This window comes from Theobroma cacao, chromosome 1, assembly GCF_053813885.1.
Source record: "Theobroma cacao isolate CCN51 chromosome 1, ASM5381388v1, whole genome shotgun sequence".
Lineage (NCBI taxonomy): Eukaryota > Viridiplantae > Streptophyta > Magnoliopsida > Malvales > Malvaceae > Theobroma > Theobroma cacao.
Window position 1 is genome coordinate 36,432,140 of NC_142639.1, and position 138,738 is coordinate 36,570,877.

Below are 138,738 nucleotides of genomic sequence, written 5' to 3' on the forward strand. Positions count from 1 at the left end.
AATTTCTCCATAAAATCCTTGAAATTGATCCCAACAAAATCAAATCAAATCAAATCAAACTAATTTGAAGGGATTTGCAATTAAATGGAAAATTCTAAGAAAATGCCTATAAATATCCTAAAAAATGCAACAATAGAGGAGGTTTTTTTCTTGGCTATTGGAAAAAAAAAGAGAGAGAGAGAAAAGAGTGCTTTCTTGTTGTTGAGGAAAAAGAAAAAAAACCTAGGCTAAAAAAAACCCATTTTGATTTGATTGAACCTATTTTGAGGTAGGTCAAGTCTAGATTAAGTCTAAGAATTTTAATTTTTTAAGTTAAACCCATTTTGAGATATGTTGAGCTTATATTAAGTCTAAGAATTCTAATTTTTTTAATCAAACCTATTTTGAGATAGGTTAAGCTTAGGTTAAGTCTAAGAGTTTCAAGAATTTATAAATCAAACCTGTTTTAAGATAGGCCAAACCTAGATCAAGTTTAGAAACTTAAGAATCATAAATCAAACCTATTTTAAGATAGGTTGAGCCTAAATTAAATATAAGAATTATTAAAGTTGAATTTATTGTGAGATATGTCAAGCCTAGATTAAATTTAGGAGTTTCAAAAATTGTCAAATTAAACTTGTTTTGAGATAGGTTGGATTCGCATTAATCAAACCTATTATGAGATAAGTCAAATCTTGATTACATCAAAAAGTGTTAGAACAAACTCATTTTGAGATGAGTCTTGATCACAACAAGATTTTGATCGTCTATCCAAACAAAATCATTGTCTATGTGTTTGCATAATTCCTAATACTTAGAAAGCGCGCAAAGATGGGCAACTGTAAACACTTCATTTTGTCCGGGCTTGATTTCTTTTATTTTATCTTATTTTATTATTTTTATTCTTTTACTTTCATTTTATTTTTGTTTCTTTATGTATATGCTTATTCATTTTTAGTGGGGCTTCAAGATTTAATGGGTCTATGACTCAATTTATTAACTGGGCTACAAGCCTAATTTTCACAAAAAATATATAAAATAAATTAATTAATTAAAAAAAAAAGAAAAAGTTGGCTGTCATGGCAGTCAACCTTTCCTCATTGTACCAAATTTCTAAAATTTCTCCATAAAATCCTTGAAATTGATCCCAACAAAATCAAATCAAATCAAATCAAACTAATTTGAAGGGATTTGCAATTAAATGGAAAATTCTAAGAAAATGCCTATAAATACCCTAAAAAATGCAACAATAGAGGAGGTTTTTTTCTTGGCTATTGAAAAAAAAAAAGAAAGAGAGAGAAAAGAGTGCTTTCTTGTTGTTGAGGAAAAAGAAAAAAAACCTAGGCTAAAAAAAAGATAAGAGTGTCTCTGTTAGAAAAAAAAAGAGAAAAGAGGTTGTGTTTCAAGAAAAAGAAAGAAAAAGAAGAAGTAGGGAAAAAGTTGTTTGAAGCTGATGTTGATTACTATTGAGCACCAAATGGTGCATTCTAAACTATAAGAAAGGAGAAAAAAAGTGGCTTGAAGGAGTTTCAAATGGGCCCGCATATCATTATCCAACAATCTTGAGCTATTCTAACCCAAAGCCAGGTATGGACCTTGGACTTTGTAGTTTGGGCTATATTATGTTTTTGTGGTTTAGACTTTATTTGGGCTATGCTATTTACTCTATGCTGTTGGGCCATATACTTTATAGTTTAATTGATATTAAGTCTTCATATTCACAAAATATGCATTAGCCTTTTTAGTTTAATTGATTTTTAAAAAAAATATAATAAGTAGGAGGATGACAAATATATATGTATATGTATATGCATGACAAAAATAAAAAAATAAAATAGAATTCTAGTAGTTTAAAAGGTGAACATATAGAATGAATGATTAGGAAAATAAAATATAATATAAGATGGTTGCTTGGATTATGTCGATGTTATAATATGTACTCGAGATATGAGAAGTAGCACTCTTGAGTTAACTTTTTTAGGTGAGGGATTTGATTTAAACTCCTCTAGTATGATGGGAGAGTTTTAATGTTAAGTCCCAATATTCTAATCCAAATAAATATTTTTTTTAAAATATGATAAAAAAAAGGAACTTTAATAAAATAGAAAAAGCATAAAATAAAAATGAAATAAAAAGGGAAAATAATAATAAAGATGAACATAGGGTATGAATAACAATTAATATTGAAAATTATAGCATGCCACACACCATCATTGCATTATGTAAATGTCATAGCATCTTGGTATATTTTGTATACAAGTCAAGTCTCCAATAATGGGACTTTTTGAGAAAGCTTGCGAATGTGAGTTCACTTGTCAAATTTCCTAAATGAAATGATATCTTTGGGTCTTATCAGTATGATGGAAGGGCTAAAAAAATGTTCTTAATGAAAAACTTTTACTTATATTAAGGTTCAAATTACATGAAAATATTGTCTTTATTCACAAATGATTATTCCAATGATGGGATTTACTTGATAAGCTTGCAAAGGTAAATTTTCTTGAGTAATCTCCTAAGTGAGAGAGTATCCTTGAATCTCACTAATATGATAAGCGAATTCAAGAAATATTCTCAATAAAAGGTTTTCATTTGACATTTATCAAGATTTATGCCATACATTCCATAATTTGCATCATGTACACGGCACACCCGTAAAACCAAATAATAAACTTTAGGTCACAAATAAATAAAAAAATAGAATAATAAATTATAATTAAGGGAAATAGGATAAAAATCAAGAATTAAGGTTGAACAAGGATAACACATGATTAATCGGTATCGTTCTTTGAACGAATGTTGTGGAAATGCTAATACCTTCCTCGTACGTAATCGTGCTCCCAAACTTAACTCTAAAATTTGTAGATCAAGTTTTTGTTCTTTAAATAAACTTAAAATCAATTTAGGACCTCATCAAATAGAACGAATTTAATATGAGTCTAATCACATCTCATAAAAAATATTGATGGTGATTCCCAAAATTTCACATCAAGTGGTCGAGTTCCCTGACCCACACATTATGATACTGACTTTTATGAAATTGGGTAGGTTTGATGGTGGTAACTTTTTAAGATGACAGAAAAAGATGCATTTGCTATTGTCAACATTGAAGGTTGTCTATGTCTTGACTACACCTAGACTAAAAAGGGTGAAAATGAGTGTTGTTGCAACTAGAGAAAGGCAAAAATGGGACAATGTCAATTATCTGTGCAAGGGTCACATCTTGAATGGTCTGGCTAATGAATTATTTGACACATACTAGAATGAGGCTACTATAAAAGAATTGTGAGACAAACTGAAAGTTAAGTACATGACAGAAGATGCAATAAGTAAGAAATTTTTTGTCAGTCGCTTTATTAATTATCAAATGGCTAATGGACATTTTATTATAGAATAACTGCGAGAAATTGAAAGAATACTTAATCAATTTAAACTATATAACATGAACATGGATGAAACTATACTTGTATCCTTTATTATAGACAAACTTCCTCCATCATGGAAAGACTTTAAAAGAAATCTGAAACACAAGAAAGAAGAATAACTCTTGAGGCTTTGGTAAATCATCTTCAAATTGAAAAGGAATACAAGAAACAAGAACAAGTTGTTGTTTCTAGTGAAGCCAAAGTGCACATTGTGAAGGAAGGAGAGACCATTAAATCTATCAAAAAGAAGTTCAAACAAATTGCCAATGGCCTGATTTCTAAAGACAAAAAAAAAACGCATGCTTCTATTGTGAAAAATCAAGACATTTCGATAAAGAATGTCGATTATTGAAAAAGAAAAATGATTATTCAAGAAGAAATGCTTCTAAAAATTTTGTAGCCATGATTTTTGAAATCAATGTGCTTAAAGAAAATGATGTCTGATTCAGGAGTAGCAAAGCATGTATGCAATGACAAGAGCCTTTTCAAGAATTTCGCAACAAGTGAGTGTGAAAATTTCTTATACATGAAAAATTCTTCTACATCAGTAATTAAAGGCAAAATGACTATTGAATTTGAGTTCACTTTTGGAAAAACTTTAAATTTTGAAATATGTATACTATGTCCCAAAACTTAAGAAATATTTAATGTCTAGAAGTCTATTAAATAAGTTTGGTTTCAAGCTTGTACTTGAGGCATATAAATTCACTCTATCCAAAAGGGGAATGTTTGGTGAGAAAGGTTACATGTATAACGGAATGTTCAAATTAAATATTATTAATAATAATAGGAATAAAACAATTATTTTTGCTTATATGGTTGAATCTTTTTATTTATGGCATTATGGATTAAGACATTTAAATTATAAAAGATAAGATGCTATGTATAAAATGGACTTAATTCTAGAATTTAATCAAAATATTGATAAATGCAATACATGCATGCTAACAAAAATAACTAGAAGTCCTTTTTCCAAAAGTTAAAAGAAATACTAAATTACTTGAACTAATACATAGTAATGTGGGTGATATGCATAGTACACCTACATTAGTTGGAAAGAAATATTTTGTCAAATTCATTGATGATTTCTTTAGTTATTGTTACGTATATTTGTTGCGTTCTAAAGATGAAGTGCTTGATAAATTTAAGGTCATAAAACAAAAGTTGAATTACAATGTGAATCTTTCATCAAGAGTTTAAGATTAGATAGAGATGGAGAATATTATAGTCCAAGTTATTTTGCCTCTATTGGGATAATCCATCATATTTCAACACCTTACACATCACAACATAATGGTGTGGCAGAAAGGAAAAATAGTGTTTTGATTGAAATGGTAAATGTTATGTTATCATACGCAAGTCTTGGAAAAGGTTTTTAGGGAAAAGCTTTATTAACATCTTGTCACATATTAAATAAAGTTTCTAAAAAGGAAACTAAGATAACCCCATATGAGCAATGGAAGAAAAAGAGATTAAGCCTTAGTTATTTGAAGAAAAAGATACTGAAAGTGAATGGAACCATAGACAAGTATAAAGCAAGATTAGTAGCTAAAAGCTTTACGCAACAGTAAACGATTGACTACTTTGATACTTATGCTCTAATAGCAAGAATTGCTACAATTAGAATTCCAATCTCCCTTACATTAATTTATAAGTTGGTATTTCACTAAATGGATGTCAAAACAACAGTTTTAAATGGTGAATTAGAAAAAGAAGTCTAAATGGAATAACCAGAAAAGTTTGTTGTTTCAAGACAAGAGCATAGAGTTTATAAGCTTTTCAAATCGTTGTATAGACCTAAACAAGAACCAAAATAATAGCATCAAAAATTTGATGAAGTCATTTTAGCTAATGGCTACAACAGAAATGAATATGACAAGTGCATATATAGCAAATTTCAAAATGACAAAGGTGTTATAATTTGTTTATATGCAGATGATATACTTATTTTTTGTATGGATTTGGAACAAGTCAAAAAGACAAAGAAGTTTTTGTTAAATAACTTTGTAATGAAAAATATGGATGTAGCGAATGTCATATTAGGTATTAATATATTCTAAGATGAAAATAACATAATTTTATCACAATCGCACTACATTGAAATAGTGTTTAAAAAGTTTGATCTTAGTAATTGAATTTCAGCATCTATACTCATGGATCCTCAAATTAAATTATTACCTAATACTGGTAGGATTGCTAATCAATTACAATATACAAGAATGATTAGTTGCTTAATGTATGCAATGACATGTACACAAGTAATCCAAGTATTTCGCATTGACAAGCCATAAATAGAATACTAAGGTACATAAAGAAAAGAATCAATTATGGACTTTGCTATAATGAATATCCATCAGTACTAGAAGGGTATTCAGATGTTAGCTGGATTATAAGTTTAGAAGATCATGCTTCCACAAGCACATGGATCTTTATGCTTGGTAAGGGTGCTATTTCTTAGGGGTCCAAGAAACAAACATGTATAACAAATTCTACACAGCAGCCGAATTTATTACATTAGCCAAAGAAGTCAAATGGCTAAGAAATTTACTTTGTGGTGTGCCTTTATGGTCTAAACCAATTTCTCCAACTTTTGTCTATTGTGATAGTGAAGCAACTCTAACAAAAACAAATAATCAAGTGTATAATAAAGAGTCTAGACATATTGGATTAAGATATATCTATGTCCAACAATTAATTTTCAATGGAGTGATCACTATAACTTTTTTAAGATCTAGTGAAAACTTGACAGATCTTTTAATAAAAAGTATTGCTAAAGATAATGTAAATGAGACTTAAAAGGGGATAGGGCTCAAGTTCATAAATTGAAAGTCACCCATGGTGGAAACTCAACTCAACGCTTGGTTTAACGTCAAGTCTTGAGTTCAATGAAACAAAGTACATCATCTATATGTGGTTGCTAGCACTATAATATGATATATTATATTTCATCCCAAGTAAAGTACTAAGTACCCATAATGGTAAGGAAATGATAGGTTGTATACTCTTAATACACCATAACATAAATTTGTTAGAACGTTTTAATTACAGGGGCATTCTTGATGGAATCTACCTATGTGAGTATGAAATGTGGCTACTTCTAAGAGGTCAAGAGCTTGGCTCTAACGGCACTGACGAAAAGAAGATGCAGATAGATGGTTAAAAGCGTCATCGGATACTATGCAATCATTGGTATTGAAATCATCATGTGAGATGTGTTTGGCTAATCAAATGGAATATATGGTTCAAAGCATAGTCTACCATGTAATTTTGATTAACTTTAACATGTTTTTCACTAAATGAAGGTTAAATCAGAAGACACTTTCATTTATGCAATCGATTTCCAAGATTATAAAAAATGTGGATTAATTTGAAAATTGTGAAGGATTGCTGAACCTTTTTCAAATAAATATGGGACACAATCCCATGTTGCAATAAAAGAAAAAGTTATGTCTATTGAAAATTAAAAATAAAGAAAAAGTCATGTCTATTGAAAATAAAAAAATAAAAAAAATCACATATGTTGAAAAAGATCAATAGTTGTGACTGTTTGAAATAGACACAACTGTGTCTGTTTGAAACAGACACAACTGTGTCTGTTATGAATAAGCACTTACGCCTATAAAAAGGACCCTCCTTTAAATAACAGAACGTACAATAGAAAGCAATAACAACAACTCTCATTCCTTTCTCAACATTCTCCAAGTTTTCTTCTACATCATTTTTTTGCAGAAAAATCTTATAAAAGTTTGATAATATTGTCATACTCCGGTGAGTGCTCAATAGATTGATTTTGTCAGTGTAAAACATTTTCAATCACTGGGTTTTATTGTGTCTTTGAGGTGTATAGGCTGATAACTCTTTTGCACACTATAAATAAAGACGAATAAAACCTTAACTTAAGGACAATGATATTTATACATGCGTTGAAGCCTTTTTAGTATCTTCTAGTTCAATATTCTAACACAAACAAATTAGTCCCTTTCCTTAGACTAAAAGAAGATCAAAAAGGAATTTCTTGAAAACTCTTGAAGCCTAATATCAGCATTCTTCGAAATTTCTTCACTTCTTCAAAGGTTGAATGAAACACTTGGAGGAGCGAGGAACTGTGAGTCTTCGAAATCTTCATCTTCTTTTGAATTTGTGTTGTAGTTTGGAAGACTTAATTTGAACTTTTGGACTTGTAGGTTGGGAGAATTAATTTAAGAGATAAAAATAGTGAATTTTAATTAGTATAACTATACGTCTTTAAGATAATTAATAAATAAATAAATTATTTTATAATTAATATAATTAACTTGATGTGTTCAAGTTCCCACGTCAACATGATTAATCTTTAAGAAATTTCTTTAATTTACTAATTTCGGACAAAAAACTGCTTTACAGTCGCTTTTATCCATTGAGGGCTATTGTAAATTGTAACGAGTAACGACTCCCTCCCGAGTTGACTTGAACTACTTACTCCTATGATATAAGTGTGCGTAAAACGACAACGTCGCAAGCATAAGTCAGCAGCGCCAGCGACTACGTGTGGTACTTAATTTGCCACGAGAAAATTGAAACTTTAAAAAGAAATTCTACTAAAATCCAGTTAGATAAACTGTCTAGTTTGGTCCGAAGTCGGGACACGCTATATCTGAATGGCTGTGTCTGCTCTGGCACTGAACCAGCAACTCCTCTGCTTCTCAAATTCAAGGACAAGAGCAATATCAAGGCCATGGTTTCCCAAAAAAGAAACGCTTGTGAATTCTCACAAGGCTCATATCTTTATAGTTTCTTGCTCTTCCTCTTCGACTTCCCAGTCCCCAGAGGCCAACACTCAGTCTGCAGAGTCTTGTGTCAATCTGGGCCTCTCCCTCTTCTCCAAAGGACGCGTACGTATTATTCCTTTCATGCTTTAGTTTTGCAATGTGGGTGTCTTCAATTTGAGAGATTCTTTTGCAATTAGAGCCAAAGCTTTTAGTTCTTTTGTTTTTCTGTTCTTAATGATTGGATGCTACTTTAGATAGTATATACTCATTTAGTCAATGTCAGTATGAAATTGGCTACGCTATGATGCTAACTTGAAAGTATACTCTTTTTTTAAAATTTTTGCTTTTCTCTATGCTATTGATATATTGGACAGGTTTCCACATTGAACAAGTATTCTATAATATCCTGTTTAAGGTTGCAGCATATTGCTCTTGTGGTCCGGTATATTAAAGACCTTAACTTTACCGTATGTTAAATCGTAGAGTATCGTGCCATTCTAACATTATTTTGTAATCCAAGGAGCGAAATCGTGCTTGTTTTATTATTCTGATGCAAATCAACCCTTGCTCAGCAAAGAGCAAACTCCTATCTATGACAACTGAGACTGATTTCTGGATTAATGATTTCCATGATAATGCTGCTTCAAATTGCTCTTATGAAGTTATTGATCACATTTTTCAGAAGTAGATAGTCTCAGATAGCACATTGTTCTGCATCACTGGCAAAAACTACCTATGGAACCCATATTTTCTATTTGTAAATTCAAATCATATTTTTGTAAAACAGTGCCTTTAAGTTAAATGGATATTTCAGGTTAAAGATGCTTTAGTCCAGTTTGAAACAGCCCTTACTTTAGATCCAAACCCTGAGGAAGCTCAAGCTGCTCTCTATAACAAAGCATGCTGTCATGCCTACAGGTAAGGATTTCTAATGTTTTTTCCTTCTTTTGTTAATAGTTAGAACTTCAAATTATCATGAAGGATTCTAGAAATTGACATGTACTTTAGGAAAGAGGTAATTTGCCAAACATAATGCTACCATTATACTCTCCCAGCTGCACCTGGAAAGTAGCTTATCTATAGTATTCAAAAATACATACTCTTATTACATGAATGGATACTCTATCTGTCTGCCAACTTTGCTGGACTCTTCTTTTTTGAAATTCCCCCATACATGAGTATCCAATAGAAGGTTCTGGGAATCTGGTTTGAAGTAACATATTAGTTCGTGTTATGAAACTCCTGTGCATTAATCTCAACTAATAATTTATTACTAAAAAGGGCTGCACTAACTAACAATCTTTCATTTTTTTTTTTTGAGGAAGAGGGGAAGGAAAGAAAGCTGCTGATTGTCTGCGGACAGCTTTGAGAGACTACAACCTCAAATTTGGTACAATTTTAAATGATCCTGATTTGGCCTCCTTCAGAGCATCGCCTGAGTTCAAGGAATTGCAAGAAGAGGTTTGTTGCATAAGTTTTCTTCCTGCCACTCCCCTTTCCCAATACCCACCAAGTATCCTAAATGCAAAAGCGATGGAATCAAATGAAAGTAATTCATCCCCATGAGGATCAAATTACTGAAAGTTGGTTTTCTTCATAATTATTTGTTATCTTTCCAGGCCAGGCTGGGCGGAGAAGATATAGGCTACAGTTTTCGAAGAGATCTCAAACTTATCAGTGAAGTCCAGGCCCCATTTCGTGGGGTTAGGAGATTTTTTTATGTGGCATTCTCTGCAGCCGCTGGAATTTCACTGTTCTTCACTCTACCCAGGCTAGTTAGTGCTATTAAAGGTGATGATGGTGCTCCTGATCTATGGGAAACTGCAGGCAATGCTGCCGTAAATATTGGAGGTAAACAAGGAGATCAGTTATGCTAAGTGTGTGCACGTGTTATGTGTGTCAATTGATGAGTTAATCTCTGGTTTTTCGTTTGAATGTGTTGGCGTGACCCTCAAGCTAATAATTTGTAACTGGCTTTTGTAAAATGACTAAGTTTTTGAATCAGCTATCTGCAGGTATCATTGTTCTTGTGGCATTATTCTTCTGGGACAACAAGAAGGAGGAAGAGCAACTTGCACAAATATCCCGAGATGAAACTCTCTCTAGGTTGCCTTTGCTCCTTTCCACCAATCGGGTTGTTGAACTCATGCAGTTACGAGACACTGTTAGGCCAGTTAGTATTAAAATTTTCATTTTATTTATTGTTTGAATTTTGCTTGCAAGTTCTTGCTGCTTCATGACTGCAAACTTTAGATAGATCATTACAAATTTTATGCCTGCATGGTCACTGTAAAAGTATAGTCTTCAAAGATAATGTTGCCAACCATAAGCAATTAAGAACTGAAACCTTCATCTCATTTCATCACCGGATAATACATTTCTTGTACTGATTTTAGCAAATATACTTGACACATTTCCAAAGTAATCAAAGTATTAAAATTTAGGCTAATAATTAATAAATGAAGCAGGACAGCTACCTGTAATAGCTCTATGTGTTTCTTTAATTGTTGTTATATGCCTTGTGGACACCCCTGTGACGAGAGCAACCAGAATGCTGTGGCCATAAAAATTATCTGTTTTGTTTTCTGTTTCTACATTTTTTGTAGTGAATGCCACTGCTTGGAGTGGGGATGGAGACAAAAAAGGGAGGATATAAGGAAAAAAATGAGACTTACTATTAGATCAAAAGTCTTCTAGACTTACTATAGAAGATTACATTGATATCTACTACCCTCATTGAGTGTAGATGCATCTTAATGCACTGTCATTTCCTACTTGGTGATCTAAATATATGTCAAGTTTAACTTTAAGTTGTGTTTTTTTCTAACTTACATGCTGACGCATTTTATACGCTCGCCCTTTATCTATATGGTTTTTGTCATTACATTCTGATTGAAGGTTGGATTCAGGTTATTTTAGCGGGGAAAAAGGAAACAGTTTCGTTGGCCGTACAAAAGGCTGAGAGATTTCGAACTGAGCTCCTCAGGCGAGGTGTTCTTGTAGTTCCTGTCATTTGGGGTGAAGGTAGAACACCACAAGTGGAGAAGAAGGGTTTTGGGGCTTCTCCAAAGGCAGCAGTTGCTCTTCCTTCTATTGGGGTAAAATACAAGTTGCTAACCTATAGTAGATTAGTGGCCATACGAGGATATAGTTCTTCTTCACTTATTACTTTATCGTCATTTGTATAGTTACTAAGACTTCTTAGAAGTGTACTTTGTGCCGTACATGTGACTGCATCTTTATGCTTAGGTGTATTTGTGCTGGAATGTCATAGATGCATAGGCTTGCTGCTTATAGCAATCAATTTTACATGGACTTTTAAGTTGTGAAAAATTAAATGCATGCACCAAATATGGTTTTTGATTGAAACATTTGTTGCTTTCTTGACACTTTATGTCTTGGTGTCATGGCAGGAAGACTTTGAGAAACGAGCTCAATCTATAACTGCAAAATCAAAGTTGAAAGCTGAAATTCGATTTAGGGCGGAGGTTGTATCACCTGAAGAATGGGAAAGGCAACCTGCTACTCCATACTTTTACGTTATTGTTTTATCCCTGTTTTAGAAATTAGATAAAAAAAGTTGTGCTGTAAAGCATCTCTTGAGGTCAGAAAAGGACTGTGTCTTGACAAACTGTTTCAAACCATTGATTACTACTCAATTATCAGTGATAGGCTCAAATTGTGAATGGACATCTTTTCTTTGGTTAGCTTCTTTTTCCTCTTCTAATCTTTTAACTAAAGATTTTTACTCATTTCAGGTGGATCAGGGACCAACAAAAGTCTGAAGGAGTTACTCCTGGTGAGGATGTGTACATAATTTTGCGCCTAGATGGTCGAGTTCGAAGATCAGGAAAAGTAAGAACATTTATCGGAAAATTGTGCCAGTTCCTCTTCTTGGGCTGAGATAATAACATATACGTTGATTATCAGATTGTGTCATGGCGGTAACTTAGGAAGAGTTATAACTGATGGCTGATTTTAGTTGCTTAAAATTTTGAAATTTATGAACACACTCAAAGCATTGCTTGGTTTTATATCAGCTGCTGTTTTCATTTCCTGTAAGGCTATTAAATAAATCTTATAAACCTCCTTAGTTATCAGTTGTCACTGATTGGGATGACCTGAATTAATGACTATAGACCCCAAAGTAGTAAAAGTTCTGCACTTGAGGACATCTTAATATTTCCTTATACTTAACTACCATGTGGTGATGTGGGTCAGTTGCGCACTAAGCTCTATATTCTCCATCTTAGGTTTACAATAACCAATGACGAAAAATTGGAACTTTTCTCCTCTTTATCATGGTAAATTTTCATGTTCGCAGGGAATGCCTGATTGGCCACAAATAGTGCAGGAGCTACCACCAATGGAAGCATTGCTAAGCAAACTAGAAAGATAGGATCTCTGTCAGCAACTCTTACTTGAGTATGCTTTGAACGAAGACAGAACAGATTGTGTGGCTGATGGGGATCTTTCCTGTTGCTGATTAGTGATGCATTAGAAAAACATGTTTTTCTTCCATGGTCCTTTTACACAGCAGGAGATTCTACATCCATACTTTAAGCATTGTATTATTGCTTCGTAAAATTGAACATGCAAACTTTGGGACAAAATAAAGAAATTAATTCTGGTCATCTGTTATTTCACTATTTTTAAGTTTTAACAATGGTTGACCTGTATCCTTTTATCTCTCATTTCTTTTTCTTTCCTTTTCGGAGGGGGGAGGCAGCCTTTCTGGTGGACTTTATTGGCTTTGTTTTATTTTTTTTTTGTGTGTGCAATAATTGCACAAGCCAGCACGCTGCTTCTTTTTTCCACCCTTAATACTAGCGTTTTAATGGGGGATTATCAGTCTTATTGGGGTAAGCGAGCGCTCCCTTCACGTTATTGGATGAATGATCATATTATAGTTTTCAATTAATTAACTTCCATTTGTGTTAGACAGTTGAAACATTGAACCTATCCTTCATACCCCAATTCGCAGTCAAATGTTGTTCCAAGGTTTTCAGGGCGCCAGGAATACTTTCAACAGTTTCAGCATATGTTTTGTTTTCGACCTTTTTGAGCTCAAATTTATGGTAACATAAAATGTAGCAACTTCCCCTCGAGATTCATGGTTACCATCTTCTTGGCTTCGGATAGCCAAATGACTTATTGAGTGATTGTGGTATTTGCCTTGCTACTTAGTATTTACAGCAGAGAATCGATGGAGAATGCGCGGGAAGCAAAGATAGTTTAAAGATCGAAGAAGAAAGGAAGCTCAGTCACCTGAGTATTTAGGCTGCCGTTTAGTACTTTTCTTTACGTAGTTAGTTACGTTGTTGTTTACATTTAGATTGAGTTTGATATATTACTAAGAATATTACATTTAAAACATTTATATAAATTTATTATTTTAAATTTGTCTAAAGTTTTCTTTTTTTTATAAGCGTGACACCCAAACTCTTTTCTCTCTCAAATTTTCTGAATTTCTTAATAAATTTTTTATATTTTAAACCGTTTAAATGTTTTCTTTTTTCAATTTTTGTTACAAAAAATATATTTTTTGTAAAACACTTTTAAAATTTTTTAAAAATTTAAATTAAAATTTCATAAAATTCAAAATCTCAATCTCTTTAATTTTTGGACTTGATGATGAAACTTAACTCAAATGTGCTAATGACGTGCTACCTTTCCTGCGGACTATTAAAAAAAAAGAGAAGAGAGCAAAGTGAGAAAGAAGTCAAGAAAGATGAAGGAGAAGAAGCCATGGAAGAGAAAAAAAAGAATCCGAAAGTTAAGTTGGAGAATAAAAATTTGTTTACTTTTCATTTGCAGAGGAAAAATAACTTTCTCTCTCTCATTGCAATCACATTGTCATAAAATTACTTTTTCATCCCCAAAGCGTCAATCAAACACTGTCATATGCTTCTCCACAAGTTAATTACAAGAATGTCCTTCACTTACCGTCTACCAAACGTTACCTTCCGGTTTGACTTTACCGAGTTACTTTTTTCTCTCCTTTATACTACACCGTTTAGATTGTTGGGTGTATGAGCTGCAAATGGTTTGCCCAGATCCATGTGCTTTATTTCCTTGGTATTGGTAACGCCAGATGTTGGTGCTGGTTGTTTGTTTATTATTTCTGCCTTTTTTTCTCTCATCCAGCAGTGTATATATATCCGTTGGTTGATTAAATAAAACGTGTTGTCATCGTGGCGTGTTACCATTTTTCTTCTGTTTTTTCTCTCTTGGCTCTCGACTGTCCTTTCTTCCCTGTGCCACAGCTGGTTATTTTCCCAGAAAACCTCACCTTCTTCAACACACCTATTATAATCAAAGTTTAAATTTGAGTATGGCCAACTTTTAAACGTTAGTTAGACAAAATATAAAAGTATCGAATATGGTATGGAAGTTGCATCGACATAGAAAGGAGCGAGATATAGAGAATTGAAAGAGCCAAGGTCGGTCCATGGGGTGGGTAAGGTTGGGATCTTGAGCCACATGTGTTGTGCTTGCTTCTAAGAATCTGATAAGATTAAACTAATTATTTCAGATTTGCTTACGCCTTTAACCCGAGTCAATGTACCTTTTTATGCCTATCTTGATTATATGATCTTTCTTAATGTATTTTTCCTATGCAAGAGGAAGTATCCTCACCCAAACTTTGAACCCTGTTAGCCTCTGAAAACCTCAGACCAAACACCTGAATAAGCCACCTGTCAGCTCATTTGGAAAACAACACTTTGCAGAAGAAAATTTGTGGTTCCATAATGCGGTGCTCAAATTCTAGAATTTTACTTTGACAACCCATTGTTGCATATTTTTACAGGCCACTTGAGTGGCTCTGAACTATACATAAATCTCACCTACTATCTGGAATCCACAACTGAAATCGACAAAGAAAGGTTAGAATAACATAGAAAATCGATCTACCCCCATGAATAAAGGTCACACGCCAGCAATTTCAAGGGATTATCTATTGTTTTAAAACTCTGGTTTTGGGGTGTTCACATCGCCAGTTCTGTCATTTTCTTGTATTAGGTTTTGAACAAGTCATACATTTTCAAGGACTCCCCAAACTTTCTAAATAGCTATCCAGGCGTTGTTTGAACTTGTACAAGAGTCATTGAACTAATGAACTTTATCAAAGAATCAACCGAGTACCCCCATGTCACTAAAAACATTTCTTTTTTCTTCCATTGTCGGGTTAGGTTGTGCTTTTATTATTATTCTGATTATTCTTTGTCATTATTATTGTTAATAGTCATGGGATTAGGACAGGCAAACTATTGGAAGGTTGTTGGACGAACTAGGATTTAAACCAATCCTGTAATATATGCCTCCCCCATCAGTCAACCAATTGCCTTCTTGGTGTGCTTAGACGTTGAACCATCATTATCTCCATATTTACAAAACTACCAAGGATTCATGTACTTTGTCCAATGCTTTTATATTTATTTTTTATTAATATTCTATGAACGAAATGATATATTCATAATAGTGTGGGCCAATAACAAAAATATAATCCTCAATTTGAGCTTGTTCATTATCATCTTCAGAATTAGAAATTTACCAAGTTACAATATTTTGAAGAACAGGTTTACGTACCGTTGTCCTATGCAGAATTATTGCTGTGTCATTTAAATGTTGAATATGGTTTCATCATACACATTTGAGTTCCGCTTCTTCGAGAAAGAAAGGCAAGAACAATAAATTTTGGAACGAGAAATAGAAATTTGACAAGGGAAAAAAACCTAATGCTGGTGCCAAGTCAAGTGGCATTTTGGATAAATAAGGAGTTAGTCAATGTCATTCTTCCAACTCTTTTATTAGTAGCTTTAAAAACAAGTCGCCACACCCCTTCTCTTCTTGTCCCGACTTAAGCAACTGCAGCATAGAAAAATATACGACAGCCAAAACAAACAAACAGCATGTCTAATCCCTCTGGTTTTATCCTGGCCGTTTCCTTAGTCCTCACAACTCTGATCATCTCCTTGTCGACCGTCGAAGCAGGTGGTGACCACCACTTGATCAACTGGGTTCCGACCAAGGCTGGCTGCCAGGGCTCCATGGCTGAGTGCATAACTAACGATGAGTTTGATATGGACTCCGAGATAAACAGGCGCATATTGGCAACCACGCAGTACATAAGCTACGGAGCTCTGCAGAGGAACACCGTGCCATGCTCTCTCAGGGGTGCATCCTACTATAACTGTCAGCCAGGTGCACAAGCTAACCCCTACAGCCGAGGATGCAGTGCCATTACCCGTTGCCGTAGTTAAGGTTATTCCGCAACTCCCCCACCCCCGCTGTTTTTTTTCCTGTCTCATTTTGTTTGTCATTTGTAAGATAAAAATATACCAATAAAGTTGATTTAGTCAGAATATCAAGCTCCTCTCTGGTGAGATGGAGATTCTATGTTGTTGAAGAAATTCCCTGATATGTTATCATGTAATCTTGTGTGTCTCTTTGCCCTTTTAATTTGCTGCTTTCGAATCTTAATTACCTTCAAGTTTCAATCAGTTTCGCTTCATTTATACTAGGAGACAGATTGATCAGACGTTTTTGGTTTACCATCTGGGAGAAGATCCTGGTCAACCCTGTTTGTTAACTCCAACACGCAATGGCAAATTATGAACCAGGCATGAAAATACGTCAGCTAGAACTAAAATCCATAGCAAGTACTATGATGGTAGGCCAATCAGAATGATTATATACCAATTAATGGAAAGGGGAACATTAATTGAACTCGTACTCTTCTAACAAGTACAATCATAGCCATCTTTGATACCACTTGTTTTGAAATGTCATTCACTCTTCCAATAATTCAAAATAATTTGGAAGTACCATCTATTGCATTCAAAATGTATTCTGACAACATATTGTCAACTACTTCGCATACCTCAACTGAAGGTCATTAGAGATAAAATGTGAGCTAAGACAAATTATATTCAGAAGGACAACTTCAATTATCAGCTAAAGCTAAAGCACTTCCAAGCGCTAAAGCTGATACACTTGGGATTGCCTACAAAGATTAAGGATTAGCGTTAACAGCTGCTCATCCAGAAGGCTGGCCAATGAAGCAATGCTCAACATGACAAGTTTAATGACCAAACCTAAATAATTATGTATTTGCCATTGCACAGAGAAAGAGCACGAATGTTAACAACAAATCACCTCATATTCATTAACTCGCTCTATAATTTGCCAGACTGGCATTAAAAGCAGATAATTGTTACTCCCAGTTCACAGAAGATATAATGAGTACAATAAAAACAGAAAAAAGAAAAGGAAAAGGTGGACACTCAGTAATGTCTCTGATCTCTCGCCAATTATGTTTGCATATAAAATAAGATACCACCAAATTACAATCATCAACCACTGCTAAAAACGCTCTTTGGCTAATTTTCATGCTGAACCTTCCTCTTGCTTTGCTTCATCAGACTTCTGCTTTGATGGAGCTAAAGGAGATGGAGAGCCTTCCACTCCCATCTCTGCTTTTAGGTCATTGATGCTCTGCTCCAGCTCGTTTATACGGCTTCCCATTTCATCAAGTGCTTTGGAGTTAAGCAAACAGTAGAAGTCCCACACTTCATAATAATACTAAAGTAACTAACTAACTATTTCCATTTAAAGTAATGCTATGACACCGCAAAAACATAACAAAGTTTCAAACTTGTTCAAATCCGTCCAGCAAACAGTTATCAGATACTGGTCCAAAATCACTGTCCCACCAAGCTTCTTAGCCTTATTTCAAGAATACCTTATAAGTTGACAAAAGTAAAACTTAAGTATAGGTTACTCTAAAACATTCAACCTATTTATGTAACAATAAAATTAAAAAGCTCAACAAAGAAATATAGACAAACTTCTCTGCCAAACATATCGTTTAGGACAAGCCATTTACTTCACCAATGAAGCAACTCAGCCACATTCCATATCTTGTTCTTTTTGACAACATTGCTATCCTACGGAAAAACATGTTTCAGTAAAATTTAAGAACATATGAAAAGGATATTCTTTGTAATAATGGAATCAGACATTGTTTGAAACCTAGATTGCTGCAAACAAAATTGTTGTCAATAACAGAAACACATTATTCCAACAACAGAGGGTCTAATTATAACTCACCATTTGTTGAAGAAGATTTTGCACCTGTAAAAATCAATCAAAAAGATCATTACTAAGGACTTAGTAGAAAAGCACGTCAACAACCACAGCAAATAATTGCCGAAATATATCCATCAGAAACTATAGTCCTTGCACAACTTTGCAACCTCAGAGTTGAGACTAAATCAAAATTAGCAGTAGTTATGCCCTCGTGATAAATTAAAAGCAGTTATCATTCATGGTATGAAAAAGGGTGAAGAACTCACAAAAACAGTCATATCAGCAGTGCTTTGCTTTGAGTCTTCCGAATTATGTCCATCCTGCAAAAAATGTACATTAGTCAGCCCATACCACACAGCATTAGCAAATGAGTAATACACAATTAACCCCTACTTCAGATTGTTTAACACTAAGAATGCAATTGATCACATCCTCAAATACCTAGAAAACTATAATCCTCTAACCAAAACTTTTAACAAGAAAAAGAACTCAGAGCGGAAATTGCTTCTGACTTGCTAAAAATCTGAAGAAGACAAAGGAATTGTATGCCATTGACTAAAAGGTTTGGGTCTTAAGAGAAGTAAAACCCTAAATAACGTCATAAAACCTACACTAACATTCATAATAAAGCCTAGAAAGTAAAACTTTAATACCAGCATTGCAAGCACAACCAATTTTAATCCAAAAAATACTACTAAAATTTAAAAAATAATAAAAATCAAACGAGATATAAACCAGAAAAGCATAATTGTTAAAACCCACAAAGATTCAAGATTGTTTAGAGAATACAGATCTAAAACATGTCGAAAATGAAACTATTTAGATCAAGACCTTTAACATCCATGGTACGACTATAGATCGTACGTTTCTGGGCAATTAAAAGAAAAGGAGAAAATGATAGCGAGGAAGATTATCAGCTTTAAAATTTACAGAAAGAAGAAATGAAGTAAAGTATACCATTCTTTGGCAGTGGATCTCTGGTTGTTCGCGCTGCTCCTCACTCCTCACCTCAGTTGCCTAAAATTCGAAACTTGGAAGCTTGAGGGAAATCAGAAATGATCGCTACTTACTTTAAAGGCGTATAATCGCATTCCATTTTCATCCCGGCTTAAGCCTCTAATTTACCCATATGCCACTCGTCTTCAACATTTTTTAGCCTTTGTTTTCTTTTTCACACTTTATTATATATCTCCAGAAAATGAATTTAAAACGTAAATACTACTGTTTCGACGTTACGTTTCATCATGTCAAAAGAATATGGAAAAATCTAAAGTGACTATTTATTGAGAGTTACGGTGATGGCATTTTTGTCATTGAGCATTTATACCCAAGTTCCAAGCCCAATACGAATTGGGACAAGACGAAGAGGCAAGAGCGAGGGAGCGCCACCGCATTCAAAATTCAAATAGTTTGGGCCTCATTTTACAACTGTGGGTCTCTACGGCTTTACCAAGTAGTTCATGATCCGCGTAAATCTAATCTGCTTTTGTAATTCTGATCAAGGATTAACGGGGCGGATGCAAGACAAGTGTCGGGTTTTTGCATTGTGCATTCTGACTTGTCTCGTAACATAATCCTTTCATGAAATAACTTAAAATGAAAGGAAGATAACAAGAGAACCTCTCCTTCGATTTTAGGTGGAAAGGGATTGATATCCAATTCTTTGTATCCAAACATACACACACATACATAATAAAATCCTAAAGAATGTACATCAAATTATTGCATACATGATAAATTCCTTAATGTGTTGGAGGTTCTTTAATTCGGTGACCGCTCTTTTTGCAAGATAGGAAGCTTAGACCCTCTTCTTAAGGGGAAATCCCACTAATGTAGATTGCACAAAATTTATAATAACCTACCCATTTCTATCTTTTTGAAAAGGTTGTATATACGAGTACATGGACCAAGTTATTTCAGGGTTTTCTTAGATTGACAAGTAGGTTTTCAGAATTGCAGTCACAAACCAATTGGTAAAATCCAGAAATTAAGTTCATAGTTAGCATTGCAATGGGCTAATAGAATTGCCAAGATAAAAGAACAAGAATAATAGCAACATGCAACTAAGCTCATTGATCTATATCTCAAGAGCAAGTCAAAATAAACAATTATATATATATATATATATATATATATATATAAAAAAAAAAAGAGTTGGCGGGAGTCTCCCTGTGCGTAAATAACTACAGAACTTGATATGAGGTGTAATGGGTTTATATTTATAAGATGAGTACAAAAATTTCACCAGCCAAAGAAAATACTTGGCACTTCATTTGTCCTTTCTACTAAGCGATTTATCACTCACACAGGGATTTTCGGGTGAGGAAGACCATAAACCCCACAATATAACTAGGTGAAGACAAAGGAGTAGAACAGATGAACAAGAGTTTGATGGATACACATTCCAGCACAGCTCCACTCCTAGGAACAAAAAAACACTGTACAAAGAAAACAGAAGTGGAAATATCGTGAATATTTCAAGGAGGTGACTGCTCCAAGTTTATTCAAGAGCAGGAGTAAAGAAGTTACCGAAGCAATGTAGGGAAAGGTGTTCTCCACAACAGGTAAGGCAAGCTATAGAAATACCTGCACCCAGAGACGATAGTCAGGCTCAGATGAAACTCTTAACATTTTTCTCACTAAAGATAAATTATAAACAAGAGAGAGATCTGAAATGATCTGATTCCATCTAAAAGTTTTGTACAGCAGGAATAAGATATTCTCAAACCAGAAAAGCATCTAGATAATCCATAATTTATAGTATCATAGCAGGCATCATAGTCAAGATTTTTACATATACAATTTAGGAGGTTAGACAACCTAATATGAATAACAGGGCATTTGTAATAGCATGACACTCACCATGAATAGAATTGATAATGCAATGAGCGGGCACATACAATGCCAATGAAGTTTCCAACAAACATGGTTGTCGTGATATCTGAATTCATTTCCACTAAATTTAGTATTCCAATGAAAGAGGGAATAAGGGATTCTCTCATGAAATTCATGGAATGATCACAACTTACATTCTTTCTTGAGGGCTTTTGGCAATGAACTGCTAGATGTTGAGAAATAAGATCTAATCCTCGAACACAAAAAATTAAGAAGCCCACCTTCATGCCTGCAAAATAGCAGATAAATGTGCAATTAACATGATCATCATCAGTTACATGGCAAGAATATTGCCTAAAAGGCTAAAACTAGACATTTTTGCATAAGTAGCACAAACATCAAGAGCAACACAAACCATCCATCAATGAACATTCTCTAAATGGATTATGCATCGGGGTTTGTGTCATAATATCAGGTTTTATCTAACACAAGGCAGGCAACTATATCTGTCAAGGCTTATATTAGTGAGACAAATTATATTTTTCCCAAAAAAAAATTCCTGAGACTGCATGCTATTACTTAACACCAAGAGACACAAGCCATTTCACTTACTTGCACCATTTATAATGAGCAAAAAATGCGAGTAATACAAGGTGAGCAATCAGCAAAGAGACAGCAAATTCCTTTGATACAAAAATTGGTTCAGGAATGAACTTGAAGTTGACAGACCTGGCAAAAGAATAAAAATCAAAGTTACACCTCAACAAAACCCATTATCATGCAAGTAAATTACAGAAAATTATAGTCTGAAAAACAATGAAGTATAGCGCTATTCCCAAAAAACCACCCCAGCATACAAAATGATAAGCAAGCAAATGGGTACAACCTCTTAAAAAATATCAGTGTGGACCTTTATCCCTTCAAAAGAAGTTCAAAGAATTATTGAAGAATAGTTTCCAGTAACCCTAAAATCTACACTGATTTACCAAACAGAAACTCAATACGAGCTCAAGTATATCTTATGCCACGCAATATTTTTTAGAGACAAGTTTATGAACCATAAAAATTTTAAACTACTCAAAATAAATACTTAATACCCTCAAAGGCAGGTAACAACATGAATATTATAACATAAGAACTTTTACACGAGCGATCTTAAATTTAAGCTCATTGACTTAGCAGAAGGACACACAACTCCCCAAAGGAGATCAAAGAAATAATTTCATATCAAAAGGCTTTACAAAAGGCAAAAAAGAAACTTTTCTCAAATTGAGAATTCTTTCAAATCAGATTTTGATCAAGCAATCCAATCTGTAATCTAGTCGCTGCACCATACCAAGCTAATACTCCATGAAATATCAATAATCCAAGAAAAATTACCTAAACAATATTTTCATTTACCACCATCCAGTAAAGATGCTACTAATTAACCATGTCCATTTGTTACTAGCTGGCAACTAAGGGAAGGGAGAGCATTTTCAATACTATAGAATTACCAGAAGTGGATGAAGACACGTCCAAGATTAAAGGCTTGCGATATATATTCGATTGGATATGATACTAGAAAGGGCAGCCCCAGCACAATCTGCAGAACCATTTACAGAGTATGTAGAAATGAATTGACGTATTGGCAGAGAATGCCTCCTGCCACAACATTAAATGCAGTAGTCCAACTCACCTAACCACATTGAAAGTAAGTTAAGATGCATGGAGATTAATATTAACTTCCCATGTTAAGAAAGAAAAAGAATATAATCTGTAAAGCAAGGAAAAGAATTAGAAATAGATATCTCAATTATCAGGCAATTTTCAATGCTGATAATGAGTCCTCAAAGGCCAACAAGGAATAGCTCACACACCTGCACCAGCGCCGCACCAGCTAAAGCTGATATTATCCCACTGATATTCATAGCCTGTAGAAGCAGTGATTCCAAAAAAAGATGCAACTGTTTGAACATAATAACTGACCCAATTGCTATTTACTAGAAAAATATAATGCAGCAGAAGTTAACGCACCTGTAGCATGAGTATTAAAAGAGGTGGAGCATAAAGGAGGACATTCATCTTTATTGAAACTGCAGCACTACACATAGAAAGAGGGAAAGTTGAATCAACTTTTCTTTTCTTTTCTTTTTAAAAGAAAAAACAAAGTACTAATTAAGTGAGCAAGCTACCTAAATATAATCAATCCCAAATGCCACCGTTGGTAAAGAATGGATGCCATTGCAGCATGGAGAAGTGTCATTGCAAAACAGTCATTAAACAGACGAAGCACAAATATTGAGTGAACTCTCTTTGAAAGAGAAACCAAGCTCAGAGCCCACCATGGAAGCTGCAAGACATTATAGGAACAACAAATGCTAATATCAAAAGCCAAGACAAATAAACAAGCATTGTAACAGAGAGGTCAGAAACATTAACAGCGAAGAACAATTTTGTTTTCCACAGATTGGATGGCTTCTGCAGAATGAATATACAGATTTTACCAGTGCTTGAGGAATGGTGCAAGTGATAATTGAGACGCAGACATCTCAAATACACAAGTTTCCAGCATTTAAAGTAAAGACATGTATTTTAGAACTTTTAACAGTATTCTCTCCTTTATCCGCATGTAAAGTAGATTGTGAAAAACTCTACGTAATTTTACATAAAAAGACATCTAACTACACCAGAAACAAAAAATGATGGTGATATTATAAATTATAGGGTACATATTAGCGCCTGAACTAATAAAACACAAGTAAATTTCATACCACATCAGTCTTTACATAGATTAATAAGACGATTCCCAGGTTTATGATGTATAAAATCCCAAACAAAATCTGCAATCAACAAAACAAAAAAAAAAAAAAGCATAAGGTACTGTTTTACATAACCACAAATCAGAGACAAGAAAATTCAGCTTGCATAGTACTATGATCACCTGAGCTGGAAAAACCTGTCCTCCTGTAACATACTGAATAGCGGAATAAACATAAAGGAAGCCAGCTGGGTAGACAAGCGGCCCAGTGTCTCCTTTCAAGTTCTTGTAATCCCTTTCTCCTCCGAGAAACCCACTTACCTGTCATTAAACACTAATTCCACATTATCCCGTTATTAAAAAAAAAAAAACTGAACCAACCGAGAGAAAGGAATTTGCTTGATTAGTACAAAATTACCACACCTGAGACATGTAAGCGTCCCAATCTATCTTCGTATCTGAAAATTAAAAGTGTGAAAAGTCACCAAAGAGTTTCAGGTAAGAGAAAAGAGTGGAAGAGCGGGATTTTTGGGACCTTACAAGGGACGTAGGCGATGATGAAGGAGATGAGGAGGGCGTCAATGAAAAGCAAAGCCAAAGCCATTGCGGTTTTTGGGTTTTTGAGAAGTTTTGGGATCAAAGAAAAAGCACCAGCATCTTTTCTTCGAGAGCGTTTGGCATGAGCAGAAGCTGAGTTTTTCACTGCCATGGATTTTTTTTTCTTAATTTTGGGTTGAATTTGTGTTTGCCTTTTTTATTCTTCGTTGTTGATCGAGGAGAAAGATATTGGACTATTGGAGTTTCAGGAAACAAGCGCAGGAAATGAACGGTCAAGAAACTGTTTTCGAACAAAGTTGGTTTGATTGTGGCCGTTTGATTGGTGTGGATGTGGTGTGTAATGTGTAATGAGTTAGGAGTGGGCTACGGATTGGTCCCTTTTGATCGATCGAGGGGAAGCTTCCTTGTTTCATGGTCGGGTTGCCTAGGCTAAATAAAAAGACCCAAAGAACAGGCCCAAATCCTATCTGCTTCTTTCTTTTTTTCCTTTTTTCTTCGATTAACAAATGTTTTTAATTGGAAATATTCTATTTATACATAGATTAGTTCAAAAGCTAAATAACCAAATAAGCTCCTGAACTATATAAAAAATTTAATTAAGCTTTTTTTATTATATTTAAATAAGTTCTTAAATTTTTATTTTAAGTGAAATAAATTCTTGAACTATTAATTAACTTTGTTAGTCAACTGTATAATTGGAATATTTTCTACCACATAGCAGATGACGTGTATTAAAACTTATTGACTAGGAATTGGGTGTTCTCTTTTTACCCGTCCACATGTCCAAAAATAATTAGATTTAAGATTTGAAAAGAAATTTAAAACTAATTGCTTCAAACTAAATGCTAGTTATTATCGTTCTTAACATGGAATAGGTTTTGAAGATCTTTTGTTGTAAACCCTTTTTCATGATCATAACACATTCATGATGAATATCTGCTTTAGGCCTAGGAGACTCATTTTCAACTTGTATCTATTTCTCAACATAACGAGTTTCAAAAGGAAGGTTAAATTTTATCTTTATTGCCTTATGATGGGGATTACAAAGAGTGCTTCGTTCAAGATCGAGAGGTTCAACTTTGATTTTGGAAGAATATTTTTCTTCAATATATAGGATAAGCCGATCATCAATACCAGGCTTCGAATTCTTATTCTTACCATTACATGAACGAGTTTTCAATTGTTAAGCAATACTATGATCAACTATAAAAAGGGAAGGGAATGGATTGATCGGAAAGAGAAGGGCTTTCTTTAAGCGTTGATATTCTTGCTCTTAATCCCTGGCGATTATTTATTGAGGCAAGAGATAATGAAGAGTTTTAGAAGAAGAGTTTTGACAGATTAGCTACAGAAGATAATGAAAAGGGGTGTTGGGAATTTAAAAGGAATACAAGGAACAATTCAACTTTGAGAAGGATTATTGTTTCTCTTTAATATAGAAATTAATATAAATTTGCATAGATAAAATAAAATAACACATCAACATACTATGTGACAGATGATATGACATAAAATTACCAATTGTACCATTGATTAACAAAAGTTAATCAACAATTAGTAACAGAGGCTTATTTAGTTCAAAATAAAAGTTCAAGGATTTTTTTAAACGCAACAAAAAGATAAGAATTTAATTGATTTTTATGATAGAGTTCAGGGATTTATTTAGGTATTTAACCTAATTCAAATTTAAGCGCCCAAGTATTTGATGAAAGCATAGCTCTTAATTATTGTATTATAATTAACAAATTATAAGTATGGATTGTATAAAATTTATGAAAATATTATATGAAGCTCACATGTATAAGTGTAAATTTTTACATAATATTTTATTGTGATTAGGTACTTCCATATTTTGTTCAAGTGCATGCAATTCTCCTGCTTCAAATTTCTCCTTTCATAAATAAAAAAAAAAAACAATTTCATGATTTTTTATTTAGAAAAAAAATTCAAAATCAATTTTTTAAATACTATCCGCCCAAATCCTTGATGCACAATCTCAATCTTAATTTAGGTTGAAAGTCACAAATATTGTCACACGAAGAAAAGAAAGTCCATTTTTTTCCTAAGCAATAGCAAGCTGAAAACTGTGAATCTCTAATTCATTTATCACACTTTTAATTTTTAATTGATGATATTCAAAATGAAGGTCAATCTTTAAAAATATTTATGCTCGTTGAAATTGACCAAACAAATCATTAATTCTTATAAATGGATATTTGTTTTACATAATCACTTGATTTAGTTGTTTATAATCGATGCACAGTCTCATTTTTTTTTTTCACAAATAATATTGAATTACCTCATAAGGATACATTAGTTCGAATAAATCCTTTGTCTAATAAGTCTTGCAACTATTTTTAAGTTCTTCCAATTCATAAGATTCATACAGTAGAGAGGCTTAGAAATTGGTCTAGTTCTCAATATTAAGTCAATGGCAAACACATCCATAAATTTTCTAACAGTAAGAATATTATTCAAGCATGATTGTTCCTTCTCATTCTCGAGAACATAAGCAAGATAAACTTTGTGCTTTTTAGGAAAAAGCTCACTAGCATGAATAGCATATATTCATGTTGGAAAAGGAATTTTCTTGTCACCTTCAAAATAAAATACCAATTGATCTAGAATAGAGAAAGTAACAATTTTTCTAATAACAATCAACATTAGCATGATACATAGATAATCAATCCATACTCAGAATCACATCAAAATCAAAATGGAATCAAATTTGCCATCAATTCTCCTTCTCTAATTTTCATCAAACAAGACTTGTACACTACATCAGCAATTAAGAAACATTAAGCTATGCTCTATGTTCTGGATCCAAGCCTCTGAAGGCAATGAAGTGATTGATGACATAGGCTGGTTGCCAAAGCCGCGCAACTGTCTGATTAAATAAGCGCCTCTTCACCATCAGCTTAGTGTGTCATGGGTTCCTCCTTCTTTTGGTGAGTTTCAAATTTAACATTGATGGTTCAATCAAAGGAAATCAGGATCAACAAGATGCAGTGGTGTCTTACACAACTCGGATGGTTTTGATGTAGGCTTGTTTTTAATTCCACTTGGCATACGTGACTCCAACTACATAGAATTGATGGCCATTTTGCACACCTTGTGCCTCTTTTCTGCCTCCACTTATGTTTCATCCCCTTTGTCTATTGAATTTGATTCACAGATTACTCTCTTACGGATTAATTGTGTTGATCGAAGACCTTGAGATAAATGGCATATCTTTAACGAGATTGACTCACTGTTGTCATTGTTAAGCAATGTATCCCTCACTCACATATTTAGAGAAGCCAACTCATTTTCAAACTTCTTGACCAGGTATGGTGTTAAGGTAGCATCTCTTTTCTCGTGAAATCATGGTATGCTGAATGCTCCTTCTAATTTATGTATCTTTTTCCCTTAGTTGCTATTACGACTTTTGCTCCAATGCTACAGCTATTTTTTAAATGTTCTTTGTTTGTGTATTCTCCATGTTATCAAGTTACTGCTTTTGCTTTTTTCTCTCAAGTAGGCCTGTCCTTAGTTCATATTGTTTACGGCCATCCTTTATGTTTATATTTTGTGCAATAGGTTGTGGATAATTGTTGCTTGCAAATGCTTGTACTAGAAAGGTTTTAGGCCAACACACACTATAGTTTCAGTGTTTCTAATGAAATTTTATTTTGACTAAGCAAAAAATAAAAGAAAAGTAAACTTTCATAAGAGTACTCACAACAAAAAGATATCCAAGGGATTCATGCTCAATTTTCGAATGGTATGCAAAATGTACTAACACAAATGAATGACAGGAACCAGAATAAAAAAGAACTAAGGCATCATGGTTAGCAATGGAAAGTGTACCTTGATAATAGAACTGGAAACTAAGACATCTTCTTTATCTTAAGCAAATTCGCTCCCTTGTATCACTAGTTTTTTACCTTTATCTATAAACTTGTTAGCTTATTAGTCATTCAATTGAAAAGGTCACTTAGGAACTTGAAAGTGAAATGAGACATTTTTTTTATACTACAATGATCAAATTTGAAGAACCAAGTTTTCTGAAATGGAGAAGAGGTGATAACCTAAATTTTACACTAGACGTACATCTTATAAAAATTAAGCTGTTTGCATCTTATTGAAGTGAGTTCCTTATCTCTTAAAGAAATTGAGTTGCTTTCATCTTATAAAAATTGAGCTGCTTATCTTTTTTAGTTGTAGACACGTGTTTTTTTTAAAAAATAATAATAATAAAAATAATTAATTAAAAAAAACCAAAAAATAAAAAAATGAATGATGATGAATAGGAAGGGTCTGAGCATGTGCTCAGCCCTTTCTTCAGTCCATCATTACAGGGTATTAATGCCCTTGAAAGGTAACCGGATTTGGGGAGGATTGGTCACCTCCAACTACCAACCCTTCCTGTTTGCTAGAGACATGTGAAATCATGCTCATAAGAGCATGATTTCACTTCTAGATTGTCCAAATTTTTGGACAATCCAGTTCATAAAAAAGAGGAGGGGGAAAACAATTTGGGGGCAGGAACAAAAAAAACCAGATCAAAAAAAAGGACTGAACCTTTCAAAAAAACAAAAAAAGTCAAATCCAACAACAACAACAAAAAAATCTCATTTTTCTTCAAACAACCGAAACCTACGAATCAAAAATAAAAAAAAATTCTAAGTTTTCTAGCAGCCTGATCCACAAAACCACAACACAAAAAAAAAAAGAGCAAAAAAATAAAAATGGGAGATCCGCTAGGCCAGATCTGGTTGTGTGAGATCTAGTCGGCAATGAGAGGCCGACGAAGAGAGAAGGGCGAGAAGCCAAAAGGAAGAGAGCAAGAAGAAAAAAAAAACAAAAGAAAAGAGAGGGGAAGGAGAGTCGCTGGCGGCAGGAAGAGAAGGAGAAAAGCTTCTGTCGACCGCAAGAGAAAGAGAGAAAGAGAGAGGGAAAATTTTATAGAGAAGGCAGAAAGGGTTGCGGCTAGAGAGAGAAAAAGAGGGCAAAAAATGAGAAGAGAAGAAAAAAAGAAAGCTTAAATACTTAAGTTTAAGGTCTTCAAAACGACGCCATTTTGAAGAATTACAAGCTGCCAAACAAACACTCCAAACGGTGCGTTTTGGGCTCAGTTTAATGGACCTTGGAAGTCAGATCCAGTGCAGCAGACTTGGGCTTTTTGTGGGTCTCCGAATTGGGCCAATCTCAACCCAATAAGGTATAACTCTTCTCTTTTGCTTGGGTTTGTTTTAGTTGATATTGGGTCTAACCCATTTTACTTAATTAAAATGCATTTATTTTTTTAGGAAAGGAATATATATAAAATATGAATGTCTATTTTAGTGTTAAAAAAAATCAATCAAAAAGTAATTGTAATAATAAAAAATAGCAAAAATGCATAGTTATAAAGAACATAAATTTAGATAAATAAAAATAATAATAAAAAAATATTTTTTATATAGGAAAGATTAGTTAATTTTTTAAAAATATATATATAATAATAACATATGTAGGGGAATGACAAAAATAATAATAAAGTATATATTTTTTATCAATATTTATAGTTGGGAAAGATTCAAGGTTTGGTCTAAAAAAAATCAATAAATAAATAAAAATATAATATAATATAATATAATATAAAATAGAAAAAATAATAAGACTTAGTTTGAAATTATTAAGTAGGAAAATATAATGTTTGATTTGGAATCAATACTGATGATGGGATGTCCATTCGGAGCCCGAGAAGTCGTAATTCCGAGTAAACTTTCCTAGGTTAGGGTTTTTGATTAAGACTCCACCAGTACGATGGGAGGGTCTTAATTTAGAATTCCAATGTTCCTAATTTTAAATGAAATAAAAATTATATATTCAATCACCAATTAATCAAAATATACAAAACAAGATAAATAAGAAATTAATAATAACAATAAATTTGTTAATCACAATAATACAAAAGTAGAAAACACATATGCATAAAAAACAATAATTACGGATGATAAAAAAATACTTAGTCTAAAAATTTGATTTTGGAGTTTCATATAATAAATAAGTACTTACATAGTAAAATATATATCGACATAGAAATGGTTATACAAAACAATCAATAAATGAAAATTATTTGTTTATAATAAACACGCACACGAAGACCAGGGTTATCACCTCCGCATGGGCTAGTGAACACCCCCACTCAAATTGAACCTAGTCCGTTTGAAGCTTGTAATGAGTGAAGACCAGGGTGCCTTGCTAGTCTGAGTGGACGATAGTGAGGAACAATTTAGGAACCTTTAGCCGAATTCAAAACCAAACCCAGCATATAGAGTGCCGTAAGTACCCTTTCCCTAGCTAGAGCTTTACCCATGAGTTAAAGAGTATGACCTTGAATTAGGCACACATGAAGGAACTCCTCTTACATCCTTTGCTTTAAATTTCTCTTAAAAAATAATAAAAGTCGTGGAGTAGGCTACGTCCAACGTCGTGACAAATATCCACGACACTGGTTACTATTTCTTTATTTATTTACTTTTTATGCAAGTTAATGTAACCTACCGTACTAACTTGAGTATTCTTTCATTTGTCATGCATCCATCTGCATCATTGCATATAAGGAAATATTGGCTATACAACAACTGATTGACTGAAGGAATCTTGATTACGCTTATGGCATCGTCGTCAGCTAGCCCACTCAATAAATACAAGAATGACTATGAGATCAAACTACAAATGAGACAAGCTCAGCAAACCGAGGGGGATTGTTTGGCTAAAGGGCATATCCCGACTCTCCCCGAGAAAGTTCATCTTGATCTCAAACAGAACGACCTTTCAGAGATGACAGGTATTTGGGAGCAATGGAGGCGTAACAGTCGAGACAATTTCTGCACCAAATATGGGCACATCGCATGGCTCCTTTATGTGCATGTAGACGATCAACTACTTAGGGCAATCACTCAATTTTGGATCCTTTTTATAGGTGTTTCGTGATCAATAAGGTAGATATGACACCGAAAATAGAGGAATATTCATCATTGCTCCACATAGATTAAATACAACGCGACAAGGTGTATTGGAGAGCTCAAAAGACCGGGCATCGACGAAAACTAGCCAAAATGTTAAATATCACCACTGAAAAAGTCGATCAGAACTTGAAGAAAAAGGGAGACACTGAATGCCTATCATGGAGTTTCCTGAATAATTACATTAAGAAACACAAAGAATGTGAACATGGTCTTTTTGCCGTTGCCCTAGCAATATACGAGTTGGTAATTTTCCCAAAAATCCTAGGGCACATTGAAGTCTCAATCATCAATTTTTTCGACCAAGTAACAAGGGACATCAACCTAGCGCTAACCATCATAGCCGAGACGTTAAGATCACTAAATCATTGTCGTCGGAAGGGTGAAAAGCGTTTCATCGGATGTGCTCAACTTCTCACCATATCGATAAAGAGCCACTTTGAGTGCAAGTTTCATCGACCAAGTTGTCCCATTCGCGAATTTTGGGAAAGCGAATGGCCAATTTGCAAGAGAAAAGAAGAATGGATCGCCAGACTTCGGAGGCTTATAAGTGTGGAGGTGACTTGGAGGGCTCATTGGATGCCTAGGGTGTAAGTATTGTACAAATGTGGGGATGAACCGTGGGTGCCACTAATGGGACAGTGGGGAGCAATTAGTTATGCCCTGATAATGGTGCGGAGGCAATTCGGTCAGAACAGTTTGTACCAATGACACACAACTTAACTAACTAGAGTTCACATACAAAGAGCCAGGAACCCTTAAAAAAATCCAAGATATTGTTCAGGCATGGAAGAAAACAAGTTAGGTGGATCAAGGACGGTTCACTGATGAGGTCACCACTAGATACTCAGCTTGGCATGACCAGCGAATAAAATATGTTGTATGTCCTTCAAAAAGTGCATCCAAATTTCCTGTTGGTCCAGAACCTCAAGATATTCTCTTAGAGAATGAACTAGCTAGAAAGAAGCTGGAGACAGAAATGATGAATATGAAGCGTAGACATGAAGCAGGACTTGAAGAAGTAAAGAAAAACGCCTCGAGGAAAGTTCAAAAGGCTTTTGATGAACGAGACGAATGGAAAAACAAGTTCGAAAGTTTAAATGCAACATGTTCAGCTTTGGTCGCTAGAATTCAAGGAATGCAAAGCACTACTAATACTTTGCAAAACAAGATACAACTGCAAGAATGGGTCATACAAGAACTTAGGAGTGATTGCAATTTAATGGAAGTAGCCATGGAAGGCTATAGAGAGCAATATGAAGCCAGCAGGCAAGAATACTTCCAAATGCGAGAAGTGGGAAACTCGTACGAGCGAGACCTCCAAAGGAAACAGTTTGAGATGGAATGGATATTGATACAAATGAGGGGGTAGCCTACAAAGCAAAGGAGATGGAAAACAAGACCGAAGAACTCAGGAGAGAGATTCTCCTAAAATATGAGCTTAATGAGCGCCTCATAAGCCACCTCAAGCTAGTACAAGATCAGTATGATCGTGTTGGCCATTTATTTTGAAGCCAATGATGTAAATGATCTAAGCAATGATGTAATCGAATGCTTAACTTTTATAAATCAAGATTTTCCACGGTAATTATTGTTGGATGGCCAATATTTTTCTTTTGCATCACATATGCATGATTCATTCCATAAAGAGCACAACAACTTAACTCTTATCACAATCAATTCTTTCAAAAAAATTAAAAAAATAATAATAATAAATAAGTATTTTCTTCTCATCATCACATTCATAAAATAAAAACGCATCTAATTCATGTTTATGGTTTAAAAAAATAAAGGTTCCAAGATAGCTCAACAAACTAATATCGGTGATCAGCGTGTTTATAATACTCGTCAACGAGCAAGAATCATGGAAGAATAACAAAGGGAACGGATGGATAAAAAGGAAAAAATCCAAGAAGATATGAGAGAGCAGTTATCAAAGATGATGGAATTGATTATGAGTTTGAGTAAAGGAAAAAGAGTGGTCGAAGAGACAGCTCCATCAGAAAATCCATCAGCACAAGACACTGGAAACCCAAGGGATGATCCACCTTATCCCCTAGGGTTCACTCCACCCCATGCTCAAACTTTTCAAAGGGTCCATCCTCAAGTGATACCACCTGCTTATTACAATGTATCACCCCCAATAGGCCGTCAATCGACTCATGGACAATTTGGGTCAAATTCTGGAACAAATCCTGCTGAACCAATACACGTTTCGGATTTAGACAATCCAAAAAAGCAAGAAAAATTAAGAAAGAGCTCATCACAAACAGGAAAAAATGACAAAAACTAGAAAAAGTACGATATGTTGGAAGAGCGCCTTCGTGCTATCGAAGGAGTTGATAGGTTCGGTACCATGGACGCAGTCGAACTATGCTTAGTGTCGGATGTATTGATCTTTGCCAAGTTCAAGGTTTCGGAATTTAAAAAATATGACGGAACAAAGTGTCCCATGGCACATATTACCATGTATTGTCAGAAGATGGTTGCACAGTCTCATGATGACAAGATACTGATCCATTTTTTCCAAGACAGCTTGACTGGGTCAACTGCTCGTTGGTACGTACAGCTAGATCAAAATCTTACTAAGACTTGGAAAGACCTAGCAAGAGCCTTCATAGCTCAATACAAGCACGTGGCTGAATTAGCCCTTGATCGGTTGTCATTGCAGACTATAAAAAAGAAGCAAAGTGAGAGCTTCAAGGAATATGCCCAAAGGTGGAGGGATACAGCAACACAAGTTCAGCCACCTTTCACTGATAAGGAAATGACTATGTTGTTCATAAACACACTCCGAGCTCCATTCTATGAGAGCTTGATCGGCAATGTCACAAAAAACTTTACGGATTTGGTCTTATTTGGAGAAATAATAGAATGAGCTATCAAAAGTGAGAAAATTGAAGGGCAAGAAGTTACCAGCTCAAAGAAAGAGAGTACGCCCAAGAAAAAAAAAAGGGATGTGCAAGCAGTCGCTCACGATAGCCAACAAGCCCACAACTTTAACCCATATCACCTATACCCCCCATACCAACCCTTCTATCCGAACATAGGCAATATCGCACAAAACCCATATGTGTACCAACTTGCCCCACAACTAACGTTTCAAACTAATGTTCTCCCACAAGCTCCACCACCAAGATCGGTAACTTCAACCAATAATTCTGGTAATGGTCAAAGAGGACCTAAAACCACCCTAAAAAAACCCAAGTTTGACCCTATCCCGGTCCCTTACACTACATTGTTGCCACAACTCATAGAAAATCAACTCCTTGCTCGAACCCCTTTAAAACCACTCCGACCTCCTTTTTCAAAATGGTATGACCCGAATGCGCATTGTGATTACCATTTTGAAATTCAAGGACACTCCACGGAGAATTGTACTGCATTAAAACATAAGGTCCAAGCGCTCATTAAGGTAAAACTTTTAAATTTTGCTAAAAAGGACAATTCAAATGTTGATGGGAATCCCTTGCCTAACCATGGAGGTCCGACAGTGAATGCAATACCTGAAGAGATGATTCGAAGGGTGAAAAAGAATGTCGACGAGATTCAAACGCCAATGGATAGAGTATTTGAAGCGTTGTCTAAAATAAATGCCATCACTCCAGAACCCATAGACACAAAGGAATTGGGGCATGATCTCACTCATTCTTGCAAATTTCATATGGGGGCAATTGGGCATTCCATTAAAAACTGTGATAGTTTTCGTTGTAAGTTGCAAGAATTGATGGATTCATTGGTAATTGAATTTTATGAAGAAGGCGACGAGGATTTGGTTAGAACCATAAATGAAGATACCCTAACTAAAGTAGCATCAAGTTCATCTGGGATGAATAAACCTAAACCTCTCACCATTTTTTATGAAGAAAACAGAAGTCCAACGAATGATACATCCCCCTTACTGTTGTCGGAAGTGATATCACCATCGAAGTCTCCAGCCTGTTCCCTTACAAAAGTGATAAGGCTATCCCATGGAATTATGAATGTAATATTTTGGGCACAACTTCATCCGTCCCCCAAGCGTCTTTTGAAGATCTAACTGGTGTGGGGGGTATAACACGAAGTGGGCGATGTTATTCCCCTGAGATAGCAGAAAGAGTTGAAAAAGGGAAACCTGCACAAGGAGAGGTAGGCCTGAAGGAAGCAGATACCTTTTTCAAGGACCAAGTTGTTGAATCTGTAGTTGCTCCGAACAATGAGGACAAAAGACCTGTTACCGAGAAAGAAGTGGGTGAATTTCTCAAGTTTATCAAACACAGTGAGTATAGTGTGGTAGAACAATTAACCATAATGCCTGCTCGTATCTCACTATTGTCCTTGCTTTTGAATTTGGAAGCACACAGGAATGCGCTACTTAAAGTCTTGAATCAAGCTTATGTGGCACAAGATATATCAGTGGAAAAGTTAGACCATATCGTGGGGAACATTACAATGGAGAACTTTATTGCCTTTAACGATGAAGAAATTCCATCGGGTGGTCAGGGAAGTAATAAAGCTTTGCACATTACCATCAAATGCAAGGACCACACCGTACCTAGGGTCTTGGTAGACAATGGCTCAGCTTTAAATGTCATGCCTCGCTCTACCTTAACTAAGTTGCCAATAGATGTATCTTATATGAGAACCAGCCACATGGTTGTAAGGGCCTTCGACTGGACCACAAGGGAGGTGGTAGGGGACATTGAACTACCGATAAAAATTGGCCCTTGAATTTTTTAGATCCAATTTCAAGTCATGGACATTGCCTCATCTTATAATTGCTTATTAAGGCGTCCATGGATTCATATGGCGGGAGCTATACCATCTTTCCTTCATCAAAAAGTTAAATTCATAGCTGAGGGTCAACTGATAAGTGTATCTACAGAGGAAGACATACTGGCTATTCAACCATCATCTGCTCCCTATGTAGAGGCGGCAGAAGAAGTCCCAGAATATTTTTTCAGATCTTTTGAATTTGTTAATGCTACTTATGTGGGGGAAAAAAAAGTAATACCGACTCTCCGTTTGTCAGTAGCAACTAAAATGGGGGTTAAACAGACAGTGAGTAAAGGATGTCGTGCCGGTTTTGGGTTAGAAAAGAATTTACAAGGAATTAGTCATCCTTTGACTCCAATCAAGAATGAAGAAAGGTTTGGTTTGGGGTACAAACCTACCAAAAATGAGAGAAGGAAATTGGCAGCCCAAAAGAAGGTTAAGAGGATGGTTCAGCTTGAGGGGAAGGAGGAAAATTTGGGAAAAAGATAATTCCCTTCTTGTATGAAACCTTTTGAACCGCGAGGTGCATTCAACCAAGGTATCGGAGGAGGTCAATCAAGTTCTACGGATGTTTGGTGAGCTATCAATCCATATTATCAAAGATGAAGAACCTAACGAGAAGATCCTTGTGGTGTATCCAGTAATGCCAAGAGAGGAGCTAACCAATTGGAGAACTACAGAATTGCCCATCATCTTTAAGTCTTTGGAAATGTAATGAACAATTTTATCTAAATGCCTATGCCGAAGGGTGTTAAGAGTAATTTCTTGTTTAAGTAAGGCTTTCTGTTACCTTCATCATTTAAATAAATGACAATGCATAATGTGTTTCATAATTCATCAACCTTTTTGCATATTTCCTTTCATCTATTCTTTTAGCCAATAAATACTTGCCCATACACATGTTCAATTTTACCTATTTGTAGGTCTTTAAATAATGAACACGAAGACAATCTGGAGAACAATTTGAATTTCGATTTTGAGATAATTCTAAACATTGATGAATTGAAAAATGAAGAGGAGGTGGATGACTATGGCTTACCCCCTGATTTGTTGAGAATGTTGGAACAGAAGGAAAGGGAGATCTTACCTCATCAGGAACTCACAGAAATGATTAACCTTGGAAACGAGGAAGAAAAGAAAGAGGTTAAGAATGACACCTCGCTGTCATCTAATGAACGGCAGAAGCTAGAAAAACTACTCCATGAATATGTGGATGTGTTTGCTTGGTCATATCAAGACATGTCAGGTCTTAATACTAACATTGTTGTCCACAAGTTACCTTTAAGACCGGATTGCAGCCTATTAAACAGAAGTTGAGAATGATGAAGCCGGAAATGTTGCTGAAGATTAAAAAAGAAGTAAAGAAACAATTTGATGTTGGATTCTTAGAGGTGGCTAAGTATCCTGAATGGGTGGCTAATATAGTTTCAGTTTGTAAGAAGGATGGAAAAGTTCGAATGTGCGTCGATTACAGGGATTTAAACAGAGCGAGTCCCAAGGATAGCTTCTTTTTGCCACATATTGATACTTTTGTGGACAACACAGCAAAGCATGCTTTATTCTCATTTATGGATGGTTTTTCTGGTTCCAATTAGATTAAGATGGCACCCGAAGATATGGAAAAAATAACATTCGTAACCATGTGGGGAACTTTTTGTTACAAAGTAATGCCATTTGGATTGAAGAATGCAGGTTGCACCTACCAAAGGGCAATGGTAGCTTTGTTTCATGATATGATGCATAAAGAGATAGAGGTATATGTGGATGACATGATTGCAAAATATCATACAGAAAGGGGATCATACTGTCAATCTCAAGAAGCTGTTTAAGAGATTGCGAAAGTTTCAGCTCAAGTTGAATCCTGCAAAATGTACTTTTAGTGTAACTTCTGAGAAATTGTTGGGGTTCATAGCAAGTGAAAAGGGAATTAAAGTAGACCCAGTTAAGATACGAGCTATTCAAGAACTGCCACCTCCCAAAATGCAAAAATAGGTGAGAGGATTTTTAGGGAGGTTGAATTACGTTGCTCGATTTATATCCCAGCTCACCTGCAAATGTGATCCAATCTTCAAGCTGCTTCGAAAACAAGACCCAGGAGAGTGGAATGAAGAATGTCAAATAGTCTTTGATAAAATCAAAGAATATCTCACAAATCCACTGATGTTGGTGCCACCGACGGCTGAAAAACCTCTTATTTTGTATTTAACTGTGAACAAGAATTCTATGGGATGTGTACTTGGACAACATGATGAAATTGGGAAGAAAGAACAGGCTATATATTACTTGAGTAAGAAATTCATGGAGTATGAGTCCAAATACTCTACCTTCAAAAAGATGTGTTGTGCGCTAGCATGAACCTCTCAAAGGCTCCGACCATATATGTTGTATCATACAACATGGTTGATGGTGAAATTAGATCCCATCAAGTATATTTTTGAAAAACCCTTCTTGTCTGGGAGAATAGCTCGATGGCAAGTGCTATTGTCTGAGTATGATATTGTGTATGTGTCCGAAAAATCAATCAAAGGGAGCGCCATCGTTAATTTTCTCGCAGATCGAGCTAATGAGGATTATGAATCTGTAAGTTTCGATTTTTCAGATGAAGATTTGATGGCCATCTTGCATATAGAAAAGGACAATCTCAAATGAACTTAATCCATGGAAGATGTATTTTGATGGAGCATCCAATGCTTTGGGGCACGGAATTGAGGCAGTGTTGATTTCTCCAAATGAAAAGTACTATCCAGCCACTGCGAGATTGAATTTCAATTGTACTAATAACATAACAGAGTATGAGGCGTTGGTAATAGGATTACAAGCAGCAATTGAGATGAAGGTTAACGCGATAGAGGTTTAAGGAGATTCGACTTTGGTGATATGTCAAATAAGAGGTGAATGGAAAACTATAGATTCTAAACTAGTTCCATATAAAAAGCTGATTACAGAATTAAGCAAACAGTTCAAGGAAATCAGCTTCAACCATTTGCCTCGAGAAAAAAATCAGATTGCTGATGCTTTGGCCACTCTCGCAGCAATGTTCAAAATAAAAGAAGCAGCTGATGTACGCCCTTTTGATTTAAAAGTCCGTGAAGTCTCCGCACACTGCTTGAATGTAGAGGAAGAGGTTGATGGTAAGCCATGGTATCATGATATCATGCAATACATCAAGCACCAGGCATATCTTGAGAATGCCACGGACAATGACAAGCGAACTCTTAGAAGATTAGCAATGGGTTTCTTCCTTAGCGGAGAAGTGCTCTACAAAAGAAGTCGAGATCAAGTACTTTTGAGATGTGTGGATGTTACAGAAGCCAACAAAATAATGAAAGAAGCCCACGAAGGAACTTGTGAAGCTCATGCTAATGGACATATGTTGGCTAGACAAATTATGAGAGCTGGTTATTATTGGTTGACGTTGGAATCAGACTGCATAAACTTTGCTCGAAAATACCACAAGTGTTAAGTTTATATAGATAAAATCCATGCTCCACCAGTCCCATTGCACGTTTTCAAAGCACCTTGGCCATTTTCAATGTAGGGAATGGATGTGATTAGGCTTATTACGCCAAAAGCCTCTAATGGACATGGATTCATATTGGTGGCCATTGATTATTTCACAAAATGGGTAGAAGCAGTTTCTTATTTCAATGTGAGACAAAATGCGGTGTGCAGGTTCATCCAAAGGGAGATCATATGTCGGTATGGGCTGCCGAAAAGGATCATTACTAATAATGTAAGCAATTTGAATAGTGCGATGGTGAATGAGGTTTGCGTTAAATTCAAGATCAAGCATCATAATTCAACAACTTACCGTCTAAAGATGAACGGAGCGGTAGAGGCAGCCAACAAAAATATCAAAAAGATTGTCGAAAAGATGATTGAAGTTTATAAAGACTAGCATGAGAAACTTCCTTTTGCCTTGCATGCATATCGAACTTCTGTGCGTACCTCCACCAGGGTAACTCCGTACTCATTAGTATATGGTACAGAAGCAGTTCTACCTGTTGAAGTAGAAATCCCATCATTGAGGGTGTTAATGGAAACAGAATTAAAAGATGCTGAGTGGGTCTGCTCCCGCTACGAGCAATTGAATTTGATTGAAGAGAAAAGGCTCGAGGCTCTTTGTCACAGCCAGATGTACCAACGAAGAATGATGCAAGCATATGAGAAAAAAGTTTGTCCCAGACAGTTTCAAGAAGGAGAGTTGGTTCTCAAAAGAATACTCCCTAATCAGATCGATTTCTGGGGAAAGTGGATGCCAAATTGGAAAGGACCATATGTGGTAAAGAAGGCTTTTTGAGGAGGAGCTTTGATTTTGGCTGACATGGATTGGGAGGATTTGCCTAACCCGATAAACGCAGATGCGATGAAGAAATACTATACTTAAAAAAAAACGCAAAGGGGATTCATGGCTGAAAACCCGAAAAGGGCAGCTCGTACCTAAAGGATGAGGCTCATGCTGAAAACTCGAAAAGAGCGGCTTGAGGCCGAAAAGCAGGAAGTTAGAATGAAACTTAAAGATGTCAGCCCAAATGGAACACAAGATTGAGGTAGAAATACATTATGAATGAAGCTCCACAATTTCGCACAACATGGGAAGTTAGGGAGTCTACAACCTATAGATTTGCTCAAAGCATCAATCAAGGACAATTCTTGAAGTCGAATATCATATTATTTTCTCTGAATGGTCTGAGTGTCCGTTACTTAAAGATCTAATGTTTGCTCTGTAAATTCTCTTTGCCTTGAATTATTTGACTTCTCATATATGAAATTTTCCTTCGCCTTTTTATTTTAACCCTTTCGTTATTTACCATCCCATGATTCACATAATGATTGTCATAAAAATGAATGATGACTAATAAAAGAAATAAACTAATTAAGCAAGAAATTACACTCATTGTTCAGCAAAAGACTTAATGATAAGGAAAAAGAATGGCAGAGCCTTAAGCTTGGGGCAAAGTCAAATGTCAAAAGAGAAGGTGCTTAGGGAAAATCTGGAGTTACCTAAAAGTCTCTAGAAGGAAAGTAAACAAGCAAAGAAGATCAAAAGTTACAGTGAAAAATTAGATGAAGCAAGAGAAGGGTCTTGGAACCTTAATGAATCATAAACATGAAAGCATTATATCATGCATACATGCCAAGCCATACACATGATCATTTTCAAAACAAGAATCAAAATTAACTCATGTCCCAAACTTCGAAAGTAGGAATCCACCTGACCTAAAGTGGTAAGGTTGTAAAACTTTGATGGAAGGATTTGAGTCTCTCGTTGTGATGTTAATCCAATTAAGTTGGCATCGGTGAATTAAATTGAACCTGTTTTGAGATAGGTCGAGCCTAGATCAAGTTTAAGAACTTCAATTTTTCAAATCGAACCTATTTTAAGATAAGTCGAGCCTAGATCAAGTTGAGGAACTTCAATTTTTCAAATTAAACCTATTTTAATATAGGTCGAGCCTATATCAAGTTTAGGAAATTCAACCTTTAGAATCAAACTTGTTTTGGAGATAGGTCGAGCCTAAATCAAGTTTAGAAATTTCAATCAAATCAAACCTATTGTGAGATAGGTCGAGCCTAAATTAAATTTAAAAATTTTAATTTTTAAAATTGAACTTGTTGTGAGATAGGTCGGGCCTAGATTAAGTCTAGAAATTTCAATTTTTAAAATCAAACCTGTTTTAAGATAGGTCGAACCTAGATCAAGTCTAGGAATATTAATTTTCAAAATCGAACTTGTTCTAAGATAAGTCGAGCCTAGATCGAGTCTAAAAATTTTCGTTTTTAAAATGAACCTATTTTGAGATGGGTCGTGCTTGAATCAAACCTAAAAATTTCATTCTTTTACGAACCCAGGTCAAGCCTAGGAACATGTTTTTAATCAAACTTGTTTTGAGATAGGTCAAGCCTAAATCAAATTGCTAGAATCAAACTTGCCCAAGATGAATTGAATACGGTGTCTACGTCTTTGCACTTTTCTTGATTTTCAAGAATGTACAAAGAAGGGCAACTGTAGACAGTTGTTTTTTTAAAAAAATAATAATAATAAAAATAAATAATTAAAAAAACCAAAAAATAAAAAAAAAAATGAATGATGGTGAACAGGAAGGGACTGAGCGTGTGCTCAGCCCCTTCTTCAGTCCATCATTACAGGGTATTAATGCCCCTGAAAGGTAGCCGAATTTGAGGAAGATTGGTCACCTCCGACTACCAACCCTTCCTGGTTGCCAGAGACATGTGAAATCATGCTCATAAGAGCATGATTTCACTTCTGGATTATCCAAATTTTTGGACAATCCAGTTCTTAAAAAGAATGAGGGGGAAAACAATTTGGGGGTAGGAACAAAAAAAACCAGATAAAAAAAAAGGACTGAACCTTTCAAAAAAACAAAAAAAGTCAGATCCAACAACAACAAAAAAAAATCTCATTTTTCTTCAAACAACCAAAACCTACAAATCAAAAATAAAAAAAAATTCTAAGTTTTCTAGCAGCCTGATCCACAAAACCACAACACAAAAAAAAAAGAGCAAAAAAATAAAAAGGGGAGATCCGCTCGGCCAGATCTGGTCGGCGGTGAGAGGCCGACGAAGAGAGAAAGGGGAGAAGCCAAAAGGAAGAAAGCAAGAAGAAAAAAAAAAAGAAAAGAGAGGGGAAAGAGAGACGTCGGGCGACAGGAAGAGAAGGAGAAAAGCTTCTGTCGGTCATAAGAGAAAAAGAGAGAGAGGGAAAATTTTAGAGAGAAGGTATAGAGGGTTGCGACTAGAGAGAGAAAAGAGGGCAAAAAATGAGAAGAGAAGAAAAAAAGAAAGCTTAAATACTTAGGTTTAAGGTCTTCAACACGACGCCGTTTTGGAGGATTACAACCTGCCAAACAAACACTCCAAACGGTGCATTTTGGGCTCAGTTTAGTGGACCTTGGAAGTCAGATCCAGTGCAGCAGACTTGGGCTTTTTGTGGGTCTCCGAATTGGGCCAATCTCAACCCAATAAGGTATAACTCTTCTCTTTTGCTCGGGTTTGTTTTAGTTGATATTAGATCTAACCCATCTTACTTAATTAAAAAGCATTTATTTTTTTAGGAAAGGAATATATATAAAATATGAATGTCTATTTTAGTGTTAAAAAAAAATCAAAACAAACAAAAAAATCAATCAAAAAGTAATTATAATAATAAAAAATAGCAAAAATGCATAGTTATAAAGAACATAAATTTAGATAAATAAAAATAATAATAATAAAATATTTTTTATAAAGGAAAGTTTAGTTCATTTTTTAAAAATATATATATATAATAATAACATGCGTAGGGGAATGACAAAAATAATAATAAAGTATATATTTTGGATAAATATTTATAGTTGGGAAAGATTCGAGGTTTGGTCTAAAAAAATAATCAATAAATAAATAAAAATAAAATAAAATAGAAAATAGAAAAAATAATAAGACTTAGTTTGAAATTATTAAGTAAGAAAATATAATATTTGATTTGAAATCAATACTGATGATGGGATGTCCATTCAGAGTGCGAGAAGTCGTAATTTTGAGTAAACTTCCCTAGGTTAGGGTTTTTGATTAAGACTCTACCAGTACGATGGGAGGGTCTTAATTTGAAATTCCAATGTTCCTAATTTTAAATGAAATAAAAATTATATATTCAATCACCAATTAATCAAAATATACAAAACAAGATAAATAAGAAATTAATGATAACAATAAATTTGTTAATCACAATAATACAAAAGTAGAAAACACATATACATAAATAACAATAATTACGGATAATAAAAAAATACTTAGTCTAAAAATTTGATTTTGGAGTTTCGTAAAATAAATAAGTACTTACATAGTAAAATATATATCGACATAAAAGTGGTTATACAAAAACAATCAATAAATGAAAATTATTTGTTTATAATAAACACGCACACGAAGAAAAAGTAGTAAATTTCGTGAAAAATAAGAAACGAACATAGAACCTACGAGTGCATCACATATCATGGTCGTATTGTTAAATGTCATGGCATACAGATATATTCTGTATACGGGTCTAAACCCCGATGATGGGACTTTTCGAGAAAACTTGCGAAGGCAAGTTTCATCGGTAAACTCCCTAGGTGAAAAGATACCTCCGAACTCCACCAGTACGATGGGAGGGTCCGAAGAAATATCTTTAATAAAAGGCTTTTACCCGTATTAGGATTTGCATTCATGAAAGCATTGTTTTTTACTCACAAACGACTATCCTGATGATGGGATTTACCAAGTAAACTTACGAAGGTGAGTTGATAAGATATTTCCCTAGGTGAGAGAATACTTCCGGATCTCACCAGTACGATGGGCGGATTCGAAAAGTACACTCAATAAAGGATTTTCGTTTGGCATTATCCCGATTTTATGCCACGCATTTCATAATTGCATCATGTGCATGTTAAACCCGTAAAAAATGAAATAAAATATTCTAATAAAAGGTGAAACAAATAAATAACAATTAAGAAAACATAAGAATAAAACTAATAGGTTAGGATAATATATGATTAAATGGTACCGTTCGTGGAACAGGCGTCACGGGGGTGTTAATCCTTCCTCGTGCGTAACTGTACTCCCGAACCCAAATCTAAAAGATATGTAGACCAGTTTATCGTTCTTTCGACAGACCTAAAATTAATTTAGGATTTCGTTGAGTAGGACAAAATAGGGTGGCCAATCACACCTAGAAAAAAAAGATTGGTGGCGACTCCCAAAATATTTAATTTTTGCCCATGTCTAGCGGTCGGGTTCTCGAACCCGCAAGTCACGACAATAGTTTGAGTTACTTACATTTTATAAAAATTGATCCACATATATCTTATAAAATAGCTACCGATCGAACATTAAATTTGTCATTCCATCCTTAAATATTTGTCTTCAATTATACAAAACAGTATAGTACATCAATTTTATCATTTTAGCATGTTTTGATCATCTAATAATGAGAATTTGTTCTAATTTATGTTCACTATTTAAACTTGTCTACTTACATCATGTGAAGTTTCTATAGAGTAAATCATATGTTTAAGGTTTCTTACCATTGAATTTGACCAATGGGAGTTTGAAATGCTCGATTCATCAGCAGAAGGTTAGACCCATCCATTGCACAAGTGGAGAATATGTTATATAGACCTCTGGAAAGTTAAAAGTGTTTTATTATGGGAGATTGACCCATTTAAGTGCATCAACGAGAGTTTTAACTTCACTGAGTTGTTTTGAATAGAAATTGATGATGAATTTTTAATTTATTTGAATTACTAGCTCATCAAATGAAGTATTTGAATTATGAATTATATTTGAATAAGTTTTGAAAGTACTCATTTATGTTATATAAACATGAATGATATAAGTTTTGAATTTTGAATAAGCTTTTAAAGTGAATTTTAAAACCATCATTTGTTCAATGCATTATGAGTATCTGAACCATTATTTCGACATACATTCTGAAAATAATCTAATATGACTTGTTGAGAACCCTTTGAACATACAAGTACTAAGATGTCAAGAATACCCAAAATTTGATTTTCAATCCATTAATCCAAACTCATTTGGATGTTTTTTCCTTACATATGGTTAAATTACTTATCGAATTTTGTGACTTATTAAATTGTTCATTTTTTCCAAAAGTAAGACTCTAGAAATAAGGGTTCTCTGAGAAGATTTTGATGGAAATGTTTTTGTGTGGACACAGAACTCAATTTGGATTTATAATGCTGCTCTGAGATATAACTTCAACTGTAACAACTTGTTTTGTTGTAAATTAATAAAAATCTTATATAAAGTATGTATATATATATATATATATATATATATATATATGATCTAATTATATAGGCCATATAGTATGATAAGTGTTTGAGCTTGTTTAATTCCAGTTACAACTTTATTGTGTTGAGAACTCTTAAGTTTTATGTTTATATAGCCATGTTCAAACTCAGAACTTTAATAAATTCCTTAACTCTTTAAAGTTGTGATATGAGGCCTTCATGGTCAATTTAAATGTTTTGAATCTTGTCAATATTATGTCTTAATTAGATAATGATTAATGTTATATTTCATGCATTCGAGTATTTGGCCCATTAATTGATTAATTCATGATCTCTCTGCTTAAAGAATATGGGTTCAAATCCCTTTCTTAAAAAAATTATATTTCATGGTGTAACAATTTGCCCACAATTTGAGAATTGTGTAGTGTAAAGGGAGTTCTTGTAATAAGGAGGAAGTATTGCAAACAAGTAAAAGGATGCATTGGAGGCTACGGAGAGAAAGATCGTGGCAATTCCTAAAATACTGAATGTCATAACAAGTGAAAGAGAATAAGAAGACAATTAGGGAGTATAAGAGAATTAGAGATAGAAGCTTTAGAGGAAAATGTGTTAGCTCTAGGAGGGAGAGAAACCCCTCTAAACAAATTGTGAAACTCTATATATAGTCTCAAAAGTGGCAGTTACTCAAGAATAAGCTTTAATGCGCCTAATGAATGACATTATTATGAAAAACTTTAATGTGAGTAACCGTTATTGTGACACATTATGTGGATATTAAGGTGGTGATTTATGACATATAATGTGAGTGACCATTGAAGTAATTGGGTGTAATAAGCCTTATTCTTGAGTAAAAGGTAATAAAGAAAAAGTATACGTGAAAAGTTACAAGAAAAAAAACGATACATAAATAGGTACAAGAAAAGAAGTTGTACGTGAATAAGTATAAGAGAATAAAGTGTATGTAAATAGGTATACGAGAACAAGGCAAAAGGGTGAAACACTTGTACTTCAGGAAAAAGTTAGAAGGAAGACTTCTTGACTACCTACATATCTGAGCCACTAAACCAAACTCTCCAGAACATCCCAAGATTAAAGTAATCCGTGAATCCTGCCACTTATTCCAAGTTTCTTCTACTATTATCCATGTGAAGTAATGCTTCACTTGCTCTAGTTATTCTAAGTAAAATAGTGCTTCAATTTTTTTAGTTGTTTTGCGTGAAGTAGTACTTCACTTATTTTAGTTGTTCTACGTGCAATAGTGTTTCACTTATAATGGTTGTTCTCATTGTTCTTTGTATAATATTATGTGGTAAAATAATTATTTAGAGAATAGGTATTAACCAAAATCAAATATCTACATTTTGCCTCTTGTAGAAGAATTCTTACGTAAAAATAATTATTATGCATTAATTTAGAAAAAAAATTTATTTTGTACTATAACGTATTGTATTGTAACACCTCAGACAGTAACACCTCGGGTAGTACCACCTTAAATAGTAACATCTTAAGCAGTAATGCATTAGATAATAACATATTACTGTCTAGTATAATATTTGATTGATTATATAACAATATATTTTCATAAAATAAGATTTTCAATATACAAATTATAAAAGGAAAGCTAATCATTTTCATAAAAACGTCGATTCTATGTGGCCTATAACTATGAAGCTACTATGAATGATTTTCTTCATTCAGATTCAAAGTAAAGCAAAACAAATTACAAAGTAAGGTTGTATCTTTTGCGAACTTTTTTTTAAGCAAGTAAGTTCTACTTCTTCTTGTAATTTCTTGTTTTCTTTTCTTACTTTTAAAAAAATTGAATTTCTCTTACTTTTTGCCCCCTGCATGAAATATTTTTTTAAAAATTAAAATGTGAGAAAAGAAATTTTCCACGCATGAGATGAGGCTTTTTGATTGAAAGAGATTTTCAAACAAACAAATTGTTTGATTTTAGATATATAGTATGGCTTTAGATCAAGAATTTTGTATAAATCTTAATTGTGTTGCACTATTTAATTTTTTGTTTATATTTGTCTCAAGGATATTCTAAATCCAAAAAGTAGTATCTATCAAATAAAAGCTATTAAGAAAAGCATTTGTATGTATATCTTTTGGTGGGAGCCTTTTAATACGTAAGAGAAGAGAAAAATAAAGGAAACTTAGCATCTTTTGATGAGAGCCTTTTAATTCATCAGAGAAGAGAAACATACATTAAAGTTTCTCAACACTAGAGCTTTGATGATTTTTTTTTTAATTGATGCTTTTCCTAATATTGAAGCTTGTAGTATTCTGTAAGCTTTTTTATTTTGGGAGCTCACAGATTATTTAATTATAGCTCTCCAAAATGTAAACGAGATTCTTGTAATAAGGAGAAGAAGTGTTGTAAATAAGTTAAAGCGTGCATCAGAGGCAACGAAAAGAAAGATTAAAGCAATTCCTAATGTTGTCATCGATAATGTCGGAACAACTCCGAATATTGAGGTTGTTCATGATGTTGAAGTTGTTACTGATGATGCTAGAGTTACTCCGATTAATTCTCGTGCTTCTTCCTCCCTAATGCCAAAACACAAAGATGCCAATAGTGTTTTTAACACTCAAGTAGCATGTAATGAACAAAGTGGTAGGAAAGTCAACTTCCATATTTTTCAAATTTCATCAAAGTACATAGAATACTTAGAGCATATTTTCAATATAAAGAAAGAATTTTGGAGTACCACATTTTTTAAGAATGTAGATGTCATTTGTTTAATGATGGAGATGTTGGGTAAAGCTTTAATGATTTCCCATGCTCCATTAATGAAAACTTTAACAAAAACATTACAACTGATGTTACAGGATTTCAATGATACCTGTAACATTGGATTCAAACTTGAATGCCTCGGTGATTATAGATCTAAAGCCAAAGCGTTTCTCAACAAGTCTTCCTTGGAAAAAGAGTTAAAAGATATTGCAACAAAGATAGCTTCATTGAGAAAGAGTGAAGCTGAAGTGCAAGAACAATTAGATGTCATTGTCAATATTAAGAATAATAACTCTTCTCTATGGAGTATGTAGTTGGCTAGGCTTTTGCTTCTTCTTTACTTTTTTGAAAACTCGCTTAAGCAAGTACTTTGCTATTGATACATCGTATCTCTTTTTCTTTTGCAAGAATAATAATAATATCATACACGTATTGCATACTTATTCACATTTCACATTATTTTATGTGGCCAAAAAAGAACTCTCAACTTTACATCAAGGAGATTAACTCTAACCTGACATGAAGGAGATTAATTCAACCTTTAAAATAAGTAAGCATAAGAGCTGCGATTAATTTGGGAGTTATAGGCTATGGCCAAGAAATGAGCGATAAAGTTTGTGACCAATAACATTACATCATTATAGCTAAATTATAAGAGATAAAGCTAGCGGCTAAAATATGAATGATAAATTATGGTTAAAGAATGAACAATAAAGCTTGCGACCAATAGAAAATATCCTTACAACTAAAATATGAGCGGTAAAGCTTGCGGCTGAAGTAAGAGTGATGAACTATGGTCAAAGAATGGGCGATAAAGCTTGCAACCAATAGTATAATATAATTACAGTCAAAATATAAGCGATAAAGCTAGCTGCTGAATATAATTTTTTTTTTCAAATGTCAAATTCCAATTCATAAAACAATGTAGAGTCAAAGTCATGAAAATATCATACATGAGCAAGAAGTAGGTTGTTTTGAACAATAGTGTTCTTAATTAGTAATTCTCCTGCTTGTGTCTTCTTATGGAATATTCTACGTAAACCACTATATTCAAAAAGTGATAGTGGAATTGTCCATCTCTTCTGGTAAGACAAAGGTTTTTTTTCTTTCTAGTAAGCTTTTACCTACAATCACTCCTCTCTAGTGGAGTCATCAAAATGTAAAAGGTTTCTTGTGATAAGGAGAAGAAGTGTTGCAAACAAGTAAAAGGATATGTCGAAAGCGACAAAAAGGAAGATCAAAGCAATTCCTAAAGTACTGAGCGTCGTAGAAAGTGGAATAAAATAAGAAAAGAATTAAGGAGTAGAAGAGAATTAGAGAGAGAAGCTTTAGAAGTAAATGTGTTAGCTAAGAGGGAGAGAATCCCTTCTAAATAAATTGTGAGGCTTTGTATATAGTGTTAAAAGTAACGGTTACTTAAGAATAGGTTTTAATGCACTAAATGAATAAGATTATTATGAAGAGTTTTAATGTGAGTAACTATTACTATAACACATTATATGGATATTAAGGTGGTGATTTTATGACATAATGTGAGTGGCCATTGAAGTAATTGGGTGTAATAAAACTTGTCCTCGAGAATAAGGTAATAGAGAAGAGGTATACGTGAAAGATACAAGAGAAAAAGTTGCATGTGAATAGGTACAAGAGAAGAAGCAGTATGTGAATAGGTACAAGAAAAGAAGGGGTATGTGAACTGGTAGACAAGAACAAGGTAGAATGGTGAAACACTTATACTTCAAGAAAAAGTTAAAAGGAAGACCTCCTAACTATCTCCATACCTGAGCGACCAAACCAAACTCTCTAGAATATCCCAAGATGAAAGTAATCCGTGAATCCTACCACTTATTCCAGGTTGCTTCTACTACTATCCACGTGAAGTAGTACTTCACTTGCTCTAGTTCTAAGTGAAATAGTGCTTCACTTATTTAGTTATTTTATGTAAAGTAGTATTTCACTTGTTTTAGTTGTTTTACGTGCAATAGTGTTTCACTTGTAATTGTTGTTCTTATTATTCTTTGTACAATATTATGTTATAAAATAATTCTTTAAAGAATAAGTATTATCCAAAATCAAATATCTATATGTAGCAAACAAACAAAAATCAACAATAAGGTAACACATAACACTATCAAAATAAAATAACTTATACAGTTGAACTAGTGTTGCATAACACACGTAGGAGCTTTCCAGACCAAACCAAAGTCCAAAACTGCCGAAGTTAGTTATCCAGGTTTTTTAATACTTGCGTTAAAACAGATATTATCCAGTTACAAAATGTTAAATGATCAAATCTGGTCTCTCCTTGAAAGCACTAGAATGCGCAGATTGAGAACAAGGCCGCCTCAGAAAGCCACCTTTCACATCCACGTGTGACACTCCCTGTCCAATGTCCACACCTCGCCACTTCCTCCGTCCACCTGTCACGCCTTTTCCTACCTCCCAAATTTATTTAGCTCCGAAACACGCTCTCCTCTATATAAAGCCTCACCTGAAATTCCTCCGTTGTCGTAAATTAAGCTTTTTTTTTTTTAACTTACCTCTATCTCATGGAATCCCAAACCCTCAAACAACGTTTTAGAGATGATGATCCTCGCATTACCACCACCACCAATGACAAGGACAACAACAAAAACGAAAAAAATAGAACAAGCAGGCGAGAAAAGAGGATGGGTATGGCCAAACGCGGGCTAAGATCGCTAGCCGTAGCAGTTTCGCTCCCTCTGTCTCTCACCCTATTAAACATCTACTTGTTTGGTTCAGGTCATGGTTATGGCGCTCTGCCAAAACCGTTCTGGTTCCCCCCCTTGTGGCTTATACATATAACGTGCATGGCTTCGAGCTTCTTGATGGGTCTTTCGGCTTGGCTTGTTTGGGCTGAAGGTGGGTTCCACGCCAGACCAACGGCTTTGTCTCTTTTCATGGCTCAGCTAGGGTTGAGCTTGGCTTGGCTTCCGATTGTGTTTTGGGTGGGAGCTAGTTGGGTCGGTTTGGTTGTGCGGTTGGCGGTGTTTGGGGCTCTGGTTGGGTGTTCTCGGGACTTTAGAGAGGTGAATCCGATTGCTGGTGACTTGGTTAAGCCTTGTTTGGCATGGGCTGCGTTCTTGGCCATCGTAAATCTAAAGCTTGTTTTCCTTTGAAGCATAGCACCATTTTTGCTGTTGTCTAGTACTAGTGTTTTACACCCTGCGAAAATTAGGATTTTGGGGTTTTTTTATTTTATTATTATCAAGTTTGTCATTTGTTTTGTAGATTGGCCAAAATAATAAACATATCCAGATGATTGTTCTGTTACTCCTTCCAAGTTAATGCTTTTGATATATTTTGAGAATTTTACCAGGTCTCCAATGACATGCTTTGTAGTTGAACTTTTTGCTTTTTCATTGTTTCCAGCTCCTGTAGCTTTTTCTTCGTTCTAACTGTTTTCTTAAGTATCATCAATAACATTAATGCAACAAGGTTGGGCTTGTCATCCATGGAGACTGCCTACTATGTTTTAACATAATCTTCCCTGAGCAGGGAAATGTTCCCTGCCGCAATTTTCTCCATTATCAACCATGTCTTTGAAGGATGTTGCAACTACTAGGCTCGACCAATAAAAGGATTTCGCGACTATTTTTCTCTATCTCGTTGGTTCCACAAATCTGAAGAAAACTTGGACTGGAATTGAACTGTCTTGTCTGGCACCTTTTGGGTTTTGATTGAGTTCCAAATGCATGATATCTAGCAGAAAATTACTACAAAGCAAGCACATGACATGGTATATTAACTTTTGATTATAAAGGAGCTTGCTCAATATAAATGGATTGATGAATTGAATGAGAACAAGGGAGGCAGATAAAAACATTGCAAGGGACATGTCCAGAGGGGCTAGTGCTGTTATGATCATGTTAAGGTTAAGATCCTTAAGAAAGAGGACATGAGAACGAGGAACAAAAAAATGGTGATAGTCCATTGAGTAACAAGATGAGTACAGATGCTTACCGACTGCAGTTCCCCATCTTCTATCTTTTTAATTGTCAATACTTATGAACTACCCTCCTTTATATTCTTACTATAATTATGCAGTCCTTGAGTATCAGCGGTCAAAAAGATAAAAGTGGGGAATTGCAGTACCCCAGCAGCTCCCCTCAGCTTAATTCTTGCAGGACTCATCATCATCTTCCATCCTTTTTTCTTCTTCATTCTTAATCTCATTTTCCTCCACCGGGATCTAAGTAGTCCAAAACCGAGAAAGACTACAGAGAGAGAGAGAGAGAGAGAGAGAGAGAGACTAATGATATTGGTTACGATACATAATTCAGTGAATGTTTCTTTCTTAGGAACCAGGTAAACAGGCAATTAATCAGAAAAGTTTAAATTTAAACCAAACTATTCATCCAGCTGGTTCTAAAGAATATCAGGAGCCACCATTTTCCACTTAAATACCCTATCAATAAATAACTATTCCAGCTACTGACAACAATAAACATCACTGATCCATGATGCATCACTATTATAATAGTATTAGTATTTATCTAATTGATTGAATTACAATGCAGCAACTTTATGGCTGACAAATCAAGCGATAATGTATCACCAGGTTAAAATATTGACAGAACCGATTTGCTCATATACTACAAAACTGAATAGATGCAGACAAAATAATGGGCTCTGTTTTCCTTTGGAAAGCATTAAGAACATATAATTTAAACACATATAAGGAACAAAAGAATACTATTTCTCCAGACCTAAACCATAAAATTCCCACTGCATACACAACATTTGAACATTGTAACTTATCATTTAGCAGCATAAGATCTCATAGACAGCCTATATCATCAAGAAGAGGATACCTTAGCCGCTTTAAATGCTGGATGAAGCAGTCCAAGTTCATCTTTCACCTCAAGCGGATGACCAGTCTCGTTTCGAACTCTCTTAACCCTTCTACTAGCCAAAGACTTATGAGTAAACCCATAAATCTGAAGAATCTGATTATCCCCAAAATTGAATGCTCTATCCATCTGCTTCAAGCACCTCTCAACTGGGTAATCCCCGAACTTCCCACAAGGCTTACATCCCACAAAGTGAGTCACCAATGGCCAACGATGATCACCTAAACCTGGATGATAATTCTCAATCATTTCCTCATACCTATCAACCAAAATTCCCCAATAACCATGCAAATAATAAGCACTCTCTAAATAAACCTTATCACCCCACTTCTCCCTTTGAGTAGCCAACAAGTAAACCATAGCAGACTGATCATCCGCTTCGAAAACCGGCCGATCCTTAAGTTCCCGAGTCAAAACCTTCCCGGCTTCTTCCCTAATCTTCCCTTTAGGACCCATAGGAGCCCAAGCATCAAGAATATCAAGTGCCCATTGCCCATTCCTCAACAAAAAACTCCCAGTATTTAACCCAATCCAATTCTTTTGATCATAAACCATCTCATTCCAACCGTGCATAACCAAGTTCGAGTCTTTATACCTTTCCCAAGGAACCTCAAATGCCATATCGGTAAACATTGCGTCACTATCCATCCACCAAAGAAACTCCACCTCTGGATGCGAAAGCAAAAGCTTTCGAATCAACGGTAATTTGGCCCAAAACCCTGCCATTTCCGCATCTAAAAGCGCCATGTTATAAAATATCTCGATCCCGTGTAATCTACAGTAATCGATCTTGTTCTTGATCGATTTCAATAAGTAATGATCACCGACCGGGTTCTCACACGGTTTAGGAGATGAACCAGTGACTAAGAGAACCCTTGGTTTGTTTGGACCGATGAAATTAGGGTAATCAGGGTTTTCTTTCAGCCATTCAGATCGTTGTTTGTCCCAATCGGAGATTTTGGGACCCAGAGAATAGGGCCTGTTGCGGTCGAGTTTCGAGTCGTCGGATTCCTCGTCGACCAAGATCTTATTTATGTCGAATTCGTTGTAATTATTGGTGCCGGCGTCGGTGTCGGTGGCGGCGTGGTTATTCGAAGACGTCGTTTGGACTTCTTCAAGGACGCGATGCGGCTCGGCTCGTTTCCGTGAATAGAAGTGGTCGCGGATCTCGATGAAGTCTTGCTCTGGAGTTCCGAATTTACCAGCGCCGATAGTGCCACGTAGGACGACAAGAGTGAGGACGAGGCAGATGATGGTGACCTTGCAGTGACGGAGAGCTCTCTGGATCTTTCTAGATCTTTGAGCTCCCAAACACTTGTCTATCATTTTCCGGTTCTGAGCCCGATTCGCTCTCGGTTCAACCCAAAACAATGCCGAATCGGAGAATTGAGAACTCTGGGATTTGGATTTGGAAGGTTTTGAGAGGGGTTCAGAGGTTTTTTTCAAGGACGAAAAGCGCGTTTTTCTGTGATCCAAAGCATATTACAGAGCTTAAGTTTAAGCTAAGGGCGTGATTTGTTTTCCGACACGAAATTTGAAGACAGCTGTTGGAAGGAAGATGCCTGGACCCGCCGCGATGAATTGAAAAACTGTGGGATGAGACGTGTCGGGGAGGGTTCCTTGTCTTCTTATGTTTTTTTACAACCCCCGTGATTTTCAAAATGTAGTTTTCACATTTCCTAATCCAAAATGGTCGTCGCTAAAAGCATGTAATAAACGGTTACACATACTTATAATAAATAAACATTGTTTTATTTTTCAGAGGCAAAAAACCGAAAAAAAAGCAATATCTCATCCTTTCATTGTGAATAGCATATCGCTTACTTGCTTTTTTTTTTGGCCGAAAAAATAACCAGCTGAAATATGGTTTGTTTTACTTTTTTTTACGTTATTAACATTAATGTTTCGGTATTTAATAAAACTAAAATCTTTTCATGAACCTGAACAATTTCACCCATTCATCCTACCGAACTCCTCCTCTTGTGCAAAAGTGTAATATTGAAGACAAAATTAATCATTGGACCAAAACTTTAAACATTTTTTATTTAATTATGGGAGAATATACTAAATTAATAACTAATGATCTAACTTGAGCATAATGTGTGTTTTACACGTGAACCCCCCTTTGTTTGCACACTATAGAATTCATAATTAAAAAGATGCAAGCCATGATTGTACACCAATAATCAATCGTTAAAGTTTCTATTAATCAAATGCTAAAAATGATGCGTCTTAGATTGTTCACCCAATTAAAGAGTCCAATTTATTCGGTGCCGTTTCTTTCTGTCCGTCCAAAATTTGAGCCTCGGCCTAGAGACTTTCTATCTGAGCCCTTCTGTTCACCCAAAAAACACGCAAACATGACTGACTCAGTGGGTTATTCTCCAAGGTTGGGCTTATAGCCATCCAGGCAGCAGCCATTTGGAGCGTCGGGCTTGACAACCCATAATGTGGGAGACGGCTTTCGTTGCAACTCATGAGTCATAGAAACATGGCTGAGAGGTGATTCAGAGAGTATGACAACGGTCCTAGTAGAAACTTGGTTCTTCTTTCTTAATTTTACTTTGTAAGGCTCTTTTTTTCCCCTCCGGTGCACACCTGTATGTCCAGTATTGTTCGAATAAAATACTGGCACCCGGAGCCAGTACAGTCGCCAAAGTGCTTGGCAAGAGAAGTTTACCATAAGAAATTCCTTTCATACTGATCTGGAGAGCCTAAGGAGCAACTCTTCTAATGCTGTTCATTATTTACTCTTACCAAAGCAATTTACTGAGACACCTTGATAAATAATATTTCTTGCTTCCTCTCTTACCGACTGATTAAGTGCTTATCAACATCACCACTAGACAATAACAGAGACAGAGAGCCCCAGCTGACAACTAAAAGTTCCCATATTTGCTTAGCCCAAGCAGGCAATAACCCTGAGGGTGTCTATATCTAAAATAATTGCACGACATCTAAATAGAAAATTTAATGATAGGAGTCAAGCTCTTGAAACCCGGGTTACTAAGTGCAATTGCCACGAGGCGACAACATTTAATACTGTGCATATTACCTCCCATTGTCCCACATTCAAAGTTGGCAAATAGTGCAAAAAAAAAAATGAGAAACAAATGAATGCTACAGCCCCTAATGTATTGGCAAATTGGAAAAGCAAATTGACTATCCAAGAAAACATGTTACGGCAAGCTACTCCACCTGGCGCAGCTTTCTCAAGGTTATAGAGATTCTCTTCTCCTGAATTAATTCCTGCCCTCCCCACATCTGAAACCCTGGGTTGCGGTTTATCTCATGTTTCCAAAGGTAGCGAGCTTCTCCTGACATCAGAACTAGAGATCCTGGAGTCAAGTGAACAGGAATCTTTCCTACACGTAGATGCAATTCACCTTGCTCAACAATGTTTGAACCTGCTTCAACTCGGGTGAAATGCATGACACATGATGACTCCAAGGAGACAATGGCAATTCCATCTTCAAAACGCATGAGGTCAACATGTGCACAGATTCCCTACACATCAAACAGTCCAAAATCTCATGTAGATGATATTCCTTGATTCTGGAACAACATAAGCAACTCCAAAATGCGAAGTCGCACCTCACCTGGGTGGTATACATTTACAATTAGTTGATCAAATAGAGGTTCTCTCCACAATAAATTTAATGGTAATAGACAGTCTCCCGTGGCCCCATTAGAGGTAGCCAAGTCTGTAGATTTAGAGACATGATGACCAAGAAGCACTGCTTCACGTATAGAGTTAGAAAGTTCAGTCGCCCATGCTGGGAGATCTCCAAACCTCATGGCCTGAAGAAAACATAATTAAAACATAAATTCGGAAGGCAAAGGTAAAAGCACAATGTTTGAAGATTTAGCACGCCAGGCATTGGACTAAGATAAACCAGTCAAAATAGTTTAACACATTTGATACAAAGACAAATCTCCTAGTAAGAGAAATTTTTTCAAATTATCTATTTCAATACTGAATCAATGACCATCCTGGAATCCACCAAATTCTGCAGACTGATCATGTAATTACCGCCCCGAAAACCAAAAGTCATGAATTAGTTGAATATTCAACGGCGGTAACTTCAAATTCTAACGCCGAAAGGTGCTAAAAATTCAGACATTAGATTCCAAGAAAAAATACATGCTAGCTGCTGAATAAAAGGTTTTCTTTATATAGAAAACGACCAAGGACCTGATTGTGAGAATCTTCAGTGAACCATCCTTCTGCAACAAAACCCGTCATACATTTTCAATAAGTTTCTGTTTATTGGTCAAGAAATGTACAAAAAAAAAAAAACAGGGGGGAGGGAGAAAGAAACGCACCGTTTAACACAGCGGAGATCAGAGAAGATTGGTGTTGAGGAGAAAGGAAGTCTCTGCATAGCCATAATCCGTTAATTTCCTTGATCTGTTCCCATGAAGGAATTGGGTCTCCGATTTGCTTATGTTGTGGATCATCGTCTTCGCTGTCTGATGATTCACCGAATACTTCCCTCAAAAGTTCACAGTGATTCTCCATCTTCAACATCGTCGTCGACAACCGAGCTTCGTGGCCGTCCTTGATAGCTCTTATGGGCTTTATTTGCGTCCGCTACCCATATTGACGTTGGAAACATTAACATTGGGCCATAGCAAAAAAACGAAAACAGGCCCAGATTACAAGGAGAAGCCCTCACAAAGTCAAGAAGGCAAAAGTTTTCTATATTTGTATTGGAAAATGTTAATTAGTGTTAAAATTAACGTATTATTTCTTCTTAAAATGAGAAAAACTATATTAAATAAATTTTTAATTATAAATTTGACAAACCTTAATAAATATTGATAAGTGATCATTAACCTGACCCAATTATATAATCTTATAATTGGTAAATTTCCATGGACATAGAATTCCAATCCTTTGATCCTCTTTTTCTTGAGAATTAATTATCTTAGCATAACCATAATTTTATGATCTTAGCAATGTCATCTAAAAACCATGCCAGTATATCCCGGTTAAAAAATTTGGTGGCAATCCTCCCTCTATTATCTCTTATACCTTACAGAAGGTTTTATTTTAGGACATTAGACATACAAAGTAAAAATATAACTAAAACCCACTCATTTGGCAGTTCCCTTAAAGATACAACTCTATCTATTTATCAACAACAAACATGAAATTTCAATCATCAAAATGGGCAATAAGAACCAAGAAATCAATTTAGAACGTCGACTACAATGAATTGTTATCAACATTCATTTGGTCTTACATCGTGAAATAAAACAAAATGGGAGTGACAATGTTTCATAATAATAAAGATAATAACAAAATTTTGAGTAAACTATAATTGTAATTACTAAAATTTGGAATCAAATATAATTTGGTTTGTATAGTTTAAAAAGTTTTTTTTTTTAAATTTTAAGCTTCCAAGTTTGTATTGAAATAATCTTTCTATCAATATTTCAATAAATTTAATTTTAAGTGTTAATTGCAACATGTGTCAAACACGTGATAGATGTCATGGTCCCAAAAAAGAATTATATCGATTATGTAAGAGAGTGAGATTAAGTATTTACACTATTTTTAACTTATAAAGCACTTTTGTGGGACAAAATTAGCTCAATTGACCAACTTTACACGTTAGTATAGACCGTGATAGTTGGTATCATAAACTATAAAGTGCTAACAATGTATCACTTCAGATAATGGACCCTTGTTGAAATGAAGTAAAATATCATGCTCCCACTAGAGAGTCATGAAGTTTATGTTAGTTATGTAATAAAGTGATATTGGATATTTAAGATGACGTTTGGTAACTTAATTTGTTTTTTTTTTAAGTAAAAACATAAATATTGTTTTCATTTTTTTTCTTAAAAAACAAAAATAAAACAAGTTTAGTAATATTTCTGTTATAAGAAACTTTAAAAAATAAAAATATGAAATTATTTAAGAAATTTTCAGTTTCATCTTTGTCTTAAATGCTTAGACCTAACATGGAAACATTAATATAGCTATCATAACTCACAGAGAAAATAACATGAAAAAAAAAAAACATTATTTTATCTAGATGCTCAAAGTGTCCAGAAACAATAAATCAAAAAGAAAAAAGAGACAAAAAGAAAAGAAAAAAGACACTAGTATGAAGTGGATTAGATATGAAGAAACTTGGATGAAAAAGCAAATGAATTACACAGAAAAAAAAAGATTTAAGGTGTGGTAGTTGGAAAAGAGAGAGACACAAGGAAAAAAAATGAGAGAGAGGTGATTTGGTGTTGGTCTAATTGGGGATGAGATGGTTCAGCATGTTTTTTTTTTTTGTTTTGAAAACAAAAATAAAAAAAAAAAATTTTTTGTGTTTGTGTTTTTTCCATCAATTTCAAAACTGATTTCGAAAAAAAAAAAAACAAAAACAAGATTACCAAAACGTTTTTTATTAGTATTTTTGTAATTCTACAAACAAAAATTAAAAAAATAGTAAACATATACATTACCAAATAGGGCTCAAGTGTTTACATCATTTTCAACTTATGAGATCTTTTTTGTGAAGTAAAACATTGATGTCCATTGAGCCAAAATGATTCGAGGTCTTGTATGTGAAGCAAAACCATGAGATCCACTGAGTCAAAATGATGTATAAAATCATAAAACTCAATAAATTAGAATAGACAATACTTTACAATCAGAGTGATTTCAAATACTTTTTAGAAAATAAAATTGTGAGACCCAATCAACCAAAGTGCCAAAATGGATAATGTCTTGTAAGTTTGTGTGAAGAGTGACTATAGACATGTGTAAGCTTATATGTATATTGTATTACTGATATCTTTGAAATTGTCTTAGATTTGTAATTTTAAAAATAAAAAGTATTTATTATAAAGCAGAAAAATATAGATCTATTTATTGATATATTTAAAAAATAAAAAATGTCCATTTTTTTCTTTATAACTCTTTTTTTCATTTTTGTTCCCTTTCTTTTCCCTACATACTAGGGACCAGTCAAAGACGATAAAAAGCTAGATCTGACCGAACTGTTGCAGTGTCGACTGAGCCAAATTCGGCCCTCTCTTGCCTGTGGACCGACTCTTAGCAAACGGAAGAGAGAAAGGGAGATGAAATTAAAAAAAAAAACCTTAAATAGGGTTTTTTTTACACATAATTTACACGTATTTGTCATGTAAAACACGTATTACTAATTAAAACACTAAGCACAATATTAAAAAAAATCATTTCAAATTACAACATTGGAATTACATAGACTAACAAGTTAATTTTCCTACCATCTTCGTTGTTGCAAATGATCCCTTGTAATAAAGATGAAAAGGGTCAATACGTTGCATCTCCTTGATGTTTGTGCCAATCAAGAGCATAGCCATCGGTGCCCATGTGGAAAATGTTATCTTGACACGTAAGAATCCTATCCCATTAGGCCACAACACGCACGTCTCGAGTACAACGCCGCGGGTAAAAATTCTCAACCTTCTTAATGGGCCGTCAGGTGTATAATCCCCTTTGCCTTGCCCAGTTGAACTATATTATTGAAGTAAAATACAGCCTCCAAATTGTCAAGTCTTTTAGTTTTCTCCGATTTGACTAGAATGACCATTTTTATCACGCGCCACGTGGCAAAGTGATATATCAATGCCGTAGATTCGTTAGTGGGGATCAGCGGGTGAGGTAGGGGACTTGCTATAAAACGGGAGTTGTTGCAACGCTCTCTTTCGTCCCTTCCGTTATAGTCGAAGAAGCTCGTCTGCATTTATCTCGTCTCTCTTTCTAACTTTTTTCAAGCGGGAGTCTCAGAACGGTGAAATTAATGGCCGAATCTGATCCCAATCAGCCCATAGAGACAGTAAGCCGTTCATCTATGAGTTAGTACTATGCTAATTGTTATTTTATGATTCTTAATATTAGATCGAAGAGATTGATTTTCTTTTTTTTTTTTTGATGGATAACGAATTGATTCTACATTTCATTTGATTTTTTTTTTGACGAAGAATGAAGAAAATGAGAAGAAACTTAAGTATCTAGATTTTGTTCATGTGGCGGTGATCTATGCAGTTGTATGCTTATTAAGCATCTACGAGTATGCCAAGGAAAACTCCGGTCCACTTAAACCGGGGGTCCAAACGGTCGAAGGAACTGTAAAGACCGTTATTGGCCCCGTTTACGACAAGTTTCACGATGTTCTGTTCGAAATCCTAAAGTTTGTTGATCGCAAGGTCAGCACCCTAAAAAATTTTTAATTTTTCCCTCTCTTTTTTAACTTTATTGAACTTATTTAAAGATAAAAATCATCAGAATTGGACTTTTTTGGCCCTTTCTGTTAAGCAATCAAATTCTTTGATTTCTTAGGAGACATAGCAATTTGATGAGATTCTTGGTGTTCATGTTGTATGCAGGTGGACGAGTCCTTCAGTGAGTTGGACAGCCGCATGCCGTCTTTTGTAAAGCAGGCTTCAAGCCAGGCTCAAGCCATGGCTTCGGAGGTCCAACGAGCCGGCGTTGTAGACACGGCTAAGATCATCACCAGGACCGTTTACACCAAGTATGGACCGACAATTAAGGAGCTGTACTGCAAGTACGAGCCGGTAGTAGAACAGTATGCTGTTTCAGCTTGGCGGACGCTTAACTGCCTCCCGCTTTTCCCTCAAGTGGCTCATATCGTGGTCCCCGTGGCTGCTTACTGGTCGGGGAAGTACAATCAGGTGGTTTATTACTCTGGGGAGAAAGGGTATGCGATGGCGTCGTATCTGCCGTTGATTCCGATTGATAAAATCGCAAAGGTTTTCGAGGAGCGCGGAACACGGCTCGCCGCTTCGAATAATGGGGACTCAACTCCGACGCAGTGAAATTGGGGGTAGGGTTTTTGGGATTGATGATATTTTGTTGAAGTGGTTTCATTTCTTCCTTTTTGGATTTGCATTTTTGGGTTTAGTATATAAATGGTCACATGAGATGGAGATATGGACTCCGTTGTGGACACTTTAATTTTCCGTACCTTTTTTTAATAAAAAAATCGGTTAAATACAAAATAATCTCTTAAATTCTTTAATTTAAATATTTTTTTATTTTTATTATATATTTAAATAAGTTTCAATTTTATAATTTGTATCAAAATAAGTTTTTTTTTTTTACAAATATATATAATTTTTATCATGTAAATGTTAAAGTGATTTTTTTAATGAAAATTTTGTGTCCTAAGAAATAATCTTTTTAATTAGTCATTTTTATCACGTTAGAAAAATCATGCAGAATATATTGATAATTTTTATTTTACCAAATAACTTTGAATTTAACGATGATTGGGATACTAATGGTCAGATAACATATTTTCATCAACATATTGATTTATTCGAGTCAAAGCAAAAATTACATAATATGAGCTCCTTGGGGTACAATCAAAGGATATAATTTTATGAGAAATTTGAAATAATTTTATGAGAAATTTGAAATAATTTAAGAGTTTATTCAGTATTTTAAACTTTTTAAATGAGATATTTTTTAATTAAATTTAATTTAAAAACAGATAAATGAGTAATGCGATAACATGTAGGAGACTCATGGTTGAAAATCTGCCAAGAGAATAGTGCTTGCATGAAACTTCTTTAATGGAGCAATGAAGAAAATTTAAAGTTGAATGAACAAAGTGAGAAAAGATGTGAATTCAATTTTCTTCCAAGTTAATTCCCCGATAATTGCAACTTACATTGGGACCACAGCCCACAGCCCAAATCGTTGCTGGGATTCAATTTTGCTTAATCTCAAATGCAGGGTACACTTGATTTGCGGCTGTCTGTCTAAGTAAAGTCTAACCAATGCAAAGCTATCGATTTTTGAGCCTCACGTCCATATATTAAAAGTTGACAGATCAGTATTGTTTTATCCCCATCTGGCAAGTAGTAATCTTTCATCTCATCGACAGTTAACAAACCCAACTCCTGTCTGGAGCATTCAAACACTTGAACCATTTCTATTGTTTCAGTGCCATCCCATGGTTTAGAATCTGGGTAGCAAAAATATCTTTGCCTAAGTTTCAATTGAGCCCCTTTTAAATCTCCTTTTTAAAATAACCTTGAAATCATTTTGCCAGCACATGCTGACACGGAAAGCAAGTTAAGCCCAAGCATGGTTTTCAAATTCCATCTGTCATTTTTGCAGGGTTAAAACCCATCTGGTCAGAGATTTGACTTCTGTTTAATCAGTGTTAGTTTAATTTCTACTGAGTTTTGGTTTTTATTTCCTTTTTGCAGAATGTTAGATCCACGTAAACATGCCAATGATTAAACGCTAATCAATCCATGCATGATTAAGCCCGCGTGACTGATTCCTTCACTCCACTTTCCAGGGTCCATGTGATCACCCCCCTCCTTTTCACACTTAATAAACCCAGAATTATATAGAAAACTAAAAACAAAAACATAAGCTTAAATTATCCATTCCCTAATCCACGACGTTCCCGGCTGGTAGGCTACTACTGGACTCACATAATAAGCTAATGACAAATACTATATTATTAGTGTAGAGTTTTCACCACAGTCTAAAATAATACTCTGCTAGGAATAAGCTGATTTGGGTTAAATACCTTTGCGTTACTGCGAAGCATCTCCCAAATCAAAGCTGCCAAACGAGAATGTACACAACACCAACTCATTATGAGCTTCCCAGAACTTTCACAACTTGGGAGTTTCGACTTCCAAGTTGCTCCCTATATTTATTTTTTATTTGCAATAAATAAAACTAATATGTCTCTGTTTTCTATGGTCACAAACAAAAGTCCGACTTTTCCAGTCCAACCTTCTTTTTTTTGAACTACTGTTGCACTCTGCAACGCTTGGTTCAGAAGCAAACTCTCTCCTGCTTTCTTTCTTTCTTTCTTTTTATTCTTTTATTTTCTTGGCTGCAAACGTGCAACTTGCAAATGTACAGATATACGTCATAACACTTGGCACGATACTAATTTTGTGTTAAAAAATAATTTCGCTTCGAAATTTTTGAATCCTTGTTAACATTGCACTTTTCGTTTATATACTTTTTTATTACTTAATTTTTTTATACACTCTTAAATCTAAGATGATAAGTTGTTTATGTTTAACTTTATGAATAATTAATTTATATTAATCTAATATCTATCATAGAATAAATTTAGAGCACAAAAACTTGTCCAATTCTTTATACATAATTTGACTGCAGAAATAATATTGATTATAAACTAATAATTACTAGGATTGAGTGTAGTAAGATCTTTTTCCTCATGTTATAATAACCCTCTAATATATGAGATGTTGATATCTCGTATACACAAAAGAGAGACCTAACTGTATTTTTATATAATGAATTCCTAATTTCACTCATCATATGATTTAAGGTTTTATGCACAAACTTATAGTTTTAAGCCTACATTTAACATTGGAGTTTAAACTATTTTATTAAATCATATTATGAAGTATAATATGTATTGTATTTTTATTAAAATCAAATTAACTTAAACTGATTTTGATAAAATACAAAAATAAATAATATAAGTACACACTTTAAATTTATAAGAAAACTTAACAAAGTACTTTTCTGCCCATGAATTGAATGGTCGAAATCAGAACAAAAGCACATGTTGTATGGTTTTTTTAATGAAAACTTGGAAAATAAAATAAAATATAAAATAATGAGTGGTAGGTTGAGATGAATGTTGCACGGAAGTGAAAGTGATGATTCGATTGGGATAGCTACGTATGCTGGGTGAGAAGGGGCGAGGCCGTTGTTATCAATTGGCATGTTTATGCAATTGGTTAGGGAGAATTAATTGTTGGAAAGCTGTGGCAAACTGTGGAGGACTGCAGCTCGCAACTTGAATTTGACTTGTTTCTAGTTTGGGTCTTTAATTTCCAGTGACGGGCCACATTATTCGAAGCTCTGCTCCCCATCCTATCAGCCTAATTTCCACTTCGTATGAAACATAGCTGGATATTTCTGCACTCCCATGGTTGGCTGCCAAATAAATTACAAATCACTTAAATTAATTACATTGGTGGTTTCATTTGTCATGCATATGATAATAACTGTAAATCACCACGATTTTAGCATTATTAAATCAAATCAAACAACTCGTTTGTCTGTTTTCTTTTTTTCTTCTACTTTTGTTACCCTTTTTAAATGCTAATAATGCATTTTTAAATAATTAATCAATTTTCGAGTAAAAAAAATCCAGACAAGCTCAGTCCTCAAAATAATAATAATAAAATAAATCATATCACAAAAAGCTTAGTACTTGATTTTAACATTTAGGGAATACCGATACCTCACATTTTAAAATTTAAATTTTTATTTTTGAGGTTTTGGTGGAAACTTAAGATAGATTATAAGTGAAATTTATAAAATGAAGATAATCAACTCTTTATTGATAAAATCAAATGTCAAAATTGTCTCAAGAAAAATATTTAAAAAATCAAAAAAATTAAATTGGTATGTTTAGATCACATTTCATTTATTATCGTCAGTGTATTTCGTAGCCGTTATCATTTATAATGATGATTGTAATTTATTAATTCTATTATATGAGTATTCATTGAAAAAATGAAAAAATAAAAGAGCCGATAAGAGCCATACTTAAATACTTTAATAAAGGATTTAAAACAAAGATCATGTCAACTCGTATTTCATGTTTATAACAATAACCATTAACACTGCAATAATTAATTTATTTGATTGTTTGAAGTTTACTGTATTATTGAAGACGAAGGGAATTAAAAATAAAAGTGATTTATATTATTTAGATAGGTGTGAAATTATGACCATTTGATGAAATACAAAAGGAATGTAACTTTCACGACAACCCATTCAACATTTGGTTCATGTATATTGAATTGAAACAAAAGCATGAGAGACATAATCCTCTAAAAATTCCCTTTTCTTATCAAGCTGTGGTCAGCCAAAAGATTCAACAAATCTTTTTCTTATTTCGGCTAGAAATACTAAGTGGGTTGACAAAATCTGAGAAAACCTTGATTCATACTCATTTCCGGACAGTACAGTGAAGAAAACCCAACCAAAAGTCATAAACCAAAACCGCAATAAATGTCCAGTAATGAAACATCCTCCAAACAAATTAACCCATGTGCCTTTTTATTAACACTGCCAGAACACCCTGAAAACCAAACAACCCATTTCACCGCTTCCTAAGAATCATAACCTCCAAAACTTAAATCCAAATAAAACAAAATAAACCTACCATAATCGTACTAGTAAAATAAAATAAATAAACCCCCTATTTATTCCATATTTTTAATATTTTATATATTTTATAAATAATAGGCGCACAGGAACCTTGATAACTGATCTCCCCGCAATCATTCACCCCTTTTCTCTTTTCCTTTCCCCCTCCCCTGCTCTCTTTCTGATTCTCTCTTTCTCGTCTTTTTCTTCCCAAGACCCAAAGTTCGTTCTTTTTTCGGATCAGAGAAAACCCAGACCGAAACCTCTCCCCCTCCAAACCCTCCCTCTTCAACAAGAAGATGGTCGAAACGCGACGGAGCTCTTCCTCTTCCAAACGCTCCCTTTCCTCTCCAGTTACGTCCCCTCCTACTTCTAGTAAACGATCCAAGGTCTTGTCTTTACTCCATTTCTTTGCTTTTCATTCCAACAATCCAATCTTTTTTTTTCCCTTTAGGGTTTTTAATTTGCATGCGTGTCAAAATCTTTTCTATTTCTCCATTAGATTTGAATCTGAGACTGATATTTTTTTCTTTAGGCATCTGAGCCGGCGTCGTCTTCAACCAATGGAGCTGTGGTTTCTGGGCCGCTTAACGAAGCCCTAGGCCCGCCTAAAGAATCCGGGTCGGACTCACGGGTAACGGAGCTCCGTTCTTCTGATCTGCGCGTATCTGATTCGGCTAAGGCCGTTGATGCGTCTGTCACCGATAAGTCTGCTGATGCTGATGTGGAGAATGGTACTTTGGTGTCTCCGGGGTCCTTAGGTGCGATCCTCGATTGATTTGTCATTTGGGTTTGGGGTTCTAAATGTTGGTTTCTTTCTTTTAATGGGGTTGGTTTGGGTTTGTTTATGGGCTTTTGACTTGGGGGGTTTTTTTGGTTAAGTAGGTGAAGCTGCCATGGATGTGGAGAAAGCGAAGGCGGTTGGAGCAGGGTTTACCGGTCGGGTTAAGAAGAGACCAACGAAACCAGCGAAATCAGGTTCTAAAGTCCCGTGGGGAAAGCTTCTTTCCCAGCACTCCCAGGTATGTTTTCTGAAATTTCCTTCTTTTTTTAGTTTTGGGCTGGATTTTGGTTTCTGATCTCTAGGGTTAATTGGGTAAGTGTTAAAAATTTATATCGGAATTCTTGGTCTTTTAGCAAAATGGTGAAACGTGAAAAGAAGGTTTTTTTTTTTATCCTAAAACTGTTAATGGCGGACTTGTTTTGAAAATTTGTAGACTTTGAATTTTGGATGTCAATGAAATCTTACTACATAATTTGCGATTAGAGCAATGATATGCTTTAGTTCCAATCATTGACTGGAAACTTGGAATTCATAATCGTATATGTGAATTGGAAATCCTATTTTAAGTTAGGGACTTGAACTTGAATGCACTGGAAGTTTTCCATTAGAGAAATGATCTCGAATTATTTAGTGTGAATGGGGTTTATTAGTGCTCCCTTGTTGGTCTATTTGGCAAACGCCACTCTTGATGTTTAGAATTTGTAGATGTCAATTCTAGATATCTTAAAATGTTACAAAACAATCTGTCGTTTTGGCAATGATATGCTTGGGTCCTGAAGACAAACAGTTTAACCTCGCAGTTCGTTTCCTCTAGGTCTACTAATTCCATTGGAAATTCCATTAATTTAGTCTTACTGAATGCCACGGAAGTTTTCTTCAGAGAAAAGATTGGGAATTTGTAGAGTAGGTTTTTATTGTTAGGTTAGGAAACTTTATTATTTGTACCTGGTTGGAAGATATTACTTAAGCATGAGTTGTTGGCGGAATCCCTCTCTTTCATGACTAGAAAGACACATGTTAAAAATGCCATTTATGCACTTAGCAAATTCGCAGGAAAATTACTTGTAGGCTGTCTTGTTAAGTCAGTTTTGTTTTGTCTTAGTGAGGTTTAATCTCGTTGATTGGTCATTTCCTTCTCAACTATGGTGTGGATGAACTAGGTAGTTTTGTTTCCTCTCCTTTTTCTAGCCAAAAGACTTAAGGAAAATGTTTTTTTTTTTTTTTGTTTAGAATTTTTCTTCGCTTTTTGGTATCTTCCAAAGGTGAATCTTGTCAGCTTGCTATTACTATTATTTTAATCCATTGGCTGGCTTAGTTATAGGGAGGTAATCCTTTTTCATCTCTTTACTCATTTTGCTCCAATGCTTAGACGCCAACCCTCAACTCCAAACTTCCTTAATGAAGGATGTACCACCTAGTCACAAACTGATTGGCCTCTTTAGATGGATTTTGATGCTTTATGGTCGTTTTCATGCTAAACTACTGATTGTTTCTGATTCTTATTAATGTTCAATTCATCCCAGAATCCTCACTTGGTCATGTGTGGCACGCTATTCACTGTCGGCCAAAGCCGTCAGTGTAACCTATGCCTTAAAGATCCCAATGTTAGCACTGTTTTGTGCAAAGTGAAGCACATAGAGGTATTGATCTTTGCAGTACTTATTCGAAAAGCTTTTTCTTGTAATTTTTGTTTTTATTGTGTGTCTATGAAAGTGCTGATCTTTTTTTTTTTAAATGTAGAGTGATGGCACTTCTATTGCCTTACTAGAAATTTCAGGAGGAAAAGGCTCTGTCCAGGTTAATGGGAGGATTTATCGTAAAAGTAATAGTTTAATTCTAAATGCAGGCGATGAATTGATTTTCACTAGTACTGGAAACCATGCTTATGTATCCTTTTTATTTAATATGTCCTGTTCTTAAACAAATATTCATATTTCTGCCCCTCCCAAATAAAAATCTGTGTGGTATCGTCTGCCTGCATGCTTTGTTTTTCAACTTTGATGTTATTATGATATTTGTTGCATCTTATTACTGTTTTAATTCCTTAATGGAAACTTAGATTTTTCAGCAGCTCACAAATGATAACTTAGCTGCTCCAGGAATACCTTCTTCTGTAAGCATTTTAGAAGCCCAGGCCGCTCCTATAAAAGGTATTATTGAGGCACGATCAGGGGACCCGTCGGCTGTTGCTGGGGCAGCAACAATATTGGCGTCTTTGTCAACAAAAGAAAATTCGGATATGTCCACTCTACCTTCTGGTTGTGATGTGTCAGATGACCGTGTTCCAGAAGTGGATATGAAGGACAGTGCTAGTAATAATGATCCAGCAACTGTTTCTTCAAGGGAGAAAACTGTTGCTCCCCCGCCTGAAGCTGCCAATGAAAACCCGAATCTTGATAGACTTGGATTGGATGATACTATGGATGCTGACAATTCAAAGGTCCCAGGGGCAGGTTACCCTTTAAGGCCATTATTGCGTATACTTGCTGGTACATCTTCTACTGACTTTGATTTGAGTGGCAGCATTGCCAAAATTCTTGATGAGCAAAGAGAATTTAGAGAGATGCTCAAGGAATTTGACCCTCCTATGGTTTTGATATCAACTAAGCGGCAAGCATTTAAAGACAGTTTACAGGAAGGCATTCTCAATCCGGACAATATAGATGTCTCATTTGAAAATTTCCCATATTACTTGAGGTAAATTGTGTGCTTACTGCACTTGTTTGGGTCTTGCACTTCTGTATTATCGGGGAAACCAAATTTGGTCATGCTTTTACGTATTTTGCATATCCCCTTTTCTGCATATTTGCATGTCCGTACAGTATTTATGCGGTGGCTGCCAACCACCCAATATGGCATGTGATGGACAATAGAAATTCCTTTTGGTGTCTTTTGTTTTTGTTACTGTTTCTCAGATTTGGAGCATTGGGAAATTTGGGTTAATTTATGTGAAAATTTCCATTATGACAGTGATACGACAAAGAATGTATTGATAGCCTCAACCTATGTGCATTTGAAGTGTAATAAATTTGCGAAGTATGCCTCAGATCTTCCTACAATGAGTCCTCGTATATTATTATCTGGTCCTGCAGGTATGACTGATGTTTTCTGTTAATTTGCCATGTGAACTATGCTTATTTCTTTCTTTTTGCTCTTTTTGATGCCTGCTGAGAATTCTTAATTGTCTTTTGATTTGTATAGGTTCAGAAATATATCAGGAGACTTTAGCAAAGGCACTTGCGAAACATTTTGGTGCTAGATTGCTAATTGTTGACTCTCTTCTCTTGCCTGGAGTATGCTTCTTTCACTTCTCATTTTGTTTTGATTCTTTGCCAATTGCATTTTATGAAATCAAGATTGGGTTGAAATTGCAGTTTGTGTGCTTCCTCCTTCGTTTCTAGACGGTTATTGTTTGATCTTCTACAAGATCAGGGGAAATTTGTTGGTAGTCTGTGGTTATTGTTCTTGTTGTCGGTTATAATTCTGGCTTACCAAGCATGTAAATGACTAGAGTTCTTTTTAATTTGAAACAAAAATGTGTCTGAACTCTGGTTGGAAGTTCCCTATGAAAATTGTGTTTTAACTGTTTCGTAAGCTAGATGTTGTGGTTGCACAAAGTTCTGTATTGTTTGCCGTCTGTGTTTCTAATTGTCTGGATGTTTTGGTGGCATCTTATCTTCTATTTTTTCCTTTCAAATATGTTCAGGGATCAACATCAAAAGAAGCTGATGGTGTGAAAGAAACTTCAAGAGCTGAAAGGGCATCTATATATGCCAAAAGAGCTGCACAGGCTTCTGCTGCTGCTGCTTTGCAGCAGAAGAGACCAACTTCTAGTGTCGAAGCTGATATAACAGGTGGTTCTTCACTGAGCTCCCAAGCTTTGCCAAAGCAGGAAGTATCCACTGCAACATCTAAAAACTATACATTTAAGAAAGGTATATCAGTTCTTTGCAATAACATAAGAGAGTTGGCTTTGTTGTTTAGTAGTGCTGTGGCTTTCTAAACAGTTAACTTGTTGATGAACCATTATCAACTTCTACCTGAATTAAGTTATTTTAAAACTTTCAGGTGATAGGGTTAAGTTTGTAGGTGCCACAGCACCTTCTGGACTTTCCTCTCTACAACCTGCTTTAAGGTACTTTCTTGCATTATGTTTTATATTCTTGGATTAACCATTGGTCTGTTTTCTCTTTACTTCAAATTTTAATTTAGACGTTATCTTTTACTGGCGCTGTCCTTGCAAGCATGTGATGCTATGATTACATGCCATGGATTGTTGTCCTGATTTAACTGCAGTCCTTGATACCATACCCATTTGAGATGTTTGTATGTGTTTTTCTTTCAAAAGTTTGCTGCTAGTGTTGGCATGGTGGTTAGAATATGTAAATTTATTATGGGACAAATCTTATTACTGTGTTCATTATGTTTTGCAATAGGTCGACTAATTTTTGTGTTCTGCAGGGGGCCCACAATTGGTTTTCGGGGAAAAGTAGTCCTTGCTTTTGAAGAAAATGGTTCCTCAAAAATTGGGGTCAGGTTTGACAGATCTATCCCAGAGGGCAACGATCTTGGGGGGCTTTGTGAAGAAGATCATGGTTTTTTCTGTGCTGGTGAATTTTCATCCCATTTCTTGCATTGACTTATGTGTCTTTTATGATTTATTGTGGACTGTTATCCAATCTTACCCATTATGTTTTCATTCTATGTCTAGCTCACTTCACTTACAATTTCTATTTCACTCTACAGCAAGCTCACTTCGCTTGGATAGTTCTGGAGGTGATGATGTTGACAAGCTTGCTGTTAATGAACTTTTTGAGGTACATTGATTGATTAATACATTAGACGTATTGCTTTACCATGTTCTTGTTTTGAAGTATTTAGCTCTGAATTGTCTCACTTTTATAGGTTGCATTGAATGAAAGCAAAGGCAGTCCCTTGATATTGTTTGTGAAAGACATAGAGAAGTCTATGGCTGGAAATACAGATGTGTATAGTGCCTTGAAGTGTAAGGTTGAGAAGTTGCCAGCAAATGTTGTTGTAATTGGTTCTCATACCCAGATGGATAATCGCAAGGAGAAAGTAAGCAACTTACTTTTTTTTGGTTTATTTTTGTTTCTTTCTTTTATGCTGTATGATGTATGTTTAACTGTTTGGTGTTGGAAACTTTGCACTTCTGCAGTCTCATCCTGGTGGCCTTTTGTTCACAAAGTTTGGAGCCAACCAGACTGCTTTACTTGATCTCGCTTTTCCAGTATGTCAAGCATCGCCCTTTTTCTTTTACTTGAAATATTTTGGAGTAACTGCTCTCATATTTTTGTACGACCACTGTCTAAATTTATTTATATACTTGACCGTTTTAGTGCTTTCTAAGTCTACTTGTGTTGACCTTTTGAGGGAGCATGTGTGATTTTATGCTAATGTTTCAAGGTATATTGCTTGAAATGGAATGCTTTGATCTTTTCTGGAATTGAGACGTGATTACCATCTAAAAATGTTTAGATACGCCCCTCACCTGAATTTAACGTGTGGGATGCATTCTTAGCGGTTTTTTTGGGTAGCATTTCCAGTTGTATTACTTCTCTTAATTGACTATGTTCCTAGAGTGTCCTCGCATATGTTGCAATAACATCCTTATTGTATTAGCCTTTGAATGGTTGATTAGTAATCTATTATTCTCCTTTTTTTTCTCTCTTCCTCACTTTCTCATTTCGATAACACACCTGATGTGAGTATCATTCCTTGTGCAGGATAATTTTGGCAGACTTCATGACAGGAGCAAAGAAACACCTAAAACAATGAAACAAGTTACTAGGCTTTTCCCTAACAAAGTGACAATCCAGTTACCTCAGGTGTGTTTCAATTAGTTTCTGCATCAGTCCTGTTACAAATTACGAATACTGAAATATTTAAATTAATATTCCTGAATCATGGCAGGATGAAGCTTTACTTTTGGACTGGAAGCAGCAGTTGGAACGAGACATTGAAACACTTAAAGCACAGTCAAACATTGTTAGCATTCGATCAGTGAGTACAGCTATAATCTTGCTTTGTTGTCTTCCAGTTTTCTCTTTCTGCATGCCAGTAGGAGCTTCTGTCGATAAATACATTGCCTGAGAGTGGCCTCCTTCCTGTCCGTGGTAAAACCTCCTTTAAGTATAGGATAAACTAACCTAGTATGATGAGAAACTACAAGAAAGCTGAAGAAGGTTATGATAAACCTACACCTCTCCTCCTAACCTGTACTTCCTCTCTCAAGCTGACAGAAGTTGCCTTTTGTGTCCTTGTTATATTTAGAAATTAATCAATGGGCAATTTATTTGAAAATTTGAGATACAAGTTTGTTTTGGAGATTTGGCCTCCTTCCTGTCCGTGGTAAAACCTCCTTTAAGTATAGGATAAACTAACCTAGTATGATGAGAAACTACAAGAAAGCTGAAGAAGGTTATGATAAACCTACACCTCTCCTCCTAACCTGTACTTTCTCTCTCAAGCTGACAGAAGTTGCCTTTTGTGTCCTTGTTATATTTAGAAATTAATCAATGGGCAATTTATTTGAAAATTTGAGATACAAGTTTGTTTTGGAGATTTATAACAGTTTTATGCTCTCAGGTTCTCAATCGAAATGGCTTGGATTGCCCTGATCTGGAAACTCTTTGTATTAAAGATCAAACCCTTACAAATGAGAGTTAGTATTCTTGAGCTCCTTCGTATATACTCATTCCGTCCACGTGTATATTCCTATATTCCTTTTTCTTAATGTTTAACATTTTTACCATCTCATATATAAAAAGATTTTCTGGACTATTTTTTTTTTTGAAAATTTAATTGAATATTTATGTCAAAGGTTGTCAAATATGAAAAACTCTTCCCTCTAAAATTCAAAAGCAGAATTATATGCTTAAGATGGAGGTAGTAGTAAATATTATAGTATTTTTTACTTTAATATTACTAATTTTGTACCTTTTCTATTATTATAGGTGTGGAGAAAGTGGTAGGCTGGGCACTTAGTCACCACTTCATGCATTCTTCAGAAGCTTTGGTGAACGATGCTAAACTTGTAGTTTCAACTGAAAGGTTTTATATTCCCTTCACTTACTGTAAAATTTTAATCTACAACTCCGAAATGTTAAAGGGGAATGCAGTAACATATGAATGAAATGTTTCTCCATTTTACTCTTGTGGTAATTTTTCAGTGACTTTTCTGTTGCAGCATCAAATATGGGCTGAACATTTTGCAAGGCATTCAAAGTGAAAGCAAAAGCTTGAAGAAATCACTTAAGGTACAGTTGTCTTGTTTATTGGTTTTATGTCTAGGCATATCGCCTCTACAGTTGTCCATGATCTATCTACTTAGAAATTTTATTATGCTATTGAAATTACATGTAGTTTTACTTATTTTTAGGATGTGGTCACTGAGAATGAATTTGAGAAGAAACTTCTTGCGGATGTTATTCCACCAAGTGATATTGGGGTTAGTTTTGATGATATTGGAGCCCTTGAGAATGTCAAGGACACCTTGAAGGAATTGGTGATGCTTCCCCTTCAAAGGCCTGAATTGTTTTGCAAGGGACAGTTGACAAAGGTTGACTCAATTGTACATATTTCTCAAAATGTAGTTTTGCTCTATCATATTTTACTTGGAATGTTGAATTTTCAAAGTAAATCCTGTTGTTTTCTTCTTTTCTTTGTTATTGCTTTTGCAGCCCTGTAAAGGAATATTGCTGTTTGGGCCTCCTGGTACTGGAAAAACAATGCTTGCCAAGGCTGTTGCAACTGAAGCTGGTGCAAACTTTATTAACATATCAATGTCCAGCATTACTTCAAAGGTATTTTTTAAGTGCATGGAAACTGTGGCTATGTACCTTTTTTGTTAGATTTTCCTTTTGATATATGTATATGACATATTTGTATGGCTTGCAGTGGTTTGGTGAAGGAGAAAAGTATGTTAAAGCTGTTTTCTCTCTGGCCAGTAAAATTGCACCTAGTGTTGTTTTTGTTGATGAGGTTTGTTTAACTTATATGTAAATTTCTCCTTTTTTTTCAATTTTTTTTGTGTTTTTTCTGTTCTTGCTGAAGATGATTGCTGGTATTTCACAGTCTTTCCCTCATTGTATTCATGTTCTTCCTCCTGTTTCTTAAATAGGATATGTAGTTGTATTGACTTGACTTGTGTTGTTATTATAGGTTGATAGCATGTTAGGAAGACGGGAGAATCCAGGTGAACATGAGGCTATGCGTAAAATGAAGAATGAATTCATGGTAAATTGGGATGGTCTTCGTACGAAGGATAAAGAACGGGTGTTGGTTCTTGCTGCTACAAACCGGCCATTTGATCTTGATGAGGCAGTCATCCGGAGGCTCCCTCGAAGGTAACTTTCGTTTGTCATGTCTTTGAATTGCTGTAATCTGACCTATGATAAGCATATTGACTTTTCTGTTGAATGTTGTGCAGATTGATGGTTAATTTGCCAGATGCTCCAAATAGAGAAAAGATTCTAAGAGTTATATTAGCCAAAGAGGAATTGTCACCTGATGTTGATTTGGAAGCTATTGCAAATATGACTGATGGGTATTCTGGAAGTGACCTGAAGGTTGATTTTTCCACCTTTTTACTTGATTTAGTTGTCTTGTTTGAAAATGTGAAGGGGTGTTCGTGAACCAAAGATGATAGAAGTAGGTTAACTGCGAATCACATGCTAATACTAAATTGACTTGGTCATTTTCTGTTGTAGTCTAAATACTGATTCTTAACGATTTTTTATGTGTAGTTCTGTACAAGAGTGGCACTAATTTTTCCATAAACTAGTGAATTTTTTTTTTCTCTATAAAAAAGTTTTACTCATCAAAGTTTATTAGCAAGGCTTCTCTATTTTTTTTAACTGAGTTATCTTGTAAATTTTATTTAACGCTAAATTGAATCTTTTTAATGGGTTCCCTAATAAAGTTTATATGATTGCAGAACCTTTGTGTGAGTGCTGCACATTGTCCCATACGAGAAATTTTGGAGAAGGAAAAGAAGGTCAGTTAGATATTTTAAATTTAAATGTTCTATGACAAGTTAGCAGCATATAAACCATGTTGGTTTTGCAAATGTTGCTAAAAAATAGTGAATCCATCATGTAGATGCTTTTTTTTCTTTTAGAAAGTTCATGTAGATGCTCTATGAGCACAGTATTGATTGTGACTAGAGGTTACATATTTTGACCAGTCTTGTTCTATGCAATTGTGTGTAATGGGTGCTTGACTACCTTGTAACCAACTTTGTTGCTTAAGGGATGGTAAGGGAATGAAATGAACTCAGTTATATCATACAATATTGATACGAGAAATATTAAATGAGGAATCTTACCCCTATTTATATCCTCATGATTTGGAAGGATTTAAATAAATAAATCTTTGGTGGGTTTTGGATGGATAAATGTAGTACCCCTTCTATGATCTACTGCATGCTTTTCAACATGAAAGTTTACTATTTGTACGAGAGTACACACTGATATATCATGCAATTTCAGGAGAGAGCTGCAGCTGTGACCGAGAATAGACCGTTACCTTCCTTGTATAGCAGTGCAGACATTCGTTCTCTGAAGATGGATGATTTTAAATATGCACATGAGCAGGTACCACACTTGGTCCCAGTCATTGTATATTTAGAGCTTTTGATTTTTGATTATCCATTGATTTTTGATTTTTATTATATTTGGATGGTTGTAATGCAGGTTTGTGCAAGTGTGTCATCAGAGTCTACAAATATGAGCGAGCTTCATCAATGGAATGAGTTATATGGAGAAGGTGGATCAAGAAAGAAAAAACCTCTAAGCTACTTCATGTAGAGGAGGCATCTTTGTGTATAGCGTTCCTTTTTAATTTCATTCTTGGTTGTCACCATAAAAGGTGGCCAAGTTGAGAGACCTGTTTGTGGAATTCCATTACAGGTCCCGGCTTCCTTGTATTATAGTATATAGGTTTTCAAAATTTTCATAACCTCTGTTAGCAAAATTTTACAAATATTTATCAAGCAGGTTAACTTTATTAAAAGCATCTTCTTGCCCCCTCATTCCTTGCCTATTTCCTCTTTGCCTGTACATACATTGTAAATTTTCTTCACCATCATAAAATTTATTTTCCATTGGGGGATGGAATGGGATGGGGATAAGGAGGTTTGTAAGGAATGCTCGTTAACTGTTGTCATAGTAGCTTGCAAAATGAGACATCACATTATCCTCTTGTGTCGTGTATTATTCTTCCTCGCCTTTGATCCTTGAGATTGTCATCTTGACTATGCACGCGTGGATGCGTTGGGATTGAGAGGTGATTCTGTTGATAATTACAAGATAGATATATATATATATATATATATTTCTTTTTATTATTATCAATTTGCAATTAACTAATTACAACAACGAAGAAGGGTCCATTATTGACAAATAGAAGTAGTAGTATTTGTAAGGGAAAAAGGTAAAGGAATGCAGTATCATCATCATCATCTAATATTGGAATCAAATATCGATGGAGGTTGCGGATATGACTTTCCTAAGATTTGATGGCGCGAAGTTGGGGAATCCGTTGTGTGATTGGACAACTGGATGCAATTTGTGCGGACCATCACAGGCCACGTTTAAAATGTGCTTCGCTTTCATTTCCCATTTACTCTCTGTGTCTGTCTGTCTGTCTGTCTGTCTGTCAAGTGCATCAAAGGAGACAGACGTTGACTTTTGCACTTACGCCTTTTTTGATGGAAGAGTATGTTGCATGAGCCGGTAACCAACCATGAACTATTCATTCCCCTTCCCTTGTTAAATAAATATTTAAAATTTTATATTTATTTTTTAACCAATTTTATTATTTGACTCCTAAATATTAAATTTTTTATTTTTAACCTTTTAAGTTTAAAATTTTAATTTCACCACTGAGGTAGAGTATTTGATAATCTGAGCTCGGATATTTTATTATCAGGTTCGAATAGGTTTCAGGTTACACGGGGGAGTAGTTAGTATCTGAACCCACACACGATTCTTCGTTGACGCCAACAAATTCTGGGCCCTCCTTGAACGCTATGAACCGTTGTTACGCAGAATCCGGCATATATTTAATATTAAGTAGAAAGAATGAAAAAATAACATAAAGGGCGAAAAAAGTCAATTACTTGACGAGCGCTCTTTCTTCTTCAATCACCCATTTATTTAAGTCAGGCTTTCACTGATGAATGATGCTACCATCGCAAAGAAAAAGGAAAATTACGATCTCTTCTCTTTCCTTTCTCTTCGGCTTTAGTTTTTTCCGAGACGCCCGTTAGCGATGGACCTGATGCACCATTCTTCGACTTTTCTTCTGCCGACGATTCCCTCAGACCACCGCCCTTCTCTAACGTATGCTCTAGTCGTTCTTAACCAAAACCTCCCGAGATTTACTCCTCTGCTCTGGAAGCACGGTGTTTTTCCTGCATCCTCACTTATTTTATTGCTGACTATTTTTGTCTCTCTGAGGACTAATCGTTGCGTGTTTTTGTTTAGAGCAGCTCAGCTTCGCCTCTGTGCTGACGGTGGCGCCAACCGAGTGTACGATGAAATGCCTCGGTTGTTTCCCCAGGAAGATGCCTCCGATGTTCGACGCAGGTTTCTTCGCCTTTCCCCCCTCTTTTTCTTCCTCATGTGGTTTGAATTTTTATTAGTTAAAACTATACGAATTTGGTCAAAATCCGGTCCAAAAATTGTGGAATCGTTACAGAACATAGCTTCTCCGCCGCATCGTAGTTTTGAGAATCGTTTTGTTGATTTTTTTTTTAATTGATGTCGTTGTTCTAAGTGATGGGACGAAATGATTTGTTTGTTGTTCTTTTTAAGCTATGTCATAACATAGGGCGCTTTGATTCATAGCAGATACAAGCCGGATGTAATTAAAGGAGATATGGATTCAATACGAACAGAAGTGCTTGATTTTTATACGACCCTAGTAAGTTTGCGATTTTTTTTTTTTGGTTAGAACCATTTAACCGATAATATCAATGATTTTTATGCTTAAGGTTCTAAAGCGTGTTTCCCATCCATTCTTGTCTTGCCAATGTCGTGTCCTATGTTTGTGGCCTCTGCTGCTCTGTTTTTATGAGCATTAGTTTCTTCTTCCTTGTATTTGAGGTGTTACATCTCTCTGGTTCATATATTTTTATTGCTGAGTTGTTTTCACTTGCTTCTTTGTTGTAGGGAACAGAGATTATTGATAAATCTCATGATCAAGACACCACAGATTTACATAAATGTGTAACATACATTCGTGACTTTGCTCCAGATTTGGATAAGTCTAATGTAAGTTAAACTTAAATGTTGTTGTAATAGTTACACTTTGTGCAACTTTCATTTTTCTTTTATTTTATGTTGAATGGCATTAGTACTTGAATATTGGTTTGGAAGCAGGTATTACTTACAAGTTAGGGAGAAGAATCTGCACCAGATACTATAAATTTTACATGTAGTGTGTGCTTCGATTGGTATTTTATCATTTTTCTTTCCTGATTTAACGACAGCTTTGCATTCTTGTTGCTGGAGCACTCGGTGGGCGATTTGACCATGAGATGGGAAATTTAAATGTCTTATGTCGATTCTCATCCCTTCGAATAGTCCTTTTATCTGATGATAGTCTCATCCATCTTCTTCCAAGGACTCACCATCATGAGATACATATTCTATCTTCTATTGAGGGCCCGCACTGTGGACTCATACCCATTGGGATGCCATCAAGTAGTAGTACTACAACTGGGCTTCAGTGGGATCTGAGTAAGTATATGATTACATTTACATTGTTCTGGTGCTTGCTTTCAGTTCACTAGGCTACTGAACTCAATGGACATAATTTCATGATATCATGCCATCTGTTTATCATGCCTTGCTATGCTGCTTTGCTTTGCACTTCACTTGAAGATTACACTTGTTTAGATAGCAAACATTGTCAGGAGCCTGAAGGGTATATACAGAGTCAGAACTCCTGAAGAGTATATAAGATAAAAGTTCTTCTAGCATACTTTTTGTAGCTCTTGAGCAATCGAGGTATATGTAGAGAAAGGGAACTAATTGATTCTATATGATTTAACGAACTTGTCCTTTGCATGAAAAAGTAAAACATGGCTAAATCTTATTGTAGTGTAGAATCATCTTATCTTTTTTGTGTCATGTCAGTATGATCCAAACTGCTAAAGAGAAATTGATTGTCTTTTTTAAGGGAGAGGGATATTGAATTTTACTTAAAACAGCTTCACCTTTCCAGTTACTGTTTTTGTCTTTCTCATCTCTCCTATCTATCTATCTATCTATCTATCTATTCAGACACCTTTTGACAGCTAATATGAGCAGAACGCACACATGCATGTCCCCTATATTAATGAAAAGCCTGATAAGAACCCACATGAGGTAGAGAGAAAATCTTCAATTACTATTGCATTAGTGTCCTAACTCTGTGTCTACTTCACATTTCCTGTTGTCCGTGGATCTCCCCTATGCTCTTAGAGATGGCTGTGGCTTATTGTTATTATTTTTTTCTCATTCCAGATGAAACAGAAATGAGATTTGGTGGTTTAATAAGCACATCAAATATAGTTACAGGAGAGAAAGTGACGGTGCAATCTGATTCTGATCTCCTTTGGACCATTTCCATTAAGAAGTTGTAGCGGCTATTGCTATTGGGATGAGTTGCTCAAGTTGCAGATTTCACTTTCTCGAAACCAAGATCATTATGGTCCATTCTGATTTTTTTTTATCAATGTTTTTCCTTACCATTGTAAATTTACACGTCCAATTTTGAATTTCAAAATATGGTTGAAGATTTATATCCAGGGTCTGGCATATCATGCTGCACTTATTTGTAATGCTGCTACTACTAGTGTAATGGAAGAGGAAATTTACTGTTCCATTCCAAAATCCTTTTAAATTTTCAGCTCGGATAAGTTCAAATTGTAATGGGATGTATTTGGTATCTCATTCAGTTAGGTAATAAAGGGTTGTTAAACTGAGAAGTCGTTGATGGTGGTGGAGCGATCATGAATTGCTTGCTGCAATGGTTTTTTTCTTTTTTGCAAATGAAGCAAACAATTCTTTAAATCCATGAAACAAAACCAACTTAAAACCATGAAACAACTGAAACAGCTCCATTCACTTCAAAATTTAGGAACAAAATAATCAGAACAAAACAAAGCCTTCAGTAATACAACTTTCTACCTTCACCTTACCCGATTTGGGGCCCTTTGGAGCAGCAACCTTGCCCTGTGTCTTCTGTGTTCTGGCCATCAGTTCTGCTTTCTTTGCCTTCTTCTCATCCCTAGTTTTCTTGATCCTCTCCTTGATTTCACGGATCCTTAGTTTTTTTTTTTTTTTTTGTTTTGATCCAAATTACCCTTTTGTATGCCGACAGAAAATTGTTGTTTGAACATTTAGATTAGAAGAAGATTGTAACTTGAAAATGACATCAACTAGAAAAAGTAAAGAAGATTTGTTTTAAAACTTAAACCAAAAAACTCCTCTAATTAGGGAATCATGGACAAAAAACGTCCACTAAGTTTGACGTTGCAAACAAAAGCAAAAATGCGCATAGACAAGAAAGAAAAAAGCTGGTCCGTATGCCGAATTTTCTAAAAAAGATATATTTAACTCTAACCGGATATTCATTTTATTACAATTAAAGCATAAAATTTTTTATGTGGGAGATTTTGTTAATTTTTACCGGCGCCTAGTAACTAGCTCTTTGCATCCCTTCCGTTTTGGCGGCAAAATTTTAGCGAAAAAGGGTTTAGTCTTTCTCCTTCTCTCTCTGGGCGCTAAACCCTAAACCCTAACGTTCCCCTCGTATTACGTAATTAACCACTCCCGTCATTCCGTTTCCAGGGTTTTGTCGTTAGAGTTGCTCTTAGATGCTCGATTCATTGAATTATTAACTCTCCTTCCATGGAAGGACCGGCACCGTCTAATTCCCCTGTAATTAAGCCCATACACAAAGGCGTCGTCCACAGAATCTGCGCCGGTCAAGTCATCCTAGACCTCTCCTCCGCCGTCAAGGAACTCGTCGAGAACAGCCTCGACGCCGGTGCCACCGGCATCGAAGTCGCTCTCAAAGAGTACGGAGAAGAATCGTTTCAGGTCATCGATAATGGCTGCGGTATTTCACCCAATAATTTTAAGGTAAATAATATACGTTAGCAACACAAATTTGTCACCATTTCTTTGGCTTCATCTTGATAATTTTAAATTGTTTATTTATTGTATTTTTTAGGTCGTGGCGATTAAGCATCATACATCTAAGCTTGCAGATTTTTCAGATCTTCAGTCTTTGACTACGTTTGGATTTAGAGGGGAGGCGTTGAGTTCGCTTTGCGCATTGGGCAATCTGACTGTTGAAACGAGAACGGCAAACGAATCCGTTGCAACGCATTTGACTTTTGATCATTCAGGTTTGTTGATAGCTGAGAAGAAAACAGCTCGACAAATTGGTACTACTGTCACTGTGAAGAAGCTGTTCTCGAATCTACCAGTGCGAAGCAAGGAATTTCGTCGCAACATACGCAAGGAGTATGGCAAACTTATTTCCTTGATGAATGTGAGTGTATCCATGCATGTCAAAAGGTTTAAAAAATTTGTTTATTACTTGTTATCTAGGTTCATTTTTTATGCATGGACTAAACAACGTTGGATCATGCTCGCTTTGTTATGCCTATTGGAGATTGTGTATTTGGTTTTAAATAATGTGTTAATCTGAAATGCTATACCTGTGTTAAGACAAAGTCCGTTGAATTTGTGGATTTTATATGTTCATGTGCTTTGTCATTGATTTAAATGGACTGCTCATCTGTGAACCTGTTTATCTTAAGACTTGTAATTCAGTTTCATTCATTCTTGGCAAAGCGTTTAAAAAATAATGCTTATGATTGGAGACTTTGTATTGCTTATTGTTCAGATGTTGTTTGCATTCCTTGTAGTCTCTTGCACATGATTTATGGTGTCATCCTCACCGTACTTAGATGCGTAATGATGCTGTAGAATATTGAGTTATGAAGAGTGTAATGTCTTTAACTGTGGTGACTATTCATCTCCTGTCTTTATTAAGAGTTAGGAACCCCTTAAACATAGCTACTTTGTATGTCTTCACCAAGTTGCTTATCACTTATCTTTTCATTTCTTTTTAAATTTTGTGCATAAAAGGATATTATTCTCCTGTTGTGTATGTGCAGGCCTATGCACTTACAGCAAAAGGAGTTCGGTTAGTCTGCAGCAACACAACTGGAAAGAATGCAAAATCTCTGGTAATTAAAACACAAGGAAGTGGTTCCCTGAAAGATAACATCATACAAGTGTTTGGCACGAACATGTTTAGCTGCTTAGAGCCTGTGTCTATATGTATATCAGATGGCTGCAAAGTTGAAGGGTTTCTTTCCAAGTCTGGACAGGGTAGTGGCCGCAATCTGGGAGACAGACAGTACTTCTTTGTAAATGGTCGACCAGTAGATATGCCTAAAGTCAGCAAGCTTGTGAATGAGTTATATAAAGGCGCAAACTCTCGGCAGTATCCCATAGCCATAATGAATTTTACCGTACCAACTGGAGCATGTGATGTCAACGTGACTCCTGATAAAAGAAAAGTATTTTTTTCTGATGAAAGCTTGATTTTGCAATCTTTGAGAGAGGGTTTGCAGCAGGTATATTCCTCAAGCAATGCCAATTTCTTTGTTAATAAAGTTGAGGAGAGCTCTAAGGAAGCTCATTTCCCCGAGTCTATACTGGAAAAATCTAATATCCTTCCAGAACGGTTATCTCCAGTTGGAATCAATTCAAAAGTTTCCATGAGGGAGCATTCTGCAGAGGACAACACCTCTCTTAGAACAGTTAAAATAAGCACTCAGAGTTTGCCTTTATCGGAAGGATCAATTGCTAGTGATGAAGAGAACTCATTAAGGAAGGACTTCACTTTAAGAGTACAGGGAACAAAGAAGGTTGATGGTATTGTAGAGTTTAATGGTGGGCAATTGACAACTGATATGGATGGTGCAGCTAGCAAAGATTTATCAGGAGGAACAGTCCATAGCCATTGTGAGAATTCATTGAGGAAGGACTTCACTTTAAGGGTACATGGAACTAATAAGGTCGATGGTCTTACAGAGTCTAATGATGAAGGATTGACAACTCAAATGAAAAATATACCTGACAAGGATTCTTCATCCCCTTCAACTGCAATTGGGAAAGGAATTGCCGTAAGTAAATATTATAGTAGTTGTTCAGGCAGTGTTCAATCATCACTGAGCAAATTTGTAACTGTAAGTAAGAGGAAGCATGAAAGCATTAGTACTGTATTATCTGAAGTTCCTGTCTTAAGAAATCAAGTTCTTCATTGCCAATTAAAGAGCAGCCATTCGGAAATGCATGCTTCAGGCCCAAGAGATCAAGTTGATGATTCTTCAGAGGTGAATGAGAATGAGCCAGGCAAGTTTCTCAGAGCAGATAGCATCTTGGATGAAATTGAAAATCCTTGCTCTACTAGAGGCAACACTAATGATGGAAAACCTGGAAAGGTACATGGATCTATTATCTGTTCTTAACTTGGTCTGTCTGCTTCACCAGTCAAGAAACAAACAGAGAAAACGTAAAGCTCAATACATTAGTTACTGAGAATGAAAGTCAGTGCAACTAAATTTAGGAAAAATCTGTAAAACCATAGTAGAGAAGGTGGCTTTTTCCTTTCAAAACAAATTCTTTAATCTATGCTCTCTGACTCTTCTATTTTCCTATCATAACCATGTCAAACATATATCAGATGCCTCAAAAAAAGATGAGTATTTGATTATAACGATACAAAAAATCTGTATCAGACATAGGTATCTGCAACGCCTCTGCCTTTGTTCGAGCAACCTTGGTAGAAATCCTTGTTAGGGTGAAATCCTTCATAATCATGAAGATTGTCCCCAAAAGTCTAATTGTTGTCAATCTTTCTATCTTCTGATTTCGGCTAGTTCTTTTACAGGAATTAGAGGATCAAGAAAAAGCAGTGCCTTCTGCTGATATAGAATTAATTGATTCATTTCGCAAGGATCCTGAGGATATGCCTGAAAAAGCATCCATAGTTAAAACGTCAAAATCTTCATCTTCTGCTTTGGTTGTAGATGTTTCCATACCTTCATCTGGTCAAAAGATATGTTCCACCTTGCAGTTTAGTTTTCAAGACCTATTGACAAAAAGGCAGCAGAGGATGTCAAGACTGTACAGTGGTTCCAGATTTCAGAACATGAAGAAGAAAAGGTCTATGAAATAAAAGCTTCATATCCATGTTGCAAAAGTAGTTATCCAGATCTTTTTCAACCGATTTGATTTTTCATTATTGCCAATAGGTGTTATACTGCTGCGACACTTGAGCTCTCTCAGCCAGAGAACGAGGAGCTAAAGATACAAGCTTTAGCTGCAGCTACTAAAGAGTTGGAAAAACTTTTCAAGAAAGAAGACTTTGGCAGAATGAAGGTTTTTATGCTATAAAAACCTTTTCTTATCACACCATTTTTTTAATCAATTTTTTTCTTTTGTTCTGGTGGCTCTAGATTCTTGTGGAAAACACTCAGCTGCCTAGCTTATGCTTTTTGCAGGCATGCATGAATTTCTTGAAAGCTAAATTCATACAAGTTTGGTCCAGTTGATTGGATTGAATATATGGGAGTGTGCTTTACTTGATGCTACTGAGTTGGTTTTAGGCTGCAATTATGAAAAACATGAACTCAACTTAATGGCTCTTGTGAATTGTTAATAACATTGATTACTAGGCTGCTTTTTTTTTCTGACCTATCAGAAGCTGTGCAAATCTGAAACTGTGGACATGGTGGCTGAATTTCGGCATGCATGAGCTACTATCATATTAATTTGTAATGACTAATAGTTTCTTCTTCATAGGTGATTGGGCAATTTAATCTTGGATTCATTATTGGCAAGTTAGACCAAGATTTATTTATGGTGGATCAGGTAATATCTGAGCTGACTGTGTTTTCTCATGCTTGCCTGATTTCCACTTTCATATGGAAGTATTTCTTTCCTTTTCCTTTTTGTTAATAAGTAAATAGAAAAAAATTAAGATCTCTGTATTTTCAGCATGCTGCTGATGAGAAATACAATTTTGAGCGTCTGGCTCAATCGACCATCTTGAACCAGCAGCCTTTGCTTCGGTGAGGAATTAATAATCTTTATTTAATTACTTATTGAAATGATGGTTTTCTCAAATTTGAGATGCTTGGTATACTTTTGCTTAGTCGTGGAAAAGTGATGTCAAAGAAAAGAAAAGTGTACTATGCCCTTGTCATGAGCATCTCCTTCTACATCTTTAGCAAAACATCTGGCACATGGTATAATGGTGTTATTTTGGTGTTTATAGGTATAACAATTGTATAATAATACAATGATAATGTTCATCATCTGCTAGAAATTTGAATATTTTCAGCTTTCAAGTTTTTCATTAAGGGCTGGGAACTGGAATGACTATGATAATATTCTTTTTATTGCTCTGAAGCATCGTTTAGACTAGTAGATTTAAGTGATTAGGAAGTAACAGAATGCAAAAGTAGCAAGGTGTTCAACCATATAACATATGTTGTTTCGGATTGGTAGTCCAAGACTTGCAGCTTATCTGTTTCCATTTATTTTCCTGATGTTTTTCTGCTTATGAAGATCATTTTTATTTCCAATAGGAGTTGTATTCTGAACTTGACTTCCAATTGTATACAGGCCACTGAGATTGGAGCTATCTCCTGAAGAAGAAGTAGTTGCTTCAATGCATATGGACATAATCAGGTTCAATCTTCTATTGTTTGTGCTGTCTCTAGTCATTTATCATTTGTATGTTCTATTCTTTCTGAATCCTTTGGAACTTCAGTTTACAAATGACATCTCTGAAGTAAAGCAGCTTTGATGAAAATCTACTGATGGTGCTTTATTAATTTTTTATCTCATATTTTTAGGAAAAATGGGTTTCTTTTGGAAGAGGATCCGCATGCCTCACCAGGGCATCGTTTTAAGCTCAGAGCTGTTCCCTTCAGTAAAAACATTACTTTTGGAGTTGAAGGTAGTCCTTGTTTGCAGTGTTCTTATGTCTTTAAGTGATCAATGATCTTTATTCAAGCAAATTTACTACTTTACAGTATACAGTTTTAAGTACTTCATATATGAGATTAGAATTTATTATTCACAGTATTTGACTTGCCACTAATTTATTTGGAAACAGACATGATATAAGATGTAAATGTGAACTTGGCAAATTTAAGGAAAATGGATATCAAGATGGTCGGAAACAGAATAATAAACATATGACTAAGTATCGCAATTTTTGGAGCTCACCACACACAGACACATGAAAAAAACCTGTGCATCTGAAAAAGAAAGGCATGCAGTATAGGGGCACTAATTTTCTTGGATAAGTTCTGAAAAAAATTATTGTCCTTTTATAGACATGTTCCGAAATTTGACTTGTCATTAGCATATGCACCTGAATAATATTTGCTGACAGACTATTGTTGTTCCATGCAATGTAATGATGTATTTCTCAAAAGTAAAGGCATGTTGAAGTTTAGAGATTGTCTGCACAACATATTGATTATTTGATATCTATGTAAACAGATGTCAAGGATTTGATTTCTACTCTTGCTGATAGTCAAGGAGAATGCTCAATAATCAGTAGTTACAAAATGGACACATCTGATTCTGTTTGCCCAACTAGAGTTCGTGCAATGTTGGCATCTCGTGCTTGCAGATCGTCTGTTATGATTGGAGATCCACTTGGACGAAATGAAATGCAGAAGGTAATAACCATCTTAGCCTGCATTGACCTGGACTTTTCTCATGGTGAAGCATGGTATTTTATAAATGCATATATGCTGTTACCTAGCATATATAGGGTTTTAAATACACGTGTTGGGTGTGTTTGCACTCGGTGTTTTAGCCAATTTCTAGAACTAGGGATGGGCCTTGATTATTTGTCAGCAACTTCTCTATTGTTGAAGCCTATTACAAATATTCTGATGTCAAGGTTCTCAAATGATCTATGTTTGTTGAAAATTCCTTGGTTTAGTTACAAGGTTACAAGTTTTACGTGATTTCTTCAGATAATTGAGCGTTTGGCAGACCTGAAGTCTCCTTGGAATTGTCCGCATGGCCGGCCAACGATGCGACATTTGGTAGACCTGACAGCCTTAAGCAAAGGAGCAGATGTAAATGAGACAAGGTCTTGATTGACCTTCCATGTGGTTCTCCTGCATGGTTTTCTCTTAACTTATTCTGTATACAGTTTCAATTTATTCCTCTTCTTGGTTCTGGTATTTTGTGTCAACTTTAGATGTCCGCTAGTGAGTGGTGAGAAGCGCTGGAACGTACATACTGCATAGCAGGAATGGCGGTTTGTTGGGTTCCTTGTATATTTTGATTGTTTTCATTTTGTTAAAGTAATGTACATACTACGCAACACAGCCAGAGATGAACACAAGACTAAAGTCTGATCTTGAGGGTTGAAATTACTCAAAACTAGCGTCTAAGCATCAAGATGACAAAAATCGACGCGTGTTAACAAAAGATTTTCTTGACTTGCTGCCTACTGGGAAAGTACTCATCAACGAGGTGAGCTATTTTGCAATTGCAATGCAGATTTGCCTGCCTCTTAACGGACAACACTTCAGATCATATCTCACCCGGATTGGGAACATTGGATTCCAAATCTCTCTCTTATTGGCTTTTCTTCTGCTCTTTTCTTCAGTTTTATCTTGTCACATTAACCCTCAACAAAGGCGTAGTTATTTTGAGTAATCAAAAGAAAGACATTAACAAATATCCTTTATATATTATTTTGGGCCCAAAAAAAAGATATTTAAAATCTGGTACAACTATTAAACACTACCATTTTAATAAAATTTTTTTGCAAAAACCTTCGGAGCTAATACTCACATCACATTGGTTAAAAATAAAAAATGAAAGGCAATCAAACATACTATTCACATTATTTTATTAATCTTGTAAATATACATTTATTAATGGGCTAAATGGGCTTCAAAATTGGTCTCTAAAACAATTAGAAGCAAAAGCTAAGACACGGGCTATTTGAGGCAACCTACCTTTAATAGCCCTAAGCAACTGCTCCTTTTCTTCTTCTCTTTGAAATCCAGCCACCAACGGCGGCACAGGTCACCGTTCTTCCCTCCCTTTCTCTTCCCTTTTTTCCTGTGTGTAAACAAGGATGAGGCGGCTAAAGTTTCATGAGAAGAAGCTGTTGAAGAAAGTAAATTTTTTGGAATGGAAAAGAGAAGGTGGCCACCGAGAGAATCTCGTTATGCACCGTTATCATGTCACTGGTCGTGACGATTACAAGAAGTGAGTAATTTTTCAACTTCCTTCTCTTGATTCTTGAATCGGGGTTTGTTTTAGCTTTTGGGTATTATTTGGTTTTTCTTTTTTATTAATTATGGTGGGTTAAATTGAAAACAGATATTCGAGTTTGTGCCGGATGGTGCAGAAGTTGGTCAACATATTGAAGCAGATGGACCCCAGAGACCCTTTTCGTATCGAGATGACTGATTTGCTCTTAGAGAAGCTGTGAGTTTCTTCGCTGATGATGTTTGATTAAATCATAGTAGTTCAGGTTTAAGCTAGTAGTGGGTAGTTTTTGCTGTGTCGCTCGTGTTTTATTTTTCTTTCTTCAAATAATTTGTTTTAGGTAACAAAGGAAAGCTCCCCACTGCTATTGGAGAGGAATTTTAATCCCCTTTTTCCAATTATAAAAAAAAAAAAAGCATAACATCTATAGTGTTCTTAGTTTTGTTAGAAAGGGAACATTGCATCCTCACAGTTCTGGGAATGTCTCCCTTTTTCACGTAAGAAAGCATGGAGAGGGCAGGGTTTTTAACAAAATGGAAATCCCCAAAAGCAAGGATTTGCATTTGAAGACTGATCTTTCTCCTTACAAATCTGGACCATAAAACTCAAAAGTGAGTGATGTGGACCATTTTAGTCTCTATTTCTTTTTGAGGTCAGTGGTACGCTCCCCACAAAGCTTTCAATCCATATCTGGCTTGGGCAATGAGCGCCCCCCCCCCAACCCCCTCCAAAGCCACTTTGCTAGGTTTCTTTATCTCACTGTTTTCTGATACATATACAGTGTACTAGATGTTTGCTGCATTCTGTTCCTGTTAGTCCCACAATGAAATGCTTTTCCGAAGGATGAAATACAAGGAAATATGCATTGATTATTGAACATGAGATTAAGAAGATCATATATAAGTGGAATTAATTTAAAAATTGATGATGAAAGTGAAGTAAATTATAGCTTATTCTAACATACAAATCTTGGATTGTAATGATTGCAAGGGAGACAAGAATGAATGTAAATTATAGTCCATGGTGTTTGTTTACCTATGCAGATTAATTAAGTATTCGAAAAGGAATTATATTGTAGATGTTCTCAAAGATTATTTTATATTCTTACTAGAAATACATAAAAGAACATGCAGAATGGGCTCATTATAAGGTAGTGTTTGTCAATGTTTTTCATTTGCTGCATGCTTTTCTGATAGGGATACCTAAAGTTTGAGTTGTTGTAATCCTAGTTTTAATTAACAGGATTTTCTAGAATTAGTCCTCGACATATGAAAAAATCCTATTAATGTCCTAAATCTATGATGCCTCTTCTCTTCTTTGGTCAAAAAATAAAAAGAAAATCTTTATTATGGTCACAATTCAGATCTTTGGGCTATGTTGTCATTATTATCTGAAGACTGATACTATTCATTGATAGATATTACTACTTGAGTTTTATATTTCATGTTTGTCATGAAATCATTAGAGGGAAGAGATCAAGAAGTGGGATTTCAAAATATTTGACTTGAGATTTTCTTTAAATGCATGAGTTTGCTTATCTTAAACAAAAGACTAGAGTCATCTGTTGTTTCCTATCATTGGCAGATACAATATGGGCGTAATCCCAACCAGGAAAAGCTTGGCTCTGTGTGATCGGTTATCAGTATCGTCCTTTTGTAGGTAAGTGAATGCTTCAACCATTGAATAATTATTGATCTAGACTGGAATGTTGCTCATAATGAATGCACATAACAGTTGAGAAAAACCATGATGTTCAGTGGCTTTTGTTTGACCAGAAATTTCTTTTGCTGCAAGAATTGTAGTTGAGGTTCTTCTTCTTTCATCTAGTAACCCTTTGTGTTATTTTTTTGCTTACAGACGTAGGCTTTCAACTGTCTTGGTGCACCTAAAGTTTGCAGAGCACTTAAAAGAAGCAGTCACATATATTGAGCAGGGCCATATTCGAGTGGGTCCAGAGACCATGACGAACCCAGCATTCCTTGTAACAAGGAACATGGAAGACTTCATTACGTGGGTAGACACATCTAAGATACGGAGGAAGGTGCTGGAATATAATGAGAAGTTAGATGATTATGATGCAATGAACTGAAAAAATACACCTGAGTTTAACTTATATAACTTATTTCATTGGCATTCTTCGCAAAGATGTACACTGATAAAAGGTGTGAGTGATGGAATACTTGATGAAGTTGGATTCCATGGTGCCGTGAAGTGAGAGACTTTTGAGATCCTAATATGATATAGGTTTCTACTTTTCATTTTGTTTTCTATATTCTCAGTTGTGACTCAGAAGGTGATTGAGGGTTTTGTTGTGTTATATGTTGATTCTGTGGTTGGGGGAAGGAGTTCTTCAATGCATTTAAAAATTTTCTCGGAACTTCGGCTTTATTCATATAATATGATTATACTTGTTAAAATGGGCTTGGCCCATTGAGCTGATTTAATTTTTATTGAATATGAGGTGGATTGGATTTGAAAATTTAGATTCATATTAAAATCAAGTCTAGATGTGTCAACTCACCAAATTAATGGGCTGTGACGGGTCAGTTTTATAGGTTAAAAAAATTAATAATTTTAATTAATTTAATAATTTTATATAATTAATTATATAAAATTAATAATTTAGTTACTAATAATATTATTTACTTTATGTATTTTAATATGTTTAATCTGTACTTATCAAATTAATAATTTTAATGTATAAATTAAATCATAAAATAATTTTATTAATAAAAAATTTATTAAGTAAAATTATAATTTTTTTTTCTTGTAAAATAAAGAAATAGACTGATGGGTTGGATTAAGGTTTTAATAGCTCATATGAGAAATGAGTTGGTTTTGCTTAACTCATTTTTTTTAATCCACAAAAGCTATGATAGAAAGCAGTGTTTGTTGCATAAGGTGAGAGGGATTATTATTGTGCAACGTTTGAAATAGTTAGGGTTGGGAGAGGGCTTGTGGCAACAATAGGAAAGGGAATGGGAAAGGTGAGATGGTGCCAAGCCAGGTAAGAGTGCAAATCGATGGGTTTATGGGTTGGGGTTGGTATTGATCTTGCAAACTTTAAATGCACCAAGATAATTGAAAGCCTATGTCTGTAAACAAAAAAAAAACACAAAAGGTTACTAGATGAAAGAAAAAGAACCTCAACTACAATTCTTTCAATAGAAGAAATTTCTGGTCAAACAAAAGCCACTAAACATTATAGTTTTTCTCAGCTATTATGTGCATTCATTATGAGCAACATTTCAGTCTAAGTCAATAATTATTCAATGGTTGAAGCATTCATTTACCTACGAAAGGACGATACTGATAACCGATCACACAGAGCCAAGCTTTTCTTGGTTGGGATTACGCCTATATTGTATTTGCCAGTGATAGAGAAACAACAGATGACTCTAGTCTTTTGTTTAAGATAAGCAAACTTACGCATTTAAAGAAAATCTCAGGTCAAATATTTTGAAATCTCACTTCTTGATCTCTTCCCTCGAATGATTTCATTACAAACATGAATATAGAACTCAAGTAGTAATATCTATCAATAAATAGCATCAGTCTTCAGGTAATAATGATAACAAAGCCCAAAGATCTGAATTGTGACCATAGTAAAGATTTTATTTTTATTTTTTGGCCAAAGAAGAGAAGAGGCATCATAGATTTAGGGCATTAATAGGATTTTTTTCATATGTTGAAGACTAATTCTAGAAAATCTTGTTAATTAAAACTAGGATTACAACAACTCACACTTTAGGTATCCTTATCAGAAAAGCATGCAACAAATGAAAAACATTAACAAACACTACCATTTAATAAGCCCATTTCACATGTTCTTTTCTGTATTTCTAATTAAAACGTACAATAATCTTTGAGAACATCAATAATCTTTGAGAACATCTACAATATAATTCCTCTCCAATAGCAGTGGAGAGCTTTCTTTGTTACCTAAAACAAATTATTTGAAGAAAGAGCGACCCAACAAAAACTACCCATTACTAGCTTAAACCTGAATTACTATGATTTAATCATATATCATCAGCGAAGAAACTCACAACTTCTCTAAAAGCAAATCAGTCATCTTGATACGAAAAGGGTCTCTGGGGTCCATCTACTTCAATATGTTGACCAACTTCTGCACCATCGGTACAAACTCAAATATCTATTTTCAATTTAACCCACCATAATTAATAAAAAAGAAAAACCAAATAATACCCAAAAGCTAAAACAAACCTCGATTCAAGAATCAAGAGAAATAAGTTGAAAAATAACTCACTTCTTGTAATCGTCACGACCAGTTACATGATAACGGTGCATAACAAGATTCTCTCGGTGGCCACCTTCTTTTTTCCATTCCAAAAAAATTACTTTCTTCAACAGCTTCTTCTCATGAAACTTTAGTTGCCTCATCCTTATTTACACACAGGAAAAAAGGAAAGAGAAAGGGAGGGAAGAATGGTTACTTGTTTCGCCGTTGGTGGCTGGATTTCAAAGAGAACAAGAAAAGGAGCAGTTGCTTAGGGCTATTAAAGGTATGTTGCCTCAAATAGCCCATTTCTTAGCTTTTGCTTCTAATTGTTTTAGAGACCAATTTTGAAATTAAACCCCATTAATAAATATGCAAGTCACTCTAGAGGATTAATCAAGGTTAAGTTAGCTTGATTGGTTTTATAGGTTTTAATTCAAGATAGGAAAAGTTAGATTTGATTTTGGTTGATCTCGAAAAAAATTATTACTAAAGGTTGTGACTGAGTTAATGAAAAGTTATTGTAAAAGTTTGGTAGAAGTTTGAGAATTTTACTATTTATAGTGATTTGATTTGAAAATTTTTAATTAAAATATCAATTAATTTGATTTTATAACATTACCAGTTTAATAAAAATTAAAAAAAAAAAGAAAAAGAAGCTCTGGAGCTGGCTCACTCACATCACATAGGTTAAAAAAATAAAAAATGAAAGCAGTCAAATATACAAGAAAAAGCATTGGCCGAAGCCCGCCTGGACACTCGAAGCGTACTCTATATTAAAACAGTGAGATCGACATCGAATTAACCCAAAACCGAAAGAAAAAACAGTAAGATCGAATACAAGCCTAGTTGTGCATCTCTCTCCTCAGCCCTCTTCTTCTCTTGTGGTATTTTCGATTTCTTTTGCCCTTTTTTGTTAGGGTTGTAAGCCGATAACCTTTTTCCCTCTTTTTTTGTATTGTAGCAAAAGCTTTAAATACTTGTAATTCTGCATCTCCGATTTGTATATTTCAAATTAGCACAGGCTAGGGTTCTAGACTAAAGCGTAAAATTGTTCTCACGTAAATCCTTTGCTCTCTCTTACCCTTTTTAACATTGTTCTTGACTTTTTTTTATTTCCTTTTTCTTGCAGATTTCTTTTTCTTGATTCTCTAGGTTTCTACTTCATTCAGAAAACAGAAGATGGTATGTTACTCTCTTTTTAACTTACCTTATTTGTCTGTTTGGTTGCTTAGAAACCCCAGGAAAACTGGGAGAAATCGAAAAATTAAAAAAAGAACATCTTTTTAAATGCTGTCAAAGTGTTTTGGGGTTAATTTTGGTTTCCGTTTACGGTGTTTTTGACTATTATATCGTCTTTCGTTGGCTAACCCAATTTCTATATGTGAATCTTGGGCAGCTTCCTCTTTCTCTTCTAAAAACTGCACAGGGGCATCCTATGGTAAGCGCATTATTTTCCCTTGCATGCTCTTCCCAAATTACCGTGCAGAAAGTTTGCTCTAGTTATTAATTTTGAAACAACTTGTGTTTTTCCTATTCACTAACAGCTGGTAGAACTGAAAAATGGGGAGACCTATAATGGGCATTTGGTCAATTGCGATACTTGGATGAACATCCATCTTCGTGAAGTTATCTGTACTTCTAAGGTACAAATATGAATTCATTTAAATGTTTCTTATTTTATTTTTCTTTCTAGGAATAAAAGTAAAATGCTTAGCAAAATAAATAAATAAATAAAAGTAAGAATGCTGTCTTGTTTTCTTTTTTTTTTTTAAGATTATGTTTGGGGTTTAATTGAAAATATAATGTAGGATGGAGACCGGTTTTGGCGAATGCCTGAATGCTATATCCGTGGAAATACTATCAAGTATCTTCGAGTTCCTGATGAGGTACTCTTTACTCCTATATGCTATTGTGATGTTTCTTTACTTCGCAAATGTAGGAGTATTCATCAAATTTTTAACTTCATCCACCCTGTTGTATTTTATAAATGCTTCATGCTTAGTTGTCTTCAGCATGAAAGCATAGATTGGATTTTTAGCTTTCTTTGCCTTTTTGGTGTTAAAAGGAGTATCCTTTTATCTGGAGTTAACTGGGTTGGTTATTTATGAAAATATCTGTCATCTCTAAAGGACAAATTCTAGATCTTACTTAATCAGCTTTGGGTTCCACTTGCCGAAATTTTAGGTCTTAATGCACTTTCAAATATTGTTGCTTGGTTTTTATTATAGTTTTCATGTGCTGTGTTCTTACCATTTTTAGTGACTTTACCATTGAATGTCAGGTAATTGATAAAGTTCAGGAAGAAACAAAGAGTCGTGCAGGTATGATTCAATTCTCTTGCTAACTATTAATAGGGATGGATAATCATCGTAGTATTCAAATTAAATAGAAACATTTGGGTACAAATAGTATATTTCTCTGAAGAGTTGCATTGCAACAATATATACTACATGTTCTATAGTGTATGTTGCAGTTGAATTGTGTTTGGCAAATTGTATGCTGAAAGTAATGTAATTTCCTATATTCATAGTCCATTGTGTTTCCATATTTGTTGTTTTTGTCTGCTTCATAGAAATCTTCTTCCTGCTTTTTCCTTTGTCTTCTTTTATTTTGTGTATCCTGTACATCTAGAAAACTGCACTTAGAATTTGGTACCAACTGTGACTGTATGTGCAAATCAAAACTTTTCTCTTGAAGATGATAATGTTAATTACATTTGAGATTTATGCATTTGAAAACTGGAGCTCTAAACTGTTTGGTTTTGCTGACTTTGCAGATAGGAAGCCTCCTGGTGTAGGCCGTGGCAGAGGTAGAGGTAGAGAAGATGGTCCTGGTGGAAGGCAACCAAAGGGAGTTGGCCGTGGGCTAGATGACGGTGCTAAGGGTGCAGGTGGAGGCCGAGGCAGGGGTGGTGCAGGTGGAAAGACCAGTGGAAATAGAGGTAAAATGCTGAAAAAACAGCTGCACAAGTGTGTGTGTGTGTGTTTGTGCAAAATGGATTTGTAGCTCGGCATATTATTGAATTATCTGTCATATCTGGCATAATATTTGGCACATTCATACTAATAGACTGCCCTTTTCCTTCCGGCAACAGGTGGTGGCCGAGGTCGAGGTTGATGTGATGCTGCTTTGTTGTGGGGTGACTTTGCTATTTTTAGAAGCATGTTGCATCCAAATGACTCAAGTTTGGTTCTTCTGTTGGGTTGATTCTATCAGTGATTTGTCTTAAAAGTGCCAAATATAGGTAGCATTGCAGAATTCAGTTCAGGATCTTGTATTTTGGTTTATCATTTTATCTTATTGCCCTTTTCGTGTATTGAGGTTGTAGTTTGTAAGACAATTTCTCTGTTAAGTTCATGCGTTCAAGTTAAATGATTATCTCTCTGCCTTTTGTGTTGGGTACCTCCTTCAGACTTACCTACCTATTAGTGGAATGAAGTTATTTAATTGTCTTATAGTTAGTCAAGTTATTTATAGAGCTCCAAATCTGTGATAGCACACATGTTCCATGTTCCTCCTCACACGAGGGGAAGAGAGAGATGGGAATTGGGAAAAGAGTATGTCGCAAAGGGTGGTAAGTTCCCCGTCACAGAAGCTAATCTGCTCAAAAACGAATGTAACGATTTCCTTAAACAGTAGAAGCTTTTAATTTTCGAGTACTTTGTAATATAACAGTACCGATAACTGCAAACTTGTTGCTAACTGGGAAAATTTTGATGGAAAAGTTACGAGAAAGCTATCAGATGACAAAGCATGAGCTGAACAGTGGATATTTAGTAGGGATTATGCCTATTTTTTTCGCGATTTCGTGGTGACTTCATGACCAAACCACTCGAGATCCAGGATCGATTGATCTCTGAGGAATCATCAGCCATCCAACAACACAAGCGACCATCCTCACCACCAGTCCAACCAAAAATGCCTTGGCTTTGAGCAGGCCCACTCCTCATGCTTGACATAGGCAATATACTCCTAACAACACCCATATGGCCACCCCCAAGAACCGCTTCTGGGGGTCCTATCGCGGCCGCTCCTTTATAAATTACTGGGAAATAACCTAAAGAGCCAGCATTAGTGCCACCAATCACCCACAAATTTTCTCCTCCAAAGCAGTGACAATCAACAAAGTAATCAACCTGCAAAAACAGGAAAGGAAACTTTCCAATGGGACTTTTGGTACAAGATCTAGAACAGAACTTAATGCCTGTTTTATCCAATTTCCACAGTGGCTTTACTCTAGATCGGGGGGAAGCTTTTAGCTTTACTAACCTTTGGAAATGAGTTTCTTGGGGCTAAGAGCAAAAGCTCCAATTTGAACTTCTAAAATGTGTTGTAACAGAAGCTGGTAAAAGAATTCAATTATGTTTTGAACTTACATGATCCAATGTCCAACTGTCTGATGCTAGTGAACGAGCATCCTCAAAGTTAGCTTCATTTGATCCATCCTTCCAATTCCATACACTGCAAGGGGTAGTAGGATAGAGTTTAAGCACTAGTCCAGGATAAAATTTGTTAATGTAATACATTTTTGAGTTGGGTTGTCAAAGCTTTAACTAGTAAATGCACAGTAGATTTGGATGGAATGTAAGTGAGGACAATCTGCTAATATCTGTCTGCATGTGATGTCATTTTGAGGGTGGATTCTCAATTATTTGTTTCATGTATTCTACGGAAGTAAAAGTGGGTCATAATTCACCCATTGTAACCAAAGAGAACAGAGGAGATTCCATCTCCCAATATTTTGCAAATTTCAGAAAACAAATCCCCATCATTAATGAATCAAGTATGAAGATACCTTAAGGTCTCAATGTTGGTCAAACACCAGAGCTTCTCATAAGACTCACCAAAAAACCCAACTTTCCCAATTGAAGTTCCTACATTGATCACCTGAAATAATGTGATAAAAATTAAATTAGATTCTGATAAGAAGTTTGCCAAACCAGTGCCACGAAACTACGCATTCTCTAAACTAATAAGTCAAGCTAAAAATTTTAAAATTCTAAGATTATATGCACCAGGGCTAGATTTTTCTTTTGGTAAAAAAGCAACCAGAGATGTAAAAGAGATTAGTTTGAAAGGGAACAGAAGAGGTAGTAACTAGGAAATCATCTAAAAGAAGTATTATAACACTACAACGACTGCTTAATGGTCGAATCAACTGTATGCAATAATAGTCCACCCTTTCTGCGCTGAAATACAGGATGACTTTGCAATTTTACATTACTCTTCTACAACTCCACCAAGCAAAAAGCTTCAATTATTTATTGATAAGAATACATCGATAAAATTACCATCTAGCTTAGCTGCTAAGCGTTTTTCATGGTTGGAACAAGGACCTAAGAAGAAACCTACCTTCACTGTTCTTATAGGATGAGGGAGAGATATCCACTAGTGTGTAGACCAGTCATTGAACAGAATAAAATAAAAACCGTATCCCTGCACTTACAGACTCAAGATGATCATCATCATTAATATCTCCATTGGTATCAAATGTGCATATCAATCCATCAGCAGAAGCAGAAGCTAGTTTGTTTTGATGGCCAGTGATGAAATGAACCTGTCACACCAACAATGACAACAGCCATAACTGAACCAATAAAATCCCAAGCTTTACTAGTTTATCACTGAAGCTAGTAAAATATAGTTGTTTAGCCTACATTAAATTTCAGTCAGCCAAGCATGCAATAGAAATTGGTATGTAATAAAAATCATAGAAATTTGTTGACTTCAAATTGGGCAGACACATCGGACTGGAACCAAGACTTACCTGGGTAACATCCTCCACATGGGATTCCTCCAAGCATGCGACTTGCTTCTTGTTCCTCCAGTCCCAGAAAAATATCTGTGTTGTTGAAATAACCAACAAGCAAGAAGAAACCATCATGAACAATTGAGATATTGTCAGAAACAGTAGTACCCAACGACTTTTCCCGCAAAGGATAAGCATATTGACTATAGTAATGCAGGAACATCTCCTGTCTTAAGTCAAAACCAGACCAAAACTAGCAGATACCAATCTAAACTGGGAAATCAACAATTTTATAACACAAAATCTGATAAAAGCACTATAGATAGATCAACAAACCTGTGATTGACATCCTGCAGCCAAAAGGTTGTCATCTGACCCTCCAAACGAGAAGCTAAAGACCTCTTGAGAAGAACCAGCAGTTATACACGAAACCTATAACATAAATCATCAAACAAATAACATCAAAAATGGGGTTCACTCTAAAATTGGTATATAAGAATAAAAAGACAAAAAATTACGGGCTGGTCTATGAATTACCTGGTGAAAAGTTCTGGTATCCCAGGCCCTGATGGTTCCATCAGAGGAGCAAGAGTGCAAAATATAAGGAGTGGAAGGACCAGAGAAAGAGATATGATTGATAGTAGAAGTGTGTCCTTTACACTCTCCAAAGTACTGACCCGTCATTGGCGAGTAAAGTTTCACTGCGTTAGATGACAATGACACCGCCATGGACGCCCAATCATCCCTTTCAATTTTTTTTTATCACGCAGACAAAAAAATAACTTATCAGCTATAACTTTAGACAGAAAACTTAAAAATTTTCCATTTTTCAATAATTAGAATTGCTTTTCTGAGAGAAAGCGTACTTGGGGACGATTTGGAAAACGTAGTCGTCGCCGAAGTTGGTTTGAATCGAGTTTTTGAGACCGAATCTCTTGGTTGAGCTTTGATTATTCTGAACAGGTTGTTTCTGTTCCTCTACTTCCATCTCCGAAGCTTCCTCCATCTCCGAAGCTTCAATGTTTGCGCTGCTTTGAGCCTTTGCAATTGAAAAAACCCAAGGCAAAGCAGGGGAGGGGCGCATAGGCACAACGAATTCAGGGTTTTGGAGGGTCGATTCCAAACGGTGAGGTTCAGTTTAACTTGCTTTATCAACCAATCATATTTTGCCACCTCCATTTTTGTTAGTAAGAAACTTCTGCAGGAACCACTAAATTAAAACCAAGCACTACCAATTATCAAATGCGCAAAGATAGCTTATTTTCCACGTGGACTTTCATATTTTTCTTTTTCATTTTCATTTTTCTTTCTTTCTCCACTCTCAAAACCTGCTGCAATGCAAACGCTTCATCATCGACTCCCTCTTCCTCCTACGCTTATGGCCATTATTGACCGCGTCCTAGCATGACTTGGCCTCTCATTGCTGCGCCTGCACTCCTCTCTATACTTTCATTTTCTGTGATTGTTTATTTGGGTTCACTAATTCCTTGGTTAGCCGACAAGACAAAATTTAGTTGACGGTGTTAACTGGTAGAGTAACGGAAAAAACTGTCACGTTTTAAACATCAAGAGCTAAATAGGTTCTACTCTAAATCTCAAGGAGCTTTTATGTAATTTACTCTTTTTAATATCCCGGAGGAAATTGTAGCACTATACGTACTAGAAGCAGTGAAGTAATTCGTATTACTCGATAAAACCTTTTGTTTCGGTGATCTATGACTTGTTATATAACCTGGTAAATATCCTCCCACCATGGAATTTATAAATTCCTGCGAGGATTTTTAACATTTTCGCAGACTTAACAAATTTATTGTGTTATTAACACCTAAATTTGGAAGTGAACCTAGCTCCAAATTCCAACTATAATTTAAACACCAAAATGAAATAGGTAAATGCCATCGAGGACCAGCCAACAGCTACCGTAGGATTATACTGCTACACCTTGGTACTAAAAATTGGTATTCCTTACCCCCACGAAGTAAATAACAGGAACAATGAGATTGTAGAAGATAACAAATACTAGACCCAATCAATGATGAAATCCAAATTCTCATTTCTAATTATCTCCATCAAACAACAAATGATTTAAAGGTACAAGTCCAACATCATAACTCGAGTCAAAGAGATAATTGCCTGTCCAGTAGACAGATACATATATCTTCCCGGATTACCCAAACTTTAATCTCACGCAGTTAGGAAACCAGCACGCTTTGATCCCATCAAAGAGACCTAAAATATAACGTACAACTATTAAGTTAACACAATTTGATATCTTCAGCTAACATGATATCATGTGCTTGGTGCAGCTTCTTTTTTTTCTGAAGTTCCAGCAACTAGCTCCTCTGGCTTTGCATCTCCTTCTGGCTTTGTCACTTCTTGCTCTACAATGGGTGAAAATCAGTTTACCCACAAACCAAAATTACCAAACCAATGAATCAAAGGAAAGAATAGGTAATCACAAGCATAATATTGCTCAGAAAGCCTCACAGCATTCTTACCTTCATCATCACTGTCTTCAAAGTCACCCATGCCACCATCACCCATGCCTCCCATATTACCAAAGTTCTGCATAACACCATAATTGTTTGGTCAGAAAGGAAATGTTTATAGGTTAATACTGAAAATGAAAATTGTAGATAAGATACTATAACCATACCGAGAAGTCCATTCCTCCCAAGTCGAGATCACCAGTACCTAATCAAAAATAGAAGTGAAAATTTAATAAATTTCCAGTTTAAAATGTATCAGCCTTTACATCAATTCAATTTGAACAGAAAAACATCAGTAATCGCAATACTAACCATTCTCTTCATCTTCATCCACCCATTTGTCCCAGTCCACTTTGACATAATGGGGGGTCTTGCCATCACCACGCAATAATTTATTCCACCACACTTTCTCAGCCTTCTCCAAGATGCAGAATATGCTCCTAACCCCTACATTAATTTTGCTTTCCTTTTTTCCAAAAAAAAAAAAGAAAGTGTTAACACACTGTAAGAAAAAATTTCAGAAGATAATTTGCGAAATCAATGTCAAAATTAACCAGTGCTAGGAACGTAGTATGTTTATCCTAACACAAGCATAAATTCCATGGTAAACACCAAATATGAATAGGCAACACTCTGAAAAGCCACTGGAAGAATATATAGTTAGAAGCAACAACCATGAAAGCGCATGAAAAATGTAAAGATCGTTGGAACCTATATAGTCTAATAGAGAGTATACACCTGAAGATTAAGTTTACAAAATTAGCAGTTTTGGAGAGAAGCAAGCCCTGAAACATGACATTGACGGCTAGTGGCAAGCTAGCTAATATTCAGAATTCATTCAACTGCAACCAATTAGCAGCATAATACTATCGTCCGCTGATTATTATCATTGACACCCTAGACTTCCCGATATCCATTTAAAAATGAGACAAATGTTCTGTTGAATTCCAGTAATTACAAGAGAAGTATCTTACCTCCACATTGACCTTATCATGAAGTTCCAACTTCAACTCATATAGGTTATTGTCAGCTCCAGCATTAGCAGAGAAAGTAAACACTCCCTCTGGTTCAAGATTGACCTTTGCATTCTTAGAATCGGGTAATAGCACCGTAATGAAAACCTTGTCACTTCTTTGAGCCCACTTCACCTCGGGATGACGACTGAAAAAAAGAATTAAGAATTTTAACCATATTTAACATGACATAATTCAAAACAAAATATACCCAACAAGAAACAACTACGAATGCAACAATCCCAGATAGGCATCCTTATCAAAACCCCACTACAGTATATACATTTTTATCAATAGTAAATTAACTGATTAACGACTTCAAAACATTTTTATTAAAAAATTATTCACACACCCATAAAGTTCCATTTCCTTCCTTTAAAACATATTATAAGACAAAGAAGTACTAAAACAAAAAAAATTAAACAACGATCATTATTACACAGAGTTACTCAAAGAACAGATCAAAAGCACATGTTGAAACAGACAAAGAACAAGGACAAAAGTGGCAAAAGCGTAATATCAATCAAATCAATTAGCAGGGAAGCAAAGATTCGAAATCGACAGGAAAAGTTGAAATCTAAAGAAACAAAGAGAAACGGAAAGGTTGTTAAGCTTACCTCATTGTTAGGAGAAAGTATAGAGGAGAGGAACTACAAAATGTAAAACCCTAGGGCCAGCCAACGAGTACCAATAAGTAAACTGCAAACGGACAGGCTTTGCCCTCTGGTTTTTATAGTGTGGGTAAATCGAGGGGCTTTTCCATCTAGTACTTTCTTTTTTAGATTTTTAAATGCTATTGTGTGGAAAGTTCTATTATCATTATTCGTATCAGCGCCGTTTGGTTTCTTGATATTTGAACGAATGTGATCGGACGGTTCAAAACGATGATCATCAAAATGGGCATTCTTTATTCAACTCTATGACCAGTTCATTGGCCCACTAGTGAAACTAAGCTCAACCACTTGGGCCCGTGGTTCTTATGGAAGATTGTCATTGGGGATGACTTTTTTAACTAAGCTGGACGGATAGGTGAATGAGAACATTGGGCCTTAAATCCATATTACTATGACCTCGTTGGCAGATGCTTAGGTACTATTCTACAAAATTGAGCAACAAGCAAGTCTTTAACCCCTTTTAGGCCCATTGTTAGAGTTGTACTTTCTAAAAGGATTCAGCACCATTTAGTTGTAACCACACATTTGACCAAAACCATCAATTTTGACCCTAGACGTGTCGGTTGCAACATAAGTACCGACGGTCGGTTTTCTCAATTGATTGGTTCGGTCATCGGAGGAGAGTTTTCCCCAACCTTTTTGAATCGACCAAAAAATGGAAATTATTTTTTTATTTTTAATATTTGGGGGAGGGAATTACCCTTTCAACCTTCATTAATTTCCCCTTTTTCTTCCATCCCCTCCCCTGATTGGTATACTCTTCACTTCACAAAATTTTCAAAACACTTCTAAACCTTAAAAGCCTTTCACTTCACTGTCGCCCCCATCGTTACTTTGCGATCGTCGTGCCTCAATTTTAACCTTCCTAACCCATTTCTTTGCAAGGCAAAAAATGAGCATTTATCATCATTTATGCAATGGGTATTTGACTTTGACTGAGTTCCTATAAAAGAGTATTATTGTTGGGGTGTTTGTCACAGCCCAAACCCAAGGGCTGTGACCCGTGCACAAGTCACATAGAGAAAATCCATGATTCCCAAGCAAGCCTCATATAGATTGGACAACCAAGTAGACAATACCAATAATTCATGAAGCCTAAACAGTACATTTTATAATATAAGTCCAAATATATCCATAACATACTACCCATAGCATTTCAACCAACAAAAGTACAACCATGTACTATTTACAAGGGCCATACACTGATTATTATGGTGGGTCTAAGCCCATATAAGATAAACTATACTTTATACATCACAGAGGCGATATAAATGCCATCAACTAAACAACCAACATTTGTACCAAAACCAGCGAAATGGATTCGTAGATAAAAGTTTCTTATCAAATGCCAAAAAGTGTTGATTTATCCAAAAAACGCAAACCACTTGCTTCTTTGTACAAGAATCCCCACAAACTATTTATCCACACATGGCAACTAACATTGGGGTGAGTCTTTTACAAACTTAATGAGTGGTTGGAAAATAAACAAGCACAATAGAGGTATATTGTTCAAATCCAATAATACAAGATATGCCAATATAAATATGCATAAGTACAAGATTTAATCAAGACTTCTTAGAGTACATAAGTGCACATTTAACCTGCGTACCCTCTGCTAAGCATAATCCAGTAATTTCTCATACTTACCACATTCATCAAGACTCCTTAAAGTACACAAGAGTGTGTGGTGTATTACCAGTACTTTCTAGTAAACATAAGCTATCCTTAAGATGGTAACGAGAGAAGGGTCCTCCCGGGTAGTAAGACACATCTAGGACTGAGGCCACTGATGGTAAACCAGACCACCGAAATCGCGACACCTTCTAACTAGCCCATATCATCATTTGGAATACATTTATTAGATGGAAACATATCAACTCCAACATTTGTTGCCATCACACATGCAGTAATAATTTTCGTGGCCATTTAACATCATACATGCATAACCATTATATGCAGTTTGATAAGCTCTCACAGTTCATTTCCATAGTTAACAAGTAATATTCATTTCGTAAAATTAGCAATGCTCATATGCAATCACCGTACAAGATTTCAAGGCATAGCTTGAGCAAGCACAATGGCACAATCAATAGACCTTAGCCTCAAAACAAATTCAGCCAAGCACAATCACCACTATGTGGCTCATTCAGTATCAACATAATTTATTATTATTATTATTAAACATAGCTATATTATACCTCATATTAAACCATCGACCTAGGCAAAAAAATTTATCTAAGCATTCTATCAACGACAAATACCCCAAGGCAGCACACACACATACATTTATGGTAATATGTATATAGCAATCTTTAATATCTAGGTAAATTGGCTCACTCACCTGAAATTCACCAAACTTGTAGCCCACCAATAGCTTAAAGTCCTTAACTCTTGTTGGATGCCAAATCAACATGAATTCCTAAACCTTAAACTTCTCCTAAATAGAATTCAAGAGCTAAACTCTTAGCTTCCAACTAATTTCCAGCATTTCTGAACTAGTTCAACTTTCAACCATTCATCGGTTACAATCCTAGTTTCTAGTTCTAGGATTAAAATACTTCAAGCCCTTAGCTTGAGTGCTAAATCAACTCAACTTAAAGTCCAAATCTCCAACAAATTCAAGAAAGAATGGCAACTAGATTGGAGCATCACAAATTTCAAATTATAAACCGTTTAAAAGAAAGTTTAAGTCTTTAGTGAGCTAAACTTTACCTCATGAGTGGTTTTTCTAATCTCCTATCTACCTCAAATAGGCTTCCTTCAATCCATGGGGGACATGGGATTTTAATGGCAGCGGAGGAGAGTTTCTTTCTTTTGTTTTCTAAATGGGAGGAATGCCCAAAACCCTTTTTATTTTTGCTAACCTATAGTGATGTATTGATATATTTTCACGAATTTCTCTCAAATTTATCAATATATATGTCAATGTATCGATACAAATTTAATAGAATGCTTTATGCATCAAATGTATCGATAAATTGAGGAAATATATCGATGCAAATTTTACAAAATGTCCCATTTCACAAATCTATCGATACATTTGTTAAATGTATCGATAAAAATTTTACAAAATATTTCTTAACTTAAATCTATCAATACATTCTTCTATGTATCGATAAAAATTTTACAAAATGCTTTCTTATTCTTCTTGTTCAGAATGTATCGATACATTTGTGAATGTATCGAGACATTTTCACTAGAATGCAACCTTTCAACACTTTTAGCTTTCTAAATTTAAATTCAAACTCTCCAACCACTTTCTGCTTAAACAATACCTTAAATTTAACCATATATTCCACACTTTTCAATGTATATGTTCAGAACATAACTCAAAGCTTCAATCAAACTCCAAACCATACATTAAATTTAACCATATGTTCCACACTTTTCAATGTATATGTTCAGAACATAACTCAAAGCTTCAATCAAACTCCAAACCATACAATTTATTAATCACATTTCAATATTTTCCCTAAGTATCATAGTTCCTACTTCATAAACTTAGCATATACACCACGTTCATCAAATGTCCTCAAGCATGCCAAGATTTAAAGTCATACTCTATAAACATATACATATTCATAAGTGTTCAAGCATATACATCAAGGTTTAACTCAACTCATTAAATAACTTAGCCAACATCACACATATTTCATATCATAGTCGGGGGTGTTATAGTATTAATGCTATTGTTGTCTGTGACTTTATGATGACTTTGTGAATGAGGATTAATGCCAATCGGTTGTAATGGGTATTAATGGTTGATGTGATAATTAACCATTAATGCTCGAATATGTAATGGATATCGATTAATGTTGTGATAATTGGTCCAATTAAATGCAAACCCTTACAAAAATTACGGTGCAAGCCCTTATAAAAATTAAAATATGGGTTGAGTGGTTTTTTTCAGCTTGGGTCATTTAAGCCCAAGTAATTTAAACTTAATAACTGATCAAAACTGACCGAACCGTGGTCGGTTTCGATTTAACTAGTTTTCAATCTTCCTCAATCAGTTTCGGTCAGTTATTAAGAAAAATCGATTTGGTCGATTTTAGTCTCCTCGAAATCGAAATCGACTAATGCTCACTCCTAGTTTCTAGATGAAAAAGGACCTGTCTAGATAGTCCTATTTGCAAAAACCAGCAGCGGATCCCCACACCAGGTGCCAAGTCTGGGAAAGGAACAAACCCTTACCCCAGCCCAGGGTTGCATACGCAAGGACGAGGCCCACTAAAACTACGTTTTGTACTAAGGGCTCGGCCAGGACCTAGGAGCTGACCAGCTATATAATTAATTGTGAGTGTACGACTACCGTCGGTCTACACAACCTGGCAACATTATTTGATTCTCCAAAAAAAAAACAGAAAAATTATTCCAATTTCGTATAGACCAGTTCCCAAAAAAAAAAAAAAAACAAAATTCAAATGAGCCACTCGTTTGGCGATAAGTTGGGTGGGGTGAGAGATGTAACGCCATTTGGCAGGAAAGCCCGGACATCCCATGGCAGAATCCAGTGCAGCACAACTAGTACTAATCTAATTTCTTGGTATTATTCCGGGAAAGGGCAGTTCAGATGTAAAACTGAGATGATGTTTTTTACAGAAGGCCGGGAGGGGGGCCCCTAGGCCGTAAGAGAGCTGTTGACGATTGCTTTTGGTAGGACATTCATGATACGTCGGAGTCTATGACTATTGCTGTAGCCTGTTAGGCATCCCAGGACCTACCAAAATTAAAATATGCCTTAACTAATCTGTAGCTGGTTCGGCACCCTCCTCTCCTCTCTTTTTTTGGCCAGCACAATGGTTAATCTTAATCACCTGCGGCACAGCTTTAATAATGTTTGAGGCATGGAATGAAAATTGAATTGGGTTAATCAATGATAATTAAACACTAAATCTAAAAAGCTTAATCAGATCAAATTGGCATGATGCCTTTTAATGATGATAGTTCAACTATTTGGGAAATCGAAGCATTGACCAACAAAAAAAGTAATCACCACAAGTTAGAAACCATTTTCCGTGACCAAATCGGATAGGAGATTTCTTCACAAATTTTGGAAGCGTGGTTCGCTTGCTTACATCGACCTTGGTCTTTGTTCATATGGAACAATTAAATAGATTACAGTTTAGATTTAATTAAGCATTTCCTAATTGTCCTGGTGCTGTAGGGATCACTTTTTCTTTCAAACATGCCAGTCAATTATGTCCTCACCGTTCCAGAATCTTTTGCTTGTCTGGTAGTATTTTTAAGTATCTTTGTTAAACATTTGCTTGAATTGCTTTTAGAAAGACGAAAGCCTCTAGATTGGCCTCATATAACCTCTTCTAAGTACTTTTATTCTACTTAAATTTAGTTGTCTTCATCGTATAGGCTTGAGCTCCTTCAGGCATGGGTCACATGATTTCTCAAACTCAAAGTACAACAACAACTTTTACATTAATAATATTAAGAAAGTGAGAGCTTCCAAAAGCCATTGTAATGATTAATACTGTTCCTACTTCACATTTTAATTCTCAAGTTAGAATTTTGTGAATGGATGTAAAGTTTGTATAATGGTCAAATGCATTTCATCAATGTTCTAAACTCTTCAAATATTTTCTGTATTAGAAATTAAACACTACTTATAGAAAAACTTAATCACATAGCGAAAAATTTAATGTTTATAAAGTAGTAACAGATTTTGTATTGGGTTTTAAGTTTTACTAACATATATAAAACGAACATAACAGGATGACATCATGGTCAACTTTTAAATTTCACATGTTAGTATGCGACAAAAAATATGCTATAATTAAAAGTTTATATTTAACGTATCGATGATATATAAATAATTTATACACTATCAATGAATAATAAGTTATTACCTCATCATTATAGTAATTTAAAATAAATATATATTTTTTATTAAAAAAAACTACTGACTAAAAATATTGGCTTAAAATTTTTACTAATGGTCGTTCTTTCTTATTCTCCGTTTAAAAAGTAGAGAAAAGAGAAAAAAAAATTGAAAAGGCTAAAGTGGGAGGGAAGGAGATGATGGGTTAAATGTGAAGATGAAGCCTACAACACCAATCGAAGATATTGCTCGTGTTTGTTGCCCGTTAAGTGATGGGGATAATTTCGTAGTCATGGAAGGCTCCTGCTGCTGGGAGGGCAGGATGGGACACAGGCGCAAGGCGTCTTGCTGCTTACTGCGTTCATGGTGGTTGGAGTGTGGATTATGGTTGACAACTTCACTTGCGTCACAGTGTTGGGAGAACTTCCCGGCTTTGGATTTCGAATCAAAGACAGAAAGCCTTTTTCCTTATTATTACTTCCGATTCTTACTTTTTCTAATTCTCGATAAAAAATGAAAACATAGCATTCAAGAGTTCAGGAAAAAGGTCTTGGAAATTTAAAGAAATGCTCAGTTATTAAGTTTTTATTAAAAAAAATAAAAGAAAGAGATTCCCCTTTTTGCTTAAGCTAACAAATAAAATAAATAAATATTATTAATAAAGATTTCTTAACTTTTGTATTTACATAATAATGATATGTGACAGTTTATTATTCATTAATATATAGTGTGTATAATTTATATTATGTCAATCCAACAAATATAAATTTACAATTTAATTATTTAATATATTATTTATTAAAAAAAAGGAATCGGAAATATTATTCTAATACATCCTGTCAAGACAATGCATTGATTGAAAATGATAATTGCCTACCATTTATCAACATCAATTAGGTTTTGATATAAGTTTCTTCAATCCAATTCTTAAGTGTTAGAATGTCATAATTTGTAACATCCCATCCATACCTGATATGTTAATTTAATGTAGATATTTTACCAACTAAGATGAATTATGAGTGTTGATAAATTAAGGATACATGAAAGTGAAAGAGGTGATGTGAAAACTAAAATAATATTAAATAAAGTTGAAAATGCATTCCACAGAGGGAAATCCGTTCACATGAAGTAAAGTATACAAAAGGAGTATGCCAAAAAGTAAGAAAAAAAATTGAAATGGAATGTTAGCTTAAGGGCAATTTGCCCATTTGCAACACCAAGAGGGCTATCATATTTTCTTCTAAACCCGAGCATTCCTAGTCTTTCATGAGCATTAGACTTTCAAATTTTCATAATTGAAGCTGGAGACTTGAAGGAAGAAGAAAAAGGAATCAGGTGAAGGAGTTGGAAGCTTAGCTCTTGGCTAAGAGAAGAAAAGCTTTGCATGGTTAATTTGTGCACCAACCTGAGCCTATAAACAGTTTTCTTTTGAGAATTTAAGGCTTTCCAAACCAAAACCTTAAGGCTGAAAATTTCATGTTGGGTAAGGAATTCTTCATTTGAGCCTCAAAGAATTTAAGTTCAAGAGAATTAATAGTGCTTAAACTTATTGTGACAGATTTGATGCCTTGGGCTAATGAAGTGTTAGAACTATGCCTTGGATGAATTAAGCTGCCCACGAGGTAAGTTGAAGAGGATTTTTTGCTTGGCTATGTATCATCATTAGTTATGGGTTGAAAAGGACTGCTGAGCTTGTGTAATTAATTCAATGTGCTTTATTGCAAGGGGTTAAAGGAAAAGAGATTGCTGAAAATCTACCCAACCCGAGGCATAAAAAGAATTGAGTGTTGATTGAGCTGAATAACAAAAGATTAAAGAGCTAAGAATGTGGATGAAGTTGAGGTCTGTTTGATAGATTTCTGGTTGACCAAATGTACCTAGCTAGTGACTTTGAAATTGTGTTATATAATTGAGCTAGATGGACCTCTAGGAGGCTGCAACGGAGACTTGAGTCAAACAACAACTAAGTTGGCAAATGAGCCCTTATCAAAGTGAGAGAAATTAATTTAAATTGAGTATTGAATATAAATACTCTGCTGCTGTATATACTTGATACTTAGTTTTGAGTTTGTACTAAGTGAATGCATGATGGGAGTTGTTAGGGGTTATTGAAATGATAAATTGATTGCTAGAAAAGAATTGGTCCCAGCCCAGGCCTTGCTTAGCATTACTCAAGTTGGCAATTGATTTAACAAGGTGAGTACGGTCAGTTCTAAATGAATTTTTAAGTATTAATATTCTGTTAACCGAATGTACGTGAATTATGGTGGTGGAGATGTAATTAAGAAATGGTACAATGTGAATTGTTAGGAGTTGCCTAAATTAATGCATTCAAGGCTAGAACTGAGACACACACCAGCTCTTGAATGCTTGGGTGATGTTTATTGGTTTGTTGAAAATCATTTGGTGGAACTAAATAAAATTACAAAGGGATGATCAGTAATATTGGTGAGAAATTTTACTAATTGAGGTGAGTGAGCACTAAATTTTAAAACTATATTTCGAGGGATATATTATGCATATATGTTATATTCGATGGTTGAATGAAATTGTGGAAAGCATGAGTTGGTAGAAAGCCTAAAGTTGTGTATGATAGGGATAAGGATTTTAAATCTGTTTTCTCTGTATTATATATATGTATATAATTACATGTTTTAAAGATAGGGAAACAAACCTTTGATAAGCTTTTTCACTTCAAAACTTGCCTTGCAAGCTTTGTGTGATGCTTTGGCCAATAGTCAATATTTGACTCATTGAAAGTGACGGTTTTACTTGCTATTTTCATCAATGCATGTTGCTTGGTTAATATGCCATGTCTCAAAATAAATTTGTGCATAAACATTTGGTTTATGATTATACTACATACTGCTTTATCACATTTCGTGAATGTATTGAAATTATATTGATTTTTTTTAAAAAAAAATAGAGACATTCAGGGGTAAGACCTATTACCACATCAGATTAGTGTAGTTTTTATGCACAAAATAATGATTATTGATGATAAAGGGAGACTTGAAGCTCCAACTTATATTTGGTGGTGTGGAGAGTTTCCAGAAATAAGTAAAAGGGGATTTGAAGCTTTGACTTATATTTGGTTAGACTTGTCAAAATGGGTCTGGCCCATTGGGTCAGCCCATTTTTTATTAAATATGAGATGGGTTGGGTTGGTAAAATTTCGGCCTATATTAAACCCATGCCTATATGGGCTAGCCCGGTTGCTTAGGGGCTGACCCGGGTTGGGGCGGGCCAACCAGCCGGGCTAAAAAAAAAACCTTTTTCCTAAGTGATCCACTGATCCTTCTAGGTTCTTCTTCTAAGTTTCTAACTGCCTCCGCCAGTCCACCTGCTTAAGCCCCTAACACCCGACTACCCGAATCTCGACTCTCTGCATTCGGTTTCCAGCACCCGACCGACCATCCGACATCTTGCAAGTTCTAAGTTTCTAATCGCTTGTCCGCCTTAGCCTGCGGCCTGCCTAAGCCTAAGCCTAACACCGGACCACCCGAGTCCCGACTCTCTGCATCTCTGCATCCGGCTTCTAGCACTCTACCGACCATCATCCCACTCCCATCCGACCATTCGGCATTCTTCCTCCTATCCAGCATCCGGCATCCGCGATCTGCCATCTCGCCTTCTTCCTTGTCGGCTTCATTTCTCCCATCCAGCAATTGACCTCCAACATCCGACGTCCAACATCTGGCCATCAGAATCGGCAACATTTATTTTCCAACAAAATTGAAAAATATGGGCTGGCCCAACCCGACCCATGGGCTAGCAAGGGTTGGGCTATAGATTTAATAGCCCATATAAAATATGGGCTAGCTCGACCCAACCCATATTTTTTCAGCCCACAAGGACCGAGCCGACCCATATTGACAGGTCTATATTTGGTGGCATAAGGAGTTTTTATGAGTAGGTAAAGGGGAACCTAAAGCCTCGGTTTATATTTGGTGGCATGAAGAGTTTCCATGAGTCGGCAAAGGGACACTTAAAGCCTCAATTTATATTTGGTGGCATAGGGAGTTCCCACGAGTAGGTGATGATTTTATTGAATTGAGAGAGTAAGCTTAAAGGCAATACTAGACTTACTCAAGGTTTGTGCTCACTTCTTGACTTTTATTAAACATGACATGGCATTAATACTTGAAATCTGTTTTCACATGACAAGTGAGATTTACATATTCATTGGTGATTGATTATTCTGCATTTTTATGTTTGAGATTACTTATTTTACACTTGCCATTGGATTTACTGTTGAAAAGATATTGAAGTTGAAAGACTTTCCAACACGCTATTATACCCATTACCATATGTGTTTACTTAGAATTATTATTTTCTAAGACTCACAAGGCATAAAAATCTCTCAATTTAATTGATTATATTTTCATCGCTTATTCTTGGATTTATAAATATTCCATATTTATGCTTGTTTCCCTTCTTGCAAAGAAAGTCTGAGTAGGATTTCTTGACCTGAGCTTGCTTACTGAGTCGATGATCATTAAGTTTGTGAGACTCACGAACGTATATTATTGTGCAGACAAATAAACAGTTGGAGACATCATTGACGAGGATACTTTCTACAGTTGTGTAAGTAAATGGCATCTCTTATATTTCTTTTGTATCACTCCGTTGTTCAATCGTCGAGTCATTTTTACATTTATTTGAAGTGATGAATTTAAACTATTTTGGGCCGAGGTTATGATACTAACTTGGAGTTATATTATTTAAATAAGATGTATAAGTACTTAGTAAATTTTATTATGAAATTTTATGTGTGGTGGAGAATTTAGCTATCATTATTTTGTTGTGTAATACTGATGACAAAAATATGTTGAAGTTTGATGAAATCAATTTGGATAGTAAGGAGGACATAACGAAAAGAATATATTGATAAAATGAAAATGCTTGGAAGGCTAACCGGGTTGTGTAGACATGCCTATATAACTTGTGTGCGTTGATAACGGTTGAAGGAGTAGGTTGTTACCCAATTGATATCACATTATCCCTCTTTTTTTAATGCTTTGGTGCATCATGTGCATCCTTAGCCACATAGATTAAGAGTATGATAATGACATGTGCACCATACACAAAAGAATGCGGTAGTTAGTATTGGACAAACTAGTTCTGTCAAGACTATCTAACTTCATCATTCAACATGTCACCACATGGATTCTTAGACTTGTGGAACAATAATTCTTGCTTGACAAACAACCAGTTAGTGTGATCTCGGGTTACTTAATGCGAGAGGTAGCTTTCTTCGTGTTTTGATACGTAAAATACACGAAAAGTTAAGCATTTAAAGATCACATTTGAAAGTATTTACTTCAATGATTAAGGCATGATCATGTATTTAAAAGATAATGTTTAAATCTGTCATTCTTTTTGTTTTAAAGTCACATTTAAATTAATGATGATATATAAAATTGTTATAAGACTTTGACTCTTTTATAACAAATTTTCTTTGTTATTGCCAAAGAATTAACTCTAAAAGAAATTGTCAAGAAATAATACTTCAATCCATGATTCAAATAAGCATTGCGTTTAGTGGTCAGGATTTAACGAAGATTGAAAAGGGTAAAGACAAACAATGTAACCATCTACGTCCATCTATAGATTCCATCAATATCGGGTACGTGGTAAGAGTGGTATAGATTAATACGTACCGTTTGATGTTAGAAATGTTAACAAAGTCTCACTTTGGTCAGTAGTATTCTTCACAAGATGCATGTCGTATTTCACAGCAGGTCTGAAATATCCACTTCATCCAGTGTGACAAATTCTGATACCCATTCTCGAAGATGGTGACTATTTGTTTCTGCATGTAAATGCTTTTTCTTTTGTTTTTATTGTTTGGCTCATTGAGTAGAACCGTAGCAGCTTAATCAAACGGTAGATTGTCACGTCACATGGTAAACCTACTTGACAAGTAAAGTTTGATACTCTTTGTCTTTCTCATTTTCTAGGTAGTTGTTAAACGTTTGTGTTTTCCTGTGATTGAATAATAATTTATTATTAAATCAAATATTTAAATATAATAATACTTTGAACATCAACGTTCTTAATTTCATAAAATTTCATAATATACAAGGGGTGAGATGGCGTGGTCGCCCTCTCCCCCAATTTCTTAAAATTTTTTTGATACTTATATTGTGATTTAATTTTACCAATCAAAAACTATAATCTTCCTCTCTAAGTTAAATATAATTTTTTATATTGATATTATATATATAATTAGCTTAAAAAAGTTAAAGTTGCATAATTCTCATTCATTCATTAATAGGTAAATGATCAATAAATTTTTTTAATTATATTAAATATTATTTTTTTAGTTTTTGAATCAACTGCATGTATAATTAATTTGTCCTATTAAATAATTTAAGTTAACCCATTTTAATAATAATATTTTTTTTAATAGAGAGAAGAGAAATTTGAATTTTATTATTGGGTAAGGGTTATGTAATAATGAATGAACCAAATACTTAGATACTCATTTTAATAACAATATGAAAAAGAATTACTTACTTTTTCAATTGTTGAGCTAAAATTTTTTTAAAAATATATTTAATTAAGTAATCTTTAATCTTATTTCAAATTTTCATTAGAGTTTATTTTAGTTTATTTTTTACAGGTAATTTTCTTATATTTAAATTATTTGAAATTTCATGATTTAGTGTATCAATTTTGTATATTTCTAATTTAAACTTGTGCAAAAAATGAACATATGTTACAACATCACAAATATGACATCTTTGTATTCAACTTAAACTTGTGTAAAAATTTTCATTATTCTATTAAATTATTTAATATTTTACTTATGGATTAAATATTTAACATAAGAAAAGTTAACCCTTAATATTATATAAGCCTTTTGTTAATTTTCGTCCTAAACTATAATAAAATAATTATAGAAAGGACGCGGAAGCTTTGAAATCTGATATCAATACAATCAATCATTCCACCATCTGCAAAGGATCCTTCATACTATTTACGATGTCTGTCAAATCATTTGACTCGACAAATATCGAACTGGAACGATACATTTACGTATGCAAGGATGGCTTTTATTTTTTCCAAATAAATAAAATCATATTTAAGGATCCAAAATTTATTAAAATAATATTTTTTTAAAGAAAAGCACATGCATGCATGTACATACAAGTCGACTTATTGTCCTCGTGATGAAAAACATGGGTGGGGGCTGATGGATGAGTATGTGACTCCCAGGAAATGGCCATTGGTGGGGACATCTTCTGTGAAGTTTGTTTTTCCAACTTGGCCTCCAAGTCTAGAATAGTAAAAGCCAAGATAATCTTCAAGGAGCTTTCTTTTGTCAAATTCCAATCCTTTGGTCTCAAACTGAGGTCATGTGTGACGTATTCTTTCATGTATTATTGATTAGAATTGTCATCCTGAATTCTGGCATGCCGATTTCTCCTCAGATGGACTTGTTTTACATTTTCTTGGAACTTGTTAAAATTGGAGGCAACAATAAATGTCAATGATACATGACGTCTCAGAATGCTCGTAATCATGGGCCCGCTGGATCGATCCCTCACAACAAATTTGTTGGTTCTCTCATTACTTTGGTATACATTAGATAGCAGAATTTAGTCTCCATTTATCAGTTTGCAACGCCTATAAATATTAAGTATGATTAAAGGCGTTCGATACTGGGTTGCAGACAAGTATGTAGTAGTATTGCTTACATATACTATGGGCATAACTACATAATCCAAATAATATAATGGTACATTTCAAAAAGTAGAAAACACTTTTTTTTTTGGGTACATGTAGAAAACAATGTGAAAATTTAAGGTAAAAAAAGTTCTCGTTGGACTGAGACCCTTTATGTCATGAACCACGCTCCTTCACTTAAATATACGATAATTCAAGTGGCACTTGAGTGAACGTTTTCACGCAAGTTAGCTAATATTCGGTTATATCTTATTACATCAATAATAGCAATAAATCAAACTAAGGGAACCCGCATCAAAATCAGAGAGCATACCGAATGCAATATATACAATCACTGAGTCATAAAAGAGAAAAATATTTTATTAATATGAAATTAATTATAAATAGACCAAAACACGCCATCATCTGGCCATAGGAGCAGTCCTAGATGATTTGTTACGAACATAGCTTTACCAGTGAGGCAGCCCAACAATCCGCGACTGCTCATCCCTTATAAAGAGTTTACGAGATTTTATACGTATATACTAATAACCATTACAACGCTTGAAATGAAGACATTTATTTTCTAAAGGGTCTTTCCCTTTAAAGACTTAACAAGTATTTTTAGAGGTGTCACCACGAGTCATTACAATATTTGAAAGAGGGACATTTTTCTTACAAGTACAAAAGACTCAATCTTATAAACAACTCTATCCTATCATAGTCCGATACAAGGTTGGCTCATGACAACCTCCCCCACTCAATTTGTCGACGTTCTCATTGACTGGTTGGCTTTGAATTCTTCAATCTTCTGTTGGAAGGTACGAAAGTCGACTTCCTTTTCCCATGTGATCTCATATGGCCCTAAACCTTCCCATTTCACCAGGTACTCATGTGTTGGTTATCAGTTGATTGTTGTCATCCTCCTTACCAAAATCTTCTCCACTCGGCGCTATGATGGTGGCTTGGTGCTGATGGTAGCTCTTATGGCTCAACTCTTGCTTGCATCTGTTGGGTCTGCATGGAACGGTTTCAAATTGCTTACGTGAAACACAGGGCGTACTTTCATCCACTTGGGTGAATCAATCTTGTAGGAAGTCCTCCAATCTTCCCCACATTAGCTACCATCGATACTGGATCTTTATACTTTTGTACTAGTCTTAAATCTCTCTTCTTTAGGAATCAAAGTTGTTCGAGTACCAACTTCACTAGCACTAGGTCTTTTGCCTTAAAATGTTGCTTCTTGCGATCCTCTATCTACCCACTCCTTCATCTGGTTGGAGGCTTTTTCTAAATAAGCTCTGGCAATTTCAGTGTTTTACTTCCACTCTTTAACAAAGTTGAACGCCCATGGACTCTTCTCGATATACGATTTTATTGAGGTATGAGGAAATCTAGGTTGTTGTTTAGTGATGACCTCGAAAAGGGTTTTATTGGTGGTTGAGCTCTTCTGTGAGTTGAAACATAGTTGAGCCACATTTAGTAGGCTGGGCCAATTCTTCTAGTTCACATGTACAAAGTGTCACAAGTATTCTTCCAAAAACCCATTAAAGCGTTCTATTTGACCATCTGTTTGTGGGTGATAATTGGAATATATGTTGAGTTTTGACCCCAATAGTTTGAATAGTTCTTTCTAGAAAAAGCTGGTAAACCTTGGATCTCTGTCGTTGATAATGCTTTTCAAAACACCCTAATATTTCACCACATGTTTAAAAATTATGCAAGCCGATTCTTCTACAGAGCCAAACTTTTGTACTGAAATGAACGTCGCATATTTGGAAAATCGGTCCACCACTACCAAGATTGAATCATATCCCCCAATTTAAGAAGTCTTACAATAAAGTCTAAAGAAATACTTTTCTAAGGTTTGGTAGGCACTAGTCTACTTCGTCTTCACGTCTTTGTGTAATTTATCACATATTGTCTCATATGACATCAATAATAACCTTGTCTCAATAATGCAACAATCTACTGCCAACCTGGATGTCCTGTCCAATAAGTGTCGTGACATTCTCGCATTAATTTTTACCTAAGCCCTCCCACTCTAGGAACAAATATGCGTGGTCCCTTCATTAATAGGAGTCCATTTTTCACCTAACAGTATTTCGACTTTCTTTTCTCCATTAACTTCCTAATGGCCATTGCTTGGGGGTCTTGATGTAAATTTTTCTCAATCAGATTACATATATTTGTGGTTATTCTGCTGGCTATCATTAGCGTGATCACCTTTAAAGCTGCAAATTCAGCCTTTCTACTGAGGGGGTCTGCCACACGGTTCACTTTTCCAACTTTATGCTTGAAGGAAAAATCAAACTCGGCTAGGAACTCTTGTTATCTTGCCTAATTAGCTATAAGTTTTGACTATGTGTAGAAGTGACTTACGACTGTATTATCGATCTTAACCACGAATTGTGATCCTAGCAAGTAATGTCGCCAGGCCTGTAAATAATGAATCACTACAAGTAGTTCTTTCTCTTATGTCGTGTATTTCCTCTCAGCTTCATTCGACTTTCGACTTTCAAATGAAACCAAGTGTCCTTCGTGTAGCAACACTCCTCCAAGAGTAAAGTTTGATGCATCCGTCTATACCTCGTAGGGCTTTGCAATATCAGGGAGTGATAACACAAGATCCGTTATCATTGTGTCCTTAAAACCTTCGAAAGCTTCTTGACATTGGGACATCCAGCTCCACTTCTGTTCTTTTTTCAGCAATTCTATCTATACTATTGTCCTTCTTGAATATTCTTTCACAAACCTCCGATAATAATTAGCCTATTTTTTGATAGCCTTTACCTTCTACATGTCCATCCGGATGTACTCTTATTCAATTATGTGGCCAAGAAACTGGACTTGGGTTTAAGTGAATGCACATTTATCCCTTTTTACATATAACTAGTTATCGCGTAGCCTTTGGAAGACTTACCACAAGTGCCATTGATGCTCCTCTAAAGTTGAACTATACACGACAATATCGTCTAAATAAATCACCACGAACTTGTCCAGATAATCATGAAACACTTGGTTTATAAGTATGCAAAAGATAGCAAGAGCATTGGTTATTCCAAAAGGCATAACGAGAAATTCAAATGCCCCATACCGCTTTATACAGGTGGTTTTCAACTCATCTCTCTCAACTACTCTTACTTGATGGTAACCTGAACTCAAATATAGTTTGGAGAAGTACTTTGCACCACTTAGCTGGTCAAAAGAGATTTGCTATAAGAAAGATAGGATATTTATTTTTAACTGTGACTTTATTCAAAACCTAGTAATCTATTCATAATCGTAAACTCCCATCTTGCTTCTTCAAAAAAAGTATTAGGGCTCCAAAATGTGCTTTTGATGGTTGGATGAATCCGACTTGAATCAACTAATCTAATTATTTTCTTAGTTTCGCTAACTCTAGGGGAGCCATATTGTATGGACCTTTTATAGGCTGCTTAACTCTTTGAAGTAATTCTAGCTCGTGATCGACAACTCGTCGAGGTGATAGGACCCTTAGTAGTTATCCTAGCATCATATCTTAAAAATTCTTCATAAATCAGTTTCACTTCTTCAGGTATTAGATTTCTATTATCTTCGCCTTTGTAAATGGGCATGGCCATTTAGGAGGGCTCACCTTTCTTGATCCCTTTCTTAAACTATATACCTGATATCATTTTTTTTTCACTCTTAGGTAGGATTGTAATTGGTACCACACATGGTCGTTCTTCAAAAAATATTAAACAACTTGCAGTAAGGAAAGGGATGGATTGTGCTTTCATCATAAAATCCAAGCCTAAGACAAAATCAAAGTCATTTATAGTGGCTACAGTCAAGTTTACCTTCCCTTCCCAAGAGCCAATCTTAATCTTTACGTCTTTAACATTTCCCATAATAGCTGAAGCTAGCGAGTTAACTACTTTCATCTGTCCAAAGTTCTTTTTAACTTTAAGACCGCACCTCGTTACCTCTCTTGGAGTGATGAAAGTGTTTGAGGCCCTCGTGTCGAGCATTGTGAATGGTTTTGGTACTTTTCTCATTCAACAACACTTTTACATACATTAAACCTCGTTGGGGCTCCTTCTCCATCTTTTCTAGTTGTGCTTGTAAGGCGCTGAGGAAACAAATAAAACCCATTCATGTTGTCTCTTCCTCGACTTCTTCGACTGTGGTGTGGGGTGAAAGTGTCTCAACATGGGTAGTGCATATTGCATTGAGAGTTGCTTGGTAAAGACAGTCAACTACTCGATAAGGTTCCTTACGTAGAAAATAAGATATTGGTAGTCGTGGCTTGAAGTTTCATGGTTTATTTATTCTCGGTTGGGGTGAGTCTCTAGTAGGTGGTCTCTTATCGCTTCCCCCACTTGAGGGTCTATTTACTCTAAAAACTTTTACCTAATTGTTTGAGCTAGAGCTACCAGTCCTAGATGGAGGGTCTTTCCTTTTGTTAGAGTTATCACTATAATCAGTAAGGCGCTCAGCAGCCGCCATTGCCAAAATCACATCTTGTACCCTTTGTTGTTGTAACTCTATTCTCACCCATGGTTTCAGACCCTTGAGAAAATAGAACAGTCTATCTTTTTCAATCATATCCCTGATATCTAGCATTAAAGTAGATAAGTTTCTCACGAAACTCTTGCATTGATCCCCGTTTGTGACAACTTTGACAACTTCTGTCATGCCATATACTCAACATTCTTAAGGAAAAACTGGTTATTCAATTCTTGCTATAGGTTCACCCAAATGTTGATATGACACTCACCATCGATGAATTTGGAACGCCCCCACAACTTCGCGTCCCTTGCAAGATACGTTGAAACCATCGCCACTTTGCCTTCCTCCGACTCCGTGTGCACAGTTCGAAAATATTGTGTCATATAAAAAAAAAAGTTCTCCAACTTCTTAACATCTCTAACCCCTTCGTATCGCTTGGGTTCTAGCACTTTGGCCCTTTTCCCTTGATCTCTTGAACTTCCATTGGCATTATTTGCAGCAATAACCAAAAGATTTACCTAAGCTTTCAATTCTCCAATCTCGTCGTCGAGAGTGCTCAATGTATCCATGGTCTCATCACTCAGGGTATTAATCATCTTGGATAGTTCCCGTTAGATTGTCTCAATTTCATCTATTTGTTTGCAAGGAACCATATGAGGTTTTACTGCAGCCACCGTGGCCTCTAGCTCATCAATTCTCTTATGGTCCTCTGGTGCACTCCGCGTGGTCACTATTTATTTTTACACTTTAGATCAACACATGTCGTCGGTGCTCTGATACTAACTGTCAAAAACTACTCTCCTTCGCCTAAGTATGCGATAGTCCATATGACACTTGAATGGACGTTTCCACGTAAGTCAGCCAATACTCGGTTATATTTGATCAAACATTAATAATAGTAACAAAATTCAACTAAGAGAACCCGTATCAAAATCAAGAGACATACTAAATGCCATACATGCAACCATTGAGCCATAAAAGGAAAAAATATTTTATTAATATAAAATTATTTACAAATGGATCAAGACACGTCATCGTCAGGCCATGGAGTCAATCTTATATGATTTGCTATGAACATATCTTTACCAGTAAGATAGCTTAACAATCCGTTGACTATTCACTCTCTATAAAGAGTTTATGAGATTTTATACGTATTCTACTAATAGCCATTACAACGCTTGAAACATTTATATTCTTTTTCTAAAAGATCTTTCTTTTTAAATACTTAACAAATATTTTTAAAAGTGTTACCATGAGTTATTATAATATTTAAAAGAAAAACATTTCTCTTATAAATATAAAAGATTCAATTTATCTTATTATAATTCGGTACAAGATTAGTTCATGGTACTTTACATAGAATGTAGAGCAAAAGACAAACGTTAGACTTGGTCAATAGACAATAATTGTTAATATAGTATAATGAAAGACATAAAGTTAAACAGTTAACAACTCCAAAAAAATCCACTCGTAAAATCTCTTTTCTTCACGTTTCTTCCTTCTATGATGTATTGTATTGGGAAGTGGTAAACAAGAGAAAGTAGTGCAGGGTGCTTTCTCAGTCTATTTTGGAAATCAGTGACCATTTGCTTGCCTTTTCAGTAGTTTCACATTCAGATGTCTTCACAAGTATAATTTACTAGTATGATTATTATTTTTGTTTGGTTTAATTTCTAATATTTCAAACCCACGTGCCAGAAATAAAGCATTTTAAATCAAATACTGTTGAGAGTCAATGGGTGGATTATTCAGCCCTGATTGATGGGGAATGGGGTATTTGGTAAGTAAATAATAGGGATGGGTAGGCAACAAAATTTACGACCCAAAGATTTCAGGCTGAGCTGTGTCTGCATGAATTTCTCACCATATGAGGAAATTTCCTTTAATTGCTTCTTGACTTTGACGGCCCAAATAAAACATGTTTAACCTTTAAAATTACTAGTGATTTTTTATTTTAAGAGACGTTATGCTTTTGATTAGTTGTTTTGTTTGTCTTTAATGGATAGAATTAATGATTAGTAATTAATGGAAAGAATTAATGCAGTTGTTTTATTTACCTATTTAGCCGCATGCTCTCGGCCCGTTCGAAAGATGAAGGGAGATAATCATTTGCATTTTGTTTTTTAATTTTGTACATTCTTTACTACATGAGCTGATAGTTTAGCAATCCTACAGAAAAGTACTCTTGACAAAGATAGATGGCGGTGAGCAATAAATGAATTGGGGTCACTCTCCCCGGCTATCATGTCAAAGACACCGTGGCAATTCAAATTGTTTTCTTCTACTTTTGTTTTTGAAATATTGTTTTCTTCTACTTCAATTGCGCAAAGTAAATCTTCTATCGAAACGCGCTCAGACTTGACAATCCAAAAATCAAGTCAGTCAACTTAAGTTTCGGCTGTGCGCGGGAGCAGTGGACAGGGTGTGAACCGAATTTCTGATCATCTTGTGATTTGACAGGTGATTGATTAATGGTGGACCAGTCCCGAACAAAACCCGCTCGATAGGGTGGGGGTGGGCAACGGTTCTGATCGCCGAACCGAATTTATGATCACCGAACCGAATTTATGATCACCGTGTGATTTAATGCTTAACATGGACCAATCCCCAATAAAACCCGCTCACTAAGACCACCGTCACTCCTCCCTGGCTCCCTCCGTCCAACTCAGGCAAATTCCATCTGGGAAGTGACGCCACGCGCTTGGCGACGCACGTGGGGCTAGAAAACCGAAATACCAGTCTAATAAATAATATGCAGCCAAAAGGCTGAACACAGTAAAAATAAAAATAATTAAAAGTCAGGACCAAAGGTCAGCATCTGTCAGCACTGAATAGCGATTAGCCTATATGTCCACGACTTATATGGGAGGCCAACGTTGATTTTTGTCCAGTGAAATAAAAACTTTAATTCGGGTAGTAATGCCAAATTGTCAACAAAACGCCAGCGAATAAAACAGCTAAATCTCTGCTCTTTTCTCGTTTTATAGACATTCGGTTTTCTTATGTGCAAACGTGCTTTGGTTTCTGTGAAAGAATCTTTGTGCGCCTTTGAAACCTGTGGAACGGATGTCAAGTAAGTACTTGGCCAGGTTGGATGTCTTTTTGTAGTTTCACGGTGCAAATTCTCCGAACTCTCTTCTGAAGCTCGCAGCAACGTTCAGTTTGGCTTTTCTTTTTTATTCTTTGTTTCTTTTGGTGAAACTGTGTTCCAGGTTTGGTTCTATGGTTCTTCTTTGTTTTGCATGCTACTGTTTTGTGATCATTTTGGTCCGATTTGGATTGGTTTCTTCCTTTTCCATAAAAGTTTTATCGCTTTTCATTGCTTTTAATGGGATTTATTACTTACTTTTATTTCACTGGTTTTCATTGATTTCTTTTTAAAGAAAACCCTTTTTTTTAACCTTTCTTCATTTTTTTTTATTGACATGACTCTTTATCAAATTACTCTCTTAGTTGTATTTTTCCTTTAATTCATCTCAACAGTGTGTTCCGTATTTATTATTATTTTTTTCAGAGCAAGGAATCTGTCTTCGTAGTCGATATATTTATTTTTCTGTTGACTATAGCCGCTTCAAAGTTTTTAGACTTCGTGGGCCTTAGAGCTCCGGTCACTCGTTCATCGTAGAGACCAGGCTACTGCTGTGTCCCTCTCGTTCCTACCTTTCCCTTCTGCCTTTTTCTTTCTAGCCTCACGTTAAAGTTCATTGTGAATGCTTAAAAGCTTGAAGGTACTTCTCCAGACTCTCGTTTTCCATCCAGTGAAGCAAAAAATTGGAGTTGATTTGATGTTTTGCTTCCATTTTCCCTGTCAAGCTCTTTTTGGCAAATATTGTAGGATTTAGCCTTTTGAGGACTTAACTTGATCACCATCACCTTTTCCTTCTTGAACCTTTTCACTGCCTTCTTCTTGTCTTATCTTTTTGGATCATATTCCTTTATTACGGTATTACATGTTACATAGTAATATGTTGGTGTATTTGTACAGGGAATGGAAGGAAATATATTGATTGGAATCGAGTTCTAGAAGGGTGATTTTTGTCGACTTTCACGTCAAATTGAGTGAGCATGTCTTCCGCTACTTGGATTACTTCGCTTTCCTGTTCAACCTCTGTGATTCAATCCTCCAGGGAGACATCCATTCCTGTTGTATTCCAATGGCTGAGATTCATCTTCCTCTCTCCATGTCCTCAGAGAGCTCTTTTCTCTGCTGTTGATCTCTTGTTCTTGCTCACTCTACTTTGCTTTGCGGTTCACAAGCTCTATTCTAGATTCGCAGGCAACAGCCATGGCAGCTCTGACATCGACAAGCCTCTGATAAGAACCAACAGGGCCCTTCCCAGAACTACCATGTGGTTCAAACTATCTTGGATTGTAACGGTTGTCCTGGCGCTTTGTTATACTATAATCTGCATCCTTACATTTCGTAGAAGTAGCCAGAACCCATTGAAACAATTTGATGGAATATTTTGGCTGGTTCAAGCCATAACTCATGCGGTTATTGCAATCTTAATCATCCATGAGAAGAGATTTGAGGCTGTTAACCACCCTCTCTCTCTCCGAATTTATTGGATTGCGAATTTTATCATCATTTCATTGTTTACAGCTTCTGGGATCATTCGTATGGTGTCTGTTGAAACAAATCAGGATCAGAATTTGAGGTTGGATGATATAGTTTCGCTGATTTCTTTTCCATTATCAGTTCTTCTTCTTGTTGTTGCTATTAGAGGGTCAACTGGTATAACAGTGACTAGGGAACCCGAAGCAGCAATGGATGAAGAAGAAACCAAGTCGTATGAACCACTTTTGAGCATATCCAAAGTGAGTGGCTTTGCTTCAGCTTCTGTAATATCAAAGGCCTTTTGGCTCTGGATGAATCCTTTGTTGAGAAAAGGGTATAAATCCCCTCTCAAGATAGATGAAGTTCCAAGTCTTTCACCAGAACATAGGGCCGAGAAGATGTCAAAGCTGTTTGAAGTGAATTGGCCTAAACCTCACGAAAAATCCGAGCACCCTGTTCGAACTACATTGCTACGGTGCTTTTGGAAGGAAATTGCCTTCACTGCATTCCTTGCAATCGTGCGGCTCTGCGTTATGTATGTTGGTCCTGTTCTAATCCAAAGTTTTGTCGATTACACTGCAGGGAAAAGAAGCTCTGCTTATGAAGGATATTACCTTATATTGATTCTCCTTGCTGCTAAGTTTGTCGAAGTGTTGAGCACTCACCAATTTAACTTCAACTCTCAAAAACTTGGAATGCTCATTCGCTGCACTCTTATTACTTCTTTATACAAGAAAGGATTGAAATTAACCTGCTCTGCTCGTCAGGCTCATGGGGTTGGACAGATTGTGAATTACATGGCTGTTGATGCTCAACAGCTCTCTGATATGATGTTACAGCTCCATTCTATTTGGTTGACTCCTTTGCAAGTTGCTGTTGCCTTGGTGCTTTTGTTCAGGTACCTTGGTGCTTCAGTGGTCACGTCTGTGCTTGGACTTCTAGGTGTTCTTGTCTTTGTAATAATGGGAACCAGAAGGAACAACCGTTTTCAATTCAACGTGATGAAGAATCGTGACTTGAGAATGAAGGCAACAAATGAAATGCTTAATTACATGCGGGTTATCAAGTTCCAGGCGTGGGAAGAACACTTTAATAAAAGAATCCAATCTTTCCGTGAAACAGAGTTTGGATGGCTAAGCAAATTCTTGTATTCAATCTCTGGGAATGTCATAGTAATGTGGTCAACGCCATTACTGATATCAACCCTCACATTTGGGACCGCACTTTTTTTAGGAGTGAGACTTGATGCAGGGGTAGTGTTCACAACAACAACTATCTTTAAGATCTTGCAGGAGCCCATAAGGGCCTTCCCACAGTCCATGATCTCACTTTCACAAGCAATGATATCATTGGGGAGATTAGATACTTTCATGATGAGCAAGGAATTGGTAGATTCATCAGTGGAGAGACAGGAGGGCTGTGATGATGGAATTGCTGTAGAAGTTAAGAATGGAGCATTTAGCTGGGATGATGAAAATGGAGAGGAGGTTCTGAAAAAGATTAATTTCGAGGTCAAGAAAGGGGAGCTTACCGCTATAGTTGGGACTGTGGGATCTGGAAAGTCTTCTCTTCTGGCTTCAATTCTTGGTGAGATGCACAAAATTTCAGGAAAGGTATGAAGTCTGAGAAGGAATCTGTGTCTTTGCTTTCTTCATTTATCTATGCATTGTGCTTAGATTTTGTTGATCAAAATGTTTGCATTTCATGATAGTTGGTTGTACATGCATTTTTTTTTCCTAATACCAAGGTTAGTTCTTAATGGGATTTGGTTAATTTATGTATTTTTCTCATTTTGCCCTAAAATAGCTTCTAGTATTCATATTGGAATATTAAGGGGACCAATTCATTTATTTTTGTGGTCTTCTGATAGTCAGACATCTTAAATTTCACTCAGTTCTTGATTGTTTAAGATGCAATAACACCGCAAAAACAATGCAATAGACTGATGAATGATTGTTAAATAAAATTCTTGCTGTTTCCACAACAGGTTAAGCTTTGTGGGACAACTGCATATGTAGCTCAAACATCTTGGATTCAGAATGGGACAATTCAAGAGAACATCCTATTTGGTTTGCCAATGAACAGGGAGAAATACAGGGAAGTTATAAGGGTTTGTTGTTTGGAGAAAGACTTGGAAATGATGGAGTTTGGTGATCAGACTGAAATTGGAGAACGTGGAATTAACCTCAGTGGTGGCCAGAAGCAAAGAGTACAACTTGCTAGAGCTGTTTACCAGGATTGTGACATCTACCTTCTTGATGATGTCTTTAGTGCTGTCGATGCTCATACAGGGACAGACATATTTAAGGTGACATTATTATCTGGTCCTTTACAAGCTTTGCAATTCTTGAAAAGAAATGATGCATCCTTTGATTATATAAGTTCTCAGAAATGTAGTAGCTAGCTTGTTATATAAAAGCATAATCTGCATATTATTAACAGATAATGAGTGGAAATGATATATCAATATGCTAAATCTCAATTCTTAATATCTTGAGAACAATGGTAAATCATGTGAAATTCAATTAAAGGCAATATACCTATTCCAAATAGATGAGAAAGTCTTTTTTTTTTTGGAAAAAAAAGCAGTCTTTCTTGGTTCCAAGTGTTACTGCCAATAAACATTTCTTTTTCTTCTTTGAGTGATGTTTAGGAATGCTTAAATTTGTTGCCATATTACCCATATGCCTGAAGCTGCTAATATGATTTCCATAGATAAGTCCCATATCTGCTTCAGATTAGCTTATCAGAAAGTTATATTTGATAATAAAATAGGAAGTCAAGTTATTTAGTATTTCAATATAATGCATATATGAGAAAATTACAAGAATAGGAAGTAGTTGCTTATGAAATCTTGCTATATTTATTTTATCTGCTTTATCTGCAGGAATGTGTGAGAGGAGCTCTCAAAGATAAGACTATTTTGCTTGTAACCCATCAAGTAGACTTCTTGCATAATGTTGATCTGATCTTGGTAAGTGGACATGTATCATCTGTTTTCTGGAAAAGTCACAAGCACGCATGTGTATTCATGTACAAGAATATCTATGTTTCTAAAAAATTCATGTGTAAATTCCAGGTGATGCGAGATGGGATGATAGTACAATCCGGAAAGTACAATAGTTTACTAGACTCTGGCATGGATTTTGGAGCTCTAGTAGCTGCACATGAAACAGCCATGGAACTTGTAGAACCAGGCAACTCCATGCCTGGCGAAAATTCCCCCAAAACATCAAAATCTGCTCTGGGTGATTTCAACCTTGGGGGTGCAAATGGTCAAAATAGGTCTCAAGACCACCCAAAAACTGACAATGGGGATTCTAGGTTAATCAAAGATGAAGAGAGGGAAACTGGTAAAGTCAGCTTGCATGTGTATAAAATGTACTGCACTGAGGCTTTTGGCTGGTGGGGAGTAGCAGCAGCATTGTTATTTTCTCTGTCATGGCAAGCTTCTCTAATGGCTGGTGATTATTGGCTGTCATATGAAACATCAGCTGAACGTGCAATTTTGTTCAACCCTTCACGATTCATTTCTGTTTATGCCATCATAGCAGCTGTGTCAGTTGTGCTGATTGTGTTCAGAGCCTTTTTTGTTACACTTATGGGGCTCAAGACAGCCCAAATCTTTTTCAGGCATATTCTCCAAAGCATCTTGCACGCCCCTATGTCCTTTTTTGATACCACACCTTCAGGAAGAATTTTAAGTCGGGTAGGGTTTCAAAGGGTGAACTGTGGTACTTTCTCATCACAGCATACCTGTATATGCATATTCTTACTATCTTTTCTATTTTATTGCCCAAAAAATGAAAGTGAAAAGAAATGAGTGGAGTCATATTTCCAAGAAACAAGTGATTAGAATGGTATGGTATCTTAGGACTGACAGATTCCTTCTTTCTTTAATCCACAGGCATCAACTGATCAGACCAATGTTGATATCTTCGTCCCATTCATTATGGGGATTACTATTGCTATGTACATTACACTTCTCAGTATCTTCATTATCACATGTCAATATGCTTGGCCCACAATATTCTTGATAATTCCACTTGCTTGGCTGAATTACTGGTATCGGGTACGGATCTTACATTTCACATACTTTTCAGCATTTGTTACTTTGTTTATTACAATCTAACATCTTATAGGACAAAGATCATGAAATAAGCATATTATGACTGCACCAATTGCAGATTTAAAGAATTCTTTGTCCTATCCTAAGTCGATGTGTCTAGCCAGGCATGTTATTAGTCGTTCTAAATGGTCTCTACTGCAAATGTCAACCATCTATTCTCTTCAAGTGTTGACCAAATGTTATCTGACCATGTTCTCATTCACCAAAATAGGTTAAATGTTCCATAAAAAAAAAGGTTAAATGTTGACCTCTTGCTTGCAGATTTTCGTGCTTTATATTTGGAACAGCAGTTAGTTTATCCACTTATGTCGTAGTTGACCTATTAATGGGTGTCAAAACCTGATTTCTGCATCACGAGAGATTATAGAAGGTCCATTTGATGATATTTATTTCTCTTGAATTGCAGGGATACTACCTTGCGTCATCTCGTGAATTAACTCGCCTTGACTCAATCACTAAAGCTCCTGTCATTCATCACTTCTCTGAAAGCATCTCTGGAGTTATGACAATTCGTGCATTTAGAAAGGAGGATGAGTTTTGTCAGGAAAATGTCAACAGAGTTAATTCCAATTTACGCCTGGATTTCCACAATAATGGATCCAATGAGTGGTTGGGCTTCCGTTTGGAACTTATTGGGAGTGTAGTCCTCTGCCTTTCTACCATGTTTATGATCTTGTTACCTAGCAGCATCGTAAAGCCAGGTAATTGTATGCTGCAATCATAGTTCCACAGACCAGATCTCTTAATGATTTCCATGTGAAACCACAAAGCATTTGATCACTTGAATATATGTCATTTTTTCCTGATACTAAGCTGTACAGTGAAGCAGCTGAATGCACACTACTTTGTAACATTTATGCAACAAAGCTTTTTGAATTTTACTATCTGAAGCACTTGGTTTGTGATCATTTGTTGATATTGTATGCCTTACTCAGTCAAAGGCCATCAAAAGATCATCAATTTGATACTCATTATTAGGGTATGGTTTAATTTCTTTATCGTATGATATTTTCTGGTTAAATTAATTTCTACAATCAATATTGTCATGTCTAACAGATGGTCCATTAGCCTAGTGAAATCAAGAATAAAAGTTTCTAGTTAGGTCAGACCTCATCTTAAAAGGAGGCTTACATGTAAAATAATGTCAACTAGTGCCATCAAAGATCTTTTATAATATTTCTGGTAGAAACTTGACTTATTTTGCATATTGCAGAAAATGTTGGGTTATCTCTCTCATATGGGTTGTCTCTCAATAGTGTGTTGTTCTGGGCCATATATATGAGCTGCTTTGTGGAAAATAGGATGGTTTCCGTTGAAAGAATAAAGCAGTTTTCAAATATTCAGCCAGAAGCAGCATGGCATATTGAAGACCGTCTTCCCCCTCCAAATTGGCCTGCCCATGGCAATGTTGAGCTCAAAGACGTGCAGGTAACTGGCTTTTAGACCATCCTGGCTATAACTTCTTACAGACTTTCTGCTAAAATGGAATAAAAGAATATACTACAATACCCTTATGCATATTGCTGAAGGCCTGCATATCCAGTGATTTTATAGGACTGAAGTAATGCTGATATTTTGATTTTGGCAAACAGGTTAGATACCGTCCAAGCACTCCTCTTGTGCTTAAGGGCATTACTCTGAGCATTAAAGGGGGTGAGAAGATTGGCATTGTTGGTCGGACAGGGAGTGGGAAGTCAACTTTAATCCAAGTTTTCTTTAGATTGGTTGAACCAACAGGAGGGAGAATAATAATTGATGGTATAGATATCTGCATGCTAGGACTGCATGATCTTAGGTCACGCTTTGGGATCATTCCTCAAGAACCTGTCCTTTTTGAAGGAACTGTGAGAAGCAACATTGATCCGGTAGGACAGTTTTCAGATGAAGAGATATGGAAGGTAAACTTTGTTATCTCAACAACAACAATACCATTTGGGGTCAGATATATGGATGCCAAAAATCAAACATTCTTCCTATCTTTTTGATAGTTGTTGTTCCAATTTGTCTTTCCTGTTTCCCCTCACCCAGATGCATATTAGTAGAAGTTGTTTCCACTCAATGGAAGTTTTAATTATTTTTGCAGAGCCTTGAGCGCTGCCAACTTAAAGAAGTGGTGGCTTCAAAACCTGATAAACTCGATTCTTTAGGTAAGTTATTCTCAATTTTTGCCAAGTGCATTCAGTGGAATAGTGCCTGAGAATTACCAAAATCCTTTCCTTCTGATTTTTCAGTGGTTGATAATGGCGACAATTGGAGTGTGGGGCAGAGGCAGCTTCTGTGCTTGGGGAGGGTTATGCTAAAGCACAGCAGGCTTTTGTTCATGGACGAGGCAACCGCATCGGTTGATTCACAAACTGATGCCGTAATCCAAAGGATCATCAGAGAGGACTTTGCAGCCTGCACAATTATCAGTATTGCTCACAGAATACCCACAGTCATGGACTGTGATCGGGTTTTAGTTGTTGATGCAGGTTTGTGCTTCTTTCTGTTACTTTTTCACCCCGCGGGTCATTGGCATGAGCATGACAAGCTTCATTTGGCTCTAATTTGTTCTGAAAGGGAAATTCTCCTCGGAATGAATTAGACTTCAACCCAAGCATTTATTGGTACAACTTGTGTCACGAATTTTATAGCTAATGCTACTGTTTTTGTCCTTTAACAACACAGGAAGGGCAAAAGAATTTGACAAACCGTCACGCTTGCTGGAGAGGCCAACACTGTTTGCAGCACTGGTTCAGGAATATGCCAACCGCTCAGCTGGACTATAAGCCAAGAATCTGCTCTCTTGCATCTCTTGCTGCTAACGTCAATAAATCTTCTGGAGGACCTGTACTCAAAAGATTTTGCTGCTGGCTGATTGGATTGGTGACAAATTAGTGTGATGTACCAAAAGTAAAAGAACCTAGCGTACCTTGATATAGTAGGATTATGTTTCTGAAACTCGAAGAATTTGCTATTTACAATCAAAATGTAACAAGATGTAACTTTATATCTTAGGCAATACGATCATGTAGTTCTTTAGTATGCTACTTTTTCTTACTCCTTTTTTATAGGTTTCTTCTCTATATTAGATTATTGATCTTTTGTCAGTGAATGAAAATATTGCTAAACAAAAACTTCTAGCGATTGCGTCTCAAGGGTTATGCTTTCCCTGTTTCATTTAGAAATGAACTTTATAGTTTTTTACAAATGAATAATAGTATATTTAGAGTTAGTGATTTATTAAATTCCGTACAGCTCATAATCATAAGATTTTAATTAATTCTGTAAATTTTTTATTTGATACATGGAATTCCCCAATGCTAGTGAGTAGTGGTATTATTTTCTTGATTCATGATGATGAAAAAAAAGGAAAAGCAGAATTTTATAATTGCAGATAGCAACCGAAATTCAGGTAGAGTGTTTTAAATTTTTTTTTAATTATTTAAAAAATTAAAAATAAATTTTTATTTTTTTATTACTTATAATCAATTTTATTTTTATTTGAGTTAAATAAACTATTATTACTAACTGTCATTAGTCAAAATGAATGATGTATTATTTGATTGAATTAAGTAAAAAATATTAAAATTTATTTAATTTTTTTTAACAGTTGAAGAATTATTTTAAATATTAGACGTGAAATAAATATAAGATTATTTTACTAATTAGAGGCCTCTGTCTTTCTTCCATTCTTAAGAAGCCCAACTTCCTCTTTTAAGGTACGCGTGAGCCCAAACCAAGAACCCCACCATTTTCCTTCCCGCCATGAAACGACATCGTTAAGAGTGAAACACTGATGTCAAAACCCAAGCCAAAACCCTAGCCAACGATTCGCAGAGAGAGAGAAGCAAGGGCGATCCAATGGGGAGGTCGAGAAGGAAATACAAGCAATCTCGTGCGAAGGTGCAAGTGGGTCTCCCGAGAAAAAACCCTCACGTCTTCAAACCATCCTTCACTCTCCCTCCAAAGCTCCGCTCCCTCGTCGAGGTCGAGGATGCCCGCTCCAAGTGGGACGACAAAGCCAGCGTCATCCAGAACTACAAGTCCTTCGGCGTCGTTTCTAACCCCAATTTCCTCGGCGTCCGTTCTCGTACTTCTCATATCGTCGAGAGCGATTCCCTTCAAGTCCCTCATCCTCCGCCTTATGATAAATCCGCCGATGAGGTCGAACCAATTGACTCCGGCAGCGATCTCGAAGAAGATGGTCAGTTTTGCCCCCTCACTTGTCTACTGTTTTTGCCTTTCAATTTTGAGGCCTATTTAGGTTTGAGTATTTGGGTAAAAAAAAAAAAACCCATGAATTCAATACTATTATGAAACCATAAGTTTTTGGCAATTGCTTGTAGAAATTTCGCTTTATAAAACTTCATTGTCCTTTTAGGACAATAATGTAAAAAAACTAGAAGGTTGCATTACCTTTTTGCTTGTTTCTCTCTCGGACTGTTTTATTGACATGCTGTATCTTTTGCCTTCATAGACTTAAAAACAGCACTAGGGAAGAAGCGAAGAGATGGAAAAAGCACACATTTACAGCCCTTGACCACTATGCAACGTCTTCATATTGGCTTGCTGATTGAGAAATATGGCGATGACTACCAGGTTGGATGGTGTTTCTTTCCTATATTTGAAGTCGTAATAGTAATTTTTATGATGGTAGTCTTCCTAATCGACGCTTTTATTTTTACAGGCAATGTTCATGGATACAAAATTAAACAAGATGCAGCATTCGGTCGCGACTCTGGAGAAATTATGCAAGAGATATCATATGTTTGGACATAAAAATCCTTTGATATTACCTAACTGAGAATGTCTCGTTTTGCATCATGCCAATCTCTCAGGACACCGGAGATTGCAAAAGTAAAAAAAAAACCAGAAAGAAAGAGAAGAGAGGATAGTTTTGCCCTTTTTTTCATTTCTAGTTCGAAGTTGTATGGATCGGCAGTGATCCTTGTAGCCTCCCTCAACTTTCAATTTGGATTATTGTATTCTCATCTTGGCAAGGAAGTAAAGTTACTGATTATTTATTTGAAGAGTTCGTTGGTAAGGTGCCCTGCTTTGACTTCTTAAGTGCATATCTATCGAGTTGTTAGTTGAGATGAAATTGGTGAACCGCCAAATTCAATTGGAAAGGAATGTGAAAACGATCCAAGTGACATCCATTGAAATCCCTAGTTTTCACTTATTCATTTCCACATTCCACTTGTGAGGTAATCCTCAGATTCATGCATATCATAGAGAATAGTCTCATGTCGACGAACATTCAGAGACTGCAAACAGAAATACGTCATCTCAATAGCTTAGACACCTGGTATTAAATGTTCATTCGAAGAATATGTAGATTTACAATAGGAAATAGAAACACTTGGAATACATACGAGTAAAAATAAAAACATATACAGATTTACACCCGGAAAGAAACAGCTGCCTAATCAGGCGCCAATGAATGCCCGACACTGGGATTCCCAGTGTTCCTTTGCCTGCCGAACTCTCTCCACTCTTTCTGTCTTAAGTCGCTGCTCCCAGTATTCATGACAGCTGCTCAAAAAATGCAAGATCCGAGTAAGAACCTGGAAATGGGTTCAAAAGCACTAGTAGAGGGGCAACACATAATGATACATATTCATTTGTCACTCTTCCCACACGCAACTTCCCCCTTCCACAGATAAATATTTTGTGAAAAAATGAAACAAGGAACCTAGTTAAGAAACCATTGTTCCGATTAAAGAAAGAAGGAAGCTAGAGGAACATACCTTCTCCTTAATAATATACTAAGCTCATCCAAATGCACAGCACCTTCATAAACTCCTGCCTGAAGTCAGAACAAAGATAAATTACAAAAATGAAGAATAATTACTTCTGATGGTAATAATGTTGAACATGCTTCTCAAGGTTCAGGGTGCTAATTGCTGCTCAGTGCGTTATCAATACAAAGAGATGATATACTCGTCAGTTGTCACTCAAGAAACTTGGGAATAGGGATGACAACAGAGGAGATTTTTTATCCTAGTCATTTCCTATACCTGTGAATGGCATATGAGTAAATAAGCAGAAGTATGACACGGCCTCGCACGCAAGTGCTTTCTAAACATACTCACAAGAATCTCTTTTCATCTCAAATGACAAGAAAGAGGTAGAGGGGCTATGGAAACCTCATCATTAGTTCATTTATTATAGATTGTACAATCACATACAGAAACTTTGGCTTGGTAGTGTTAAAATCAGCTTCAGAAACTGCAATAAATTCTTGATGGACAGTAGTTGTTCTAGCATCATATGTGATTACAGAATAAATATAGCTTTTAGTCTACACAAAAACGTTCACTTTATGAGATTGGAATGCATCCATGCATTAGACTACATGCTTCTCTGTTATGTAAAGAAAGGCCCTTTATCCAAAGAATGAACGAAGACAGAAAGGCAAGTTAGTTCAGAAACTAATTATGGAACGTAGACACTCACCTCTCGACATAGAGGACATTTTTCTTTTGGCTCCGCTGCTTTTAGTCCATCAACAATAGTCACGGAAGCAGCTGAACAAGCACACATGTAGCAGAATATATGCCCACAAGTGAGGGATACTGGATCAAATACTGTATCCTGTTACATTGACGAAGAAAAAGAAATGCCTTGAATCAGTGAAGAGAGCTATGAAGCATCCAAATAAGATAATTTCTTCTATTAAACTCTCCTTTAACTTTTATGGATGCTGTTGAAATGCCAAGAAAATGCTTTCCATATGTTCCTAGATAGCATTCCATTATGATTTAATGATTTTGATGTCGAAGGGTTTTTACTATTTCAAAGTCCAACTAAAATCCAGAATCCTATATCATGGAGTGAAAACATCAGATCTCTTTTCTAAAACCAAAGCTCTACCTTAGCCTGAATGTGTGTAAAAACTCCAATTAGCGACTACTAAGTTTAGCAAGTTTTATAATGTAAAATATTTCTATACCGTTTATTTTCTTCTAGTGATACATTTTTTGACAAATCTTTCAGTTAGAAAACTGTAAAATCATATTCTAAAACTCACTTTTGTAATTCCCGGTGATGTGCTTTTCTAAACTTTGTTTGGGAGCAAATTATTTTGGTGATTAATAGAGAGATGGTACACAAAGTGTCCCTCTATAAGAGCTGAAATCTTGCTACTTACCAAACATATAGAGCAAGTCAAGTCAATGTCAAGCTTGACAGAATCAAAAAGTTCACAAGACAGGGATGGTTTGCCATCATTAAATGTGAGGTAGCAGCCCTCAAACAATGCAGGGGTCTTCCTTGATTTGACCTTGGTTTCCCTCAAATTGATATGGAAAGCCATAAGCTCACATAGCCATGGTGATTGAAGGATTTCCATGTGCATACTTTGTGCTTGTGACCTGAAGGCTTGCCCTTGTTTGGAGTAATGAACCTGCATTCCATTTGAAAGCACATAAACTTAAGCAGAACTAGAATAGAATCTTTTCCACCACACCGGATTACCATAAAAGTGCACATTCTCCACAGTAAAATAAACATACCTTATCATATTTCTTCAGTATTTTTCGAATTGCAATAGCATTAATCAATGCATAGGTTACCAGGTCCTTCCCTTCTTCAATCAAGGCAACATGGCTTCCTTGCAGCTTGCCTTTGAACCAAATGAAGTACTTCCTGAAGCCAGAAGCCAGATGTAGCTCAAGCAATTTCTGTGCGCGCTCATTGAAGCAGCCTACTACATCAGACATTTCCTTGAGAAGGGAAGGGAAGAAGGTCCCGTCGCACACTGGCAAATTAATTTCCATTAGGAAGGGAGTAGGTCATAAGTGTATACAGATGAGAACAAAAGGTTTAAAGAACAGTACGAAACAGTCTCACAGACATACATGCGTAAGATTCAAGTAACAACTTATTTTTTGTTCAATATCACTATATCAGATTATAGACAAAGCAGATAAATCAGAAATGAATAGCTTCCCCAGGCCTAAGAACCTTTCTTCTTTGCATTTTTCTTTCCCCTAAGGACTCCACTTTCAAATCACCAAATTTAAAGCGCAAAGAAAGATCCAGATCAAAAAA

The 138,738-nt window shown here is 35.5% G+C and overlaps 18 protein-coding genes and 1 long non-coding RNA gene across 28 annotated transcripts in view; 11 read left to right on the forward strand and 8 right to left on the reverse strand.

The window, feature by feature from the left end:
- The first annotated feature begins 7,987 nt into the window (after positions 1 to 7,987).
- LPA1 (tetratricopeptide repeat (TPR)-containing protein) lies at positions 7,988 to 12,783 on the forward strand. Its single transcript, XM_018114188.2, has 9 exons — positions 7,988 to 8,272; positions 8,964 to 9,067; positions 9,475 to 9,610; positions 9,769 to 10,000; positions 10,165 to 10,322; positions 11,059 to 11,247; positions 11,563 to 11,663; positions 11,908 to 12,004; positions 12,474 to 12,783. Exons 1-9 carry the CDS (start codon positions 8,039 to 8,041, stop codon positions 12,546 to 12,548), a joined length of 1,326 nt encoding a protein of 441 aa, XP_017969677.2. The 5' UTR covers positions 7,988 to 8,038; the 3' UTR covers positions 12,549 to 12,783.
- A 3,195-nt stretch (positions 12,784 to 15,978) lies between these two features.
- LOC18613531 (rapid alkalinization factor) lies at positions 15,979 to 16,597 on the forward strand. The gene has a single exon (XM_007050806.3). It carries the CDS (start codon positions 16,063 to 16,065, stop codon positions 16,411 to 16,413), a length of 351 nt encoding a protein of 116 aa, XP_007050868.3. The 5' UTR covers positions 15,979 to 16,062; the 3' UTR covers positions 16,414 to 16,597.
- Positions 16,598 to 17,293: 696 nt separating this feature from the next.
- Positions 17,294 to 19,333, reverse strand: LOC18613532 (heat shock factor-binding protein-like). The gene is made up of 5 exons (XM_007050807.3): positions 19,199 to 19,333; positions 18,508 to 18,561; positions 18,263 to 18,286; positions 18,150 to 18,192; positions 17,294 to 17,685 (listed from the first exon to the last, which is right to left on the reverse strand). Exons 1-5 carry the CDS (start codon positions 19,199 to 19,201, stop codon positions 17,540 to 17,542), a joined length of 270 nt encoding a protein of 89 aa, XP_007050869.1. The 5' UTR covers positions 19,202 to 19,333; the 3' UTR covers positions 17,294 to 17,539.
- A 1,106-nt stretch (positions 19,334 to 20,439) lies between these two features.
- On the reverse strand, positions 20,440 to 24,708 carry ALG3 (asparagine-linked glycosylation 3). The gene is made up of 13 exons (XM_007050808.3): positions 24,357 to 24,708; positions 24,240 to 24,274; positions 24,000 to 24,137; positions 23,830 to 23,898; positions 23,251 to 23,408; positions 23,093 to 23,159; positions 22,936 to 22,989; positions 22,573 to 22,661; positions 21,689 to 21,805; positions 21,271 to 21,365; positions 21,104 to 21,182; positions 20,771 to 20,827; positions 20,440 to 20,679 (listed from the first exon to the last, which is right to left on the reverse strand). The coding sequence occupies exons 1-13, from the start codon at positions 24,523 to 24,525 to the stop codon at positions 20,511 to 20,513; spliced, it is 1,296 nt and encodes a 431-aa protein (XP_007050870.3). The 5' UTR covers positions 24,526 to 24,708; the 3' UTR covers positions 20,440 to 20,510.
- A 26,451-nt stretch (positions 24,709 to 51,159) lies between these two features.
- TSPO (TSPO(outer membrane tryptophan-rich sensory protein)-like protein) lies at positions 51,160 to 51,952 on the forward strand. The gene has a single exon (XM_007050810.3). It carries the CDS (start codon positions 51,208 to 51,210, stop codon positions 51,796 to 51,798), a length of 591 nt encoding a protein of 196 aa, XP_007050872.2. The 5' UTR covers positions 51,160 to 51,207; the 3' UTR covers positions 51,799 to 51,952.
- A 1,191-nt stretch (positions 51,953 to 53,143) lies between these two features.
- Positions 53,144 to 55,142, reverse strand: XT2 (UDP-xylosyltransferase 2). Its single transcript, XM_018113908.2, has one exon. The coding sequence runs from the start codon at positions 54,856 to 54,858 to the stop codon at positions 53,479 to 53,481; it is 1,380 nt and encodes a 459-aa protein (XP_017969397.2). The 5' UTR covers positions 54,859 to 55,142; the 3' UTR covers positions 53,144 to 53,478.
- A 1,367-nt stretch (positions 55,143 to 56,509) lies between these two features.
- On the reverse strand, positions 56,510 to 58,167 carry LOC18613537 (2-oxoglutarate (2OG) and Fe(II)-dependent oxygenase superfamily protein). The gene is made up of 4 exons (XM_007050813.3): positions 57,859 to 58,167; positions 57,728 to 57,759; positions 57,127 to 57,333; positions 56,510 to 57,039 (listed from the first exon to the last, which is right to left on the reverse strand). Exons 1-4 carry the CDS (start codon positions 58,061 to 58,063, stop codon positions 56,722 to 56,724), a joined length of 762 nt encoding a protein of 253 aa, XP_007050875.3. The 5' UTR covers positions 58,064 to 58,167; the 3' UTR covers positions 56,510 to 56,721.
- A 3,039-nt stretch (positions 58,168 to 61,206) lies between these two features.
- On the forward strand, positions 61,207 to 62,547 carry LOC18613538 (Rubber elongation factor protein (REF)). 2 transcript variants are annotated; one of them, XM_007050814.3, is made up of 3 exons: positions 61,207 to 61,361; positions 61,507 to 61,731; positions 61,912 to 62,547. In XM_007050814.3, exons 1-3 carry the CDS (start codon positions 61,326 to 61,328, stop codon positions 62,359 to 62,361), a joined length of 711 nt encoding a protein of 236 aa, XP_007050876.3. In that variant the 5' UTR covers positions 61,207 to 61,325; the 3' UTR covers positions 62,362 to 62,547. The 2 variants fall into 2 exon arrangements, with proteins under 2 accessions (XP_007050876.3, XP_088659035.1); XM_088802909.1 differs by having other exon boundaries at positions 61,212 to 61,380; positions 61,571 to 61,731.
- Positions 62,548 to 66,828: 4,281 nt separating this feature from the next.
- On the forward strand, positions 66,829 to 77,537 carry LOC18613539 (uncharacterized). Of its 3 annotated transcripts, none has more exons than XM_007050818.3 (27): positions 66,829 to 67,107; positions 67,254 to 67,479; positions 67,601 to 67,740; positions 69,026 to 69,142; positions 69,243 to 69,389; positions 69,562 to 70,199; positions 70,473 to 70,594; positions 70,704 to 70,795; positions 71,209 to 71,437; positions 71,571 to 71,637; positions 71,964 to 72,112; positions 72,249 to 72,319; positions 72,408 to 72,581; positions 72,682 to 72,753; positions 73,250 to 73,351; positions 73,437 to 73,526; positions 74,112 to 74,187; positions 74,480 to 74,576; positions 74,713 to 74,782; positions 74,905 to 75,084; positions 75,206 to 75,328; positions 75,423 to 75,506; positions 75,687 to 75,871; positions 75,955 to 76,093; positions 76,462 to 76,521; positions 77,015 to 77,119; positions 77,219 to 77,537. In XM_007050818.3, the coding sequence occupies exons 1-27, from the start codon at positions 67,018 to 67,020 to the stop codon at positions 77,330 to 77,332; spliced, it is 3,759 nt and encodes a 1,252-aa protein (XP_007050880.3). In that variant the 5' UTR covers positions 66,829 to 67,017; the 3' UTR covers positions 77,333 to 77,537. The 3 variants fall into 3 exon arrangements, with proteins under 3 accessions (XP_007050880.3, XP_017981090.2, XP_017981094.2); XM_018125601.2 differs by having other exon boundaries at positions 67,604 to 67,740; XM_018125605.2 differs by having other exon boundaries at positions 66,829 to 67,071.
- A 955-nt stretch (positions 77,538 to 78,492) lies between these two features.
- On the forward strand, positions 78,493 to 81,398 carry TPK1 (thiamine pyrophosphokinase1). Of its 4 annotated transcripts, none has more exons than XM_018125607.2 (6): positions 78,493 to 78,930; positions 79,018 to 79,114; positions 79,376 to 79,451; positions 79,700 to 79,801; positions 80,020 to 80,269; positions 81,038 to 81,398. In XM_018125607.2, exons 1-6 carry the CDS (start codon positions 78,798 to 78,800, stop codon positions 81,154 to 81,156), a joined length of 777 nt encoding a protein of 258 aa, XP_017981096.2. In that variant the 5' UTR covers positions 78,493 to 78,797; the 3' UTR covers positions 81,157 to 81,398. The 4 variants fall into 4 exon arrangements, with proteins under 4 accessions (XP_017981096.2, XP_007050883.3, XP_017981106.2 ...); XM_007050821.3 differs by having other exon boundaries at positions 78,501 to 78,930; positions 79,379 to 79,451; XM_018125617.2 differs by having other exon boundaries at positions 78,788 to 78,930; positions 79,013 to 79,114.
- A 753-nt stretch (positions 81,399 to 82,151) lies between these two features.
- PMS1 (DNA mismatch repair protein) lies at positions 82,152 to 89,017 on the forward strand. The gene is made up of 11 exons (XM_018114204.2): positions 82,152 to 82,660; positions 82,752 to 83,075; positions 83,707 to 85,041; positions 85,491 to 85,765; positions 85,855 to 85,981; positions 86,405 to 86,473; positions 86,600 to 86,673; positions 87,230 to 87,295; positions 87,463 to 87,566; positions 88,118 to 88,299; positions 88,603 to 89,017. Exons 1-11 carry the CDS (start codon positions 82,427 to 82,429, stop codon positions 88,726 to 88,728), a joined length of 2,916 nt encoding a protein of 971 aa, XP_017969693.2. The 5' UTR covers positions 82,152 to 82,426; the 3' UTR covers positions 88,729 to 89,017.
- Positions 89,018 to 89,617: 600 nt separating this feature from the next.
- Positions 89,618 to 92,237, forward strand: LOC18613542 (Alpha-L RNA-binding motif/Ribosomal protein S4 family protein). Its single transcript, XM_007050825.3, has 4 exons — positions 89,618 to 89,857; positions 89,972 to 90,079; positions 91,445 to 91,519; positions 91,718 to 92,237. Exons 1-4 carry the CDS (start codon positions 89,724 to 89,726, stop codon positions 91,947 to 91,949), a joined length of 549 nt encoding a protein of 182 aa, XP_007050887.1. The 5' UTR covers positions 89,618 to 89,723; the 3' UTR covers positions 91,950 to 92,237.
- Positions 92,238 to 93,665: 1,428 nt separating this feature from the next.
- LOC148764784 (uncharacterized) lies at positions 93,666 to 94,549 on the reverse strand. Its single transcript, XR_016028514.1, has 2 exons — positions 94,131 to 94,549; positions 93,666 to 94,016 (listed from the first exon to the last, which is right to left on the reverse strand). It is a non-coding gene; the product is annotated as an uncharacterized LOC148764784 (long non-coding RNA).
- Positions 94,550 to 94,847: 298 nt separating this feature from the next.
- On the forward strand, positions 94,848 to 97,505 carry EMB1644 (Small nuclear ribonucleoprotein family protein). The gene is made up of 8 exons (XM_007050827.3): positions 94,848 to 94,987; positions 95,233 to 95,285; positions 95,500 to 95,541; positions 95,648 to 95,746; positions 95,912 to 95,989; positions 96,385 to 96,424; positions 96,880 to 97,044; positions 97,198 to 97,505. The coding sequence occupies exons 2-8, from the start codon at positions 95,283 to 95,285 to the stop codon at positions 97,218 to 97,220; spliced, it is 450 nt and encodes a 149-aa protein (XP_007050889.2). The 5' UTR covers positions 94,848 to 94,987; positions 95,233 to 95,282; the 3' UTR covers positions 97,221 to 97,505.
- Positions 97,506 to 97,663: 158 nt separating this feature from the next.
- LOC18613545 (Transducin/WD40 repeat-like superfamily protein) lies at positions 97,664 to 100,974 on the reverse strand. The gene is made up of 8 exons (XM_007050830.3): positions 100,719 to 100,974; positions 100,390 to 100,597; positions 100,189 to 100,284; positions 99,871 to 99,945; positions 99,550 to 99,660; positions 98,899 to 98,990; positions 98,480 to 98,564; positions 97,664 to 98,239 (listed from the first exon to the last, which is right to left on the reverse strand). The coding sequence occupies exons 1-8, from the start codon at positions 100,934 to 100,936 to the stop codon at positions 97,877 to 97,879; spliced, it is 1,248 nt and encodes a 415-aa protein (XP_007050892.3). The 5' UTR covers positions 100,937 to 100,974; the 3' UTR covers positions 97,664 to 97,876.
- A 911-nt stretch (positions 100,975 to 101,885) lies between these two features.
- LOC18613546 (HSP20-like chaperones superfamily protein) lies at positions 101,886 to 104,111 on the reverse strand. Its single transcript, XM_007050831.3, has 6 exons — positions 103,972 to 104,111; positions 103,316 to 103,502; positions 102,654 to 102,807; positions 102,509 to 102,546; positions 102,351 to 102,417; positions 101,886 to 102,233 (listed from the first exon to the last, which is right to left on the reverse strand). The coding sequence occupies exons 1-6, from the start codon at positions 103,974 to 103,976 to the stop codon at positions 102,142 to 102,144; spliced, it is 543 nt and encodes a 180-aa protein (XP_007050893.2). The 5' UTR covers positions 103,977 to 104,111; the 3' UTR covers positions 101,886 to 102,141.
- A 20,823-nt stretch (positions 104,112 to 124,934) lies between these two features.
- ABCC4 (multidrug resistance-associated protein 4) lies at positions 124,935 to 133,725 on the forward strand. 3 transcript variants are annotated; one of them, XM_007050835.3, is made up of 12 exons: positions 124,935 to 125,087; positions 126,000 to 128,185; positions 128,560 to 128,880; positions 129,460 to 129,546; positions 129,652 to 130,281; positions 130,480 to 130,644; positions 131,108 to 131,402; positions 131,915 to 132,129; positions 132,294 to 132,599; positions 132,785 to 132,848; positions 132,933 to 133,172; positions 133,369 to 133,725. In XM_007050835.3, the coding sequence occupies exons 2-12, from the start codon at positions 126,080 to 126,082 to the stop codon at positions 133,467 to 133,469; spliced, it is 4,530 nt and encodes a 1,509-aa protein (XP_007050897.3). In that variant the 5' UTR covers positions 124,935 to 125,087; positions 126,000 to 126,079; the 3' UTR covers positions 133,470 to 133,725. The 3 variants fall into 3 exon arrangements, with proteins under 3 accessions (XP_007050897.3, XP_007050899.3, XP_017981678.2); XM_007050837.3 differs by having other exon boundaries at positions 124,999 to 125,226; XM_018126189.2 differs by lacking the exon at positions 124,935 to 125,087 and adding an exon at positions 125,545 to 125,742.
- A 771-nt stretch (positions 133,726 to 134,496) lies between these two features.
- Positions 134,497 to 135,713, forward strand: LOC18613548 (nucleolar-like protein). Its single transcript, XM_007050839.3, has 3 exons — positions 134,497 to 134,887; positions 135,161 to 135,282; positions 135,371 to 135,713. Exons 1-3 carry the CDS (start codon positions 134,545 to 134,547, stop codon positions 135,485 to 135,487), a joined length of 582 nt encoding a protein of 193 aa, XP_007050901.1. The 5' UTR covers positions 134,497 to 134,544; the 3' UTR covers positions 135,488 to 135,713.
- A 235-nt stretch (positions 135,714 to 135,948) lies between these two features.
- Positions 135,949 to 138,738, reverse strand: part of NLA (SPX (SYG1/Pho81/XPR1) domain-containing protein) — a 3,605-nt gene continuing 815 nt past the window's right edge. For both annotated transcript variants that reach the window (XM_007050840.3, XM_018114019.2), the window contains 5 exons: positions 138,201 to 138,445; positions 137,837 to 138,091; positions 137,143 to 137,280; positions 136,434 to 136,492; positions 135,949 to 136,218 (listed from right to left, as the gene is read on the reverse strand). In XM_007050840.3, coding sequence (XP_007050902.1) covers positions 136,113 to 136,218; positions 136,434 to 136,492; positions 137,143 to 137,280; positions 137,837 to 138,091; positions 138,201 to 138,445 — 803 coding nt within the window. In that variant the 3' untranslated portion in view covers positions 135,949 to 136,112. The remainder of the gene's footprint in view (positions 136,219 to 136,433; positions 136,493 to 137,142; positions 137,281 to 137,836; positions 138,092 to 138,200; positions 138,446 to 138,738) is intronic.

Coding starts and splice junctions, on each gene's coding strand:
- LPA1 (XM_018114188.2), top strand. CDS start 8,039: ATGGCTGTGTCTGCTCTGGCACTGAACCAGCAACTCCTCTGCTTCTCA. Junction 8,273..8,963: donor CCCTCTTCTCCAAAGGACGC/GTACGTATTATT, acceptor TGGATATTTCAG/GTTAAAGATGCTTTAGTCCA. Junction 11,664..11,907: donor TCACCTGAAGAATGGGAAAG/GCAACCTGCTAC, acceptor TACTCATTTCAG/GTGGATCAGGGACCAACAAA.
- LOC18613531 (XM_007050806.3), top strand. CDS start 16,063: ATGTCTAATCCCTCTGGTTTTATCCTGGCCGTTTCCTTAGTCCTCACA.
- LOC18613532 (XM_007050807.3), bottom strand. Junction 18,287..18,507: donor CTGCTGATATGACTGTTTTT/GTGAGTTCTTCA, acceptor TGATTTTTACAG/GTGCAAAATCTTCTTCAACA. Junction 18,193..18,262: donor AAAATCTTCTTCAACAAATG/GTGAGTTATAAT, acceptor TTTTGTTTGCAG/CAATCTAGGTTTCAAACAAT.
- ALG3 (XM_007050808.3), bottom strand. CDS start 24,525: ATGGCAGTGAAAAACTCAGCTTCTGCTCATGCCAAACGCTCTCGAAGA. Junction 22,990..23,092: donor TTTTAATACTCATGCTACAG/GTGCGTTAACTT, acceptor CTGCTTCTACAG/GCTATGAATATCAGTGGGAT. Junction 21,183..21,270: donor AAAAGCCCTCAAGAAAGAAT/GTAAGTTGTGAT, acceptor AAATGAATTCAG/ATATCACGACAACCATGTTT.
- TSPO (XM_007050810.3), top strand. CDS start 51,208: ATGGAATCCCAAACCCTCAAACAACGTTTTAGAGATGATGATCCTCGC.
- XT2 (XM_018113908.2), bottom strand. CDS start 54,858: ATGATAGACAAGTGTTTGGGAGCTCAAAGATCTAGAAAGATCCAGAGA.
- LOC18613537 (XM_007050813.3), bottom strand. CDS start 58,063: ATGTTGAAGATGGAGAATCACTGTGAACTTTTGAGGGAAGTATTCGGT. Junction 57,760..57,858: donor GATCTCCGCTGTGTTAAACG/GTGCGTTTCTTT, acceptor GTTTTGTTGCAG/AAGGATGGTTCACTGAAGAT. Junction 57,040..57,126: donor ATGTATACCACCCAGGTGAG/GTGCGACTTCGC, acceptor TTTGATGTGTAG/GGAATCTGTGCACATGTTGA.
- LOC18613538 (XM_007050814.3), top strand. CDS start 61,326: ATGGCCGAATCTGATCCCAATCAGCCCATAGAGACA. Junction 61,362..61,506: donor CCAATCAGCCCATAGAGACA/GTAAGCCGTTCA, acceptor TTTTTGACGAAG/AATGAAGAAAATGAGAAGAA. Junction 61,732..61,911: donor TAAAGTTTGTTGATCGCAAG/GTCAGCACCCTA, acceptor TGTTGTATGCAG/GTGGACGAGTCCTTCAGTGA.
- LOC18613539 (XM_007050818.3), top strand. CDS start 67,018: ATGGTCGAAACGCGACGGAGCTCTTCCTCTTCCAAACGCTCCCTTTCC. Junction 73,352..73,436: donor TGACAATCCAGTTACCTCAG/GTGTGTTTCAAT, acceptor GAATCATGGCAG/GATGAAGCTTTACTTTTGGA. Junction 76,522..77,014: donor TTTTGGAGAAGGAAAAGAAG/GTCAGTTAGATA, acceptor ATGCAATTTCAG/GAGAGAGCTGCAGCTGTGAC.
- TPK1 (XM_018125607.2), top strand. CDS start 78,798: ATGGACCTGATGCACCATTCTTCGACTTTTCTTCTGCCGACGATTCCC. Junction 78,931..79,017: donor TCCTCTGCTCTGGAAGCACG/GTGTTTTTCCTG, acceptor TGTTTAGAGCAG/CTCAGCTTCGCCTCTGTGCT. Junction 79,802..80,019: donor CAGATTTGGATAAGTCTAAT/GTAAGTTAAACT, acceptor ATTTAACGACAG/CTTTGCATTCTTGTTGCTGG.
- PMS1 (XM_018114204.2), top strand. CDS start 82,427: ATGGAAGGACCGGCACCGTCTAATTCCCCTGTAATTAAGCCCATACAC. Junction 85,982..86,404: donor AAGACTTTGGCAGAATGAAG/GTTTTTATGCTA, acceptor TCTTCTTCATAG/GTGATTGGGCAATTTAATCT. Junction 87,296..87,462: donor ATGCATATGGACATAATCAG/GTTCAATCTTCT, acceptor TCATATTTTTAG/GAAAAATGGGTTTCTTTTGG.
- LOC18613542 (XM_007050825.3), top strand. CDS start 89,724: ATGAGGCGGCTAAAGTTTCATGAGAAGAAGCTGTTGAAGAAAGTAAAT. Junction 89,858..89,971: donor GGTCGTGACGATTACAAGAA/GTGAGTAATTTT, acceptor AATTGAAAACAG/ATATTCGAGTTTGTGCCGGA. Junction 91,520..91,717: donor TCAGTATCGTCCTTTTGTAG/GTAAGTGAATGC, acceptor TTTTGCTTACAG/ACGTAGGCTTTCAACTGTCT.
- EMB1644 (XM_007050827.3), top strand. Junction 95,542..95,647: donor CTGCACAGGGGCATCCTATG/GTAAGCGCATTA, acceptor ATTCACTAACAG/CTGGTAGAACTGAAAAATGG. Junction 96,425..96,879: donor AGAAACAAAGAGTCGTGCAG/GTATGATTCAAT, acceptor CTGACTTTGCAG/ATAGGAAGCCTCCTGGTGTA.
- LOC18613545 (XM_007050830.3), bottom strand. CDS start 100,936: ATGCGCCCCTCCCCTGCTTTGCCTTGGGTTTTTTCAATTGCAAAGGCT. Junction 99,946..100,188: donor CTGCAGGATGTCAATCACAG/GTTTGTTGATCT, acceptor TCAACAACACAG/ATATTTTTCTGGGACTGGAG. Junction 98,991..99,549: donor ATGATGATCATCTTGAGTCT/GTAAGTGCAGGG, acceptor ACATTATTTCAG/GTGATCAATGTAGGAACTTC.
- LOC18613546 (XM_007050831.3), bottom strand. Junction 102,547..102,653: donor GGATGAAGATGAAGAGAATG/GTTAGTATTGCG, acceptor ATTTTTGATTAG/GTACTGGTGATCTCGACTTG. Junction 102,234..102,350: donor TGAAGACAGTGATGATGAAG/GTAAGAATGCTG, acceptor CACCCATTGTAG/AGCAAGAAGTGACAAAGCCA.
- ABCC4 (XM_007050835.3), top strand. CDS start 126,080: ATGTCTTCCGCTACTTGGATTACTTCGCTTTCCTGTTCAACCTCTGTG. Junction 130,282..130,479: donor CAGGAAGAATTTTAAGTCGG/GTAGGGTTTCAA, acceptor TTTAATCCACAG/GCATCAACTGATCAGACCAA. Junction 132,130..132,293: donor TTGAGCTCAAAGACGTGCAG/GTAACTGGCTTT, acceptor TTTGGCAAACAG/GTTAGATACCGTCCAAGCAC.
- LOC18613548 (XM_007050839.3), top strand. CDS start 134,545: ATGGGGAGGTCGAGAAGGAAATACAAGCAATCTCGTGCGAAGGTGCAA. Junction 134,888..135,160: donor CAGCGATCTCGAAGAAGATG/GTCAGTTTTGCC, acceptor TTGCCTTCATAG/ACTTAAAAACAGCACTAGGG. Junction 135,283..135,370: donor AATATGGCGATGACTACCAG/GTTGGATGGTGT, acceptor TTATTTTTACAG/GCAATGTTCATGGATACAAA.